The sequence below is a fragment of the Symphalangus syndactylus genome, chromosome 14, assembly GCF_028878055.3.
Source record: "Symphalangus syndactylus isolate Jambi chromosome 14, NHGRI_mSymSyn1-v2.1_pri, whole genome shotgun sequence".
Taxonomy (NCBI): domain Eukaryota; kingdom Metazoa; phylum Chordata; class Mammalia; order Primates; family Hylobatidae; genus Symphalangus; species Symphalangus syndactylus.
In genome coordinates, this window is record NC_072436.2 from 67,117,847 (window position 1) to 67,255,716 (window position 137,870).

At 49.6% G+C, this 137,870-nt stretch overlaps 6 protein-coding genes and 1 non-coding gene across 10 annotated transcripts; 3 read left to right on the forward strand and 4 right to left on the reverse strand.

The window, feature by feature from the left end:
• Positions 1 to 549: 549 nt before the first annotated feature.
• LOC129463296 (U6 spliceosomal RNA) lies at positions 550 to 654 on the reverse strand. Its single transcript, XR_008651093.1, has one exon. It is a non-coding gene; the product is annotated as a U6 spliceosomal RNA (small nuclear RNA).
• Positions 655 to 5,590: 4,936 nt separating this feature from the next.
• On the forward strand, positions 5,591 to 8,383 carry EGR4 (early growth response 4). 2 transcript variants are annotated; one of them, XM_055240393.2, is made up of 2 exons: positions 5,591 to 6,129; positions 6,530 to 8,383. In XM_055240393.2, exons 1-2 carry the CDS (start codon positions 5,994 to 5,996, stop codon positions 7,852 to 7,854), a joined length of 1,461 nt encoding a protein of 486 aa, XP_055096368.1. In that variant the 5' UTR covers positions 5,591 to 5,993; the 3' UTR covers positions 7,855 to 8,383. The 2 variants fall into 2 exon arrangements, with proteins under 2 accessions (XP_055096368.1, XP_055096369.1); XM_055240394.2 differs by having other exon boundaries at positions 6,533 to 8,383.
• Positions 8,384 to 14,464: 6,081 nt separating this feature from the next.
• On the forward strand, positions 14,465 to 44,566 carry FBXO41 (F-box protein 41). Of its 3 annotated transcripts, XM_055240389.2 has the most exons (15): positions 14,465 to 15,114; positions 26,163 to 26,276; positions 26,991 to 27,106; positions 29,524 to 30,566; positions 32,612 to 32,837; positions 33,326 to 33,399; positions 33,652 to 34,010; positions 34,772 to 35,013; positions 35,224 to 35,339; positions 35,455 to 35,607; positions 35,970 to 36,065; positions 38,429 to 38,547; positions 38,739 to 38,897; positions 39,989 to 40,104; positions 40,241 to 44,566. In XM_055240389.2, the coding sequence occupies exons 4-15, from the start codon at positions 29,662 to 29,664 to the stop codon at positions 40,301 to 40,303; spliced, it is 2,628 nt and encodes an 875-aa protein (XP_055096364.1). In that variant the 5' UTR covers positions 14,465 to 15,114; positions 26,163 to 26,276; positions 26,991 to 27,106; positions 29,524 to 29,661; the 3' UTR covers positions 40,304 to 44,566. The 3 variants fall into 3 exon arrangements, with proteins under 3 accessions (XP_055096364.1, XP_055096360.1, XP_063472898.1); XM_055240385.2 differs by lacking the exons at positions 26,163 to 26,276; positions 26,991 to 27,106; XM_063616828.1 differs by lacking the exons at positions 14,465 to 15,114; positions 26,163 to 26,276; positions 26,991 to 27,106 and adding an exon at positions 27,782 to 28,152.
• Positions 44,567 to 46,239: 1,673 nt separating this feature from the next.
• CCT7 (chaperonin containing TCP1 subunit 7) lies at positions 46,240 to 65,593 on the reverse strand. The gene is made up of 12 exons (XM_055240395.2): positions 65,445 to 65,593; positions 60,018 to 60,171; positions 58,981 to 59,087; positions 56,090 to 56,215; positions 55,172 to 55,224; positions 54,501 to 54,672; positions 51,320 to 51,484; positions 50,070 to 50,258; positions 49,327 to 49,424; positions 48,805 to 48,937; positions 47,815 to 48,021; positions 46,240 to 46,607 (listed from the first exon to the last, which is right to left on the reverse strand). The coding sequence occupies exons 1-12, from the start codon at positions 65,448 to 65,450 to the stop codon at positions 46,386 to 46,388; spliced, it is 1,632 nt and encodes a 543-aa protein (XP_055096370.1). The 5' UTR covers positions 65,451 to 65,593; the 3' UTR covers positions 46,240 to 46,385.
• PRADC1 (protease associated domain containing 1) lies at positions 65,578 to 71,500 on the forward strand. Its single transcript, XM_055240399.2, has 5 exons — positions 65,578 to 66,718; positions 69,319 to 69,419; positions 69,960 to 70,069; positions 70,548 to 70,715; positions 70,937 to 71,500. Exons 1-5 carry the CDS (start codon positions 66,652 to 66,654, stop codon positions 71,055 to 71,057), a joined length of 567 nt encoding a protein of 188 aa, XP_055096374.1. The 5' UTR covers positions 65,578 to 66,651; the 3' UTR covers positions 71,058 to 71,500.
• Positions 71,501 to 72,276: 776 nt separating this feature from the next.
• On the reverse strand, positions 72,277 to 85,242 carry SMYD5 (SMYD family member 5). The gene is made up of 13 exons (XM_055240396.2): positions 85,077 to 85,242; positions 80,455 to 80,563; positions 79,234 to 79,373; positions 78,744 to 78,865; positions 78,292 to 78,361; positions 77,595 to 77,699; positions 76,694 to 76,756; positions 76,405 to 76,475; positions 75,976 to 76,082; positions 75,506 to 75,562; positions 74,549 to 74,643; positions 73,819 to 73,889; positions 72,277 to 73,723 (listed from the first exon to the last, which is right to left on the reverse strand). The coding sequence occupies exons 1-13, from the start codon at positions 85,170 to 85,172 to the stop codon at positions 73,570 to 73,572; spliced, it is 1,260 nt and encodes a 419-aa protein (XP_055096371.1). The 5' UTR covers positions 85,173 to 85,242; the 3' UTR covers positions 72,277 to 73,569.
• A 1,697-nt stretch (positions 85,243 to 86,939) lies between these two features.
• Positions 86,940 to 96,706, reverse strand: NOTO (notochord homeobox). The gene is made up of 3 exons (XM_055243604.1): positions 96,232 to 96,706; positions 91,109 to 91,323; positions 86,940 to 88,662 (listed from the first exon to the last, which is right to left on the reverse strand). Exons 1-3 carry the CDS (start codon positions 96,611 to 96,613, stop codon positions 88,504 to 88,506), a joined length of 756 nt encoding a protein of 251 aa, XP_055099579.1. The 5' UTR covers positions 96,614 to 96,706; the 3' UTR covers positions 86,940 to 88,503.
• Positions 96,707 to 137,870: the final 41,164 nt, after the last annotated feature.

Below are 137,870 nucleotides of genomic sequence, written 5' to 3' on the forward strand. Positions count from 1 at the left end.
GTGCCCACTACAGGGATGTGAGGAGCATAAGGAAGGCTTCCACTCAAAAAGTCTTTGGGTGAGGAGGCCAAAGGTGGGTGGATCACTCAGGTCAGGAGTTCAAGACCAGCCTGACCAACATGGAGAAACCCCATCTCTACTAAAAATACAAAATTAGCAGGGCATAATGGTGCATGCCTGTAACCCCAGCTACTAGGGAGGCTGAGGCAGGAGAATCGCTTGAACCCAGGAGGAAGAGATTGCGGTGAGCCAAGATCGCACCATTGCACTCCAGCCTGGGCAACAAAAGTGTAACTGCATTTCAAAAAAAAAAAGTATTTGGGTGAGGTATTAAGCCTCTATATCATGGAAAAGGAAATACTAAGGCTCCGTGAAAAGATTCTCATCCTTACTGATAATTTTTACAATAAAAATTAAAATATCACTGGGATGCCTCTTTCTGCTTACCAGTTGGTCCTCACATACTGCTAGTTGGCCCAGAGATTGGAACAATCTTTTTAGAGAAATATTTAACAATATATATAATTTTAATTGTTTGTACCTTTGTCCTAAAACCAGTTCTATTTGCCCTAAAAAATTTCACTTTTTTTAAGGACCATACTAATCTTCCCTGTATCATTCCAATTTTAGTATATGTGCTGCTGAAGTGAGCATGAAATTTCACTTTTTGTAATCTAGCCTATGGCTATAGTATGAGTTCAGATCCCAGCATCATCACTAACCTGGTAAGCTTGGGCAAATTTCTTAGTGTTCCATGCTCAATTTCTCCATCTGTAAAATAGAGATAATAATAATACTAATCAGGTTGTGGTGAGGATTAAATGATGAGTATAGATAAAGCTCTCACTACCTGTCAGATAGTGCCCATAGGAAATAACATGCAAATGTTAGCTAGAATACTGTAATATTATTACCCGATCAATGAACCACTTATACATAAAAGGCTATATATAGCCAGATTCTTTATAATAGTGAAAGACAGGAAACTGTCAAGTTAAAAAATTATATTCATCTACACAATGAAATACGCTGGTGAAATTGTTACCAACACTATAGATCAACACTATAGATGGGTATCATTATCGAAAAAAATTTAAAAAAACAAGGTACAGTGTTAAGTTAGTTACAAGAGTACATATAGTATGAAAATGATGTAAATAAGAATGATGATGATAATGTGATTGTTGACTAAATGGATGTTGCATGAATATGCATGAAAAAAATCTATAGGAATCAACCTAAAACGTGTTCGTGTGTGTGTGTGTGTGTACAGGATAGTGAAAGGTGTTCTCGTTCTTTGCATTATAATTTTTAACATTTGTTTTTTTCAATAAGCCTGTTACTTTTGTGGGCATTAAAAATAATAGCCATACTCATAATCATAATAATGACCCAAACCACAAACTAATGATGGGCCATGAGCAGGGAAGAGAAAAGAGACAGAGAAGGACCCTGACAGTTGGCCTCTTGCCTCAGGGGCCAATGATCACACTACTTCTGCCCTAGTGGCTGTGGAAGCCCAGGGGCACTGCAGAGGTCTTGGGAGTGGAGCTGGGCACTGCAGATGCTGCAACTGGATGCAGACTTCATCTCTGCTGCGGCTTCACTGGCCATGTTTTTTGTTACTCTGATGGCTGGTCCTGCCTCTGTCCCTGCTTTTAAATAAATCCTTTAGGAAGAAAAAAAAAAGAGGGAGTGGAGGGAGGGGGTAGGAGAGAAGAGAGGAGAGGAAAGGAAGGAGAAGAAAGGAGAAGCAGAGAGGAAAGAGGAGTGAGAGATGCAGTGCCCCTGCATCTCCATGGCCCCAGGAAGTGGGACATGGAAGTGTTCCTCAGCTCTCGCTGTCAGGAGTCGCCATGGAGACAGAGTGCTGGCCTCTTCATGATTAATACTCCCAGGCAGCTGTCTTCTTGGAGTCTTTTAAAATATATACACTATTATTTGAACACACTGATATTTAGAGCAGAAAGATCAAGGTAGGGTGTGGAGGAGGGAGCAGTAGCATAACCAGAACTATGACAGGGGCTGAGCCCTCCCCAGAAGAGAGAGCAGGGAGGCTGCCTCTACCCTCCCTCTGCCCCTCCCCACCTCCTTCCCTGGATTCAAAGCTTCCAGTCTCATGCACTGCAGCATCAGCATCTGAAGGGCCAACCCAGCACCTGACACTGGGCTGTGCTCAATGAATATTTGATGAATGAATTTCTTCATTCATTAATTCATTCAGCAAATGTATGTTCAGTGCTTGTCTAGAAAGTGATTCTCCTTTGCACCTTTTCCCATGGAAATAGAAAATTCGCTCTCACCTTCCCCAAGATCACACACACACACACACCCCAACAACTTACACAACAGCTCCAAAGAACCTTATATGTGCTACTTCTCAGTACTAGTTGTGACCCCCCGTTTTCCTATCCATGGCCATCACTCCAGGGAATTCTTGCAGGGATGGGCACCAGCCAGCTCAAGTTTGCACATTACATCCTATTTGAAAGCTACAGGGAGAGCCTCCATCTAAAGCCATCTAACAGTGAATCCTTTTGTAAAATTAATTATCTTTTCCTAAATTGTCTTATAGAGTAGGCTAGCCTGGACTTGACTCTCCGCCCTACCACTGAATAGAAGTGTGGTGTCGATCAAGTCATTTGACCTTTTTGAATCTGTTTCCTTATCTGTGAAATTGGTCTCTAATTCCTTACTCCATAGAACTTTTGTGGAGATTGAATGATAAAATATTTGTAAAATGCTCAATGTATGTGATTTCCCTTTTTTCGCTTGTGTACATTTGTGTTATATTTGAAGTGTGATTAAAATGGAGCTCATAGATCTAAGCTCCTCTCTCTTCCTTCCCTTCCTAAAGACCTTTATTTTATCTGGGCCCAGAATATCTTTGTAAGCTGTTAAAATGTAGGGAGAAGAAGGGACGAGCTGGGAAGAACTACAAAATGCTCAGCCCGCTTTATATTCCCTCCCAGTCCTCAAAGAGCCAAAGGCAGATGTAAATTGCCCTCCAGAGGTAGCCATCCTCTGTGCCTGTGAGTGTGTGTATGTGTGTCCATTGGAGGTAAGTAGCATAGACATGGGGTGTGAGCCATCCCACACCCAGAGCACAAGCTGTCTCTTCCCTATCTCCTTTCCTAATCACTCCTACCCACCCCCAAGCCCTGCCCCCAGGTCTGGCCTCTAACACAAGAAACTTTGGTGACTTGGACCCTTGTCTTAATACAGACCTAGTCCGACAGCCCTTGGCAGAGAGAAGCAATGGCTTGGCAACTCACCAAGAGAGTAGGGGAATTATCTGTGACTAAAAAGGAGGAGGAATGCTGTGGCAGAGGGAAGAACAGCAGAAGGGATGGGCAACCTGGGGCTGACCAATCTGGCCCGACGGGGCGACCTGGGGAGACCTGGACACCAGCCCAGTCAAACTCCTCCCCTCCTCCTCCCTCTCAGGCAGTAGGATGCCAGAGTGGATTTGAGACATGTGTGCCCTGCGTGTCTGTTGTGGGCTCACCTGGCCTTGGCAATGCATTTGGATTATAATCAAACCCTGGATCTGAAATAGAGTATAAGGAAAATCGTGCTTGGTGTGTCCAATCTTTACAGACATCTGCTGGGTTTCTGCATTTCCTACATGCTCATATATGTGTTACTAACACAGAACCATAGCTATAGCCATTTAGTAAGACACACTGCAAGTTCATGACCCTGTGAGAACCTTTGTATGATTTGTGGACTTGAGGAGAAGATGCATACAAGTGTGTCAGCATATATTTTGCAGGTGATTGTGTGAAGGGACATATTCTGTGAAAACACTTATAAGGTCACTGTGGGATGAGGAGTGGGCACCTAGTGCTGGAGATGGGGCTCAGGATCCCAGCAGACATAAAACCAAAGTCTACCTTCTGGCCTGTAATAGGCACTTAAGAAATGAATACTGAATGAATGAACATTGAGAAACTGAATGAATGGATGTTTGGATAATGGACATAGGGTGAAAGGACTGAGAATGTGGTGGGGTTTGGGCATTCTTGGGCTCTCTCTCTCTCGAAAAGGAGGGTACAGGGGTGGAAGAGAGGCTGGGGGCTATACTGCCCATGATGCTGAGTCCGCCACCCCCAAAGGGCTTTGTTTCTATTTGGAAAAAGGAGAGAAGGAAGGAGGAGCCCTAGACCTGCCCACCTTACCCTCCAGCACACAGGGTCTCAGGAATTGATGCTCTTCATAAAGAAGAACATGCTATTCCATGTATGTATTTAATCCTTCCCCCCATGTATTTATTTAATTTGGTTCCAGAAAGGAGTTAAGTGAGCCATAATACAAAATAAAATAAACATTTTAAAAAGAATGAGAGAATGAGACAGAGGGAAAACCACAGCAGAAGAGAGATGAGACTAGGAGAGTAGGCAAGCTTCTTTGTTGGAGTTGGCTCTGATGTTTCTGCAGCCAAGATTCACAGCCTCCTTAAGGCTAGGATTTTTTTTTTCTCAAAAGAAGCCCAATTATTTCAAGTACTGATTCCAGGGAGATATTTCCCGTGGATTCCCTGTGTGTTTCTGGGAACAACATCCTTAGAGTGAAAGTCATTTGTATGAAGGCAGAAAAAATGTTCTGCAGAAGCATCTCATACCCTGTGGGTGAGGGAGGAGTGAGCAGGAATTGGCCCTACTTTTCTGGAAGACAATTTTCCAGTTGTCTATCAAAATTTTACATATACTTTGGCACATAATTACACTTGTTGGAATTTATCTCACAGACACATTCACATTTATATAGTCAAGGATGTTGACTCCAACAACATTGGTATAAATAAAAAGTTGGAAACTGCCTACATGCTCATGGATAGGGGACAAATCGACAAACTCAAGGTCCTCCCTTACAACGGAGTACTATACAGGCTTGAAAAAGAATGACAAGATCTTTATGTCAGGACATGGCACAATATCTAAGTTATTTCAAATGAAAAAAATAATAATAATATTGCAGAACAATGTGTATGGTTGGATATACATAAAATTCTGAAAGAATACTCAAGAAACTTAAATGTGGCTACCTCAGGAGTTAGGAATGAAGGTAGGTGGAGAAGAGGGACTTTTACTTTTCAATTTAGAATATACCCTGTTGTGCTAGTTGACTTTCCTCCTACTATTAACAAGTATTACAGTCCTTTTTAATTTAAATTATTTTTCCTAGCACAAATTAAAAAAAAAAAACTTAAAATGGAAAAACACACAGGCGTGAGCAAAAGAAATGAATGGCAATAATCTCTATGGTTTACTCAGTGCGCCTGGACGTTTATGTGCTCTCAGTTTCTCTCCATAGGAAATGCACAGGTGAGAAACTGACGTTAAGGGGGATTCAGTGTCAAGCTAAGAAGTGGCAGAGGGCAGATTCAAACCCAACACGGTCCTCCCCTGCTGCCCCTCGGCCTCTGCCTCCAGGTGGGAAGCGCATATACCGGACGGTCGGCCCGGGGAAGCGCAGCGCCCTAGACGAGCGCATCCGCGGTCCCGGCGCACACAGGGCTCTACGCTTTGGGAGCGCGCGCGCACGCAGCGGCGCGAGCCTGGCGGCGGCGGCGACAACAACAACGTCACAGCTCGAGCTTTCCTTTTCGGGAGTCCCCGGCACACATCCTGTGTCCATGTTTGGGCATTTACGTCACGGCAGCAGGGCCGGGGCCTCCCAAAATGGCAGTGGCCCGGGGAGTCGGAAGCCCGGAGCCAGCGCCGCCGCAGCTATATAAGTGGGGGGGCTGTGGGTTGGGGGAGCCCGGCTGCGCTTTGGAGAGGTGAGGAGCCGCCGCCCGAGGTCGGTGCGGGCGAGCGAGGGCACCGCGGCTCCCCGACTCGTTTCCCAGAGGTGAGTGCCCGAAGCCAGGAGCCCGGGCGCCTAGGTTTGCGCGCTGCGGGGAACCCCTACCGCCAGCCTCCCCGCCACCCGCGCGCCCCCAAGCCCAGCGGGCGAGGCCCCGGGCGCCCCACAGCCGGCGCCGCGCCATGCTCCACCTTAGCGAGTTTTCCGAACCCGACGCGCTCCTCGTCAAGTCCACTGAAGGCTGTTGCGCCGAACCCAGCGCTGAATTGCCCCGGCTGCCTGCCAGGGACGTTCCCGCGGCCACCGGCTACCCTGGAGGTAAGGAGGGCGAGCAGGGGTGCTCAGACGACGACGGCGCAGCGCGGGGGCGCACCATACCTGAGAACCAGGAGGGACTGGGACACTGGAGCTATGAGAATAGGGGCGATGGGAAGCTTAGGAGTCCTGGGGTGCGCACCCCCATTCCCACCCACACTGGGCCGCCAGCGCCTCCGCAGGAACCTGTGCGGTTATCGGAGCGCCCTTTTGCCTGTGCACGTGTGTTTTGCGTGTGCATGTTTCTGTGTGCTCCTTGGGACGTATGCGGGCCCCTGCTGAATCAGAATGTGCAAAAGGCACTTTGTGTATATCCGTGGGCACCAAGAGTTTCGTAGGTAGGGGCTGTGGACTCAGGTGCACCCTTTGATGTGCCCAGAGCTGATTCCTGCTCCCTCCTCAGCAGGCGACTTCTTGAGCTGGGCTTTGAACAGCTGCGGCGCAAGTGGGGACTTAGCCGACTCCTGCTTCCTGGAGGGGCCTGCGCCCACACCCCCTCCCGGCCTCAGCTACAGCGGTAGCTTCTTCATTCAGGCAGTGCCCGAACACCCGCACGACCCGGAGGCACTCTTCAACCTCATGTCGGGCATCTTAGGCCTGGCACCCTTCCCCGGTCCAGAGGCAGCAGCGTCCAGATCCCCGCTGGATGCCCCTTTTCCTGCGGGGTCCGATGCCTTGCTGCCGGGTCCGCCGGACCTTTACTCCCCGGATCTGGGCGCTGCCCCTTTCCCAGAGGCGTTCTGGGAGGCCTCGCCTTGTGCGGGTGCCCCCTCGCAGTGCCTGTATGAGCCTCAGCTCTCCCCGCCCGACGTCAAGCCCGGCCTCCGGGCGCCTCCCGCCTCGCCAGCGCTGGACGCTGCCTCTGCCTTCAAGGGTCCCTACGCGCCCTGGGAGCTGCTTTCTGTGGGGGCCCCAGGGAACTGTGGGTCACAGGGAGGCTACCAGGCCGCCCCGGAGGCTCGTTTTCCCGCAATAGGGACCAAGATTGAGGACTTGCTGTCCATCAGCTGCCCTGCGGAACTGCCGGCCGTCCCAGCCAACAGACTGTACCCCAGCGGGGCCTACGACGCTTTCCCGCTGGCCCCGGGTGACTTAGGGGAGGGGGCTGAGGGCCTCCCTGGGCTCCTGACCCCTCCTAGTGGGGAGGGAGGGAGTAGCGGCGACGGCGGAGAGTTTCTGGCCAGTACGCAGCCTCAGCTTTCCCCGCTGGGCCTTCGCAGCGCCGCCGCGGCGGACTTCCCTAAACCTCTGGTGGCGGACATCCCTGGAAGCAGTGGCGTGGCTGCACCACCCGTGCCGCCACCGCCGCCCACCCCTTTCCCCCAGGCCAAGGCGAGACGCAAGGGGCGCCGCGGCGGCAAATGCAGCACGCGCTGCTTCTGCCCGCGGCCGCACGCCAAGGCCTTCGCTTGCCCGGTGGAGAGTTGTGTGCGGAGCTTTGCGCGCTCCGACGAGCTCAATCGCCACCTGCGCATCCACACGGGGCACAAACCCTTTCAGTGCCGCATCTGCCTCCGCAACTTCAGCCGCAGCGACCACCTCACCACGCACGTGCGCACTCACACCGGCGAGAAGCCCTTTGCTTGCGACGTGTGCGGCCGCCGCTTCGCGCGCAGCGATGAGAAGAAACGGCACAGCAAGGTGCACCTCAAGCAGAAGGCGCGCGCCGAGGAGCGGCTCAAGGGCCTCGGCTTTTACTCGCTGGGCCTCTCCTTCGCTTCTCTCTGAGCAAGAGATGGGTTTATGGGTTGGGGCGCCTCCGTTCGGCGCGCACGAGATCCGGGCCGTTCCCCTCCCCGCTCTTCTTCTAACTCCTCCTCGCACGCCCGAGGGCCGGCCTCCGGTCCCGCTTCCAGTTTTCTTGAAGCGCCAGCCTCACACGCCCTATTCAGCACCAGCTCCGCGGACAGTTCCCGCGGTCCAGGCGCTGTCTTCCTTGTCAGCCGCGCTTTGGGGGGAGTCTTCTGAGACCACCCAGTGAATAGGCACTACCCTGGGATTCAAGACAGTCTTTTGTAACTGGCACACGCCCCACGCCTTCCTCTATAACCCCCAGAGACAGGCTGGGGCAGCGCCAAGGCGGTCTCGCGCGGGACTTTGTACAGCAGTGTCTTATCCAGCAGCCATTGGATGTAACGTTTTGCTTTGGGGTTTTTTTTCCTTTTGTTGTTGTTAATTTTTGTAAAGCAGACGCTACTCTCAAGCAGTTGACGAAACTGTTTATTTTTGCAATTAAAATTATTGTGCTAAAAGCTTACTGAATCTGCCATGTAAGCTCCTGACCCTTCCCCTCAGCTTCTCCACCAGGACCATATGTGCCAGAAGATAAAGGAGATCCCCACGCTCATGGGGTACAGGCCCTGAACATATTACACACCCACTGTCAGGCACACCTGCCAGGAACTGCGGCACAGAGTAGGCATTCAATAAATGTGTATTGGATTAATGAACGAATTTAATCACAGCTCATCTAAGGGCTGGAGGTGTTTCTGGAACTTGAAAGTGGTTAAAAGGCGTAGGTGTTCAACATTATGTATATATTATTCTCCTTAATCCTCGCATTCCCAAATAAAGCAGGCATATACCTCATTTCAAAGATGTGGAAGCAATGTAGATAGCTTGCTGGAACAATGTAGTTAGCCCAGGCTAGGAACAGACAGGTCAAACAAATCTGTCCAACTTCAAAGCCAACCCTCATTTTCCAACCCCAGAATGGAGGCACCTAAACTTAATAGCACTGATTGGAAAGGCTTCCTACCAGAAGGCGAGAAACAGGTTTGGCAGCTAGAGGGAGCTCCAGGCAGTAGCGACAGCAGCAAAAGGCTGCAGTATTTTGGTGCTGTTTGTGAAAGCCCGGAGTGTTCAGTGTCACAGAGGCTCCAGACAGTATCTATGCATCTGTTCAAGAGTCACATGATGTCAGGACCCAAAGGGTCTCAGCATTTAGCTAGAGCACACCTGAATATAGGTAGGAGCAGGCACTTGCCAGAGACTCATGGTCACCTTAGTTGCTCTTCCCACAAAAAGGATCTTCTCCAGGTGGCATCAGTCTACTTACCATTCAGCCATGCGCCTGCCACAGCCACTTTTCTCCAGCTGTCCTTCCAAGTGAACTCTTCATGGCTTTGGGATCAGAGAAAGGCTAGGAGGGTGATGAGGAAAGCATGACCTTGTAACGGTGAAGGTGGCCCCTTTTTACTCTTTGAACTCCCCACCCAAAGCTTTTCCACTCTTTCTGGCCAACTTGGGCAGACCTTGGAGCATAAAAAGGCTGCTGTGCTCTTCATCTCTCTGCTCCAATGACCCCTCTCTGATAAGGAAGAAAGAAGGCCTGTGTCTGAGGACTTCATTCTTTTCTCTTCTGAGCTGAGCTGTTCTTGAATTAAGAGAGCTTACAGCCCTATGATGCCAGATCAAACCAGCTTCTGATCCTCTTGCTTGTTTCTTCACCCCTTCACTCTCAGATATGCTCACCCTCCACCCCACAGTCCAGCTGACGAGAGACAAAATGATCAACTCAGAGAATTCCATCCTTTTCTCTCCCCAGGTGTTAAGTGCTTTCATGTGGCCAAGTATCTTGCATCTAAGAAACTAATTTGTGGTAAAGGATTTAATATTACCTCTTCTAGGAGAATTAACATTTTAGAACAGTAGCCTGCAGAGGGCAATGTTTAACCCTATGAAGAGGCTCAAATTGTGGGTTGTCAGGCACTGTGATAAGCGGTAGATTCATAGAGACACAAGATAATGATGACCCTCATTGTCTTACTATTTAAGTCACCACACCTTTCACTTATTAGGCATGGGCCACCTGACTTCACTTTTCATGAAGAGTAGGGCAAGAAAAGCATAATGGCCCATATTTCAAGCAACTGGTCCCAAACCACACAAGCTGAACAAAGGAGGAAATGCAGACAGTGGGTGGCTGGCCTCTGATCACCCCTATCTTGCCCTCTCCAGCAGCATTCCAGCAAGTGCTATCAGCTCTATTATTCTTATCCTCACACCCACCTAGGCCTAACATCACTGATGAGAAAACTGAACCCCAAAGAAGTGACTTAGTAGTAGTCCTGGTACCAGAGGCCAGTCTGGCTTTATAACTCCTAGCTGAGAAGTTCCTGCTATGTCCCAAGGGACACTGCTCCCATTTATTGGAGCTTCCCCTAGGGATTGTGAGGGATGAGAATGTTAGGCTAGAGATGGAAAGAATTAAAACCAAACAATCTGAAAATCAATCCAAACCCAGGACCCAACCAGAATTGGAGACCAAAGAGCTCATTTTCCTTATTTGCTCCTCTTTTTCAACTGGTCCTCAAAACAGTGTTTTCCTGGACCAGTTCTTAGCTCTCTTCTTTCCTATTTCAACACTTTCCTTACAGAGTGCATTCATTGCCAGGCCTTCAGCTATTATTCCTACGTAGATGGCTTCTAAGTCAGACAGCCCCATGGTTCTAATGAATATCCCCATATGGATGTCCCACCACCATTCCAAATACAGTCTTCTAAAATCAAATCACCCTTCCATATTGCTGGTAATAGCAACATTATTTGATTCCCTGGATTCATCTAAGTAACTACAGCTCTGTGGGATTCACTTTTGCTTCTTCCCACCCCACACATCCAGGCTGTCACTTAGACTTGTTGAATCTTATTGTAATTCTTCAGGGTCTTCTCTACTCTCATTCATGGTACATTGTTCCAGGTTACGCATTATAATCTTTAGCTTGTGAGCTCAACTTCAGTGGGGATTTACTTGGGCAGCAATACTCTGTGGCCTTGGGTGATGGTATGTTTCTCCTGAGCAGTTTCCTGTTTGCTTCTACCAGGCACTCCAAGAGTATCACCTGATGGATACCAATCTTTTGTTAATTTCTTGGCTTGAGGTTCTTGTAACATGCAGATGTTTTGAGTTCAAAGTCCAACTCAAGTAGTTATAAATTCTCAGAGACAGTTCCCGCTTCTCTAACCAGGACCCAGGTCGGGACAAACAAGCAATATGCCTCCCCTCCCATACCTTCTGGGGTTAGTCACAGCACATCTCATGCTTATATTTCTTGGTCTCAGTCCCCCTATTTTGGTCCATGTAGATTTTTTTCCCTCTCTTGCAAGCTCAGCTAAGCATTTCAGGAGATGTCTGTTACATTTTATGAAGCAGTCCACATATTTTGTAGCAAGAGAGTCTTTGGGCTATCTAGTCAACAATGTTGTTGAAAACTGAAGCCAGATGATATTAATTCTTCTGTTAAAATATTTCCCACATTCATCCTCTCTGTGCCTATTGCCAGCACCTTAGTCCATGCCACTGCCTCCATATACACACATACCTTGGCTATGTCAATTTCATAGAATCACATAATAGTGTTGCAGTTGGAAGGAGTTTGTAAGAACTTCCTGTCCAGGCCAGGAATGGTGGCTTATGCCTGTAATCCCAGTACTTTGGAAGGCCAAGGCGGGTGGGTGGCTTAAGTCCAGGAGCTCAAGACCAGCCTGGGCAACATGGCAAAACCCTGTCTCTATTTTTTTTAAGTATTTTTTTAAAAAGAACATCCTGTCCAAACCCACACTCTATAGAAGAGAAAACTGAAGCCCAAGATGTTGGGGATTTTCTGAAGAGCACACAGATAATAAGAGAATGAAATGGGCCTTGAACCTGGGCCTTCCAGTTCCAAGACCAGTGCATATCTAAATATCCACTCACTCCACAGATACTGAGTGCTACTACATGCTGGGCCAGTGATTCCCAACTATTTTACTTTCTGGGGCACCTGAGAAATTCGACACACACATCAGTAACAGAGGCTCACTCAAGTCCTGATTCTCACACCGGAAAGGTGGGAAAAAGTAATACAAATCTTGATGAGGTGGGATATGGGGGGGAGTTTGAGAAAGCAACCCAGAATGTTTGCTATTTTCTCCCTCTTCACCCCAACTCCTGTACCCTGTTTAAGACAAGGCTACAGTATGCCAAACTGCTTCCTGTGGTCCCTCTGCCTCCATTATGCCTCTTTCATTCCACATTACCCAGCATTAATGATGAAAATTTCCTAATACACCATTCACAACAAACAAGGGCTTTATCCCAAACTGACCAAGGTTTCCACCCTCCTATAAAAAAAATACCTATTTTTCACCCTTGCTGTCAAAGCCCTCTATATCTGATCCAAATTCACCTTCCAACCTCCTCTGTCATCTCTCCCTTTGGGCTTTGCTCTGCCACCTCCCTTCCCCCACTAGTTATCCAAATGCTCCCACCCTTGAGCACCTTCAAGGGCAGAAACGTCGTTTGATCCACATGTGTGGTCCCCATATCACCAAGTCTAACATGAAAGTGCTTAATTATTGTGTCAATTAGTTGAACAACAACAAAAAAAACCCAAAAGGAGAAGAAGGGAAACAGAAAGGGGAAGGAGGAGGGAAGGAAGGTAGTTGGAGAGCATGAAGCTGGCAAAGAGAGAGGGAGGAGAAAGGATCAGGAGGGAAAGATGGGAAAAAGCAGGACTGAGGACCGAGTCTGCAGCGAGGGGCCCTGATAGGCACCATAGGTCTCATGAGTGGGTCTACACCTCTGGCTAGTCTGGGTCTTTCCAGCTCTTGCTGAGCCCACAATTCTCTGCCTCAGCTCTGGGACCCCAGAGGTGTCTCCGTCACTGAGCTCTCTCTCTCTTTTGGTTTCTCTGGTTCACATGGAGTGGGATTCAGTTTAACATTTTTAGAACTGTGGTTCCCATAACAACCAAGCAGGAACTGTTGTCTGTGAAATGTAGCATGGGCACACATGCGCACAAATACACATGCATACATTCACAGACATGTGCACACATGTGCACACGTGCAAATACACACGCGTGAACTCTTACCCACACACATGCACACATGCATGTGCCCACAGATACACACATGCGCCTATGTACACTTGCATATGCACAAGTGTACACCTGCATACACACACATATCCACACATACTCATGCACACATGTACAAAAGCACACACATACATAGCCATGCATGTCCCAAATTGTTTTGACACATTCACAGGATGCACAGAGTGAGGAGAAACATCACAACAACAAGGGTGAAACCAAGACAATATACGGACATTTTTGGCCATCTGCAAGAGCAGATGGATTTGGGGAATCTGCATTTTGACACGTGAAGGTCCAGTGGACTTTATTATAGCAGAGAAGGCAAGAGGGCATTGTGGTTGAGCATAGACTTTGGAGTTTGATGACCTGAGTTCAAGTCTTGACTATGCCATTTGTTGAGCTCTGAACTTTAGTGTCTTCATCTGCAAAGTGGGGATAATAATAATATTAGGAAGAGTAAATGATATGCATAAAAATTATTAGCATGATGCTTGGTGCCTGGTTAATAGGAGCTGTTATCGTTTGGGTATTAGGAAAAGTGATTTCTCATTTGTCCAATCTCAGAAGACTTCCTCGAGGAGGAAAGAAATTCAGGAGCTACAGAGAGGAAGAGAAGATCGAGAGAGGGGGAATTCGACCTGATTGGCCACTGTGCAGCCTCTGTCCTTATTAAATTTGCCATTCCCCCAAAGCCACTGACAAGTTTACAGATTATCCTTCCTGATACTGAATGTCGCAATGCTTCTGCCTTCACAGGAATGGGATGGGGATCAAAGAGAGTTCCCATGAGCCCCAGAGTTACTAGAATCCTGGGACTAAGTTGGGTTTCTGCCCTCCTGCAACCAGACTGCCCCTCAAGGCACATGTGCACAGCCCTTCCCAAGCACCACCCTCAGGCTGAAATAACACTTCCCCCTTTTCTCATCCAAGCCTCAGCTCTGCTCTGGCCTTGGTAGCCTCCAAACCCTGTGTGGTTTCTCAGCCCCACTGCAGCCCTGTGGACTTCCTCCAAGCGCACGACAGCCAGACTGTTTCTGCCTCACCAGCATGGTAGGCCTTAGGCCAAAGGCGGGGCCCTCTAGGAGCTCCACTCCCAAGAAGCCTGGCTGCTATCTTAGCCAAGTGGTGGGAGTGGATAGGAGGGAACCAGGGACCTGGAGGCCTTTTCCTCCTCCTCTAGGTCCGGGATGGGATTTGTGATGGGTACACGTGTTCTTAGGCGGCTCTTTAAGAGCAGAATTGGGTCGCCAGATGGGGTCCGGCAGCAGCTCCGCCAGTTCCCTAGGAATGCCCAGAGGGGATCATCCCAGGCGGTCTCCCCGGAGACCAAGCGTCTGACCCGAGGTCGCCGAGTGCACGACCCAGGCGCGCTGCCCCTGAGGCCGCTTAGGGACCGTGGCTCATGTCTCAGGAGTAGCGCCTGCACCCGCCCCCTTCCGGATTCACAGAACCGCCCACCCCCGGATTTGCCCCCGCGTGGAAGCAGGCCCAAGCCAGAGTGCTAGGGTTAGGGCGGAGAGGCTCTGATTCAAGGTGGGCAACAGAAGCCACAGCTGGAGGTGCCCAGGGCGGGGAATGCACTGGGCGGTGCCAGGAGCCGGGAAGACTGGGACCCGGGAGGAGCCCGGCGCGAGCCATCCCTGCACCCACAGGGCGGTGCCTAAGACCCCTCCCCCATCGAAACCACCTTGAGCGGAAAACGTGGGGTCCCGGCGCAGCCGCTTCTGGGCGCATCTGCCGCTCCCCAGCTCGCTGGAGAGCCCGCCCCGGAGGAGGGGCCGGCTCCGCCCCACCTCCGTGCTGCCTCCCTCCCCCTTCCCTTGCTTTCCTCGGGCCGCGCGCCCCCTCCTCCCCCTCCTCCCCCTCCTCCTCCTCCTCCTCCTCCTCCTCCATCCTTCCTCCCGCCGGGTTCGTGCGCCCCTCCCGCTGCGACTGGCTGGGAGGCTCGGCCGCCCCCGCCCCGAGAGGGAGGCGGGGGCGCTAGCCGCGGCGGCCACCCGAGGCTGCGGAGGGGAACGAGATCCGAGGCCCCGAGGCGGCCCTGCGTCTGGACCGGGCACGCGGGGGCTCTTCTGCGTCCCCAGCCCTGGGCCGCTGGGCCTGGCCTCGCCGCGGGGTGGAGGAGGTAAGGGCGAGTCGCGGGCACGCTGCGGGACTGCTCCCGGAGAGGGAAGGAGAGAGGACCCCAGCCACTGTCCCTTCTTCCCCTTCCTTCTCCCTCACAGCCCTCCGGAGGCCCGCGAGGCCGCCCAACCGGGAGGGATTCTGGGCAGGCCAGACCAGAGGCAGGGAAGGGGTTAATTTAAGAAATTAAAATCAGAACGTTTCGAGACCAGGCTTCCCCTCCCCCCTCTCGCCTGTCGCTCCCTGAGCCAGGTTTTGGGGCGGGGGCGGGCTCCAGAACCCCACTGGGACTCTGGACCTTGGAGAACAGGGGCCAGGGGGAGGGGGGAGGGGAAGCGCCCTGAAACCCCAACCCTCCCTACCGGCTTCTGAGGGGCTGGGGGAGGGGCCTGGTGTTGAGGCCTGGCTGGGCACCTGTGCGGGTGTCTGTGCGTGCCGGTGTGCACGTGTGATAGTCTGGAGGTGTGCATGTGTGTGCACGCATGTGTCTGTCTCTTCGCATCCAGTGCCTGTACTGGTGACAGTGCTCACAGTGTCTCTGAATGTGTGCGCCCCTCCGCATTGCTTTGCGTGTGTGTGTGTGACACGGGGCCTGTGTGCACTGCCCACAGTCGGCCAGCGAGTACTGTGTGGGCCTGCTCTCTCCTTAGGTCTCTCTGCGGCGAGGGGCCCAGATGGTTTTCTGGGTGTGGGATCCAGGTTCTGGAGCCTGTGTGTGACCTTGGGAGGTGTGTGCCTGTTTGCAGGAGCAGGAGAGTAAGGGAGGGCTCAGAAGAGAAAAAGCAGTGCCAGGGCTGCTAGAAGGCAGAGGACTGGATGCATTGACTGACCCCTGAGGGTCTTCACCAGGCTGGCGTGACTACTCTGGGAGGTATACATGTTGGGGCCACAGCCACAGGTGTGGAGAGCCAGAGCCCCAGCCTTCTTGGGGGATTCAGAGGGATTTATAGAGGCAGTGGACATTCCTTTACTCCCCACCCACAGGGGCCTAATAGGGGTATAATGGGGACAACTCCGGCTGCTTCCCCCATCCTTAGGATACCTCCACCTGCTGGCAGATGCCTCCTAAAAGTACCGAGCTTAGAGCTTCATTTCTTTGGTTTGTAAATCCATCTGTTAACATCCAAACCTTCCTTCCCCATTTCTGTAATTTCCACCTTCTCAGCCCCTTTTCTGCATGTGGATTTTATATGGAAAGAGAGGGAAAGAACTGTTGGGCCCTGAAGGCCAAGTGGGACGAAGAGAGAAGATGCCATGAATGTGATGGGGAGTTGGGGACAAGGAGGCAGGGCCACCAGAAAACAAACTCTATTACCTTCTCAATTTTGCCTGATCTGAATTTAACAGAGAAAGAGACAGACACAGAGAGGGAGTTTGGTGATATCCACACAGTTGTTTCTAGATTTAGGAATGCCTAAATGGCTTCATTTTTGTTTTTGTTTTGGAATATTTGTTTCTTTTAGACAGGCTCTTGCTCTGTTACGAAGGCTGGAGTGCAGTGGAGTGATCATGGCTCACTGCAGCCTTGACCTCCCGGGCCCAAGTGATCCTCCCACCTCAGTCTCCCAAGTAGCTGGGACCACAGGCATATGCCACCACATCTGCCTAATTTTTTTTTCTTTTGGTAGAGACAGGGTCTCCCTATGTTGCCCAGTCTGGTCTCAAACTCCTGGGCTCAAGTCTTCCTGCCTTAGCCTCCTGAAGTGCTGGGATTATATAGCCACTGTGGCCAGCCTTGTTTTGGAATATTTGTAATGGGAAGGGGGTGATGGTTGTTGAAAAGTAATTACCATCCTGCCTTTGAATTCCCTAGATCTCTTTATCTCTCTAGTGGCCTATCACACCCTTTATCCATTCATTTAACAAATATTAGGCCAGGCACGGTGGCTCACACCTGTAATCCCAGCACTTTGGGATGCTGACGAGGATGGATCACCTGAGGTCAGGAGTTCGAGACCAGCCTGACCAACATGGAGAAACCCCATCTCTACTAAAAATACAAAAACTAGCCAGTATGGTGGTGCATGCCTGTAATCCCAGCTACTCAGGAGACTGAGGCAGAATCGCTTGAACTTGGGAGGCAGAGGTTGGGGTGAGCCAAGCTCATGCCACTGCACTCCAGCCTGGAAAACAAGAGCGAAACTACATCTCAAAAAAAAAAAAAAAAATTATTGCATGCTACCATGGGCCACCCAGTGTATATTACAGTGTTAGTATGATGTTCCACTCTCAATCAGAAGGAACACAATGTGGAGACCAAGGGCATGAGCTTCAGTAATCAGGTAGTACTGGGTTCAAATCCTAGTTTATCATGGTTTTAGTTATTCATTAGGTTGTAACAGACCACCCCAGAATTTCTGGATTTAAAACAACAGTGATTTATTATTCCTTCATGGTCTGTGGGTCAGCTGTGACTGTGCCTGTGGCTGTGGGCCCTGCTGGTCTCACGTGGACTCTCGCACAGCTGCATTATGTTGAGAGACTAACAGGAGAGGGACATCAAAATAGCCTCTCATTCTTCAGGGTCTTAATACACATGGCATCTAATCATTTGCTAGTCTAGCCCAAGTTTCTTATGTGGCAGCTGGATCCCAAGAGGGAGTATTCCAAGAGGACAAGTCCTAAGTTACTGCTGATCAAGCCTCTGCCTGCATCAGGCTTGCAAATGTCCAATTGGCCAAAGGAAGTCACGTGGCCAATCCCTGAGTCAGTGTGGGAGGAGAGCACATAAGGACAGGAATACTGGGAGGCATGTCTCATTGGGAACCACCAAAGCAACAGTGCATTACAGGCTTTCCTTGGGCAAGTGATTTGGACACTCTGAGCCTCAGTTTCCTCATCCTAGTATGGAAGCAGTACCACCTACTTGGCAGCATTGTTGTGAGGACCAAGTGAATAGCATGATGTCTGACCAGAATCATTAGTAGATAAGTATTCGCTGTTTTGATTGTTAAACTGCAGGCACCCTAATGGCACAAATCTCATTCATTTATGTGTACCTAGTGCCTAACATGGGCCTTGTGCTGGACATCATTTGCTGGGTGGATAAAATGGAATGAAGCAGACAAGCCCTAAGCGTTAGGGCTCAGCTAGAGCCAAGCTGCAGCATTGAGAAGACACAGCAAGCTCTTACCTCCCAGTAGGTGACCAGCAGAACCAGGAAGCCACCTGTTATTCAAGGTGATTCTTGGATTTACTTAATTGTAACCAGTTCATCCAGTTCCATGACGACAAGTGGTGGAAATTGCTTTGGTTACATGAAATCAATCAATTTCTCCATTATTCAGTATGATTCTTCTAACAACATACTGATATCTACTGTGTGTTAGGATGAATCAGTTGTATTGTCTCTGCTTCCAGTGTATGTGTTAGGAGGTATTTGATGTGCAAACATGTCCATGATTATCAGTATGTGATGCCTGCTACCACATCTTTGAAGAGGTGCAGTAAGGAGTGATTCATGCAGTGATGTGATTTGAGCTGTAGAGGGAGAGGTCAAGGAAGGCTTGGTGGAAAAGGTAGCATTTGAGCTGGGCCTGCAGAATTCAGGCCCAGGAGTCCCAGGAAGAGGGACCAGCATGAGCCTAGACTTGGGGATGCGACAGCACATGGCATTTCCCCATGGAGCAAAATCTTGTAGGGCACCCTAAGAACACACATGGGAGAGAAGCAGAGGCAAAAGCTAGAGCGGGCGGAGCTCAGGGATGGTTAGATTCCAGCCAGTCTTGAGGGTGGGCAAGGCTGGGTGGATGTCACCTCTCAGAAGATGGCCAGCCTTCTGAAATGTTTTTAGAATAAAAGTGACATGACTGGATCAATATATGCAGAAAACTTTGGAAGCTGTGAGAATTCAAAGCTGGGAGATTTATAGACTCCAGTTAGACAATATCAGTGGTCCAGATAGAAGGGAATATAGGTCTGAACTGGGGAAGTGGCTTTAGGAAAAGTAGACAGAATCAAATATTTAGAAGTTAGTGTGGACAAAAATCAGTGATTGATGAGATCTGAGGGGGACTGAGAATTCTGAGATGGCTTGAGTGTGGGGGGGCGGGGGGGGGGAGTTGCTATCCAGGGTGCTGAATAGATAACAAGGGCATTGGTTGAGATGGGAGCCATGAGAAAGAATGTTTGAAGGCAGGTATTTGGGTATTGTGAGTTCAGTATTAGTCACATTAAGCTTTGAGCTGCCAACATTGAAACAGCACCCTTTTCATCCTCTCCCTGTCTACTGGCTCCTTCTAAGAAGCATTTTTTAAAAAAGAATTGCTATACATTTCAGGTCTAAGGCATTGAATTATTCGTGCCTCGGGCCTGCGGAAGTGAAGATATAGAGTAGAATTAGGTTAGCCTTAAGAAGCATTTAAATATGTTCAGGTCACTCCCATCTTAGAAACTACTTCTGGATTCTCCCATGCTGCCTCCTGCTCTTCACAGTTGAGCTTCCTGTATTCACTCACTGTCTCCTCACATCCTTACCTCACTCACTCCTCAGCCCACATCAGCCAGGCCCATCAAAGCAGCAGTCTTGAAAGTCCCCAGTGGGCCCTTCCCTCTTCTGCTCTTACTTGAGTTTTAAACATTATTTCTACTGTTGCTCACTCCTCTCCTGGACATCCTCTCCTCCCTGAGATTCCTTGCCACAACTCCCATTTCTGCTGCTGGTTCTTAGGAACCTCTTGGTTCTTCTGCCTCTCTAAGGGTCCATCTTTTCTCCCAGCTCCCCTCTCTCTGCACCCTCTCCCTTGGACTTGCTCATTGATTAAATACTTTCCTTTTTACCCTTAAGCTGCCAAAACTGTATTTTTGGCTCCGTGTTGCAATCCATGTACTGAATATCTCTACTTCCATGGCCCACTGGAACCTCAAACTCATGGAATCCACAGCCAAAATTATCTCCCTTCAAAACTTGCCTTCCTCCATTTTTCCTCCTTACTGAGTCACATCCTCATCTCCCCAGTTGCTTAAAACCCAAACCCGAGCCTCATCCTTGAGTCCTCCCTTTCTTACCTGCCACAGTCATTCTGTCACCAGGCCTTCTTGACTCTCCTTCCTTAATTGCTCCCATATCCATCCTTCTCCCCATTTGCACTCCTGCTACCTTGGTTAATAGTTTCCACTTCCAGTGTTCCAACAACCTTCTTCCTGACCTTAGCTCTCTGTATTTTGTTCTCTAAACTGTAAATCTGATCAAGCCCTTGCCATTCATTCATTCCACAAACACTACCCCATGAGCACCTGCCCCATGCCAGGCACTGTTAGAAGTGTTGGAGAAATAGCAGTGATTGAGATACACAATGTCTCTATCTTCAAGGAGCTTACATTTTAGTTCCCTGAAGGAGGAATACTCTTTCTCACTTCCTTGCCCTTATACATGCTGTTTCATGTGCTCCGAATGTCTTTCTTCTCCTACCCCAACCTCATAATTGCTCTTCCTCACCTGGCAATTGTATTTTGCTCTTCAAGAGTCAGCTTAGATGCTACCACCTCTGGGGGCTCCCCAGTCCCCCAATTCCTCAAGTTAGGTTAAGTGTAGAATCCCGTGCCTGCCTCTTGCATAACGTTTATTTCATAATTGTATCCTCTAACACCTCAGTCAGCCCTGGGAGACAACAAACTGTTTGCAGGCCAGGACTGGATCTTGTTTGTCTTTGTCCTCAACAAACCTAGCACAGCACCTGGTATAGCTCATGGCACAGGGTAGGTACTCAGTAAATAGACATAGAATAAATTCGTGTTTGAATAGAGCTTAGGAGAGACATCTAGGCTAGAAATGCAGATTTGGGAGACTATTAGTTAGGACACTTGATTGCAAGGGACAGAAATTCAACCTGAACTACTTTAATCAAATTTGCCAATTCATATAACTGGAAAGAAGGGAAATGAATGAGTCTTAGACACCCAGGTCCTCACAGATGTGGTGAGGACTCTATAGCTCTTGGCTCAGCTTTCCTCTGAGTATTGCCACCTTGTTCCCCACCGTTCATGGGCTTTCTCCATGTGATGGGTGGAGGTTGCACAAGGCCATAGACAGCTTCACCATCCTCGCATGGGATCCCAGAGGGACAAGAGGACTACTTTATTGTTCATATAAACTCCCAATAGAGGACTCTGTTGGCTCAGCTTGAGGAATGTGCTCAACCCTGGGTCAATCACTGTGGCCAAGATGATAGAAATACTGTGATTGGCCAGGCCTGGGTCATGTGCCCACCTACTAGGATTGACAACCTGGCCACAACCACATAAAGTACAGAAGGGCAGCTCACTAAAGAAAGGATGAGATGTTGCTATTACCAGAAGGTGAAGAAGACTTGCTGAGCAGATGAAAATCATAATGCCCACTGCAGGGACTATCAGTGACCACATGATGGTGGAAGCCATAGAAATGCAAGATGATCTGTGTTGCTGGCAAAGTCAATGTGTGAGAATGTGACAGGAAACAGGAGCTACAGAAGACACACATCTTAAGATGGTTGGTCTTGTTTGAAGAGACAAGACTCACATGTCTATAAGCCTTAAAAAAAAAAGTACCTCTGATTAGTTCAGCCTGTAGAATCCTTCTATCCAAAGAAAACCTTGATGGGGACTTGAAAGAAAGTAGGCTTGAGATAGGCATTTCAGATACGAGGAGCATCACAGGTCTGGAGGCAGGGCCAGGCCAAAAAAGGAGGCAAGTCTTAGGGCTGCAGAGGTTGCTGATTTGGGAAGACAAGAATGCAAAGGAAAATCTTCAGCTGTTCTGTCATGGTGCTCATAGTACAGACCTGTGATGAAATTTGAACAACACTTCTGTTTTCCTTCTTCCTGCTGTCCTACCTCCCCCTGCCTTTATTGCCCTCTTGCCTGCATTCAAGCAAAGCTTCAGGCTCACGCTTAGGAGATGCATAAATCTAGACAAAAATTTTCCTAAGATTTGTAGTCATTCCTCAGCTCCAGCAGATGGAGGGCAACTGTGAGGAGGGCTGGCCTGGGGTGAAGAGGCACCTGGACCCCAGAAGTCCCTCTCCTCCTCCACCTTACACATCCATCCACAGGCTGATACCCCCAGACTTTCCCCTTCCCCTGCTCTCTGGCAGCCTGGCTAGCAGGATGCTGTGAGGCAAAAAGGGGCACTTCAAAAGTGTATGGTGAGAGAGGGCAGGGTGGGGAGAAAGCTGGCTACTTCTGGGGCCCTGAAAGATGCCCCCCACAGGAAGGACCAGCACTTAGTTAAGATGAACAGATACACACAGATAACCCGACACCAGGCTCACCATACATTATAGAATATCCTTGTTCTTGAATAGTTCCGTATGTGTGTGAACTCTAGAATATCTCTGGTCACTTTGCCATCTTCTTCAGTTTTGTCTGTAGTTATTAGTCTATTCAAGTTTTCTATTCTTGAGTCAATTTTGATAATTTATATTTTCCTAGAAAAGCATTCAGTTCACCCAGATTTTCAAAAATTTGGGCCAAGAGTTGTACCTGGTAGTAATTTAAGAAAATCTCTGTGCCAGCTGTTATCTTTTTTTTCCCCCATGTGTTATATATATAAATGCATTCTCTCTCCCTCCCTCCCTCTCTCCCTCCCTCCCTCCCTCCCTCCCTCTCTCCCTCTCTCTCTCTCTCTCTCTGAATAGATTTGCCAGAGAGCTATTTATTTTGCTGGTCTTTTCAAAGAACCATCTTTTGGATTTACTTCTCAAGGCTACATTTTGGGTTTTAATATACCTAAAGGATGGTGATGTTGAAACAATTACTACACACCATTTTTTTTTTCTTTTTTTGAGACGGAGTTTTGCTCTTGTTGCCCAGGCTGGAGTGCAATGGCGGAATGGCTCATTGCAACCTCCACCTCTTGGGTTTAAGTGATTATGCTGCCTCAGCCTCCTGAGTAGCTGGGATTACAGCCACCTGCCACCATGCCTGTCTAATTTTTGTATTTTTAGTAGAGACGGGGTTTCACCCTGTTGGCCAGGCTGGTCTCAAACTCCTGACCTCAGGTGATCCACCCACCTCAGCCTCCCGAAGGGCTGGGATTACAGACGTGAGCCACCACACCCAGCCTACATATCTTTTTTTTTTTTTTTTAAAAAGTTAAGTCTTGGCCAGGTGTGGTGGCTCACCCCTGTAATCCTAGCACTTTGGGAGGCAGAGGCAAGAGGATCACCTGAGGTCAAGAGTTCAAGACCAGCCTGGCCAACATGGTGAAACCCTCTCTCTACTAAAAATACAAAAATTAGCTGGGCGTGGTGGCACACGCCTGTAATCCCAGCTACTCAGGAGACTGAGGCGGGAGAATCACTTGAACCCAGGGGGTGGAGGTTGCAGTGAGCCAAGATTGGGCCACTTCACTCCAGTCTGAGAGACAGAGCGAAACTCTGTCCAGAAAAAAAAAAGAAAAAAAGTTAAGGCTTGTCTCATATATACTAAGGTATTTATGGATGAAATAATATGATATTTAGGATTTGCTCTAAATTATCCAATAGTGGGCGCAGGGCAAGTGTGAAGCAGGGAAGTAGTGTGCAAATGAAAAATAATTGGCCATGAGCTGAGAATTCTTGAAGCTAGATGATGGGTACCTAGGAGTTCATCATAATACTGTCTCTATTTTTGAACATGTGTGGAAATGTCTATAATGGAAAGTTGGTTTTTAAAAATTCCTATCACACCATGCACACCAAAAATTTCTAGCTGGGTTATAAAATGCAAATGGGCCAGGCGTGGTGGCTCACACTTGTAATCCCAGCACTTTGGCAGGCCAAGGTGGGCAGATCATCTGAGGTCAAGAGTTCAAGACCAGCCTGGCCAACATGGTGAAATGCTGTCTCTACTAAAAATAGAAAAATTAGCCATGTGTGGTGGTGGGTGCTTGTAATCCCAGCTACTTGGGAGGCTGAGGCAGGAGAATCACTTGAACCCAGGACGTGGAGGTTGCAGTGAGCCAACATCGCCACACCACTGTATTCCAACCTAGGCGACAAAGTGAAACTCTGTCTAAAAAAAAAGGGCCGGGCGCGGTGGCTGATGCCTGTAATCCCAGCACTTTGGGAGGCTGAGGCAGGCGGATCACGAGGTCAGGAGATCGAGACCATCCTGGCTAACACGGTGAAACCCCGTCTCTACTAAAAATACAAAAAATTAGCCGGGCGTGGTGGCGGGCGCCTGTAGTCCCAGCTACTCGGGAGGCTGAGGCAGGAGAATGGCGTGAACCCGGGAGGCAGAGGTTGCAGTGATTGCAGTGAGCTGAGATCACGCCATTGCACTCCAGCCTGGGCGACAGAGTGAGACTCCGTCTCCAATAAAAAAAAAAGAAAAGAAAAAAAATCCAAATGTAGGCCAGATGCAGTGGTTCAGGCCTATAATCCCAGCACTTTGGGAGGTTGAGGTGGGTGGATCATTTGAGCCTATCACTTTCTGACGGGCCTGGGCAACATAGTGAGACCCTGTTTCTAAAAAAAAAAAAAAAAAAAAAAAAAAAATCCAAAAGGAAATCATACAGCCTAAAGTATTTATATACTACCAAGTCATTGTCAGTTTATGGTATTATGGCTATTTGTTTAAAGCCCTTAATTCTAAAAAATATTCTGGAATTTTAAAAAAAGGAAATCACAAGTATCGAAAGAAAACATATGTAACTGTTTATAATCTTTGGGTAGGGAGAGATTTCCTAAGCATAATAACAAAATCCGATTTTACTGTGGCATAATTTAAAACTCTAGTATATCAATAAAGACCATAAACAAAAGTAAAAGCCAATCAACACACTTGAGAAAAATATTTGAGGTATATAAATGACACAGGATCAATAATATTAAAAGCTTTTGTAAATCGATAAGAAAATATGAATGTTCAGTATGAAAATGAGCGAAGTAGTGCACAGGCAAGTTACTGAAAAGATAGAAATGGCCAGTGTATGTGTGAAAAACTGTCCAGCTATCACAATCAAGGACATGCAAGTGAAACAGCCAGGCCACTTTCCAGTTTCAAATTGGCAAGAGCACAGGGGCCAGATCGTGAAGCTGAGGAGTTTGGCTGCAGTTGGTAGTGGATGGGGGTGCCCTTGAAGGAGTCTGAGCAGAGGAATCCAATGCCTTTACAGATGGAATAGAGCTGTGGGACTGAAGGCTGGGCCAGCAGTCTAGATGTGATTAGGTTGTGGCCTGGAAGAGTACAAAGCATGAGAAAAGAACAGTTGGGTTGAAAGCACTTGCAAGGAAAAACCAGTAGGTCTTGATGGTTAGCAGAGAGAAAAATCAAGATGGCCAGTGGCGTGGCTGGGAGGACAGTGACACCAAAGGAAACGGGTGCTGGGTAGTAGGTGAGGAGAAGTCTGGGATTTGTTTTTGACACTGTGGGCCATTGTGTTAGTCTGGAGTCTCATTACTAGAGACTGGCAACCGACCCAAATGATAAAAGCTTCAAAAACATTTGCAACCCTTCTCAATGGTCAAGTCCTGGGTTAGAGCTTCAGGCACATCTGGATGTGGATGCTCAAATATCATCAGGGGTCCTTTACTTCTTTTGTCTCAAAGAGAGGACAAAAATGGCCACAAGAGCCTCCAGGCTCACAGCCTACCAACTGAGCACAGCTCCCAAAGTGACTGTATTGGCCCAGATTGAGAAATGAGTCCATTACTGACCTGACCACTGTGATTCTAATGGAACAGACTGAGGTCATGTGTGTTCCCTGGGAGCCAATGGAAGCTGTGAGCCCTACCCAAATCTATTCAAAGCGCAGGCGATGGTTCTCAAAGGGAAAATTGGGGATCAATTCACAATAAAGAGGGACTAGAGCTGGGCAGCAAAAACAATAAAAGTCCACTGTATTTCACTTCTTAGATGTCCAAGATTGACACAGACCCCCTTTACTGTGTAATTTTAAAAAATATTTTCCTGTTTATCGTAATGCAACTATCCCTCACCAAACTTAAAGCACAGTTATCCCACTTTTGGGAGGAGACATTCCAGGTTTTCAGCCAGTTACCACATCTATCCCCAGTTCAACATCTTGGCAATGGCAAGGGGCTGTTTGTTTGGTTAGGTACTAAGCTCATGGTCTTTCCATTTAAGGCCCAACTACAATGATGGAGAGAAAATTGTATAGCTGAAAGAAGAAAAACCCTCCTAGTTGAAGAGGGGGGTGAGGAAAAAACCTGGACCATGGTCCACATGCTTGACTGAATGGTGAGGAAGAGGTTCCCTGGTACACCAGTCTCACTGCTCTGATTTTGCTGTCTCTGTGAGAGGGGCTGAGGGGTGCAGGTTTGGGGAGGTTCAGGGCAACCATAGGGGCTGAGCAATCCTTTGGTTTGTGGGGGCTTTCTGGCAATACAATTCCCTTAATCCCTGGGAGGCTTTTCAGTCCGTTTGCATTTGGTTATCCCTAGAGCTATTAACCAAAGCTAGAGACCTCTATGAAAGTTATGATTCTTGAATGAAGTCCCTGGTGGTGGTGTAGAAGGAGGGGAGGGGTTATCTCTTAGCAACAGGCCCCAATGTTCTGCCCATCCCAGGAGCCCTTGGTTCTGCAGCCTCTAGCTGGGCCTCTGCCACAGGGCAATGCAAACTCCTAGTTTGGGGAGGGAGGCAGAAGGTCATCTGCCCCTTCTCACTGAAGCTGCATCCCAACGGAAGGCTGTTTATGATGGAAGCTTCTGTCCAGCTGGGAGGCCACAGCAGGAAGGGTTCAGCAGGGCCCGAGGAGTTGAGTACCTGTCAGGCCCCAGGCTTATTTCCGTCTTAGTTCCCAGCCTCTTTGTCTTTGCTTGAGGTGACTTTAGCTTGAAGCAAAGAACTGGCTCTTAATTATCTGACTCTCAGCCATATTGAATTACTACTGGCTGCAGGCAGAAAGGGCCTCTCTGGGCAAGCCCAAATTTTCTTCCTCTCTGCTTTCAGATGGGCTCCTTTCAGCCAGAGTGTGTCTCTTGCTTGTTGGACCTTACTGAGGCCATTGGAAAGACACTCCCAACATCCTGACATTTTTCTACAAATCCCCTAATGTTCCAGCCATGGTAGGTACATGGCCTGAGCTCCAGGGATGGTGGGAGACAGTTTAATCATCTGCTTTGCTGCTGCTCTGTTCACCAACCTGTGAGTGGGGAATGGGGGAAGTAGTGCCAGCTTATGCCCCCCTCCTTAGTTCAGCTAATTTCTTTTGTGGGTCTATTAAAAATTTGCATCTCTGATTCTAATTTCTTGGTTAGGATATTTTCTGGGTGCAAGTAACACAGACCCAACTGTAACTAGCTTAAGCAAAAAAGGGAAATAGGGGCTAGGTGCAGTGGCTCATACCTGTAATCCCAACACTTTCGAAGGCCGAGGCAGGTGGTTCACTTGAGGTCAGTAGTTCAAGACTAGCCTGGCCACCATGGTGAAATCCTGTCTCTACTAAAAATACAACAATTAGCTGGGCATGGTGGCACATGCCTGTAGTCCCAGCTACTCGGGAGGCTAAGGCAGGAGAATTGCTTGAACTTTGGAAGGGGAGGTTGTAGTGAGCCGAGACTGCACCACTGCACTCCAGCCCGGGTGAAAGAGTGAGACTCCATCTCAAAAAAAAAAAAGAAGTAGGGGGGTGCAGAATTAATTGGCTTGTGTAACTGAACAGGCCAGGCTCTCAAACAGTGTCTGTGAGGAATGTCTTTCTCCATCTAAGTTTTGCTTCTTTGGGTTGGCTTCATTCCCAGGTGTCTCCTCCCCAAAGGAGAAAGGATGGCACCAGCAGCTCTGGCCTTCTCCATCAGCTTAGAAACCTGATCCCAAAGACAGTGCTTTCCCCAGTCATTCCAGAAGAGTCCTGGGGCTCACTGGCTCAACTTTGGTGCTCTGTGTTTACCCCACGACTGATTTGCCAGGCCTATGTCACATCCCCAAGACCACGTGGACTGAGAAAGTGGGGAAGGATGGTTCGCTATGGTCAAAGCAGGGTGCTATTACCAGGAGGAGGACTGGATGCTGGGCTGGCAAAAGGAACAGACACCCACCCATACATCCTGTGGAAATGCCACAAGGCAACACAACTATGCGGCAGGTCAGGATGGAGAAGTAGAGCTTACAGGTGCGAGTAAACCTGTGTGAGGGAAGCCGACTGCCTTCCTAGGGGGAGGATAGAGATGGAGGGCTCCAGAGGCAGACCTCAGGGAATGAGGACGTTTAGGAAGGCAGCAAGAACAGGAAGTTGCAGAACCCAGGGGAAAATCCAGACAGGAAAGCTCATGGCAGCCTGTGAAGATGGAAGGGTCAACAGTATCAGCCATGGGACCAAGTAGGTGAAGACGCTTGATGACAACTGGCTTGTCTGATCAGCAGGTGGTCTGTGACCTTGATCACAGGGCAGTGGAAGCCCAATTGCAGGCAATTAGGAAGAGGATGGCAGTGAGGAATGGGATGGAGACCCCACAAGGTAGGAGAAGAGTGACAGGAAGCCAGAGATGGAGGGGCAGCAGGAGTTGACGGTGAGCAGGGTTGGGATGCCAGAATTGGTGGGGGGATGGAAGGACCTTGTGCCAAAAGGGGTGTGGGGAGGATGGATAATAAAGCCCTTGGGGTAAAGGCGGGTCAGGGACACTTACTGGAAGCCTTCCTCACCTTTTCTAGGTCTGAGAAAAAGACCTAAGGGCCTGTAGTAGTAGGGATAGGAGGATATGGTGTAGAAGTCGGGACAGAACAAACAGTGACACATGTGATATCATTACGTAGAGTGATGTCTTGGTCACTGCAACATGGTACCAATAGTTCCAGCCTGTGTGGGGGTGCAGTCTGCAAAAAATGAAAATAAGCATACATGTTCTTTCCAAGGATTTTTACACTCATTTTAAGTATACAGCTTGATGATTATTTAAATACGTACACAACTGTATAACCACCACTCAGAGCAGATAGAGAACATTCTCCGCATCACATAAAGCTGCCTCCTGCCCCTTCCCAGTCCATGTAGCCCCCAGCTGGGGACCTCTATGCCGACTTCATCATCAATTGTGTCTGTTCTTGAACTCCATCTCTCTGGAATTCTACAGCATGCACTCTTTGGTCTGGCTTCTTTCATGCAACATAATATTGGATGGACTCATCCATGTCACTGTGTACCAATAGTTTCTTTTCTTATTGCTGGGTAGATTCCATCATGAATATGCTACAGTTTAACCGTTCTACCATTGCTGGGCACTTGGGTCGTTTCCAGGTTGGAACCATTATAAATAAAAGTGATCACGCTCCTGCCCCTTTAAAAACAGATTATCTCATTCTCTCGCTGTCTCTTGCACATATACAGGCCCTCGCACAGGTGCCAGAGCAGGCCAGCCTCCTCTGGGAGGTCTCCCATTGCCCCTCAATGCTGATTTCCTCATGGCTGGGGGATGCGGGCTCCGGGCTGGGAGCCGGGGTGGGAGCAGCGATACCCTCTTCCTAAGACTCATCGCGTCTCTTCCAGCCTCCTCGCCCCAGGCCGCGGGCGCCCTGAGCCTTCCTGACCCCGCAGGGGGCCTCGCCCGCGGTCCCCCATGAGCGCGCCGGGCTGACCGGCGGGGCGGCCGCGGTGGAGCCCGCGTGCCGCGGGGGCGGCGGGGCCATGGCCTCGCTGGACCTGCCGTACCGCTGCCCCCGCTGCGGGGAGCACAAGCGCTTCCGGAGCCTGTCGTCGCTGCGCGCGCACCTGGAGTACAGCCACACCTACGAGACGCTCTACATCCTCTCCAAGACTAACAGCATCTGCGACGGCGCCGCCGCCGCCGCGGCCGCCGCGGCGGCCGCCTCGGGCTTCCCGCTAGCTCCCGAGCCCGCCGCCCTGCTGGCCGTGCCCGGCGCCCGGCGAGAGGTCTTCGAGAGCACGTCCTTCCAAGGCAAGGAGCAGGCGGCCGGGCCGTCGCCCGCGGCGCCGCACCTGCTTCACCACCACCATCACCACGCGCCCCTCGCCCACTTCCCCGGCGACCTGGTGCCCGCTAGCCTGCCTTGTGAGGAGTTGGCCGAGCCGGGCCTCGTGCCCGCCGCCGCAGCGCGCTATGCGCTGCGCGAGATCGAGATCCCGCTGGGGGAGCTGTTCGCCCGCAAGTCCGTGGCGTCCTCGGCGTGCTCGACGCCGCCGCCTGGGCCCGGCCCCGGCCCTTGCCCCGGGCCTGCCTCCGCTTCGCCCGCGTCCCCCTCACCCGCTGATGTGGCCTACGAAGAAGGCCTGGCGCGCCTCAAGATCCGCGCGCTGGAGAAGCTGGAGGTGGACCGGCGGCTGGAGCGGCTGAGCGAGGAGGTGGAGCAGAAGATAGCGGGCCAGGTGGGCCGGCTGCAGGCCGAGCTGGAGCGCAAGGCAGCCGAACTGGAGACTGCGCGGCAGGAGAGTGCGAGGCTCGGGCGCGAGAAGGAGGAACTGGAGGAGCGCGCGTCTGAGCTCTCCCGCCAGGTAGACGTGAGCGTAGAGCTGCTGGCCTCACTCAAGCAGGACCTGGTGCACAAGGAACAGGAGCTGAGCCGGAAGCAGCAGTGAGTAGACCCATGGGGCCCTGTGGGTGGTTGTGCCTGTGCGGGTCACTGTGCCACCACCACCACCACCGTGGGCGTGCCTGAGTGTGTGTGTATGTGGCCATGGCTTTGTAATAGAGGATCTGTGGCCAGAAGCATGCATGCGGGGCCAAGAGTGTCATGATGATGTGTGTTTGGTACTGTGAGGACATGGCACTGTGACCCTGTGCCTCTTTGTGAAGTCTGCCTTTCTCGTTCTCTGTCCTAGACAAGCCAACCCCTGCATTTTGGCACCAGATCCTCTTCTCTTTTGCCTACCCAAAGATACAGCTCAACTCTCCCCTCTCCCTTTTCCATCATCAGATTTTCTGTTTCTGCATATTTCTACAAGCATACAGACATGTCATTTCTCCCATCTGCCATAACCCCCTTCCCCTTAGCTACTGCCCCTTTTCTCTCCTCCTTACAGAAAACTCCTTGTATTTGTTTATACTTCTTGTCTCCAATTTCTTTCCTCACTTTCTTTCTTGAACCCAGGCTGATCGGGTTTTCACCTCTACCAGGGTCCCCACGCCACCAGCGACCTTCCTGTTGCTAAGGCCTAGCCATCGTCTTACTTGGCCCATTGGTGGCATTTGACATAGCTGATCCCTGACATGCCTTCTTCACTTGGCTTCCGGGACACTCTTGGGATTTCCTTCCATCTGTCTCAATCTTCTTCATTTCTGTGGTCTTTAAATGTGGGATTATGAACTACAGATGGCCCCTGACTTACAATGGTTTGACACAATTTTTTGATTTTCCGATGCTACAAAAGCATCACGCAGTCAGTAGAAACTGTACTGTATGAAAATGAAAAACAGTATGTACAACCATACTGTTTTTTTCAGTACGGTATTCAATAAATTACATGAGATCAACACTTTTTTTAATAAAATAGACTTTGTGTTCAGTGACTTTGTCCAACTGTAGGCTAATATAAGTTCTCTGAGCACATTTAAGGCAAGCCAGGCTAAGCACTGATGTTCAGTAGGTTAAGTGCATTAAATGCATTTTTGACTGATGATATTTTCAACTTACAATGGGTTGAGGGGGATGTATCCCCATTGTAAGCCAAGGAGCATTTGTATATAGATGTTATTTATGTGTCCCCATTGTGATATAAGCTCCATAAAGGCAGGAGTTGTTCACTGCTATTTCCCCAATACCTAGAACAGTGCCTGGCACCTAGAAGGTGTTCAATAAATGTTGAATGGATGCACAAACAACCGGGAATGCATTTGGGAGGAAGTACGCACGTGATTCTAAGTGTGCCATGTGTTCACGCAGCTCCTACAAGTTGGTGCAAACTATCAGTATGCTTCCACATTTGAGTGTATTCCTCTGCGGGTTGATGTGACTTAGTGTGTATTTTTGAAGGTTCCTGCAAGTATGTTTGACTGTGTCGGTGGTACTGTGCCTCCATGGTTCTTTGCGTGTCTCACACGTGAGCACATGCCCAAGCTGGAACATGATGTGACTACATGAACATGAATGTGTGGGGCTGTGCCTGGGGCTGTGTAATGGGCTCTGTGTGGGGATATGTGACATGGCTGGTGGCTCTAAGTGTGTGCCTAGGAGTGTTGTGTTGGGATGCTGGGTATTGAAGGACATGCACATGTGACTGAACATGTCTGTGTTTCTGTATGAGAGAGATGTGTCTGGTTATGGCATATGGATGTACATGGGGTACGTGTGTGGGGATGTATGTGTGCCTGGGGTTGTGTGGGACTGAGTATGCCTGATTATTTCTGTGGAGAGCAGGGTGTGTAGTATTTCTGTGGAGAGCAGGGTCTGGGGCCGGGTGGGTGGGGTGTGAGTCTGTGGCTTGGAGTGCATGCATGCATTTCTGTATGTGTCATCGTGCGGGGCCATGTGCTAGGCCTGTTCTGCAGGAACCCATGTGACCATAAGCAGACACCGCAGGCAGCTGTGCCGGTGTCTCCCCGCACTGGCCAGGCTCTCCTCCAGAGGGTGGGTGGGCAGGCAGGCTGAGGCTCTGGGGTAAGAGACTGCTCTGGGCCCAGGGAGGTGGTGCAGATCGACCAGTTCCTGAAGGAGACGGCGGCGCGGGAGGCCAGCGCCAAGCTGCGGCTGCAGCAGTTCATTGAGGAGCTCCTTGAGCGGGCTGACCGTGCCGAACGGCAGCTGCAGGTCATCAGCAGCAGCTGTGGCAGCACGCCCAGCGCCAGCCTGGGCCGTGGAGGTGGGGGCGGTGGTGCTGGCCCCAATGCCCGGGGCCCAGGCAGAATGGTGAGTGCCCACCTGCCTTCCCTCCTCTATCTGCACACCTGGCCCCCAACAACCTCACCTTTCACATGGCTGGACATCTCCCCATGATGCCCCATTTGACCCTTCTTTGGCTTTTCCCCCACGAGCAGATGCCAGAACAGGGGAGCCCCTCTGATTGGGCAGGAGTGCCAGTGCCAGCCCCCGAGGCTGTAGTGAGATATAATTCAGTGGCCCCAGCCCTCAGGGGCTATCTCTGCCCATCCCTGCAAATGAGAGTCCAGGAGCCACAAGCTGGGGTCCAAGGTGTTGGGTGGGTGTGGGGAGGGGCTGGTGAGCCTGCCTCTCTGGGCTGTCTGTCTGTCCATTTGTCCATCTTTCCCAACTATTTTCCTTTCTCTCTCCTCTCCCCCATCTCCTCTCCATCTTTTGCCCTGTTTCCCCTGCTATTCCTGCTCATCCTCTTGCCTCCTCCGCCCCTCTCCTTTACCTCCTGCTCTGGGGGCCCACAGCGAGAACACCACGCGGGCCCGGCCGTGCCTAACACATATGCAGTGTCACGGCATGGCTCCTCTCCCAGCACAGGGTAAGCCTCGGGCCCAGCCCACCCCATGCAGCCCACCCTCACCCTGGAAAGATCCGCTGGCCTGTCTGGGGCTTGTGTCATCCTCCTGCCCCTACCCTCCCTGAGTCACGTGTGTCTGCCTTTCCACACCCAGAGGAGGCTTTTGGAAAGCAGGGCGGGTGGGTTGCCCTCGGCTGATGGTAGGGGCAGGATGGGGAGTTTGGGCAGGCCTGGTGCCTGTCACCCCTTACTGTGTGGTCCACCCTGCCCCAGGGCCTCCAGCCGTGTGCCAGCCGCATCCCAGAGCTCAGGCTGCTATGACAGTGACAGTCTGGAGCTGCCCAGGCCAGAGGAGGGGGCCCCTGAGGACAGTGGCCCTGGGGGCTTGGGCACACGGGCCCAGGCTGCCAACGGGGGCTCAGAGCGGTCCCAGCCCCCTCGCAGCTCAGGCCTGCGGCGCCAGGCCATCCAGAACTGGCAGCGCAGACCCCGCCGACACAGCACTGAGGGGGAAGAGGGTGATGTCTCCGACGTTGGCTCCCGAACCACTGAGTCAGAGGCTGAGGGCCCGTTGGATGCGCCCCGCCCCGGGCCTGCTATGGCTGGGCCACTGAGCAGCTGCCGGCTCTCAGGTGGGTCCCGGAAGGGTGGGCCGGGGTTCACAGGTCTGAGGCAGTGAATCTCCTGGGCTCCTGCACCCCCCTCCCCTTTCCCCAGACTTGCCCACCCCTCCTACATAGCACCCTTCAAGCCTGGGGCAGGAACTCTTGTGACAGGGCAGGGCTGCAGTGGCACAAATATGCTCAGATTGTCTGTTGCACAAGGATGCCACATCTGGGGGGCAGGGGATCCAGTCACATGGTGGGCTTATCAACATTTACAGGAGAGCAGTTGAGTATTGCCTCCAAACTCTGACGCCCCTGGTGCAGTGGGGGAGAGGCCCCCCACCATATTCACAGAAGGCACCGCACATATGTGGGTGGTTTGGGAGGTGAGAGGGCTAGGGTCAGGGGTATAGCCACACCCCATCTTCTGGGCAGCCCCATGCCTGCCTTCTGTTTCCAGAGGCCTGGTTTATACTCCAGCACCACCCACCCCCAACCTCTTTCACTCTCCAAATCTGATGTGTTGCCTCTTGTAGGGGGTGAGTTTGAATGATATATAACCTTAAAAAGGAAGTTTACACAAGGGATGCCTTTTTGTAATTTGCAAAACTGGAGATGGGGTACCGCAAAGGACAGGGATGCAGAGGCCCCTTTTCCTTCTTCCCTAGGCCCTGGTACCACAGCATGCCCATTCCTCTGCAGCTCCTACCCTGCCCCAGCTCCCCACACACATCCCCACACCAGCCTTGACCCTCCACACTCACTTTTGAACCCCTGGTATTCTGCAGCCCGCCCCGAGGGAGGCAGTGGGCGGGGTCGGCGAGCAGAGAGGGGCAGCCCCTCACGCTCCAATGAGGTCATCAGCCCGGAGATCCTGAAGATGCGAGCTGCCCTCTTCTGCATCTTCACCTACCTGGACACGCGCACACTGCTGCATGCTGCCGAGGTCTGCCGGGACTGGCGCTTTGTGGCCCGCCACCCTGCAGTCTGGACGAGGGTGCTGCTTGAGAATGCCCGTGTCTGCTCCAAGGTAACTGCCCCTGCCTGCCTTCTGTGCCCTGCTGTGAACCCACCTTTCCCCCTGGGTAGAATCTGGCCCCTTGAGGTCTGGTCCTTGCAACTCTTACAACACCGTAGCGCCAAGCTGGCTTCCCTGAAATGCTCTCATGGGGCCTTCTCCACCTCCAGCCAACCAAGTTCAGACCGCTTCATCTCCAAATACCCTTCCCCTCCCCCGCAGTTCCTGGCAATGCTGGCTCAGTGGTGCACCCAGGCCCACTCTCTGACGCTACAGAACTTGAAGCCCCGGCAGCGGGGAAAGAAGGAGAGCAAGGAGGAGTACGCCCGGAGCACCCGGTGAGGCCTGCGATGGGTGGGTGGGGGGTGCTGCTGGGCCACAGACCTGGAATTAAGTAAGGTTGTTTCCCAGAGGAGGAGGTGGTCAGCTCTCTGACCTCTTGGTCATCCCCAGGGGCTGCCTGGAAGCTGGGCTGGAGTCCCTGCTGAAGGCAGCTGGGGGGAACCTACTGATCCTGCGCATCTCCCACTGTCCAAACATCCTCACCGACCGCTCGCTCTGGCTGGCCAGCTGCTACTGCCGTGCGCTGCAGGCTGTCACGTACAGGTGGGTCAACCGACTAGAAGCATGGCCTATTCCCTCTAGGCCCAGGGTCCTACGGGATCCCTAGGCGCTGCATAGCCTCCCCCAGGGTTCTCAAGCAAAGGGATCCAAGAGCTCTATGGCTGAAGGGAAGGAAGCCTTGGTAAGAGCAGAGGCCATCAGAGTGGGCAACTCCAGCTTTGTCTTGTATATTTTCTTTCTTTTTTTTTTTTTTTAAATAGAGACAGGGTCTCGCCATATTGCCCAAGCTAGTCTAGAACTCCTGGGCTCAGGCGATCCCCAACCTCGGCTTTGACCTCCTAAAGTGTTGGGATTACCAGTATAAGCCACCCTGCTGCCTGACCAGCAGCTTTGTCTTTTCACAGGAGTGCCACAGACCCTGTGGGCCATGAGGTCATTTGGGCCCTGGGCGCAGGCTGCAGAGAGATCGTCTCCCTCCAAGTGGCGCCACTTCACCCCTGGTGAGCCCTGGCAGGTTTGGGGGATGGGAGGGGGGACATGGTTGGGCCTGGTCTGGGGCTGAGGACTGAGCAGATCTGAGCCCATTCCACAAGCTATTAGGACAGATTCACACACATTAATTAATCTGTCCATTGAGGCATTAGGAGCAGGGCTTTAAAATCAGACCTGGTTGGTCGAGCACGGTGTCTCACACCTGTAATCCCAGTACTTTGAGAGGCTGAGTCGGGCGGATCACCTGAGGTCTGGAGTTCGAGACCAGCCTGACCAACATGGGAGACACCCTGTCTCTACTAAAAATACAAAATTAGCCGAGCGTGGTGGTGCACGCCTGTAATCCCAGCTACTCGGGAGGCTAAGGCAGGAGAATCGCCTGAACCTGGGAGGCAGAGGTTGCGGTGAGCCGAGATCGTGCCATTGCACTCCAGCCTGGGCAACAAGACGGAAACTCCGTCAAATAAATAAATAAATAAATAAATTTTAAAAATCAGACCTGGGGTCATGTCCTGGCTTACTGGCAGTGCCACCTTGGCAATCTCAATCGTGTCTTAGTTTCTCAAACTGCAAAGTAAAGGTGGTATTAGGAACTATGGACCTTATTAGGGCTGTTGCTCGCCCAAATGAGATTAGGTACACAAAGCCTGCAGGGTCCACGGTAATTGTTCCGTAAACACCAGCTAAAAACCACCAGCTTTGTTTGACATATGAAAGGTGGTTCAGGGAGGTCAGTGTATGAAAGAGCTGGTCATTGGAGAATCCAGGTTACAAAATCATTTCTCACTTTGTTTGGAGTTCCTCTAACACACCAGGCTCTTCTGCTCCCTACGTTTTGCCTCTCTTCACGCGACAGCTCCTCCCAGTCATCCAGTGTGCCTTCTGTAACACCCTGGGTAGAGCATGTCACTGCTCCCCTGCCTCAATCCCTACTGCATTTTGCCCTGACCCCTCTGTCATCTACTTTGCAATAATCTCTTTTTTTTTTTTTTCTTTTTTGAGACGGAGTCTTGCTCTGTTGCCCAGGCTGGAGTGCAGTGGTGCAATCTCAGCTTACTGCAACCTCCACCTCCCAGGTTCAGGCGATCCTTCTACCTCAGCCTCACAAGTAGCTGGGACTACACGCATGGGCCACCATGCCCAGCTAATTTTTGTATTTGTAGTAGAGACGGGCTTTCACCATGTTGGCCAGGCTGATCTCGAACTCCTGACCTCAGGTGATCTGCCTGCCTCGGCCTCCCAAAGTGCTGGGATTACAGGCATGAGCCACCGCACCCAGCCCTACTTTGCAATAATTTCTTTATATTTCTATCTCCTCCACTAGATGGGTGGTTTTCAAGGCAGAATCTAGGAATGTCCATTTCTGTATCCCTGGTACCAAATGCATAATAGATGCCAGAGAGATGTTTGTTGCCTGGGCAAATGTTGGGGGATGAAGTGTTTAGGGAAATGGCATTTGGTGTGAATGGAAAGGCAAGCTGGGGCAATCAGGAAGGGCCTTGCTAAGGAATTTAGTTTTTTTGCATTTTATCTAGAAAGTATTGGAAGCTATTTGGTGGGATTTTAGATTTTAAGAAAGGGATTAAGATCAGACTGGTAATATTCTATGCCCCCCACCACTTCTGCCACCAAAGAGACTGTCCACTCTTTGAGGGTAGGGACCATGTCTATGTTGTCACCGCTGCACCCCCAGGGCCTAGCTCAGTTGTTGTTGACTTGATAACCACTTGCTGAATGGTGGAGTGAGTGGATGTAGGAATGAGGGGCTCCCTATCTGCAGTATAGAGGATGAGATGCAGGGAGACTAGTGCTAACCCAGAGAATGCCAATGGTGGTCTGAACTGTGGGTTCAAGAGTACTTAAGGCCGGGCGCAGTGGCTCCCACCTGTGATCCCAGCACTTTGGGAAGCCAAGGCAGCAGATCACTTGAGGCCAGGAGTTTGAGACCAGCCTGGCCAACATGGTGAAACCCTGTCTCTACTAAAAGTACAAAAAAATGAGCCGGGCATGGTAGCACATGCCTGTAGTCCCATCTACTCAGGAGGCTGAGGCAGGAGAATTGCTTGAACCCAGGAGGCAGAGGTTGCAGTGAGCCGAAATTGCACCACTGCACTCCAGCCTGGGTGACAGAGTGAGACCCTGTCTCAAAAAAAAAAAACAAAAAAAAACAGTGCTTGGGAATCAGAATCTGCAGGACTTGGTGGATGAGATGAGGGCAGAGGAGTCAGGGATGATCCTGGTTCTCTGACTTGACCAGCTGGGTTGTTGGAGAAACGCTTGCCTGAATCAGGGAGGAGTCCCACAGGAGGAGCATGCTGGGGTATCAGGCATCCAGAGACTTCCCTGACTGCTCCCCCTTCCCATTCTCCAGCCAGCAGCCCACGCGCTTCAGTAACCGCTGCCTGCAGATGATTGGTCGCTGTTGGCCCCACCTGCGGGCCTTGGGGGTCGGGGGTGCCGGCTGTGGGGTGCAGGGCCTGGCATCACTCGGTGAGTCTTTCCTTGGACTAGGGTGGTGGGTAGTGGAAAGCAGGCATGGGTGCAGTGCTGCCCTGTGAAATCCCACAGGGGCTTGGGGCTGCAGCCTGGGTGGGGGCAGGTGGCAGGGTGGTAGCCAGGGTGCTGGCTGCAGGGGTGACCGAGGAGTGTGTCAGCAGGATCCCTCTTCTTTCTCTTCCTAGCAAGAAACTGCATGCGGCTGCAGGTCCTGGAGCTTGACCATGTGTCAGAGATCACCCAGGAGGTGGCAGCAGAGGTCTGCCGGGAAGGCCTGAAGGGACTGGAGATGCTGGTGCTCACGGCGACTCCTGTCACCCCTAAGGCCCTACTGCACTTCAATAGTGAGCAATGGGGGAATGCGGGGCAGGGTACGACTATCACCTGCCACGGGGCTCTGTCAGCAGGTAGCCTAACTATCACTGGGGCAGATGGATCAGGGTCTCCAGCCAAGGGCAGAGGCAGGGGGACAGGTTAAGAGCACTGGTTCTAGAGCTTGACTGACCTAGGTCCCAGGTCTGGCTCTGCTACTTATTAGCTGAGTGATGTTGGGCAAGTTACTATACCTCTCTGAGTCCTGTATTCCCATCTTCTAAGCTGACTTTCTAGGATGGGTGAGAGGATTAAATGAGATGATATGTGGAAGCCCCCCAAGGACAGTTCTCAGGGTGAAGACTCCTCTCTCCCTGGACTCCAGATCATACCTCCTTGGCTTCCACACCTTTCTCAAACCACCCACTCCACTCTCAGTCACTACTCCACCTGCACTGAGGACCTAGCACCCAGTGTGGGCTGCTCCTGCCCAAGGAGACCACCAGCCAGGACCCTTTGGCTCCTGAGAGGACCCCATGCCAACTGCACCAAGGTGCCTTGACCCTCTTTCCAAGACCTTCTTCCCCCTTCAGCCACATGGGATGCCCTGGACTTTACCACCAGAACTAACTGCTCAGCCTCCAGAATCATGACCTCCAGGCCCTTCTCAGTCACCTGATCTTCCTCTACCTCCCCCGACTTCACGCCATATCCAGTCCCTTAAGCCCTCTGTTCCCAAGTATTTGCCCCACCTCCCCCTCCTTTGTGCTTCAGCCTGGATCCACGAGCCTCACCTCAGCCACTCTGTTCCTTGTCATTCATCCCCAAATGTCCAGACCATGGTATAGCTGCCCCCTGTGTCAGGGAAGTTCCTAGAGGCTTTGGACAGCTGGTGGCTGCCCACTCATCCTCCCAGAAGCCACTGCAGCCTCTCCTGTGCCTCAGCCCCATCTACCTCTCCCCGCATCCGGTCGCCAGCCCCCAGGTGGCATGGATCTGCTCTCCTCTGTCGTGTTCCCGGTAGCTGGCACCTGACTGTCTGATTTCATTAATTAGTGAGAGGAGAGGAGGCAGCTCCACAGCCCAGGCCAAACACGCCCCTACTTTGCTCACCTTTTCTCAGGCATCTGCCGGAACCTCAAGTCCATTGTGGTCCAAATTGGGATTGCGGATTATTTCAAAGAGCCCAGCAGCCCTGAGGCCCAGAAGCTGTTTGAGGACATGGTGACAAAACTCCAGGTGAGGGGTCAGCTCTGAGGCTGTCCAAGACCCCAAGTGGCATCCCTAGACTGGGGCTGGTGACCTGGGTGAGTGTAGCAGGAGGGCCCCACCTGCCTGGCACGGAGGGAGAACTAACCCAGGGTTCGGTCCACAGGCTCTGCGACGGAGGCCCGGCTTCTCTAAGATTCTGCACATCAAGGTGGAAGGCGGCTGCTAACCCGGGTAGGGGGCGGCAGGGCCCCTGCCAGCCCCACACCAGGGCACTCCCTTTGGACCTCAGAGGTACCCTGGTTTGGACTAGTCCTTTGGAGGCCAAATGTTATCCCTGGCTTCCGGAGGGGGACTGACAAGTCTCCTGTCCTCCTCCTGGAGCAGCAGAGCAACAGGCCTGACCCAGGGCACTGCCTCCCCAGTAGAGGGGCTTGGACAGAAGCTACCCTCCGACCCCCACCCTACCCCGGCTGGAGTAGCCTCTGGCACAGCCAGTGAGGAGCTGTCACCACCAGCGCCTGGTGTCATCACCTGGAGGCTCTGCAATAACCACCCAGTGGCTCCTTAGCTGTTGTGGCTGGCCTCTCCTTCCTGAGGAGGAGCATCTGGGGCCCCAGGCCAATGGGGGCTCCACAAGGCAGCTCAGACTTGGCAAGGAGGGCTCTTCTCCCCAACCCTGCTGCAGCCTTCTGGGGGCACCCCTTCAGACAGCCTGCCTAGGCTCTGGATCCACATTTCCTGGGGATACCACAGCCAGACCTAGGGGCCTGGGCATGTGGTCAGCCAAAAGCTGGGGGCAGCAGTACAGTGGGGTAGTGGGGGTGGGTTTGGAAAGGAAACAGTCACCCAGAACTTCTCCCCAGGATGAGACCACCCTTCCAAGGTGGGGGATTGCCAGGGGGAGAAAACTTATTTATTGCTATAAGACAGGACCCCTCCTTCAAACCCCATACCCCACCGCACACCAGAGCTAAATTCAAAGCTGAAAGGTGCACGTTTCTATACCTACATTCATTCCTGAGGAACCCTCCAGAGGGTCAAGGTCCCAGCCCCAGGCAGCCCTGTCACAGTGAGAAGTAGTTCCTGTCCTTAAGGAATTTCCTTCTAATCCAGGTGCTTAGGCAGGAACCCGATGGCCTTCAGGTCACCAAGGCTGTCTGGGAGGGAGGCACGGGGCCGCCCTCTGTGCTGAGGCCGTGGAGGAAGCCAGGAGGAGGGTGGCTTGCTTTGCTTCCTTGTCTAATTAGCTTGCTTGAAGATGTGGCCTTGGCAGGGAGCCAGACCCATGGGGCCAAGGAAGAGGAAGAGCATCCTCAACAGACTCACTCCCCCTTCCTCGGTCTCCATGGGCCCCGTGGGCTGAGGGCTGCACTGGGGTCTTCTGCCTAGGGGAAGTGCTGGACCTGGGCTGGAGCCACTTGGCTTAGAAGCCACAGGATTCGCTTTTCACTGGCCTTTGCAGTCCCCGAAGGATCAGGTCTCAGAACCAAGGCTCCAAAGGCTGAGGTCTCCCCAGTTCCTCCTCTCAGAACTCCCATAGTGGCTCAGAGGCCAGGGGTCCTGCCAACTTTCATTTGGAAACTTCTTTCAAACATCTAAACTAGATCTATCTTAGGGTTTCTTTCTCTCCTAGATAGGATCAGCTCCCAGCCCTAGCCATTAGGCTGCTGGTCCTGGCTGGGGATGGGGTCCCCTCGTTACCCAGTCCTTCCCAGGGACCCAACTTCCTAACACAACCTGGCTTGGACATGAAGACCCAGCCCTAGGTTACCTTGTAAAGAGTCCTCCAGAGCTGGGACCCCACAGGCGCAGCAGCACACCCAGCTCCCATGGCGTCACTCCCTAGCTCTGTCCCAGCTCTTGATATCATTGCTGACTTTTCCTCCTGTGGCTTGTTCTGTCCCTGCCCTTTGAAAGCCTAAAATACCAAGGGTGTCATGCTGGCAACTCCCTGCCCAGTCCTGCACAAAGCCTTGGCTGTGTGTGGCACCCCTTGCCCCTACCCCAGAGCAGCTGGCTCCATTGGCTTCTCCCTGCACCAACCCTGTCCTCAGGGGTCAGGAAAAAGCAGCACAGCTTTCTTTCCTCTCCTCCGGAGGCCTGGAAGGGAGGTAGAGGTCCACTAAGGGCCTGGCTGCCTTGGATTTCTTGGTCCTGCCTTGCCAACTGCACCCTGTAGCTCCTGCTCCCTCTGACCCCAGAACCAGAGGTGCTGCCTTCCCTGTCTCCTGGACAAAGCACAAAGGGATGCCCTGCTTGGCTTGAGCCTGCCCAACTGAGGGATTTTCTCTGCCCCAGGGACCTTCCATCCCTGAATACAAGGCTCTAGGCAACTTCTCTCTGGGTGGTACACACTAGAATGCCTGGCATTAGCCCTAGAAAGGAGGTTGGGGTGTATGGGTAGTGAGCTAGGGTGGGAGAAAGGTGGTGCTGAAAGGACAGATGCTAGTTGTAGTTTGACTCATTCATTCATTAGTGCAACAGTACTGAGCACCACCAGCACTAGAGGCAGAGGGGTGAACAAGATACCCTTCTGCCTGGGGGGACATCCACTTCCCATGGGTTTGGCTATTTCCAGGAAAGCCCCTCAGTCCTCCACCCTGTTCTGGGTGTGTGTGTGAAGGATGTGTGTGAGCAGGCCCAATCCTTTGCAGCAAGAATGAGAGGTGAGAGTATCCCATTGCACACACACCCTGGGGCTGACAGACTTGTGCCCCCTAGCCTTCATGCATGCCCAAGCACTGGCAGCTTTGCAGCCCCTGCCCCACCAGCCCCTTGATACTCTTCTTTTGTTCTCTCCTCGGGGATGAGCCCTGCTGCTGAGTAGAGAGCTTTTGCTTGCTGGGAGGCTCTATGCATTGATTTTTTTGGTGACCATACAGCTAGGGCTGAGGATGGGAACAGGGACAGAGGGCCTGGCTATCCCTAGAAGCACTTCATCCATCTTTACCCACCCAAAGGGGATCCCTCCACATTTCATACCCAGTAAGATGCAAGAAAGGAATATCTGAGAGCAAGCAGCCCTGCTCCAGGGGCCCCAGGTATGTGTAGAGGCCCAGTAGGGGTGGCCACTTGATGTTCCTACCACCCCCTGCCATCCAGTCTGGCCCCAGTGCCTACCTGGGAGGTTGGTGTACTTGGCTTAGGTACTTCATGCTTTATCCAGGCTGCTTCCCCACGGCACCGGCAGGAAATGAAGATGCACTTATGTGCATCTGTGCAGGAATAAAGAGTAGGTGGCCTGCCCAGCACCACAGCCTTTCCCCAGCCAGGAGAGACCACCTAAGGATCAAGGCAGCTCCTGTTTTCTTGGTCCTGTGACAGAGTCTGAGCCAGCCCCTCAGGAATTGCCTCAAAAGGGAAAAACAAAAAAAAAGGCCTCCTTCCCAAGGCCTGCTACTCCAAGGTTTGGCTCCATCCCTTGCCTTTGGGTCCTGCCTATTTCCCTGCTCCCGGTCTCTTATCTTTGGGGCCACAGGTGGGGAGTCACCTGGGCCCCAATCCCTCTAAGGCGCTAGAAGGAGGCCTTCCCAGAGTGACTATTGGTGCCAAAGTCCCAGTTCCTGTTGGACTTGGGGTAAAAACAGGAGATGGTGAGTGGGTGTATGGCCCAAGTGCCCAGAGAAGTTAACTCGAACCCATGGGACCTGTCCCAGCCTGTCCCTGATGAGTGTAACTTCCTTCCCCTGGGGGCCTGGCCCTTCTCTCTACGCCAGTGGCCATGCTTTCTCACCCAGCCTTGTGCCCGGCCTGCATTTCTGTATATATTGCTGTGTATTGTGTGTATGTATGTATTCCTGGACAAATGTGTTCATCTGCAGCCCTTGCCTGAGGATAAGGTTTAGGATTGGGTAAAGATCAGAATACCAGGGCCAGCTAAGGCAACGACTCCCTCCCCAACCCCTTGGGACCTCAGCCAGTCCCAAGGCTGCCCTGACAATCAGGCAGGCTCCCCACCATGAGGCCGAGCCTCCTCTGCCACTGCCAGCATGGCCCAAGGGAGGCTTGGCCTTGGGCTTGCCAGCTTCAGCTCTGCCCTGGCAAGGGTCTTGTATCCAGGGCAGAGGCCTGAGGTGACCCAGCCTTGCTTTGTGGCTGATGCCAGCAGGCTTGGGTCTAGTGGGCACCACTGGTGGGCGACCTCCATAACTGGCCCTTAGGCCCTGCCTTCCTGCACAGCTAGGCTATAATGGGCCTGAGCGTGAGAGGGTAGCTTCCCCAGCCCCAAGCACAGGCAGAAGGGTGGAGAGCAATTTTTGGTTTTATTTTTGTTTCTGAAGTGGTGCCTGTACCTCCAGCCCCCAGGGGGCCTTCCCTGGCCACACTTCTCTGCCCCACCCAGGCATCACCATCCCAGCACTTTGCTCCATGTCACCCGTAAGATGCCCTTTGCTGAATGTACCTGAGTGTATATGTATTTAAAAGGACTCACATGGGCATCAGAGAATTTATGGCTCTGTATCCAATAAAAAAGATGGTGAAACTGGTATATCTGCCCCAGAGAAGTAAATGGTATGTGGCCACACTTGTCATCTGTGTTATGATGGTCTTTCTGCAGCTCAAGTGCACAGAGGCAGGTAACCCAGTGGAATGAAGTATTAGCAAGACTTGCCAGCGGGCACAGTTGCTCACACCTGTAATCCTAGCACTTGCGGGAGAATCGCTTGAGCCCAGGAATTCAAGACTAGTCTGGGCAACACAGTGAAACCCTGTCTCTACAAAAAAAATTGAAAAATTAGCTCGGCATGTGCCTGTATTGCCAGCTCCTTGAGAGGCTGAGGTGGGAGGATATCGAGCCAGGGAAGTGGAGGTTACAGTGAGCTGAGATCACACCACTGCACACTTCAGCTTAGGTAAGCGAGCGAGGCCCTGTCTCAGAAACAACAAAAACTTGCCTAAGGACTGCAGAAAAGCCACCTAGGGTGACTGTCCTGCCACTGCTCAACCCTGCTTTCAGTATGTGTATCCAGAGGAAACGCCTTGAGATACATCATTTCTGACTCTCAGCTAGGAGACACTATCTTCAAGTACAAACCCAGCACCAGTACAATAGGGCAGCAGGCACTGCCCAGCCCCTCCCTGGCTTGGCTGCCTCCTCACGAGGCTCTGGCCAGCCAATCAGGCTTTGACTGCGGGAGACCAGGTTGCCATCATGGTCTGGCCTTGACTTTCTCATTTTACAAAATGTCCTTGTGCCCGACTTGATTCCTAGGGTCCTGAAATATTTAAAATCAGAAAAAAGGAAAAAGTGTTTTAGGCTTAAACTGTGTCTCTAACATAAAGTAAAATAAACACTTAAGTCTCACTACTCTTTGAGCCAGCTACTCTTACCCTGTCATACGGGTAGAATAGCAGAGGCTCAGAAAAATTAGTCTACCTAAAGACCATCAAGTTAGGAGGAATGCCAGACTCCAAAGCCTGGACCTGCCTACCACCCTCTGTGCTTTAGAGTCCATCTAACCAGGAGTGGCTGGGTTCCGAGAATTTTTTTAAAAAATCACTTCCCAGTTTTAGCTAGCAAGTCTCAATGGCTGACAATGACATCATCATTTACCTCCAGCTTTTAACAACGACCAACTACAGCAGGGTCCAGCTATCAGGACCAGTGTAAATCAGGAAGATGTTAGACACTGCTGGATTTCCAGCTCATCTGTGACAGCCATTCCAAACTCCCATTGGTCACAAGAAAGCAGAAGGACCAAGATCACTGGGGGGCTGAACTGGAAAGACTAGGTGGGTGCTTTCAGCCGTCTCCTTAGTAGCCTTCCAAGGGATCACTAGAGTTTAGAGAGCATGAGGCCTCCCTAAAACAACCTCCTCACAGTTTTGAGTAAGAGGGAACAAAAGACTAAACCAAAAGAATATGGAGATAGAAGGGGCAGACAAGGTAATGTAACCCATTTACTCAAACCAGAGAAACCCTGAGAGCAGTGTCTGGCTAGGCCAGGGCTAAACAAGATGATGCCAGAAGAAAGCAACTGTGTGTTGTCCAGCCACTTCTGGAACAAAGAATGCAACCACAGTGAAACTTCCAGACGGGCCACTCTAGTGGAGCTCACCCCAGGATGCTCGTCTCCCTGTTGGACAAGCGCATATAAAGCTAAAATTCTGAGCTACAGCCAGACATTTATGAGTACCATGCCAAATTAATTTACAAAGTTATCCGAAGTCTTACATTTTATTTAAATAGCCTCCAGTAAGAAGAGAGTGGGCCAATTACTACCTCTTCCTTGTAAAATGAAGTAACCAAGCCAAGGAGAGTAAGTGCACCCAGCAGCCAGCCAGCCATGTGATGGGTGGGGTGCCTCTCAGTGGGGGCGGCCACGACCACGGCCCCGGCCTGCTGCTGGGGGAGCATCCACAGTCGAGCGGGGGTTCTTGATGGTTTCATCTACAGACACGATCAGGCACGCAGCCTCAGAGGCTGCTGTCAGCGCATTGATCCGCACCATAGCTGGCTCCCACACGAAGGCTTCAAAGTTGTCAGCAATGTCCTCGTTGTTGATGTCCACTCCATACCACGTACCCCCCTAAAAGAGTAGGAAAAGAAAGGAGGTAATATGGAACTGCTTTCAACTTTCCTCTTGTAAACTGGTACTCCAAAAGACACTGCTAGGAACCCACAGACTCTCTAAACTTGGTGGCATTTCGCTGAAGAATACTGCATCTTCCTATGAGCATGCCAGGAACCTGGAAACACCCCTACTCCCGCCAACTCCTCCCTTTAGCCCTGGACATACCACACAAGACCTCTGGGATCTTCTCCCAGGCAAGCTGTTGTGTTTTGGGGCGGCCCCATCCTCAGGTCACCTGAGGACTATATATATATCAAACAATGAGTTCTCAAGATAAACAGGAATAACAAAAATACTATCCAATCTTTCATCTCATTGCTTCAAATAGCCCAATTTTACAGATGAGGCAAGTAAGACACAGAGGTAAAGTGACTTTAAGCAAAAGTCCTAATACAAGCCAGAAGCAGGGTCATTCACTGGGTGCTGGGCACTTAACAAACCTCTATCTATTTAACAAATGGAGGAATTAAACTCTCAGAGAGATTGAAGTAACTAGCCCAGGGTCACACTTGGAGGGCTCTGGAGAGCTTCACCACCACACCGGCAAGCCCACTACATGTGGTCAGCGTGTGCTTCCAGGAAGGTAGATGCAAGCTTCCTCCTGTGGTACCATGAGGAGCAATCATACTCTTTTTTTTTTTTTTTTTTTTTTTTTGAGACGGAGTCTCGCACTATCACCCAGGCTGGAGTGCAATGGCACAATCTCTGCTCACTGCAACCTCTGCCTCCCGGGTTCAAGGGATTCTCCTGCCTCAGCCTCCCGAGTAGCTGGGATTATAGGTGCCCACCACCACCCCTGGCTAATTTTTTGTATTTTTAGTAGAGACAGGATTTCACTATGTTGGCCAGGCTGGTCTCAAACTCCTGACCTCATGATCAGCCCACCTCGGCTTCCCAAAGTGCTGGGATTACAGGTGTGAGCCACCACGCCCAGCCACAATCATACTCTTGGTAGAAGCAATGAAGAAACCCTGGATCTCCTGTGCTAGCACCTTGGCTTTCCTTCTGCCCTCAGAGGAGGCAGTTGGCCAGGCAGACAGGCTGGGTGGAGTTGCAGCCTATCTCCTGGGCCAAGCGTGCACAGCTTGAGTAAGCACAGCTCACGTTCAGAATCTAGCCCCACCCGCCCAAACCCTGAACCCTGGGGAGAGAAAGGACCCACCTGGGCATGCCGAGCCCGCAGCTTGTTGAGAATGTTTGTGGCATCAAAGCCAGCATTGTCACACAGCTGGCGTGGGATAATCTCCAAGGCCTTGGCATATGCCCCAATCAACAGCTGCTGTTTTCCTGGAATAGTCCTTGAGTAATCCCGCAGGTACTTGGAGAGCTCCATCTCAATGGCCCCGCCACCGGCCACCACTGAATCATTCTGCAGAGATCAGACCACCTCTCAATGTAAGAGGGCCCCTGGTCCAAGCTTCCATGCTGGGCCACTCAGTAGGTCCCTTCAGCCCAGAAAGAGTGGTTCTTCATTCCTTCCTCCATCCCAAGCCCCAAATGCCCAGACATGGCCACTATCTAGAACATTCCAACTTCAACCTGGTGAACCTTATGGTTTCTGACTATTTTCAAGGTCACCTGCAGCTCAAGGACACTGGCACAATTACTGGAATATCTGACATTAGCTCCAGTTTGCTAACAAAACCAAGTCTTTTTCTTCTGTTTGCTCTGTTGCCCAGGCTGGAGTGCAGTGGTGTGATCATAGCTCACTATAGCCTCCAACTCCTGGGCTCAAGGCATCTTTCCACCTCAGCCTCTCAAGTAGCTGGGACTGACTACAGGCACATGCCACCATTCCTGGCTAATTTTTTTATTTTTGTAGAGACAGGGTCTTGCTATGTTGCCCAGGCTGGTGTCAAACTCTTAGTCTTAAGCAACCCTCCACCTCGGCCTTCCAAAGTGCTGGGATTATAGGTGTGAGCTACCACGCCAGGCTAAAAGAACAAGTCTTAGCTTTCAAGGCAGGATGACCTATTTTTGAGAAACTGAGGTTCAGTTTCTCTACCATTTGTGGGGCAAATCAGGGCTCACCACACCACCCAGGAAAGGGCACGTTATATAGAGAAGGAATCACCACACAAATCCAAGGTCTGATCAGCTAGGGAGATAGGAGAGAGTAGGCTGTGCAGGCAGGAGGCCATCAGCCCAGTACCTTAATGGCCCTCCTGACGATCATGATGGCATCATGCAGGGACCGCTCTGTCTCCTCCATAAACTGCTCGGCACCACCACGGAGGATGAAGGTGCATGTCTTAGCCTTGGGGCAGCCAGTAAAAAAATTGTACCTATGCGCAGGATTAAATAGTACACACATGAACTCTTGTCTGCCACCATCCTACTGTATTGTCCTCACTGCCAGCCCCCCCAACACTCAGCAGCTGCTCTTACATTCTTCACTCAGGTTACCCAATCCCAACCTTATAGACATTTTCTTGGAAAGGTCTGCAGCTGTACCACTAGGGCATAAAAGATTGTGGAGTCAAGGCTTTTAGATCTTTCTGTAATGCTGTATATTATCTGAGCTCTTTATGGCTCAAAGGTGAGACTTTGTAAAAGTTGTATACCACTTTGTACACAAAGGTGAGACTTTGTAAAAGCTGTATACCACAGCCAAAAGATGGCAGAAGACCAGACCCAGGCAGGTTTGTGAGCTCGGCCTGGGCCCACGACTCACCTCTCGCCTCCAATCTGGGTCTCTTCAAACACCTGGCATCGACCCAGCACATCTGCTGACAGAGCATTCACACTGGTCTGGATTGAGCCTCCACAGGCCTAGAGTAAGGACGGCAAGATCTAGCAGTGAAGGTTCCCAAGGCCAGGCAGCTTCCTGCCATCTCATCTCAAAGCCAATTCCCATGCATGCCCCCAGAGCCTCTGCATTACCCACCCTTTCCCTTGACTTCCAGGCGACCCTTCCCCCTCTCTGAAAGAGCAAAAAAAAAAAACAAAATAGAACTAAAACACATCAAAGGCAAACAAGAGAAGTTAAAAGGAGATAGGGACCCATTCGATTCAGCTTATACTCCCTCCCCTAAACTAGGGTGGCACTGGGTCCAGCAACTGAACTCAGGAGTACTTTAAACCTAAAAGTATCTTTTGTGGGATGCTCATGAAAGGGAAGAAATCTGGCTGGGAAGAATCAATATTTGAGTTTGTCCAGCTAATCATAGCATTACTGCTAGGTTCTCTCACAAACCAGATTTCTGGACTTGTTTTGGTTAGACTAAAGCAGTTTGTGCTACTGGGCACACACACATGGAAATGGAGTGCTTCCTGGAAAAAAGAGAGTTAAAAAAAAAAAAAAAAACAGGGCTCAATTCACACGCCAACCTGACAGTACACTCTGTTATACCAGGGGTCAGTGAAAACCTTTCCGGGCCACAAAGGCCAAGAAGCAGCCTGTGAAAATCTGGTTACCATCATTGTCCTCTTCAGATCCTCCTCAGGTACTCGGCCAGCACAGAACATGTCCCTGTCAGCAAAGTACTGGGTGGCCACATCCCCAATGGGGAGTTTGGACAAGACAACTTTGGCTCCGGAATGATGGATCTTCTCTAACTTGTCATAGAGAATGTTCCACTCAGCATCAACAATTGCCTGATAATCCTGGAGAGACCCAGAAAAGGATGAGAATGCTTTGGGGTGAAGGTGGACATATACGGTAGGGTAAAATATACCCATCTGACCCCACCAAATAAAACATGCTGATTTATCTGGGAATTAACAGAGATAAACAGAACAGCCACTCCTCGGTCCAAGCAAACAAGGACCCCATGAGATGACTTAGGAATCACCTGAAACTCCCCAACACAAAAGCAGAAAGTAACCCCAAGGCTGAGAACCAGAGCTGGTGCTGTCAAGATGTAAGAAATAGTTTAACCTGGCTGAGGTCTACCCTCTTCTGAGGTGCTGGATTCATGGAGTTCCCAATAAGACCCCTTTGGCCATGCACAGTGGCTCATGCCTGTAATCACAGAACTTTGGGAGGCCAAGGCAGGTGGATCACCTGAGGTCAGGAGTTCAAGACCAGCCTGGCCAACATGGTGAAACCCTGTCTCTACTAAAAACACAAAAAAAGTTAGCTGGGCATGGTGGCACATACCTGTAATCCCAGCTACTCAGAAGGCTGAGGCAGGGGAATCGCTTGAACCCAGGAGGCAGAGGTTACAGTGAGCCAAGATTGCACCACTGCACTCCAGCCTGGGTGACAGAGTGAGACTCCGTCTTAAAGGAAAAAAAAAAAGACCCCTTCCCCAAGAACTGCTCAAAGGTGGGTGACACAGCTACCTCCAGAGGTAGCCTGGGTAACATCAACAATGAGAGCACACCTGTCTCTGCAGCACTAGGTCTAGTCTACAAGTGGAGGAACTCACACCTGCACCAACAAGAGGAACTAAAATACCAGGCAGGCTATGTAGCTACAGAGGCCCTCCCAACCCCTTCCCCAGGACCAGAGCATATTTCAACAGGTCTTCCCTATCCAAATTTCCTCAGGTCAAGGTCACTCAGGGAGAATATAGAGTATGGAAAGAAGGGGACCTAGTACTTAGACATCAATATTCAGGGGGCAGGAAGAGAAAGGGGCCCACAACAGCCATGAAGACCCAGGGCTCTGGCTCAGAAAGCTGCCCATTTCCATGCCCCCAGCAACTGGTGAACCCACCTACCTCAACTGTGTGGACTCTTATCTCAGCATTGTCTTTCTCAGCTTTCAACTCGAGCTCGACATTCAAAAGGGCAATCTTGGGATTGTGGTACTTTTTGGGTTGCATTTCAAACCCAGCGTAAGAGAAAGTTTTCTTGAATGCAACACCAGCTACCAGCTGAGAATCCTGTTTTAAAAAAACAAACACTTTAACGGTTTGGTACTAGCCTGAAACAAAATCAAGCTAGTTGTTTGCTGGCTAGTGCTTATCCATTCCTGTGAACCTGAGCTAATCATGTCTTTATTTCACTGTTGTAACACAGCCTTTCTGTTATCATAAAATCGGAGACAAATCCTTTTTTTTTTTTTTTTTTTAAATAACACAACATATTATTTCGGTTATCCCTTTAGCATAAGGAAAATCATCTAGTTAGCAGAGGCAAAGCATGGTAAAGGCCTACTGGGCTGTCCTCTAAGACTGGCCTCTGCAGCACTGGCCAATGGATAATGCTGTACAAACTTCCATAAAGTATGCCAGAAGAGGAGCCACGTGTTTACAAAGAAGGCAAAAACTGCAATGCTACCCCCTTCTGTGCCCCAACTCCCAAATCTCAAGTCTCCTCCTGTACACCTCCATGTACCCGTAATTTGCACTGCACCCTCCACCCCCACACCCCCAACAGCATGGATACCATAGCCTTGATGCTTCCTCCCTCCAGAAGATGATGCCAAAAGGTCATAAGAATCAGAAATCCCCTGTGTAATTTCTGAGCTATCATTGCAGCTCCTCAGACCTCAATCCCTCAAGGTAGGATCTTCTACCACTTGTTCTACAACAGAGCTTCTCTGTGGGTCGGATTTAACAGCAGGGCATAATAGAAAGCACACTGCACTCAGGGCTGACTCAGCACTACCATGAGGCTTAGGTTCCAATCTCAGATCTTTTCCTTACTAAATGACCGAGTCATTTCCCACACCATGAAAAAGGGTATTCAGTTCAATAACCTTTAGTTTCTCTGCCAGTGCTCATCTACAATTCTCATCTATAATACTGTAACCCATGGGTGAAGAGTATCTGTCCCCAGTTCCTGCATAATTCAAATCCACAGCTTCCTAGAGGGAGTGATGCCTGAGCTGAATGATGGATGAGCAGAAATTAGTCAAAGAGAAAAACGGAAAAAAGGTTCTCCTAAGAGGTGAGAGGCAGTGTTGTGGAATCAGAGAATGAAAAGCCATTTGAAGTTGATAGAATTTAGAGGGTAAGAACCAGCCAGTGAGGAAGAGAGAGGGGAAGCAGGCAGGGATCAGTTTAGAAGGATCTTACAGGCTCTGTTAATGCCTGGCTTCGTATAGGGAATGTAGACGTCAGAAGGCTTTACGCAGAGGAATAAAGTAGGAAACTTCACCCTGCACATAGTAAATAAGTACAATGGATTTAGGGGATCCAAGACTGGAAGAGGGGTGGCAATGCTCCCAGGAAAGAGTAAAAGAGACAGACTCAAGAAATAATTAGGAAATCACGAGGTAAAATGGAACAATGGTAACTGACAGGCTGGAGTCAGAAGGGATTTCCAGGATGATCCCAGATTTCTGGTTTGAGTGATTGAATAAACGGTGGTGATACCAACTATGACCGGAAATACAGAAAATGCTATCACAGGACTGGAGGACAAAATAAAGTGCTTAACAGCAGTTAGACACAAGAGCATGAGGCTCAGAGGAGAGATGAGGACTAAAGATCCATATCTTTATGGATGTGCCCCAGGCACATCAGGAAATTCTGTTAACCCTGGTAACAAGTAAATAATTACTACCACTATTTAATGAATTCTGGGTCAGGTTTGTATGTACTTAACGAATGTAGGACAGTCTGGGAAAAACACAAGTGAGACTTAGAGTCCCTGGCTTTCTTGCCAGGTAAGATTATTAGTCCTGATTTCTAGTTTAGTGGATGCCAATCTAATCTCAAGCATTTATGGAAGTAGGAAGGCCCAAGAGAAGATGAAAAATTGTTACTAAAAAAGTGAGTAAAGACAAAGTCAGCAAGCCATGATGAAGATAGGGAAACGGCTCAGATGACCTCCAGGTTCCTCACAGCTTTATTACATACAGAGAATCTCAGCCCACTGGTCTGACATGTGCCATAATAGGAGGGGAAATGGCAAAGTGGGAATGCAATTTGGGAAGGTAAAATTTAAAGAGAAGGACCAGGCTATCTTTCAAGCTGGTCCTCCTCTATCCAAATTGCTTCAGTTGAGGTCACTGATGAAGAGTAATAAGTACAGCAGGCCATAGACTGAAAAGGCCAAAAGCAGCATGGAGATACCAAGGACGTTTCCAGACAGATACTACTGTGTTAAAAAGAAGGAGTTGCGCTGTCCAAGATAGTAGCCATTAGCTATACGTTGCCATTTAAATGGAAATAAAATTAAGATTCAGTTCCTCAGTTACATTAGTTGCATTTCAGGTGCTCAGTAGCCAAGTGTGGATGGGGCTATCATATTGGACAGTGCAGATATGTAACAGTCCCACCACCCTACAGAAAGCTCTACTGGAGGGTGCTAAGAGCTACACATGCTAATATGGATCAGTTTCTAAAATATGTTGTTAAATGGACAAAAGCAAGCTATAGAACACTATATAAGCAATCTTTTGTCTTTAAAAAACAGTATTTACATACATGCTCATATATGCACAAAGTAATTCTGCAAGGATACACACAAACTAATAGTGGCTGTATATGGGGCAGGGGTAGTGCATGAAACACTTTTAACTTGAGGCCCCTTCACAGTTTGAAATATGTATCATCTATTCAAGATAAATGAAAGAAGGGCGAGCTTAACAGTATCACTTAGGAGTAAGCAGTGAACTGAAAAATCCCTCTCAGATGTATTAATTGGGAGGTCATTGATAATTTGAGCTAGTGCTACTACCCCACCACCACCCACTGACACAGAGAACCTGAGATTCTGAAAATCATCCAGTCCAATTTTCTATTCTGTTGACAAGTAATATCCACAGAGGTTACCAAGTTTATCTAGTCACAGCCTCTAATGGCAGTATGGGAAGTACAATGTAAGTCTGACTTCCTGCCTAACATGCATTCTCTTTACTCCTGTAATGAGTACGCTTCTGCCATATGAAGCTGTCCGAAGGGTCAATATGAAAGCAAGAGCTGTCTAGGAAGGCCACAGCAGGCTTACCTCGAGGGCTCCGCCCTGCACCTTCTTGATTCCAATCATTTTAAGCTGCAGCAAATCATCGAGCATCATCACTGCTTCCACCACCATCTTAGCAAAGAAAGCTTTCTGCTGGGAGATCAGCTTGGAGCTCAGAGCGGTCATGGCACACTTTTCCAGCAGCTTCCTCTGCTCCCTGGGACACAAGGGCAGAATCTGCATCAGGTCCTGAAAACCAAATCCCTCTTATCTGATTCTATTACAATGTGGAGGTAGTTCCCTTCCAGTATCTAAACTCAGCCCTCTTCAACTTCACCTTCTGTATCTTTAGGGCAGATTATCAGTGACAGATGGTGACTGCAGTCAAAGATCTCATATGTGGCAGCTTTTAAACTACAGTCAACAGCTTCTTTTGTGCTCTGTGGGCTAGGACACAGCCAAGGGTCTGGCACGAGCCAAACAGCCCCAGGCACATAGGGGGATTGCGGCATGCTTCTGCATCCAATTTGGCCACAGGAAGTCAGTCAAGGTTCTGACAAAGGCCTGACGCGGTGACTTGCACCTGTAATCCCAGCACTTTAGGAGTCGCAGGTGGGAGATCACTTGAGCCAGTAGTTCAAGACTAGCCTGGGCAATACAGCGAGGCTCTGTCTCTTTAAAAAAAAAAAAAAAAAAAATGCCCACTACAGACTTACACTTTATCTGCCTTCTTCACGGTCACAGCAATCTCTTTGATCTTGTTAACTGCCTGCCAAGAACAGAAGTTGAGTGAGTCTATCATGCTAAAGACAAACTGCTTAAGTGGACCTCAATCTCGCACTAGTCCTGAGTCTGTTTACTCCCAAATCCTAAGCATTTCTACTCTACAGCTGAAACAGCACTTCTAGGTCTTGTAACTGCTCAGAAATATGTAAAACTCTATAGTTCAGAAAATTCCAAAAGTCAGAAATGCAAAGTGGGTATACAGTTCTGAAGAATCAGGGTGCTTCCAAGATTTTGCTCTGGGTCTGCAGGTAACACACTACAATAAATGAGTGGAAACAGCTGTGACATGAGATTAAGCCAAACCTCCTGGTTTACTAAAAACACCTATGACAACTTCTAGCACTTTATATATTAGTTATATATAAAATATGCATACAAATATATAAACTTTTTATCTTTTCCAAAGTACTCCTCATATATTATTTCATTTTAATGTCACCACTCAAATTAGAGATAGCAAAGAAAGTAAGGCCTAGAAAGATTAAATGACTTGCCCCAGATCACAAATGAAGGTTAGAGGGCAAATAATCGCTAGGTCTCAATATACACCATGAGGTACTTGAGTGTAGCATGTAGTAGTAGTGTACCATGATCTCTTAGTCCTTCCTCAGAGACTATGTCTACATCAGAGTCTACCAGGCTGACTAACCTGAGGCTTAAAGAGATTAAGTAATACACCTCATCAAATGGCTACAGAATAGTAGAACTGAGATTACTAGGGAGACGTCAGAAAATGCCCAAAGTACCCTGTTCCCCAGTCCCTCCACACTCCTGAAAAGAAATTCCCCTTCCTAAGAGAAATGTGAACGTGTCCAGGCCCAAGACAAGGTTAATCAGTACTGTCATACCAGCTGGGTGGCTGTGCGGAAAGCTCGAATGATGATCTGGGGGTGTAAACCTTCCTCCACATAGGGTTTCACCTGCTTCAGAAACTCTGCAGCCAGCAAGGTCACTGAGGTGGTGCCATCACCCACCTGGAAGATGATGACAGGAAATACACGTTTTCTGATGTTTGGGGAATAAAGCCCTGAAACTCCATTTTAAGGCACGCTACCCATTTAAACTGAGTATTATTTAAATGGATGTCAAGCTTTTTTCTGGAAGCACAGGTTTTTGCAACAAGTAGAAAGAAGGTAATGGTAGTTACATATCCATCATGTCAAACAGTCCTGGGGGCTACAAAATTAATTCCCCAGACAGCCCCATTCTCTAAAGAGGGCCGATGTGGACAATCAAATGTTCTCAGGGTATAAAATTACACACATGAATTGAGAACTTATGTTACGTACAAGGCATTGTGATGAATAAGACAGTCCTTGTCATGCTTATTATAATACAATACTTACAATAATCATGGTACCAAGAAGCAAGAGACAAACATTGTTTAAGAAGCAAAAGGTGGGCCGGGCGCGGTGGCTCACGCTTGTAATCCCAGCACTTTGGGAGGCCGAGGCGGGCGGATCACGAGGTCAGGAGATCGAGACCACGGTGAAACTCCGTCTCTACTAAAAATACAAAAAATTAGCCGGGCGTGGTGGCGGGCGCCTGTAGTCCCAGCTACTCGGAGAGGCTGAGGCAGGAGAATGGCGTGAACCTGGGAGGCGGAGCTTGCAGTGAGCCGAGATCGCGCCACTGCACTCCAGCCTGGGTGACAGAGCGAGACTCCGTCTCAAAAAAAAAAAAAAAAAAAAAAAAAGCAAAAGGTGGCTGGGCACGGTGGCTCACACCTGTAATCCCAGCACTTTGGGAGGCCGAGGCAGGTGGATCACCTGAGGTCAGGAGTTCAAGACCAGTGTGGACAACATGGTGAAACCCCGTCTCTACTAAATATACAAAGATTAGCTGGGTGTGGTGGCGGGCGCCTATAATCCCAGCTACTTGGGAGGGTGAGGCAGGAGAATTGCTTGAACCTTGGAGGCAGAGGTTGCAGTGAGCCAAGATCGCACCACAGCACTCCAGCCTGGGCGACAGAGTGAGACTCCGTCTCAAGAAGCAAAAGGTACTGTAGGAGTTCCTTTCTTTTTTAATAGAGAAAAGGTCTCACTATGTTGTCTAGACTGGTCTTGAACTCCTGGCCTCAAGCAATCCTCCCACCTTGGCCTCCCAAAGTGCTAGAATTACAGGCATGAGCCACTGCATCTGGCCAGGAGTTAAAAAAAAAAAAAAAGGTAATTTTCAGCCAAATCCCACTAAAACAAATCTCCTAGGACCAGCCAAAGTTCTTTATATTTCAAAAACTATGAGGAGGCCGGGCACGGTGGCTCACGCCTATAATCCCAGCACTTGGGGAGGCTGAGGCGGGTGGATCACCTGAGGTCAGGAGTTCGAGACCAGCCTGGCCAACATGGTGAAACCCTGTCTCTACCAAAAATACAAAAATTACCCGGGCATAGTGACGGGCGCCTGTAATCTCAGCTACTCGGGAGGCTGAGGCAGGAGAATTGCTTGAACCCAGGAGGCGGAGGGTGCAGTGAGCCAAGATCACACCATTGCACTCCAGCCTGGGCAACAAGAATGAAACACCCTCTCAAAAGAAAAATAAAAAACTACTGGGAATAAGCAGATTACTAGTCTGCTAATCTTTTTTAGATGGTGCTCTTCTGTGATGGGATCTAAATCCTATTTAATGAGGGTGAAAAAGAAAAAGAGCTTTCAAGAAAATTGGATAAACTCTAAACTGGAAGAAATTTATTTCGGTAGAGATGGGGTTGTGCTGTATTGCCCAGGCTGATCTCAAACTCCTGGACTGAAGGGATCCTCCCACCTTGGCCTCCTAAAGTAATGAGATACAAGCATGAGCCACCATGCTTAGCCCAGAAATTTATTTTTAACTTCATGTATGTTCACTGTGTAAGGTAAGAAATTCTCAAGGGGCCAAAAAAAAGGGCTACTATAGAGAAGGTTTAAGTGGCCAGATTTCTGGACCAAAAGGCATTATTCCCTCGTTGAAGACAAAAACAAATCAAATCCAGACTCTTCTCTCTTTAATTTTATATATGCTATACCTGTTTTATAGGCTGGTGGCTCCTAATAAACCTTTTAATATAACTTCAGGACATACCTGTAGTATACATATTTTGCAGTACTCTAAAATACAAAACCTATCTGTCAACACGTTTATTAATACTCCAGTGTTAGAATTTATTTTTAAAAGACAGACTGGCTAATGCCATGAATTATACACTTAAAAATGGTTATAAGAATAAATGTTATGTCTATTTCATCATCAGTTTAAAAAAGAAAAAAAGCCTGGTGTAGTGGGGAATGCCAGTAGTTCCAATGACTAAGGAAGCTGAGGTGAGAGGTGGCTTGAGCCCAGGAGTTCAAGGCCAACCTGCCAACCTGGGAAACACAGTAAGAACCTATCTCTTTAAAAAAAAAAAAAAAAAAAAGGCAGATTGGAAGCCTTAGTTTACAGTCCCATTTTATAAGAGATCAGAGGTCAAATTATTTAACCTGGCAACTCACACAAATGACAGCACACAACCTGTTAAGATCTCAGGCAGTAGACTTCTATCTAAAGACTGTTGTCATTCATCAATGTATTAATGGATGTGAAAAGCTACATGTAACGAAATAGTATGAATTTTAAAAGGCTGTTAATTCTAAATACTTTTATAAGCATGTATTACTTGTACAATTATAATTATATAAAATCTTTAAAAAATTTAATAGAGGAGCACTAAGGAGCAAGCAAGCATGTTTCAACCTCCACTTAAACACACAACTATTTTCCTACCTCAGCATCTTGGGATTTGGCAATATCTACCAAAGTCTTTGCTGCAGGATGGACAACATCAAGAAGTTTCAGAATTGTGGCCCCATCATTAGAAATTGTTGCTTTGCCTTAAAAGAAACAAACAAAAATTTAAAGCCCCTTTCTTAAATGCTGTCTTCAAGTTGGACCTAGAGCCCATGTACACTTTACTGGGATGGGGCAGAGCAGATCACGGCAAGGCTGAAGGGAAAGGATACCTATCTGATCTTTCTATACAGAATTACCTCTGTACATAAAGGGTCTAAAATCACAAGCTTTTGAAGACCACAGACTCCCAATTTTCCTTGAAGAACAATTAATACAGGTCAACTGGATACAGAAAGGATTTTTTAAATAAAAGTAGCCACTTAGATATTCTTACCACAGTTGATACCCTCACACATCAATTAATATACCAAGACATAAACAGGAATTTTCTCATCTTGATAACAATGGAAGTGACCACAGGAAACTCCAGATGGTTCTGTTTCATGTTTCTAGGCCACGTCTCCCTATGAGGCAACAGGCTCCTGAGGCTAGGTTCTCTCATATATTCCCACACGGGCTCAGCAGTCAGGACAATATAAGAAGCTTCAGAGTGAGTCATCTTTCAACAATCTTTTTTTTCTTTTTTTTTTGAGACAGAGTCTTGCTCTGTTGCCCAGGCTGGAGTGCAGTGGCGCAATCTCGGCTCACTGCAAGCTCCGCCTCCCGGGTTCACGCCATTCTCCTGCCTCAGCCTCTCCGAGTAGCTGGGACTACAGGCGCCCGCCACCACGCCCGGCTAATTTTTTGTATTTTTAGTAGAGACGGGGTTTCACCGTGGTCTCAATCTCCTGACCTCGTGATCCGCCCGCCTGCCTCCCAAAGTGCTGGGATTACAAGCGTGAGCCACCACACCCGGCCTCAACAATCTTAAAAGCAGTGGGATTTCTGATACCAACCTATGCTAGTCCCAAACACCCCCCCAAGGAGCCTCCTCTCCTGCACACAGGCCTGAGGAACTCTTGTAGACTTACCTCTGCCATCTACAATAAGCTTGTCCATGCCACGGGGACCCAGGGTAGTTCTTACAGCCTCAGCAATCACCTGGCAAGCACTGATGTTACTCACAAGCTGGGGGATGCCTTGGGAGCTATCAGTCCCCTCTTTCAATAGGATAACTGGTGTGGGCTAGAAAAGAAAGAGAAATTAACTGCTTTTAATAATCATCTATTATAATGAGACTGGAGGGGAAAGGGAAGAATGCTCCCATCTCTCCCTTAACAGAATTATCTAGAGGTCTTCTTAAACCACATTCCCCCAACTGTCTACCACATCCATTCCCCAACCAGCCTCTACCTCCAGAGACGCTATCAAATTTAGCCTACCCTGCAGGTATGCTAGACAGGAAAATGGTTTGAGAAGTACTGACCTACTCTAAAAGAAAAAATCATGAGTTCTCCAGTACCCAGCTGAATGACCATTGCCTTTTCAACTTCTGACCTTACTCCCTGTGCTGAGGAATTGGGTCACAACACAGGAGGAAGAGGCAGACCCTGCTAAGTGTTCATCCCGCAGCAAAACATCCACTTGTCTGTGTTACAGCTCAATCTTAGAGAAGCAGATGGGACACTGATGCAAAATGCAAGATGCCAACAGCTTGAGGTGTTGTCCTGGAGATGCCTAGGCAGTCAGCTTTATATAACAGTGATGTTCAGCTGCAGTGTAGGAGAACAGGCAGAGAAACAAATAGCACCTTTGCCCTGTTTTGAAAAATGATGGCAAATCTAATTCATACAGTAATGTTTCCATCTCTCATGCTGGCTCAATAAAGCTTCCGTGTGACTAATTTCCAATCAGATACCCCAAAGAAGTTTTTCTCTTTCTATATTGCATTGGTCTCCAAAACATTCCCTATCCCTGTAAGGGCTTCATTTGCAGACCTGCTTTAGAAACTCTGAGAAACAGGGATACTTGCTTGTTTTAAAGGGCCCGCTCAGATATCTTTGCTCCAGTGACCACCATTATTAGCACAGAGAGTAATTTCTCAGCTTAGCAAACCAGAGTACTTTTTCTCCGCATTCAAATCTGAGCCTTCAGAGATGAGCCCACGAACTAGATCCAGTCTTCTCAAGTGTTTCTGGGTAATTTTGTGTGTGACACAGAATGTAATAAGGATAAATACTATTTCAAAACTTTTATTGTGTTAAATTTGTTACTAGGCTATGATTACAAATGTATTTCTTACTGTGGAATGCAATAAAAAGTTTGAAAGCCATCACCTAGTCCTTAGAGGTACATAGATGTCTGAGCAAGAAAGGCACAGGAAAGCACAGGGCTTTCCCAACCTAACAATGAGGAGTGAGGAATTCCTGCCAAACCCAGAGTCTAGCCACCCATGAGGCTGATTCCTTATTAACTGGTCAATTCCTTAAAAAGCTCAACTCTTTTGGCCAGCGCAGCTGGAGGGTAGTAAGCAAGAGGAAGACTGGAATAAAGCTGAAGAGGCAGGCAGGAACCAGATCACATACACACTTGTGGACACACTATGGTGAGGAGTTCAGATTTCATTCCTAAAAAGGAAAGCCCTGGGAAGCTTTCAGCAGAGGAATGGCATACTGTGATTTACATAAAAAACAAAAACCACTGTAGAAAAAACAGGATCACTTGAGCTCACGGAGTTCAAGACCAGCCTGGGGAACATGGCAAAACCCTGTCTCTACAAAAAGAAAACGAAAGATACCCAATAAACTCTACGGAATAAGAGAGTGGGAGTAATTTAATATATTATTCTTTTTTTTTTTTTTTATATTTCTAAGAGACAGGGTCTTGCTCCACCACCCATGCTGGAGTGCAGTGGTGAGATTATAGCTTACTATAATAAGCTCAGGCCTCCTGAGTAGCTGGGCCTCAAGGCATGTGGTACCACACCTGGCTAATTTTTTAAACTTGTATTTAAAAAATGTTGCCCAGGCTGGTCTCCAACTCCTGGCCTCAAACAATCCTCCTGCATCAGCCTTCTAAAGTGCTAGGATTACAGGCATAAGGCACCATGCCAGGCCCTCATTAAATTTTTTTAAATGCTTGTCAATCATACATTACTCATTTTATTTTTTATTTTAAAAAGAATGCTTGTCATGTAAACCCCTACATTTGGGGTCAGGCATCAACTGAAGGGAAAATTCCTTCCTTTTGCTGGAGTGTCCCAGGTCTGGTGGCAAGAAATGGCTTCTCTATACTCCCAGCATTCTTTCTGGCCCTTCAGCTGGCCCTGTCCCTGGCACCTTCTGCAAGGGAAAGATGTGTGTCCTGAAAGGCCCCACCATCTCCCAGTCTTGCTAAATCATTCCTTATGGCAGCCCCAAGTCTTCTCTGGTCCACCCCTGCCACGGATGGAGTCTTACACTTTAAATCAAAAACTAACATGAGTCTCAATCACTTCCTATCACCTTCGGCAGGTTCTTTCACCTCCTTAACAGGTTAACTTATCCAATGCTTGTGTATACTTTTTCTCACCTCAACCTGCAAAGTGTACCCCCATCTAAAATAGTCACTCTGCCACCTTCTACCAAAACCACTTTCTTACCACCAGGCCACCAATTCCTCAGAGCTCCAATTCTTCCAAGAAGTTTTCTCTACAGTAATAAACAAGGGCATCTGAACAGGGGATCCCATAACTTTCTCTTCACTTGCCCTTGCTCACAACTTTTGTATCACCATCCATCTTAAGTATAAGCTTTCCAAAGACAAGGACCAGAATAACCTTAATTAGAAGAGTGCCAAGATTTGGCCACACATGAAGCAATATTCAGCAGCTTTTGGGGCTGAAAATCCAACTGCTACTTGTAAGTGCTTGACAGCACTGGCTTCTTGACTTTTGGGGAGAAAAGCACTGGCAGTACAGTAACACTAAATTTACTGAGAGTTCTTAAGCACAATGCAGGAAGAGCTTGGAAGCAGCTAACCACAGATTCCCCAGGTTCCCTATGCTTTGTAGGCCCTGAAGAAATGGCAGGCTGGGTAGAGAGCATCTATGGGGTGGAAAAGGTGGCAGAGCTGGACTGAGTCAAGCCAAGCCAAGCAGGATAGGTTCTCTTCTAACAGTTCCTCAGCAGCAGGCACTGTATGGAAAGTCCAGCTTCCGTCCCTTAGTTATTTTCAACCTCGCTCCTTTTTTTTATTCCTCTAATAAATAAGAAACAACGTCGGGTGCGGTGGCTCACGCCTGTAATCCCAGCACTTTGGGAGTCCAAGGTGGGTGAATCACAAGGTCAGGTGTTCCAGACCAGCCTGGTCAACACAGTGAAACCCCGTCTCTACTAAAAATACAAAAATTAGCCAGGCACGGTGGCATACGCCTGTAATCCCAGCTACTTGGGAGGCTGAGGCAGGAGAATTACTTGAACCTGGGAGTGGAGGTTGCAGTGAGCCAAGATCGCACCTCTGCACTCCAGCCTGGGCAACAGAGCAAGACTCCATCTCGGGGAAAAAAAAAAAAAAAAGAAAAAGAAACAAAAGCAGACTCCAGTAATTGGCCACAGGTATCATGGAAGGTTTTGGAATTTCAGCTTACTGATCTTCCTCTTCATCCTACTTTAAAACTTTCACTAAGCATCATTAAGCTTAATGGTTTACAAAACAAGAACAAGTGTGTATATGCCAAGGCACATAGCGCTCAACACCACAAAGGCAAGGACATACATTTTATACAAGCTGTACCAACATCACAGGACTGAGGTTTCAGGGGACCTTTTCACCTCTTTCGATTACAGAAGTATTCTAGAATATCAGGGGCCAATTTGAAGACAGGAAGACTCTTGGAGATAGAAGTTTTACATTCCAAAAATGGGGAGGAGATACCAAGAGCCAATAGAGCAGGGAAACAGTCAATCTGACAGAGGAGGGGTCAGTTCAGGGAAAACACAAGTGTGGTGATCTAGAGCCCACTGGTGAAGTTTTATCACGGCAGAGAATGGCGGTTCTGATCCCCAGCTGTGTGAATGTGAACCAAAGCTCTTATGGAAGCCCTGGCAGCGGGATGGACTGATTCCAGAGATGAAAGGAAGCAAACAACCACCTCGCCAAGTAAGAGCTAACATTGCTGAGTGCTTACTATCTGCTAGGCACACTGACAAACTGAGAACCAGAAATTAAATAACATGCTCAAAGTCACACAGCTAGTAAGTGGCAGAGCTAGGTTACAAACCTAGGCATTCGGTGTAGCTCCAGAAGCCTTACTCTCAGCTACTATACTATGCTGCCTCTGCACAGAAGATGAAAACGACTTCAAGAATGAGCAATGCTAGAGACATAAAGGGGAGAGGAAGCACTGTTAAATGCGAATTTCCTTCTACCTTGGGTACAACCGGGATTCACAGGGCATTTGGTAGAACACCTAAAAGGTGTCTGCCCCCCTAACAGGACAGGGAAAAGCTGCAAGAAGCAGGAAAAGAACAGAAGATTGAGTCGGACAGGCCAAAATGAGTAAGTGAACTGCCAAGTGCACAGAAAGCAGTATCTCAGTCAGGAAACACCACCTCGGAAGCTGGCCCTACTCAATAACAACCCAGGAGATAGCATCGAGGCTTGGGACCCACGGAAAGTATCTGAAGCTCCGAGAGAGAGAGAAAAGAAGTGTGGGGAGTAGGGCTACGAGGAGCACTTTAGGTGGCTCCAGGACTCACAGCAACTCTGTCGCCCCAAATTTTAAGAAAACGAGACCCAGAGTTAGGTAGCCAACTAGAAAAGCCTTTCTTATGTCATCAGAGTCCAAGCCTGGGTCTTCCCACCTCCGATACAGTGTCTCCATCTACCTTTCCCGTTCTCCTGGCTGAGAGGCTGCACCCCCCAGCAACCACCAGGGCCTGGTACATTCAGTAGGCACTAAAAACGCGTTTATTTAATGACTGAGCGAGTAAGTGAATTAATTAAAAGTACTAGGGAAGGCGTCTGCTTCTCTGCACGCTGCGGTGAAGGTCAGCGAGTGACCATAGTGAGTCCCTAGGCGGGCACAATATGAGGTCCCCAACGTGCCTCTGCCGGTTCTAGGAAGCACACGTCTTTACAGTCCGCAAATCTCAGGGCAGCCCCAGCTTCCAAGTCTAGCTGCCGACCGCGTAACCACGGCCGACCTGCACTCGTTTCACGCAAGTCCCGGTCATGCGAGGCTAAAAAAGAGGTCCCGGACGTGGGTTCGCGGGCCCGAAGCACCCTGGGACTTGTAGTCCCCAACCGGCCCGCCCAGAGACTACCCTAAAGCTCCACGCAGCCCTCGCCAACAGCTCCAGCGCCGTGCTCGGGCCGAGCCAGGCCGCGGCTGGCCGGGGTCGCCCCTAAGCTGGGGATCTGGGCGAGGACAGAGGCAGCAAGCAAAAGAGGGTCCTACAGAGCAAGCCCAGGCCGAGCGGCGCCGGCCACCGGCCAGATGGCAGCTGATGGCGACGGATGCGCGAGACGCCACTCACCATCATTTTGGAAGCTTATTCAGCGGCCCGCCACTCTCCCCTCTTCTCCGAGACCGGGCCACCCAGCAACCCACAATGCCTCGCGCAGTAGAAATACCCAGAAGCTTGGGCCGGGAGAGGAAGAGAACGGACCACTTCCGCTACTCTATGGTTCGTTACCACCGACTCGGTGCGGCTAGAAGGACCTGAGGCTGGGCTTCGGGGGCTCTCTAGTGAGGGGCGTTCATTAAAGAGAGGTCGCCGCATTTCGGTCGTGCTTCTTTGAGCACGGAGGGTCTTTGCTCGGCCCGCATCACCTACTAACTTAATTCCACCCTCCTCCATCCCCGGACGCCAGACCAAGGAATCCAATAAAGGCAACAGTGTGGGACGCAAAGTGTGGGATAGGCTGGTGCCAAAGCACTTTACGTGAGCGATCTCATTTAATCTTCACAACCCTATTGCGTTGGTCCTATTATTAAGGCCATTTTACTGATGAGAGAAAGGAGACTGAGAGGTCAAGGTGTCCAGTGTCACAGTTAGTCAGTGTCAACGGGGCGAGCGTGGGAAGCTGGCCCCAATGCCCGTTTTCTGGCTTTGCACTGGCCAGAGGCTCCTCGTGGATGGCGTGCGACAGGCCGCGGCCCCAGCGCCTATCCACGGTAAGCGCGCAAGCGTTGGTGGCACTGGGCAGAGGACCCCCTGGCGCAAGACAAGTGCCTTCCCGTGAAGGCGTGGGGAGGAGGAAAGCGCAGCTGGGAGAAGGCTAATCGTCGTCAAGCGAGGCGGCCTTGGAGTGGACAGGACCGAGACCGCAAGGCCTGACGGCCTCGACTATCGGCAGCTGAAGCAAGTCCGGCTGCAGGTATACCTCCAGTGCTTGTCCTCTCCGGCCTACCCACCGCCAGCGAGGACCGGGAGAGTAGAGTCCAAACTGAGAAATGCTGGGGCGGGGCTGACGCGAGGGCCGGCTGTAGCTGTTAAGAATTTAAGCCAATCAGCCCCCGGCTCCACTTCTCTCGACCAATAGGAAGTAGGCTAAGGCGCAAAGGCGGAAAGTGTGGCTACATGAGCAGGCGTCAGAGCCAATCAGCCGTGAGCCTCGTTCCTGTTGTCCAGCCCGCGGCGAGAGCGGGTATGTGGGCGGGAGGCCGGAGTAGCTGTCAGGCTGAAGTCCGGCGAGCGACGCGCGGCTGGAGGAAACGCGGCGCCGGGCCGGGCCCTGGAGATGGTCCCCGGCGCCGCGGGCTGGTGTTGTCTCGTGCTCTGGCTCCCCGCGTGCGTCGCGGCCCACGGTGAGCGGCAACGGGTGGGACTGCGTTGCAGGGCGGGGCTGGCTGTCCAGCTTGCGCGTCTCGGGTTGGGGGCCAAGGGTCACCTTGGGGACCCTACGAGTTCAGAGCAGGACAGGTCTGGGAGCGGGCGGCCGGAATAAGTGGGTGGTGGTCCAGGGATATAAAGTGGGCGCAGCCTGAGGCTGAAGCTCAGAGTCTTCAGCTTCCCACGACAAAGCAGATCTCCCCACTCGCCCCTCCCCGCCCACTAGCGCCGACCCAGGTGACTTAGGGTGCGACCAGAAGGGACAGCTAAGGAAAGATACTACAGGCTGGAGATATGTATGTGAGCATCCACATGTACAGTAGCACACGTTCCTACACGTGGGCACACACAAACCGTTTACACCTACACAAGCACATAAATGTATACATCTATGCACATAAGTGAGCACATACGTATACCCACAACTTACACAAATAGGCACACCCAAAGGCAAGCAAGGGTTGGGGAGGAGGGAGTGAGTTTGACGCTAGTCCAGGAAGGCTTTCTGGAGGTGTATTTGTATCTGAGTGGGAGTCCCCACTCCCAGAACTGTATAGCCCAGTGCCAAGCCATGGGAGCTCTAACTGATGGCTGCGATTTGGGCAGTAAACAAAGACAGCTAAAGTCTTAATCAATCCCATCCTTGCCCATCCTTGGTACACAGTAGTGACTTGGTAGTTTGTTGATAGACCAATGGACTTGTTGACAGCAGTTTTTTTTTTTCTCTTTTCTTTTTTCTTTCTTTTTTTTTTTTTTTTTTGAGACAGAGTCTTGCTCTGTTGCCCAGGCTGGAGTGCAGCTGCGCGATCTCGGCTCACTGCAAGCTCCACCTCCTGGATTCACGCCATTCTGCCTCAGCCTCCCAAGTAGCTGGGACTACAGGCGCCCACCACCACGCCCAACTACTTTTTTTGTATTTTTAGTAGAGACGGGGGTTTCACTGTGTTAGCCAGGATGGTCTCGATCTCCTGACCTCGTGATCTGCCCGCCTTGACCTCCCAAAGTGCTGGGATTACAGGCGTGAACCACCGCGCCTGCCCATGACAGCAGTTTTCATCCTTCAACATTCCGCAGTCTCTCTGGTTTAAGGAAACCAGAGACTCAAGTCCAGATACAACATTAAACTTATGCTGAGGAGAAGATCCTATGCCCCAGAAAAATCTAGTTGTCTGGAAATTATCTTCCTCGGTGCTATGGAGCTAGATATAGTTGTTCATTCATTCAGGAAAGTTTATAGGGCTATCCCTATATTGTAGCCACTATGCAAGACACTGGGGATTCTTCATTGAATGAAGTTACAAAGTGGAAGAGGCAGATATTTAAAAATTATGAATCCAGGGCAGGTGCGGTAGCTCACGCCTGTAATCCCAGGACTTTGGTAAGCCAAGGTGGGAGGATCACAAGCCCTGGCACCAAGGCGAGACCCCATTCCTATTTAAAAAATGAAAAAAAAATCAGCCTGGGCAACATGGCGAAACCCTGTCTCTACTAAAAAATACAAAAACAATTAGCCAGGCATGGTGGCGCACACCTGTAGTCCCAGCTATTTGGGAGGCTGAGGCATGAGAATCGCTTGAGCCTGGGAGGTGGTGGTTGCTGTGAGGCGAGATCGCGCCACTGCACTCCAGCCTGGGTGATAAAGTGAGACCCTGTCTCAAAAAAAGAAAAAGTTATGAAACCTGTATAATTACAAATTATGTTGAAAGTCCCCATTTATTAAAAAGTACATTTGAATAGGTATGGGAAGGCAATCACGAGGCAGAAACTTTCTCTGAGGAAGTGACATTTAAGGTATGACCTGAAGGATGACTAGGGAAGAGTCAGGTAAAAGGGTGGAAGTAGGGTGGGGTGGGAGTAGGGGGCCTTCCAGGCTCAGGGAACAGCCTGCAGAAAGACCCAGAGAAGTGAAGAAACTGAAAGGCCAGTGTAGCTTGAACACAGGATGGAGGAGATGAGGTTGGAAGAGTGGCCAGGGGCCACAGCAAACAGGGTCTTGTAGGCCACGGTTTAAAAAGAGTTTAAATTTTAAATGCAAAGGGCAATTATTGAAAGGTATTGAAACCCTAGGTATGGTGATGTGCTTGTAATTGCTGTTTTCAATTTCTGGTTGTTGCTTGGGGAGCAAGAATGGAGGCAGGGAGGCCAGGTAAGAAGCTGAGCTGTCAGGACAAGAGATGATAGTGACTGGACTTAAGGGGATGGCAGTGGGACCAGAAAGTCAATTTTTAAATTTTAGTGAGAATTGCTTTGTACGCAGGCCACTACATCTCTACCCTGAAACTCCCAGGTCTTCAGAGCAAAAATACTAACCCTGGAGCTCTCAGTTTTCCTGGCTTACTGTGTAAGCAGCAGCAGCTGATATAAACCTCTGGGGTTACTGACTCTGCATCAACTCTATCCTCCCCAGGACAGAGATCATCTAGCCCCCAACCCCGCCACTAGTGGACCCCGTTGGCTGAAGCCAGGACCCTGAGCCCAGACTATAGCCAGCCCAGCTGAAGACACAGGGTCTGGGATCTGAACCTGAACCAGCTTGTTCCTGGGAGGCTTCTTACCTGTACTCTTTATCCTTCAGGCTTCCGTATCCATGATTATTTGTACTTTCAAGTGCTGAGTCCTGGGGACATTCGATACATCTTCACAGCCACACCTGCCAAGGACTTTGGTGGTATCTTTGTAAGTTAAGGGAGGCCCCTGATCTCTGATCCTCAACCTCCCCCTTCCCCTCACTGAGCTGCAGTGACCCTCTCATCCCACCTGAGTGCTGGGACAGGGAAGCGTGCGGAATCAGCTCTGCCTTCCATGAGCTGCAGCACAGAAAGGAAGCTCTTCCAGCTACTCCCGAGTATAATATAAACCTAGGCACCATGGAGGGACAAGTTGTCTTTTTAGGGGACACGAAGTGAAAAGCCAAGAGCACCAGCTTCCTCTGCCAGCTCTACCTCCGAACTGTGTGACTTAAGGCACGTCATTTCTTCTCTCTGGATCTACAACCAACTCCCCTGCCTATCTCATGGAAGGGTAGGGTGGTGTAGGACAACCAGATAGGCCTTTGCGAGAATTAAGTAAAAATGTTTAAGTGTCTGGCAATACAGAAACCACTCCATGTTTCCTTCACACTTTATAAGGTGCCAATAAGATGGGATTGTCAGCCCAGTCCTAAAGCAGGTGTGTCTCATTACACTCTCACCTGTCCAAATGTTAAATGTTTTTCAGCACACAAGGTATGAGCAGATTCACCTTGTCCCCGCTGAACCTCCAGAGGCCTGCGGGGAACTCAGCAACGGTTTCTTCATCCAGGACCAGATTGCTCTGGTGGAGAGGGGGTAAGGAGTGGGCAGGCATAGGGCAGATTCTGGGATTATTGGTGGTAGTGCTTTGAAAGAGCTGTTTTTGAAAATTTCATCTTTTTAAGGGTCTTTAAGAAATGTCTAGCCTGGGCAACATGGAGAAACCCTGTCTGTACAAAAAATACAAAAATTAGCTGGACACGGTGGTGCACACCTGTGGTCCCAGCTACTCAGGAGGCTGAAGTGAGAGGATTGCTTGACCCCACGTTAAGGCTGCAGTGAGCCGAGATCACATCACTGCATCACTGCACTACAGCCTGGGCAACAGAGCAAAACCCTGTCTCCAAAAAAAAAAAAAAGAAATGTATTTAAATTATCCATGCTTTTAGCTATTTACTTATGAGACTTTATAACAAATTCTTCATAGTCTGCCTTCTATACCCCCAGGGTAATGGTCTGGGGAAGGCGGAGCTAGGACCTGTCTTTCCTTTGGTCTTATCACCACTTCTTCCAGGGGCTGCTCCTTCCTCTCCAAGACTCGGGTGGTCCAGGAGCACGGCGGGCGGGCAGTGATCATCTCTGACAACGCGGTTGACAATGACAGCTTCTACGTGGAGATGATCCAGGACAGTACCCAGCGCACAGCTGACATCCCCGCCCTCTTCCTGCTTGGCCGAGATGGGTGAGGGCTTCTTGCCTCTGGCTTTATCAGCACCAGGCTGGGCGCCATGACTGGGTCAGGGATAATCACCAGTCCCTTCTTGCAGGCCTCAAACTTGGGGTGCTTCAGTTAGAGGGCAAAAAAAGTTCTTGGGCTTTGGAACTCCCAGGTTGATGGGGACAGTGGGGCATGATGGGGTACCAAGAAAGTGACCATCACCACCTCTCTTCATGCCCTCCCAGCTACATGATCCGCCGCTCTCTGGAACAACATGGGCTGCCATGGGCCATCATTTCCATCCCAGTCAATGTCACCAGCATCCCCACCTTTGAGCTGCTGCAACCGCCCTGGACCTTCTGGTAGAAGAGTTTGTCCCACATTCCAGCCATAAGTGACTCTGAGCTGGGAAGGGGAAACCCAGGAATTTTGCTACTTGGAATTTGGGAATAGCATTTGGGGACAAGTGGAGCCAGGTAGAGGAGAAGGGTTTGGGCATTGCTAGGCTGAAAGGGAAGCCACACCACCGGCCTTCCCTTCCCCAGGGCCCCCAAGGGTATCTCATGCTACAAGAAGAGGCAAGAGACAGGCCCCAGGGCTTCTGGCTAGAACCTGAAAGGAGCTGAAGGCAGGTGGCCTGAGAGCCATCTGTGACCTGTCACACTCACCTGGCTCCAGCCTTCCCTACCCAGGGTCTCTGCACAGTGACCTTCACAGCAGTTGTTGGAGTGGTTTAAAGAGCTGGTGTTTGGGGACTCAATAAACCTTCACTGACTTTTTAGCAATAAAGCTTCTCATCAGGGTTGCAACTGTGTCCTAGAATAAGAGCACATGGGTGGGCAGGACCTTCAAACTCACTCATCTTGTCCCATACTGTCGTTCTGAGGAAAGGAAACACCCACAGAGGACAGTGACTGGCCCAGGTTATTTGGGACCAGTGCTCAGACTGCTAGTCTTAGATTCCAGCACAGCTTCCTGCTAGGAGCCAAGGAAGCCCTGGGAAGCCAGAGTTCAGCCCCTCAGAAGACTCATCTTAGAGCCTGGAACTGGGGGTCCAAACTGGACCTCAGGGCTAGGCATGGTGGCCCATGCCTGTAATCCCAGCACTTTGGGAGGCCGAGGTGGGAGGATCACTTGAGGCCAAGAATTCAAGACCAGCCTCGGCAACAACATAGCAAGACCCCATTTCTACAGAAAAATTAAAAATTAGCTGGGTGTGGTGGCGTGAGCCTATAGTCCCAGCTACTCAGGAGGCGGAGGTGGGAGGATCACTTGGGCCCAGGAGTTCAAGGCTGTGGTGAGCTATGATTGCATTGCTGCACGCCAGCCTGGGTGACAAGGTGAGACCCTGTCTCAAAATTTTAAAACCACCCAAACTGGACCTCAGAGGACCCTTGCTCTTGGGCATTAGAACATTTGCATAGCAGAGTGTAAATAAGAGCAGAGGTGAGCCCAAGCTGGTGAGCCTGGAGCTCCCATCTCCTACCATTACCCGGTCTAATCGGTACCCCTTTGCACCCACCTGTGACTGCTGCATGCCTGGGGCAGCCTGCCCAGCCACTTGCCACAAAGCATTCCTGCAGAGGCCTGTCACCACTCACATTTTATTGAGAACAGTGGGCAGGGGGGTTGGGAGAGGAGTGCTGACCGTTGTGAAGGAGTAAGAACCCAATGGGTAAAGGGCCAGACAGGTTCCACGTGGCTCCATGGTCCAGGAAAGGGCCTGTGGGGTGGGCACCTGCCCTCTCTGGGATCCCTCAGCAGAATGCAGCAGGCTCCTCCAGGAAAGGGAGGCAATGGGAGTGATGGGTTGTAATTCCCATAGCATCCAACCCAAGAGTGAGAGGGGTGGTACTAATCTGGGGGTAGGAGGGGACAAGACAGGGCTACTCTCCAAGTATCTAGCCCAGCTCCTCGAGGTTTCTGGAAGACTTCAATGTTCCTCTGTGGAGACCCTAAAGATGGAGATTGAGGCCAGGAGAGCCCCTCACTGACCCATTTTAACTGGCCCCAGGAATACCAGAGCATCCTAATCTAAGGAGCACAGGCCTGTCAAGCCCCAGGTCTCAGCCATGCTGCTGAGTGCTCATTGGGAAGCAGGTGGGAGAAAGGGTGATGACCCCCTACGTGTCCCTCCTGAGGAAGGCAGAGGCCTTTTCCATACTTCATAAGGCCAGCCACTGTGCCAGGTCCTGAGAGGCAAGGCATGAGTTACAAAGATTCTGGAGTCTGGGGGAGGGGTTAATCTCCACTTCCCCAGATGTCCAAATGGGGGTGTGGGTGGGGGGAGTAATCCCCCTGTCCAGCATTCCCAGGAGACAGCCTCAGGGAAGGGGCTCAGGAGGCCCAGATCCTCCTGCTCGCCTCTCCTTGCTGGGCCAGTGGTCAAGCAGTTGCCTTACTAGCCACAGCTGTGGTGCGGGGAGGTGAGGATGCCTCACCACCTCGTGTCTCTGCTTCAATGAACTCGGTCTCAGATTTACCCCTCAAAAGAAATCAACAGCAAGTTGAAAGGGGAGGAGCCTCAGGTGAAGGGGTGAGTATGGGCTGTGGAGCCAAGGGGAAAAAACACTGTTAGGCTCTGGCCCTGATTCCAGCCCCTCAAACCCTAGAGTGGAGGAACCTCAAGGGGAGGCCAGTTGTGAAAGGCTCAGTGCCAGTGCAGAGTCTGAGCCAACTCAGCAGCAGTGTCCAGGGCATGAGGTCTGGTGGGGGTTGGGGCCAGAGATCCAGGCTCTGTGCTACCCTCTAGCAGAGAGGGCTGGAATGGGGAAAGCAGGCAATGGGAGTGGGAAGTTCCCTCCGAGCCACTTCTCTGGGGGAAGAGCCCCCTCTTCTGGCAGGGTCTAGGGCAGGGCCCTTTCTGGGCAGGGCAACATCACACATCAGTCATCTCATCCCCCAGCTCTGCATCTTCTGGCTCTCCTTCCTCCTCCTCCTCCTCTTCTTCCTCTTCCTCTTCTGAGGTCACATTGGGTTCATCAGCCTCTGCCAGGCATTTGGGACAGGAACAGACAAACAAATAGTTCTCCCTGCAGCGGTGGGGGATGGTGAGGGGGAAAAGTCAGGGAGCTATGGGATAGAGGACCCCAGAGCCCAGCTGCACAACCATGTCCCCAGCTGGCACCTGAGGATCTTGTGGCGGCTGTGGCGGCTGCGCTCCCGCTGACAGCAGTCCAAGTAGCTGATACAAATTTCCTGTAGGGCAGAGAAGTGCAGTCTGATGGTCTGTGCTCTTAAACGGCATAAGGGCCTCCCCAACACCTATCCTATCTCCAACCACTGCCCCATCTCTAGGAGCCAGGCTTGCGTTGCCCTTCAGTTAAGGGGCTGGCTGCCCGCATCCAGTTCCCAGTGCCTTCAGTAGGCAGGCCACTAAAAGACTCCAACAGCCTGTGCCTGAGACAGAGGAGACTGTGGTTAGCCTCGGGCCGTGGTGAAAGCCGGTCAATGGCCAAGGTCTGCAGCTGGGATCAGAGGTCTTGGTATGATGCTACTTGCCCTGAAGAAGATTCAACCAGCCACTGTGCCTGCACTAACAGACAAGACCCTAAACCCACAAAGAGCTATCTCCTGCTTTCTTAGAAATTACATATCTGCATTTGACCAAAAGATAGCTGGGGACAAGAATCTGAGCACATAGGTCCTGAGGCTAAACACTGTCCTGAGGCTTTCTGGAGTCATATTTCGAAAAAGTGAGGTAGGGTTAGAACATAACCATGAGCTGAAAGACTCAGACCCTAAGGTATGTGGGGATTCCACCCAACAGCCTGAATTTCAAGGTACTCTAGCCACTGTTGCAGAGAACTTCCAAGGCCCACTGCCCACCCATCCTGACGGTTCCTGGTCCCCCTCACCTCTCCTGGCTTAATATCCTCCAGAGCAGTGACATGCAAAAGGAAGTTGTTTTCTGGAAAGGAGGTCTCTGCATTGGGCACACAACTGTGGTTGCCTGGATCATAAGAGGCAGATAATGAGGATTATTAACTAAAAAAAATAATAGCCTCAATTCTGCAGAGCACTGGGTCCTTTCTTGCTTGTTCATCCCTGCCAAGGCTGAGCACGTTTTAGAACCCAAGTTTCCAGACTCTGCATCCAGTGTTCTTTCCTGAAGACCATATAGCACAGCACAAATGAACTCCACAGCACTCCCACTCCAACCCGCTGTGACTGGCCAACTTCATTCTCAGTCTTGTTCCCACTGTCTCACAAAGGGAGGGACAGGGCTCTGAAGGAATGCCCACCCCAGACCACTTAAGTCAGTTCTGCCTGCTATTGGACATCTAGTAACAGCTGACACAGGCCCTCTGAGAATCCAGTTTGGGAGGGTAGAATGGCCCTGGAGCCTGGGAGGAGGAGTTTGCAGTGAGGAAACCAGGGAGTGGGAAGCTGAGGTCTGGAAAAGGCAGTTGTCTGAGCTGAATCTGCCCCTCCTCATCAGGTGCTGATGAGACTCGCCCTCTAGCCTGGGCTCCCAGTACTCCCAAATCTCACAAGGCAGTAATGGTGCAAAGCCCATGCATCCCTTTGCAAGAATCAGAGCTCTGTGCCTGCCTTAGTACAGGGCCTGGCCTACTGTAAGGTTTTATATATAAGCAGGTATTATAGCACAAACAGTTGGATGAACAAATGAAAAAAATGATAGAACAAAAAGGCCCAGGGGAATTCCTGTGGGAGCTCAGACCTAATGGGGCTCCCAGACTCAACCCTACCAGCCTAGAAACGGCCAACTGAGAAAGATAAACTGTGGCTGCAAGGCCACCTGGCAAAGGCAGAAGCACCTGGGACCATCCCTCCTCAACGCCATGACTCACAGCAGCTCTGAAGCACAAAGAGGCCAGATCCTTCACAGTTAAGAAACTCTCCAGTTGCTGTAAGACAGTAATACACAGACATTATTCTACCCATTTTTAAAGGCAGGAAAAGGAAACGAGGCTTACAAGGACAGGCACCGTCTCCACAGTCCTGCAACCCCACCACACTAAGGCATCAGTCCCTACCATCTTACCTAAACTTGCCTCTCCAAGACAGAAGCCTTGCTTTTCTGTCTACAAGACATCCTATTTATCCAGCACCCCCTCCTCCCAGCATCAAGCCTCTGGATACATCTTGGGGCTGTTTCTCACCTGTGTGCCCTGTGGACAGATCTGAAGCTCCCCACAGGCACAAAGGGATTACCTTCCCCTACCATTAATTCAGAGCACCCTGGGGAAAGACTTTGTGTCCACCATCTGACTGGGGATGTCGCCATGGTTGGATAAGGCCAAGGCCCTATCTCACCAACCTGCCTCGATGTCCTTGTACAGCTGGTCAATGAAGGTGTCAAGCTGCTCACGGTCCTGAGGCTTCAACTCCAGAGCGTCACAGGCATGGACCCACTGGCTTAGGGAGCTGGGAGTCCCAGGCAGCCCATGGTTGGGGAGGCGGAAGCCCAGGTCACAGGGCCCTCCACCTCCAGGCAAGTTAAGCCCAGGAAGAAGGGTCTCCCATCCCCACCCCATTTCATTCTCCAGGTGGGGGCCCATCTTCCCCAACAGAGGCTCCCCAAAACAGATTCCAATGCCTCATTCTGATTCCCACCACTATATCCAGTTCAGTGATCTGTCCAGAGTCCCACCCTACCCCATCCCAGTCTTGAAAGGAACTGTGGCTACCTTCCTCAATCAGTTTCCCACCCCTGAGAGTAACTTCAACAGCTCTGGAACATTCTAACCTGGTCCCGATTCCTTGGCCATTGGTCCCAACAAGGGCAAAGAGAGACCGGAATCCATCTGGAGTGAACCACTGTTGGGGGAAAAAAGAGATGAGCGCTCATTACAGCCACTGGCTTTTCTTCCAATTGGACTCCCTGTTCGGGAAGCCTTCTGTGAGTCAGGCTCGTCCCAACTCCAGAAGACCAAGTTGGCTTTGGCTCAGCTGTCCCTGTAGGAGATGATGACCTGGTTGCTCCTGGAGAGCTGGAGTAACAAGGAGGCCACTGGTCCCACCCTCTCCTCACTCACCTGGCTGACTGCTTCCTCATAGAGGGCCTCTGTGAAGAGTCTCCGCAGAAGTTCCAGTTGGCCCTGGTTTAGGGGAAGCAGGGAGAGACTTGTATCCCTGAGGATTTCCCATTAGCACCCAGGCAGGGCCCAGGCGACTAGGGGAGGGAAGGAAAAAGGGCCAGCTCTGTAGACTGAGCTTTCCGTAGGGGCAAAGGAAGGCCACAGAGTCTACCTCCAAAGAGCTTTGGCAGTCTGCCGGCCTGTTCCAACCCGGGGTGGCAAACCCAATTTCTCTCCATTTTCCAGCACTTGTACCAGCAAGGCTGAGGCAGCCTGAAATGTCTATCCACACCACCACCGTCAAATCTCCCTTGACCTGGCCTCCAGACCAGCTGGGCTGTCCCACTCCCTTCCTATAAGTTCAGTGCAACAGGGCCCACCCCAGATGCAAACCTTGTACACACCTGCCTCCATCCTCAGGCAGCTCCTGCAGGGAAGTCTGCTGTCCTCAGTGAGGACCCATACTCTTTGATTGTGAATGGGCACTCAGGACATGGGCAGTTTCACACTGCTCTCTGATTCTGTGGCCCCACAACCCTCCAGTCTCCATTCTACCTGATTTGCCCACTGCTATCCTATGACGAGTCCTGCCTTCTAACACCAGTTAGGGAGCACTTTCAGGGCAGGGCATCCAACACGCCCTTCCTCTGTTGTCACCCCACTTCCCAACTGTAGGTCCACATGAGGTCATGAAGTAAACAGTGGCAGGAACGTAAGTCCTCTGAATCGATTTCTGGACCCAAGTTCTAACTCCTTCCTGTAGCTCAGAAGTGATCGAATATGGTGCTCCCCACAGATGGCCAGAGACATCCTAGGATATTTGGGGAGGGAAGGAGACAGGCCATGGGAGAATAATAACCTTGAATTTGTCTCCCAGAAGTTTGTGGACAATTTCCTCCTCTTCATTGGCTGTTTTGTTACAGAACTGGGAAAAGAGTCTGATCCAACAGTCCTTGTCCTTCGCCTGCAGTGAACAAACATACTTAAGGGTCACAGACACCCACCTTCTTACTGACACTCCCGCCCACTTGGGAAATACCACCACATAGGAACTTATAGGGGCCCTTCCTCTGCCTGAGGCTTCCTCCCAATGCTGCCCACCCCCAACCATTTCCCCAGTTGGAGCCGAGACAGCCAATTCAACGACATTTGGAAAACAGGAGAAAGAGGCTGAGGAACAATATTAATAGAAGGGCGGTTAGAGTGGCTTCTCTCGCTTTATGTAAGATACAATCCTGAAAAAGTGGTGCTTATAAATCAAATGCATGAATTGCTACTGCACAAGGCATCTTCTATATCAGAAACTACAGGCATACGATCACACTGGTCTTTCAGTTAAAAAAAAAAAAAAGACTACAGGCAAAATGAGCTCTCCACTCCCTATGCCTGATTTATGTTTAGCGCATTCCTAAGGTTTTACATAGCAAGGAACTCTCCTTTGGGAAGGCCAGGAAGAACTCTGCATCCAAGCTAGGGCTTTGAGGTGAGGAAAAGACTGAGACCAAAGGTTGAATGGGGCCACAGTCAGCTTCCCTGAGAGGGTTGGGTGGGCTCACCTGCTTCACTGTGGCCACCATCCTGGCCATCAACATGATGCTTGCAGTCTCAGGTGGGTAGTGAATACTCCTGGGGAAAGAGAAGAAAGATTGGCCTAGAAATTCTCTCCCTAGTAGCTGAGCTCAGAAAAGCCGAGTCTGACTGGTACAGAGAAAACTTCCTACCAATTCCGTCAATTACCAAGAAAGTCATAGACAAGGACTTAGGCAAGACTTTGCATCCCTATTGGCTTAATGGGGCTCTTTCTGGGAGAGTGTTAAATGCTAAGGACAGAAGGACTGACAGCCCAGATTAAAAGCAGGGGATAGGGTTATGTGACTTCTGTTTAACCCTAAGAAAAGAAGAAAAATCCAGGGAATTGTAACTTAAGAAAGACGGCAACACCTGATGAGCCCAGGCAGGCAACCAGGGAGGAAAGGATAAAGCAAAGAAGAGAGGAAAAGAGACCTACCTCCAGGCCTCCTGAAGCTTATTGAGAGGATGCAAGGGGTCATCCTGGGAGGGGCCTGGGCACAGGACCTGGTGGTATTGCTCAGTGGCTGCCAGCCGACATTCTGCACTGCAGTACATCACCTGTTAGGTGGGATAGAGGTCAGTACCCTAGGATCTGGCCCTAGGATCACCTCCTCTAACTGCATTCCTTCCACAAATAGCCCCTGAGCTGTAGCTCAGACGTATTATGAGAAGAGAAAACACAGGGTGCTCTGGGGACATGTGAAAGGCACACCTAGGCTCCCACCAAGCCCATTTTCCAGACAATGTAACTGTGCAAGGGAGGATGAAACTGGAACAATAACCAAGCCTTTTCAACATCTTCTCCTACATTGTAGTTTTCAAGGGCCATGACCAGGTCTGTCGTTGCTCTTGTCTCCCCACTGAGGACTCCAGCTAAGGCCTCCCTCACCCACCCCCTTCCAGGTACACTCCCCAAGAATACTCACTCGGCAATGGGGACAGTTCTGGTGGAGGTCCTTGCGCACAGTGCACAGCTCTGGGTGAGGCAGAACCTGGCCTGGTTTCCCGGTCAGCCTCTGGGCATTCTCTTCTGCCTTCTCCAGTGCCCGAAGGCAGTGGTCACAGGCTGAGGGTGAGAGCCAGACACAACAATGTCTTGAGAGCAGAGGCCACATCTATCCCTTTCACAGCCCTATGGAGCACCTGCTATGTGCCAGGCACCATTCTAGTGTTTCATAAAAGTTTGGGAAGTGAGTAAATGAATAATTACATGCATGCATGAATGAATGAATGAATTTATTTCATGTGCATCCCAAGGTAGATGATCCCTTCCTCCCTCTCAAGGACCTCCTGGCCCTTATTGTCTAACTCTCCCTGCTTCTTAATCAGACTCACTCTGTGGGGCTCCCCTACCATCCCGAAACTGGGCTTTTCCCATACTCTGGGGCCAACTGACCCTCCTTTCATTGTGTGTCTCTAGCTTAAGAAATGTGTGAGTCGGGCACGGTGGCTCATGCCTGTAATCCCAGCACTTTGGGAGGCCAAGGCAAGTGAAGCACCTGAGGTTAGGAGTTCAAAACCAGCCTAGCCAACATGTTGAAACCCCGTTTCTACTAAAAATGCAAAAATTAGCCGGACATGGTTGTGCGTGCCTGTAATCCCAGCTACTCGGGAGGCTGAGGCAGGAGAATTGCTTGAACCTGGGAGGCAGAGGTTGCAGAGAGCCGAGATCACACCACTGCACTTTAGCCTGGGCAACAAGAGCAAAACTCCGTCCCCCTCCCACCGACCCCAAAAAAAGAAAAATGTGAAAAAAGCATGTGGCCAGCAAAGCTAAGGGCATCCTACTTGTGCTCACCCCTAACTCAGCCTTCTTTGAACAAGGGCCATGTAGTCTCCTCTTGGTGGAGGACTCCACTTTGGCACTGGGCCTTCAGCATGACGTCCCTCATACCATGGAATCAAACTCGCCTGAGTCCTGCTGCGCTCCCTCAGGGAGCACATCTGAAGAGCCTCCCACCACAGGAATAAGCCTCAAACACCTGAGACTGGACAGAGGCGTGGTTCTCAGGCACAGTCCTTCAATGGAAGACAGCATTTCCTCCCAACACCCAGAGTTCCAGAGACATTAGCCAGTAGGGATTTTTGCAGCTCACTTCCATGCACAAAGGTGACTGGGCCATGAGGAGTAGGAGAGATGTACTCACCTCGGTAGCGATAAAGTGCATTCCAGAGAAACTGTGCAGCCACCAGGGGCCGTTCTATGAAGATGGTCTCCCCCTTCCGGATCAGCTGGGTGGCAAACAGCCCCTTTCCCTAAGAGGGCAGAGGAATAGGATGGCCGTAAGAAGGAACAGAAGACATAGCTCCAAGAGCTTCCAGGAGGCCGTCCAGCCTCACTCCCACATGCCTCACTCTTAGGAGAGGCCTCTGCCTCTGTGAGTCCATGGAGAGTGGTCAGCACCCTCCATAACTTTCTCCTCTGGAAATACGGCTCTAACTCATTTTCAGTTGCATCCCTTTCAGTCCATTCAGAGCAGAAGGCCTGGAACAGGGAGGAAGCCACCATGGCAGCCATCTCAGATTACTCAGAGAACTTTTCTGAGTATGGCTAGAGCAAGGCCAAGGCTTATAGCAGGCTGGGGCCTCCAGTACCAGGAGCTGGTAAAGGCAGGGCACTCATCTCTGAGTCAGCCACATGCCACTCCAGGATCCTGGCAGTGGTGTTGCTACACAGGGTTGCAGAGAAATCCTACACCATGGGACAGGGAAGCCTTGTTTGGGGGAGAATGTGCCCTCTTCCTTGGTCAGCTGAATACCCACAGCACCTAGCACAGTGCCTGGCATCCAACAAGTCCTTGGGGGTTGCACTGAAAGAAAGGAGCTAATACTAGTACCAGTCATAACATTAACTTGCTGTGAACCTTTGAGCCAACTGCTTCACTTTACATCTGTTTCCCGTTTGAAAAGTGAGCATTATAATAATACCTACAAGGTAGTTTCCAGGGTGTAACGATATAGCACAGATGAATGGACCTGATGAGCTCTAGCTTCTTCCTACTCAATGAGAGGTACAGGGGCTGGCAACATAGGCATCACCTAGGACTCTGTTAGAAATGCAGACTCTTGGGCCCCACCCCAGACCTGCTGAATCAGAATCTGCATCGTAACAAGATGCCCAGGTGATTCATATGCATGTTAGTTTGAGAAGCACTGGTCTGAAACACTACATACATCACGTAAAGGATGAAGGATGAGAAAACAACCTCTGAACTGCCATCTCTCAAATGTGCAAAAGGACTCAGCACATGGCTTCAGAACCCAGGCAGTTACTGGCCTTACTGGGCACATACTCCCACTACTCAAAGAAGACATGTGGAGCCCTGTCAACACTGAGCTGCCACAACAAAAGGAGAGGAAAAAAATGCTTGACACCAAAGCAAAATGACCTGTCAGTGTTGCCTCCCAGGTAGCTCCCTGCCTGCTTAGAAGGCCAGATAGGGTTGCCTCTCAAGCTCAGAGCGAAAAATCTCAACCTTGTGAACAACTCTGGAAGCTCTATCTCACAGTAGAATGGGACAGGTGAAACAAAACCAGGAGGCAAAGCCCTGGGCACACCCTCCTCGCCTGGCTTCCTGGAAGCCCTTCCCCCCATGCCTTGTATCCCCTCCCAATCTAGCAAACTGAAAATTTGGCCTTCCTCTATGGGACAAGACAATATGAACAGGGACTCACATTATTTCTGACAATCTCAAATTTCAATATTGTACAAATATGGATCTCCCTCTTTGTGAAGGTCTAAATGCAGAAAATATTTAGTAATCAAAACAAAGAGAAAAGAATCAGAGTTGTTCCTTTATAAAGTCATTCCCAAAACTGATGAGCATATTTCAAGGAAAACAGAGCTCTAACTCATAATATTAAGGTTGGGCTGGGTGCAGTGGCTTATGCTTGTAATCCTAGCACTTTGGGAGGCTAAGGCAGACGGATCATGAGGTCAAGAGTTCAAGATCAGCCTGACCAATATGGTGAAACCCTGTCTCTACTAAAAATACAAAAATTAGCTGTACATGGTGGTGTTCGCCTGTAGTCCCAGCTACTCGGAAGGCTGAGGCAGGAGAATCACTTGAACCCAGGAGGCAGAGGTTGCAGTGAGCCAAGATTGCACTACTGCACTACAGCCTGGGCGACAGAGTGAGACTCCATCTCAAAAAAAAAGAAGGTTGGAGAGCACTGAACCTGAATGGAAAGGGGACAAACCATACATACTTCCAATTTGAAAAAAAAGTTTTAAGAAAAAATCGTGCAGGCTGGGTATGGTGGCTCACGCCTGTAAATCTAGCACTTTGGGATGCGAGGATGAAGGATCGCTTGAGCCCCGGGGTTCGAGACCAGCCTGGGCAACATAGCAAGACCCCATCTCTATAAAAAAAAAAAAAGGTGCAAAACTCTAAGACTATGTAATAGACTTTTTTTTTTTTTTTTTTTTTGAGACGGAGTCTCTCTCTGTTGCCCAGGCTGGAGTGCAGTAGCACGACCTCAGCTCACTGCAACCTCTGCCTCCCGGGTTCAAGCAATTCTCGTGCCTTGGCCTCAGGTAGCTGGGATTACAGGCGTGCACCACCACGCCCAGCTAATTTTTGTATTTTTAGTAGAGATGGGGTTTCACCATGTTGGTCAGGCTGGTCTCGAACTCCTGACATCAAGTTCAAGTGATCCGCCCGCCTCGGCCTCCCAAAGTGCTGGGATTACAGGCGTGAGCCACCGCGCCCAGCCTAATTTTTGTATTTTTAGTAGAGACAGGGTTTCACCGTGTTGGCCAGACTGGTCTTGAACTCCTGACCTCAAGTGATCAGCCCACCTCGGCCTCCGAAAGCGCTGGAATTACAGGAATGAGCCACCATGCCCGGGCAGACTATGTAGTAGATTTTAAAATCTTGATTAAAATAAGAAAGCCCACAATAAGCCATGCTGCTACCCAGCTAGTGCACCAGTATGGTAATCCAGCTGGCTTCCACTGGACCTGGTGAGGTTTCTGTTCCAATTGGTCATGTCTCTGGTATAAAAGTTGATAAATTTTTGAAAAGTCATTCCTACCCACAGAAGCAATAAAAAGTAGTCAAAAACTACTCCCACTTGAGGCCCCTGGTCTATATAGTTTCATGACCCAATTCTGTCAAACCTTTAAAGAATAAATAATGTTCATGCTATTTAAACAATGTAATGACAGAAAACACAGCAAGCTTTTCTGTTTTACCAAAAAAACCCACGTATAACCCTCATGTGGTAACTTGAGGAAAATAACTTGAGAAAAAAATCGCAAATCAATCTCATTTGAATAGAGAAGCAAAAAGCCCAGGATAATCCATGCTGTTACCAAGTCCAGGCAGGTATGTTATTTTCTCCAGCAGCAGATCAGATGTAGGCAAGGAGAGGGCGATCGGCTGGGGCCTTGATAGAAGCCTGGGACAGGAAAACTGTGCAAGGAGAGTGGCTGAAGTGATGAAGTGAGAGGGAAGAAATGAAGAAAGGAAGGGGTTGAGAGACTGGGGGCTAATTAATAAAAAGGTGAAGAATATCACTGCAAACCAAGAATGATGGAACTGAGACACCTTCAAACTGTGGCCACCCAGGAGCACTAGAGACTACGGAGATGGACATACGAACAGGTAAGGAGACCAAGGATGTGGGGAAGCTGAGTTACCAGGGAATGAGCAGAGTGCTCCAGATACCTCTGGAGCAGAAAGGGGGCAAAGAAGGCTGAGCTGGGAAACTAGATCAATATGATGACGCTGAGAGCAGATGACAGACAACTAGAGGTCTTACATCTTGGGCAAGAACCAACGATACACACAGCCACTACACAGGATAAATTATTCAACCTCACTAGTAACCAAAGAAACGTAAATGAGAACAAATATAATTTTGCACATATCAACAGTCAAAGATAACTAGGAAAAAAACACTGCTGGACAAAACAAAAGGATGTTTGCAGAGAAAATGAGCTCTAAGACTTTTGACTCCGGGGATGAAAAATACCATACAACAATAAAGGGTCCATTAATAACGGGTTGGTTGAGTGAACTGTGGCCCTCTCACGGAAGAAGCTACCACTCAGCTCTTAAAAATTAATATGTAGAAATAGGCTTGATATCGAAAGATTCACTGCTGCATCAAAAAGCAGTTTCTAAAAATGTAATTTTAACGTACACATGTTTGCACAAGTATAGAAGTATGAGTGATTTTCATATTTTCTTTCCTTACATGCATTTTCTATTTTTTCTACAATGAACTTTTGGAACACAATAAAAACGACAAAATCATGTCACCTTCCTGCTAAAAACTCTCCCAATGCCCCCACGGCCTTTGGACTCTGGTCCAAATTCCTCAGCACTCCAAAGACCTTCGTAAAGGGTCTTGGCCTCTCTCCTCATCCCCTCACCCAAATCTCACACATTAAGTTCGCGAGGACCCACTCTTTTATACCTCAGTTCTCTCTGCCCAGCACGTCCCCGCCCACCGTTCCAGGGACCCAGCAGCAAAGCCCCCTAGCCCCGCCCCGAGCAGCCACAGCAGGGCGTCCGGCGGGCTGGCCGGATTCCGCTGGGAGGAAATGCGCACGGAGACTCCGGAGACCCGAGTCTATCGCGTGACCGCGCCACGAGCCTGCGCGCGGGGACAGACTGGGAGCCCCCGGGCCGCGAGCAGGGGCCGGGCCGTAGCGTCCGAGCAGCACAGAACTCTCTGGGCTCCGGGTATGGAGTCCTGCGGGGCTGTCTCCATGGCCGGACTGGGCTGAGGCTCCCGGCAGGACCCGCCCCGACCTCACCTTGGCGCTGCTCACGAAACGGACTTCCACGGAGACCCGGGCGCGGCCCGCCACGCCCACGCAGAAGGAGAACATGTCGCACGTGGAGGCCGCCATCTTGGGCGCGCCTCCGCCTTATGACCCTTAACCCCGCCTCGACCTGAGAGGCCCCACCCCCTTCTGGTCCCGCCCCCGGCGAGAGTGCCCCTGAGGCTGCGAGGTTTTGCGCTCCACCAAGTCTGAATTTAGGTTCCGTGGTTTGTTGACGGGAGTGTAGCTGGGCCTGCCTTTGTGCTTTTACATCGGTACCTTTTTGTGTCTGTACCTCTGTATCAGAGTCTGTGTGCGCGTACATAGTTTTGATGTGTGCATCTTTGAGTCCGTTGCATGTTTTTTTGTTTTTTTGGTTTTTTTTTTTGACAGTCTCACTGTCGCCCAGGCTGGTGTGCAGTGGCGCGATCTCGGCTCACTGCAACCTCTGCCTCCCAGGTTCAAGTGATTGATTCTCCTGCCTCAGCCTCCCGAGTAGCTGAGCGTACAGACGTGCGCCACTAAGCCCAGCTAATTTTTGTATTTCTAGCGGGTTTCACTATGTTGGCCAGGCTGGTCTCGAACTCCTGACCTCAAGTGATCTGCCCGCCTCGATCTCCCAAAGTGTTGGGATTACAGGCGTGAGCCACCTCACCCGGCCTCCGATGCATGTTTCTATGTATGTTGTCTTTATTCACACAGTGGCCTGTCTTCACGGATTTAAAGCGCTCTTTGGACCCAGCCCTAGAGTAGGACAGCAGAAGGCCAACTTACTACTATCCTCTCTAGCTCTCAGCCTGAAGGGAAGGACTAGCTTATATCCCGGAGCTCACTCACCCCACTTGAAGAATCCAGGACAAGATTTCCTTTCTCGGTAATCCCTCTGGCAGCAGGACAGACAGTCCTGCCAAAGGTTAGGGTGGACTTGTGCCTCTCTCAGATTCTTCAATGGCTTAGGGACCTTGCAACCCGGGGGTAGCGGAGGAGTCCATAGTGGACCTCAGGTCTGAGAACCTCTGAAACTGGATACAGAAGTGAGTGTGCGTATGCACACACCGTCGTGAAAAGGGGGAGGGGCCTGTCCTCTCATTCAGGACCCCAAAAAGCTGCAAACCAGACCTATGGCATTTGTCCCCACAACTAGGCCTGACTATCAAGCCTTGTTTTGTTTCCTTGTCCCCTGATTTTGTGTGTTTTGTTTGAGACACAGTCTCGCTTTGTCGCCCATACTGGCATGGGGCGATCTCGGCTCACTGCAGCCTTCAGCTCCCAGGCTCAAGAACAGACTGGGCAACGTAGTGAGACCTTGTCTCTCCAAAAAATAGAAAAATTTGCCGGGCGTGGTGGTGCGTGGGAGGATCACCTGAACCTGGGGAGGTCGAGACTGCAATGAACCGTGATCAAGCCACAATTATCTATCAAATAATTATAGATAGATAGATAGTTGGCAGGGACAGAGAAGGGTTCTTGAAACTGACCCTGCCTCTCCTCAAGCCTGCCACCTGGTGTCAAGGAGCGAATAGTCCACGGACTTGGGGGAGACAGATAGTTGGCAGGGCCAGAGAAAAGGTTATTGAAACCGACCCTGGGTCTCCTCAAGCCTGCAGCCCCGTGTCAGGGAGCGAATAGTCCACGGACTTGGGGGCAAACCTACCCCAAGAGCAGCTGGGGGCCGTGCCCTCACTCACCACCAGGTGGCAGGACAGGCTTCCTTCCACCCCTCAGCTCAGTTCCCCAAGAGCCATTCTAGAACCTGAATGGTCTGTGCTACAGAAATCAGCTCTGAAAATCCTGGCAGCAGGATTCTTTCAGAGAAATCGAGCACATTCTTGAGAAGAAAAAGGAGCCATGAGTCAGAGTCATGAAAGGGGGAAATTATAACTGTCCTGTGAAAACACAGCAGAGTTTATGACAAAATGCCAGCCTTGGCATACACAAATTATTCTATAAAAAGATGGGGCTTTGCGAGGCCAATGCAAGAGAACCACTTGAAGCCTGGAGTTCAAGACCAGCCTGGGCAACAAAGGGACGTTCTCTCTACAAAAAATGTTAAAAATTAGCCAGGCGTAGTGTCACGTGCCTGTAGTCCCAGCTGCTCAGGAGGCTAAGGTGGGAGGATCACTTGAGCCCAGGAGGTTGAGGCTGCCGTTAGCTATGATTGCACCACTGCACTCCAGTCTGGGTGACAGAGCGAGACCTTGTCTTTGCTGCTGGGCCTGAGCTTCTTCTGAGAATGGTAACAGTTCAGACAAAACAAGAAAACGTTGGGAAACTTTGTGAATGGGCTAAAGTCTACCTTCTCTTTGCTCTCAACTCCTTCTGATGGGGAAGAGTCTTCTATGCCCAGATGCTTATTCAAAGAGGTTCCTTCTCCACAGCCAGGCCAGGAAAATATTAATTGCTGGTACAGGTATCACTCCCCCAGGTGAGGGGAGCTGTGATATTATGAAATATATATTTGATCTTCATCTTGATTTCCTGGCATAGAACTCCTAAAATCCCTAGAATCTCTGAAGTGATGTCTTTTCATATGCTAATGAGTTGACTGATGACTGGTAGACCTTAAGACTCCATAAAAAACAAAAAGGGCAGGGTTGGGCCGGGCGGTGGCTCACCCATGTAATCCCAGCACTTTGGGAGGATCACAAGGTCAGCAGTTCAAGACCAGCCTGACCATGTGGTGAAACCCCGTCTCTACTAAAAATATAAAAATTAGCCAGGCATGGTGGCGTGTGCCTATAGTCCCAGCTACTTGGGAGGCTGAGGCAGGAGAATCGCTTGAACCCAGGAGGCGTAAGTTGCGGTGAGCCAAGATTGCGCCACTGCACTCTGTCTCAAAAAAAAAAAAAAGGAAGGGCTGCCATGTGGAATGAGCCCTCAATCTGTGGGGTCAGACACTACCTGCAGGTAGATCATGTCAGAATTTACTGAATTGGAGGTTGGAATGTGGGGTACACCCCTATATGTTTGGTCACAGAAGTGTTCTGTGTTGATTGTTGTGGGGTGACAGCAGATGAAAAAAAGTTTTTTTTTCCAGTTGGTCTTCTCTATTCGGGGGCCTACAAGCCTTAACAGTAACCACACACTTTGCACTGTGCATGGCACATTATTGCTTTACAGACATCTTCTCACGCCTGGGTGATCTGAGTTATGAATGCACCCATTATACAGATAAAGAAAAAAGGCTTGGAAGTTCCATAGGTTGGCCAAGGACATTGCTGAAGGCCAGAGTCTGTGCCTCCAATCATTACATTATTCCAGTTTCCAGGAATCAGTATAGAAAAGGGGGTCCCTGCTTGACAGCTCAGATTCCTCTGGTTGAGGAGGCTTTTCGTTGAGGTGTGAGGCAAGGAGCTCCAGTGGGTACCCCCAGGAAGAACTAGCCCAGGCAGCCTGGCTAGGGGCTCTGTCCCAGTCCTCAGCTGTCCACTCCTGACTCGGCATCATCACTCTGGATACTGGCGTTGGAGCTGCTGGAAGGCTCATCCAGGGAGGCAGCCTCGGCAGATGTAACTGCTGCCCTCAGCTTTTGCTGTTTCTGATACTTGACCCTGCGGTTCTGGAACCAAACTCTCACCTATAATTGGAGACAGTGGGCAGAGATCAGAATGTGACCATCAGGTCCCACTGCTTCCCAATTCCTAGAGTGAACACCCCTCTCTGCCTGGCCAATATTTGCTCTCCCTTCTCAGGGAGGTACCTCCTCCAAAACACCCCTCTCTATAATTCCAGACACCATTCATTCATCCGAGTATTTACTGAGCTTCCAGTATGTGCTAAGCACCATCCTAGGTGATGCTGATACAGTGGTGAGCAACAGAGGCAAGCTGCCTGCCCTCGTGGAGCTCACGAGCTAGTGAAGAAACATTGGCAAGAAACATGTAAAGAAACAAAGAGCTATGTAAACACAAAAGGGGGTACAAACGGGTATGGGTAGAGGAGGCCTCCCTGAGGAACCAGCATTAAAGCTGAGGCTCGGCCGGGCGCGGTGGCTCACGCTTGTAATCCCAGCACTTTGGGAGGCCGAGGCGGGCGGATCACGAGGTCAGGAGATCGAGACCACGGTGAAACCCTGTCTCTACTAAAAAATACAAAAAATTAGCCGGGCGCGGTGGCGGGCGCCTGTAGTCCCAGCTACTCGGAGGCTGAGGCAGGAGAATGGCGTGAACCCGGGAGGCGGAGCTTGCAGTGAGCCGAGATTGCGCCACTGCACTCCAGCCCGGGCGACAGAGCGAGACTCTGTCTCAAAAAAAAAAAAAAAAAAAAAGCTGAGGCTCAAAGAGAGAGAGGCCCACCTGATGGGGACAGAGAAGAGCAGGCCCGCAGGGCAGGGAACAACCTGTAGGAAGGCTCTGAAATGGATCCAAGCTTGGAGTGTTTGAGGACCAGGAAGGAGGAGAGCATGGATGAGAGTGAGAGGAGAAAGTCAAGGGAGGGAAATGGAAGAGGTCAGCGGGTGCCAGATCACCCAGGACCTGGAAGGCCATAGATAAGGAATGTCACCCATGAGGCTTTTATGTGGGCCCACATAATCCTATTTACATCTGAAGTGCATTGTGCACCTGGCTGCTGTGTGAAGCATGGATGGCAGCGGCAGCAGAAGCAGGAAGATAGGAGGGAGGCCACTGCAGCGGCCCCAGGAGATCTGGGGTGTACATTGGGGTGATGGAGAGAAGTGAAGCCACTCCAGCTGTATTTTGGAGGTAGAGATGACAAGGCTCAATGATGTTTGGAAGCAGAGGAGAAGGAGGAACCTAGGATGATTGGGTTTTTGAGTAACCAGGTGGATGGTGGGGTCATGTATGGGAAAGGAACAGATTTGGGCAGGAAACAAGTCAGGAATTGAGGTTTAGACTTGGGTTCTTGGGTTTGAGATACGTGCCCATGAGACATCTAACTGGAATCACCAAGAAGGTAGTTAGAGGTATAAGTCAGACAAGATGGTTGTGCTGAGGATACAAATTTGGGAGTCACTGGCTTATAGATGGTATTTTAAGCCATGGGAATAGATGAGACCAGCTGGGAAGAGATTTCGAGGTCCCCAAGGGAAGAGTAGCCTGCCAAGGAGACAGAGCTAGGAGGAAAACCGGACAGCATGGTGTCTGGAGGCTATGAGGAACATGTTTCAATAAGGGATGGGGTGGCTGACTGTCCAGTACTAAGAGCTGCTGAGTGGTGGACTGAGTTGAAGAAAGGAAAGTGTCATATTGTTGGCTCTGGCAACATGGAGGTTATTAGAGACCCTGCTGAGAAGTTTTGATGGAATGGTAGGGAAAAGTCATGTTGGAATGTGTGAAGCAGTGAGTGGGAGGCGAGGACATGGACAAAGTGAACATGGCAAGTTGTTGAGAAGTTTGCCTGTGAAAGGAGCAGAGAAATGATATAATAGCTGGAGAGGAATATAGGGGTCAAAGAAATATTGATTATATTGACTCTCTTCAATATCTACTTAATTTTTTTTTTTTTGAGATGGAGTCTCGCACTGTTGCCCAGGCTGGAGTGCAGTGGCGTGATCTCTGCTCACTGCAACCTCTGCCTCCCAGGCTCAAGTGATTCTCCTGCCTCAGCCTCCTAAGTAGCTGGGATTATAGCCACCCAGCTGATTTTTTGTATTTTTAGTAGAGACAGGGTTTCACTATGTTGGCTGGGCTGGTCTTGAACTCCTGACCTTGTGATCTGCCCACCTTGGCCTCCCAAAGTTCTGGGATTACAGGCATGAGCCACTGCACCTGGCCACATCTACTTAATTTTACTAGCAGGTCCTTATTTAGCATGGAAATCCTTTATTATCAATTTTTAGACTAATAATCTAAGTTAACATTCCAAGTTGTTCACATAATGTGACTTCAAATGGGACTTTTTTTTCATTACATAGAGCGTGCAAAAAGTCAGGGCCTGTCCCCTCAACAGTGTGGCACAGGGAAGAGGGCCCATGTCTTCCTCCCACCCTCCCTTTAGGGCCTTGCCAAGGTAGTGTTTGTCCCTAGGTGCAGCCCAGGCCCAATAGGAGTCCCTACTCCCACCTGGTTCTCTGTAAGTTTGAGCCGAGCTGCCAGCTGGGCTCTCTTCTTCCCCACCAGATTGTGCTGTTTTGCAAACACTTTCTCCAGCTCTTCCAGCTGCTCCAAGTTAAACATAGTTCGGACTCTCTTTTGCTGTCTCTCAGTGTCCTGTAGGTCCTCCATTGGGGCCCAGTCTGGGAAGGCCCAGAGTCCCCTGCAATGAGCCAGCTCCAACCCTAAAGAGCAACCAGCAGCAGGGGAGGTTATCCAGCAGCAGGAGAGGTTAGCCAGAAGCCGCCCGCACTCCCATCTTGGCAAAATGAGAAGGCACACACAGCTCCGCTACCTTGCCTTCCACTTGGCCAGGTAACAGTGCAAGAAGACAGTGGAAAGAGACTGTGCAGAAATAACAGGAAACAAACAAAAGGGAAAGAAGGGACAATGCAGTGAGACTGTCTGCCACCACTACTCTCTAGTCAAGTGGCTTCACTTCTGGCCCCTAAAAGAAGTTGCCAAACCTCCCCTCTCTTTGCCTTCCTCTCCTTTCCTTGACTGCTTCTGGCAACACCACGGAATGGGCAGCGAAGAGACCCCCAGGGGTTCACCCTTTTAATTCATTGAACAAATATAATACTTTTTGAATGTCTACTGTGTGTCATGCATGGTTTCAGGACAAAACAGAAAATCTCTGTCGTTATGGAGCTTATATCTTAGAAGTGAAGTCAGAAGAATTACAAGTCAGAAGAGAGGGTTGAGCTGAGGATACAAATTTGGGAGTCATCGCTGAGCACGGTGGCTCATGCCTGTAATTCCAGCACTTTGGGAGGCTGAAGGGGGCAGATTGCTTGAGATCAGGAGTTCGAGACCAGCCTGGCCAACATGTTGAAACTCCGTCTCTACTAAAAATACAAAAATTAGCCGGGCATGGTGGCACATGCCTGTAATCCCAGCTACTCAGGAGGCTGAGGCAGGAGAACTGCTTGAGTCCGGGAAGCAGAGGTTGCAGTGAGCCAAGATAGAGCCCACTCCACTCCAGCCTGGGTGACAGTGCAAGACTCTGTCTCAATTAAAAAAAAAATTGGGAGTCATCAGCTTAAATAGATGGTATGTTAAGCCATGGGAATAGATGAGACCAAGCTGTGGGCCAGTGGAGATGCATCAACCAGGAGCAGTTCCTAAGTCAAATCTTGATGGGGATGAGGGAGTGAGCCATTGGGCTCTCTGGGAGTATAGTATTCTAGGCAGAAGAATGGCAAGCGTAATGCTAAGGCCACTCAGCCTCCACTAGCCTTGGGGAGTCCTCAGGGCTGGCAGACAGACTTCCCCAACAAAGGGAGTGAGTCTGGGGCCCCAGCTGCTTAGGACTCCAACCACTGGGCCCACTAGGCTTACTCTGTGCCTGCCAAGGTAGACCAAAAGATCAGGAAAAGCCCATCAGACATACAGCCTGGTGTACCTAGTCAGCCTTGTTTCAGAATCAGAAGTTGACCTTTGGAGAAGAAAGTAGGCTGTATTGTGTGTTCCTTAAGAGCTCTAGTTGAGGCCAGGCATGGTGGCTCATACCTGTAATCCCAGCACTTTGGGAGGCCGAGGCAGGCGGATAGCCTGAGGTCAGGAATTCAAGACCAGCCTGGCCAACTTGGTGAAACCCCGTCTCTACTAAAAATACAAAAATGAGCCAGATGTGGTGGTGGGCACCTGTAATCCCAGCTATTCAGGAGGCTGAGGCAGGAGAATCACTTGAACCTGGAAAGCGGAAGTTGCAGTGAGCCAAGATTGTGCCACTGTACTCCAGCCTGGGCAACAGAGTGAGACTCTGTCTTAAAAAAAAAAAAAAAAAAAAAAAAACCCACAAAAAACAAAGCTCTAGTTGGAATCCTAGCTCTGCCACCAATTACCAGCCAGAGGACCTTGGGAAAGTCAATGTACTTCTGTGAGCCTTGATTTCCTCATATGTAAAATGGTGATAATAATCCCTACTTCCAGAGATGTCAGGATTTTAACATGGTGCTGTCTAGGTGCAATGGCTTATGCCTATAATCCCAGCACTTTGAGAGGCTGAGATGGGCCCATCGCTTGAGCCCAGGAGTTCAAGACCACCCTGGGCAACATGGCAAAACCCTATCTCTACAAAAAAATACAAAAATTAGTCAGGTGTGGTGGTGCACAACTGTAGACCCAGCTGCTTGGGAGGCTGAAGCAGGAGGATCACTTGAGCTCGGGAGGCAGAGGTTGTAGTGAGCCAAGCCGAGATCACTCCTTGCCAATAGAGTAAGACCCTGTCTCAACAACAACAATTACCACAACAACAAAAACAAAAACATATGATGTGCCAGGCGCAGAGCAAGAAGAAAGTCAATGCTTATTATAAAAATTAAAACAGAAGTGATAATCCAATGGGGAAGAGAGGGATTATTTCCAGATCTGGGAAAAATTAAGCTGGATCCATACCTAATACCTTGCACTAAAAAAAATCCAAATGGAGGAAATATTTAAATGTAAAAAGGTAAACCCACAAAAATTTAGAAAAAATGGGGAAGTTATTGTATGACTTCACAGTGAGGAAGTTCTTTCCAAGTATCATATAAGATGTGAGGCCAGGCACAGTGGCTCATGCCTGTAATCCCAGCAGTTTGGGAGGCTGAGGCAGGAGGATCACTTGAGCCCAGGAGTTCAAGATCAGCCTGGGTAACATTGTGAGATTCCATCTCTACAAAATAAATGTTTTAAATTAGTCGAATGTGGTAGCGCATGCCTGTGGTCCCTGCTACTCAGGAAGCTAAGGAGGAGTGCTTAAGCCTGGAAGGTTGAGGCTGCAGTGAGCCATGATCGCACCACTGCACTCCAGCATAAGTGACAGAGAACCTGTCTCAAAAAAGAAAAAAGAAATGATTTGTAAAAACACATCAAACATATAAAAATTAAAATTTTTTCTGTGTAACAAAAGAATACCACCATAATCAAAGTCAAAAGCCAATAAACAGAAAAAAAAATTGTAGTTTATTACAGTTAAAGGGGTAATTTCTTTTTTAATTTTTTGAGACAGTGTCTTGTTCTGTTGCCCAGGCTGGAGTTCAGTGGCTTGACCTCGGCTCACTGCAACCTCTGCCTCCCAGGCACAAGCAGTCCTCCCACTTCAGCCCCCGCCAAGGTGCGCACCACCATGCCCAGCTAGTTTTTGTGTTTTTAATAGAGATGGGGTTTTGCCATGTTGCCCAGGCTGGTCTCAACTCCTGAGCTGAAGTGATTCACCTGCCTTGGCCTCCCAAAGTGCTGGGGTTACAGGGGTGAGCCACTGCACCCGGCCAGGGCTAATTTCCTCAATATTAAAGAGCATCTACAAATAGATTGCTTTAAATAACCAACTATACATATGGGCAAAATGCAAGAACAGTAGTTCACAGAAAAAGAAATACATCATGAGGTCAGGAGATCAAGACCATCCTGGCTAACATGGTGAAACCCTATCTCTACTAAAAATATAAAAAATTAGCCAGGTGTGGTGGCATGTGCCTGTAGTCCCAGCTACTCCGGAGGCTGAGGCAGGAGAATGGCGTGAACCCGGAAGGCGGAGCTTGCAGTGAGCTGAGATTGTGCCATGGCACTCCAGCCTAAGCCACAGAGCGAGACTCTGCCTAAAAAATAAATAAATAAATAAATAAAATAAAATTAGCCGGGCATGGTGCTGGGGCTTGTAATTCCAGCCACCCCAGAGGCTAAGGCAGGAGAATCACTTGAGCCCGGAAGAAGGTTGTAGTGAGCAGAGATAGCACCACTGCACTGCAGCCTGGGAGACAGAGCGAGACTCCATCTCAAAACAAAACAAAACAAAAAAACTAACTTGAAAATGAGACAACTGTAACATGAGGTAGTAAACTGTAATTCAGACCTCAGGTGTGTGAAGAGCTCAGAGAAAGATGGATTGGAGTGATGGGCACAGCTCCCAGATCCAGTGGTATTGAATTTAGATGGGGCTGCGAGTCCAAAGGTGAGGAAATGCAGGATTGGGGTGGGTGCCACGGAGTAGGAACCCGGCAAGATTGTGTTACAACTATCTTTGTATGGGTTGATAAGGCTTGGACTAACTTTGCTCCTGTTTTCTTCGTGGGGACTTGGGGAAGCATGAACCTGGCAACCAAAAATGGCAAAAGCACGTGTAGGTGGATGTTTAATGCTAGAGGACAAAGTTCCCTCTATACTTACTTTTTTTTGTTGGTTTGTTTGTTTGAGACGGAGTCTCACTCTGTTGCCTAGGCTGGAGTGCAGTGGCGCAATCTCGGCTCAATGCAACCTCCACCTCCCGAGTTCAAGTGATTCTCCTGATTTAGCCTCCTGAGTAGCTAGGATTACAAGCGCGCGCCACCAGGCCCTCCTAATTTTTTGTATTTTTAGTAGAGATGGGGTTTCACTATGTTGGCCAGGCTGGTCTTGAACTCCTTACTTCAAGTGATCCACCCGCCTTGGTCTCCCAAAGTGCTGAAATTACAGGCGTGAGCCACCGCGCCCAACCTTACAGTTACTTTCTCATGAGATTTAAGTGCCTGGCCCTTAAGCACTACTTAAGAGCATTGCATGCACGCAGGCTTAGAGCGAAGTGTGGAGCCCAAATTCACAGACGTGAGCAGTGGAGGCGGTAGTGGGGTGTGCGCCTGGACCAGCTCCTAACAGCTCCTCGCTCAACAGCACCTCCCGGAGCGTCCACTTCCCGCCTCTCCCCCCCCCAAAAAAACAGGGCTATCGGTTCGGGTCGAGAGCCGCTTTGGGAAGCGTCTCTGTCACCAAGCGCTACCCCGGGGTGTGCGAGGGAGTCAAGGGACGCGGAGACCGGGAGCAGGGCTGGGTCCCCTTGCGGCCCCAGCGCTGGCCTCCTGCCCATCGCATTCAGGCGCTGCGCCGCCCTCACACCCACCCTCTCCCACCTCAGCAGCGTGCGGGGGAAGCCTCGCGCCGGGGTCTTTTTCAGCAAGACTGTCGCGGTCCTCGGCTTCAACCGCAAGGTAAACGGTGACAGAGCCCCTTCCCACTGCAGCCGTGTGTGATTCTCACACTCAGTGCCCTCTCCTGCACTGAGGCGCCGGCGGTGGCGGCCTAGGCCCTCCAGCCTCCCCCCAGTCCCCCGCATGCGGGCGCCGGGAGCGCAGTACCTGTGACGCCGAAGCCCAGCAGGCCGCAGACGGGAGCCACGCGCGGCCCTGGCACAGGGTAAAGACCCACGCTCAGGTAGGCGGGCAGCCACGATGTCGGGCACGCCCAGGGCAGACCCCCGGTGGCGCACAGGGAAGCAGCGGTCCAGAAGGCCGGGTGGACGCAGGCGGAGCCCGACGGCTGGGAGGCCGCCGGCGCGCAGGGGTCGGTCCTCGCCAGGATGGCCTCGACCGAGAAGGGGGACTCGAAGCGTCCGGGAGCGCGGGGCGTGTTCGGGCCGGTAGGGGACCTGGGCGCCGGAGAGCGGCCAGAGCGCGGAGGCCGGACCCGAGAGCCCGAGGGAGCGGGCGGCGGGCTGCCTCGCGGCCTGGGGCTAGGCATGACGCGGCTGTTGCCCGGACGGACGCAAGGAAGGGAGCTCGGGAGGAGTGAGAAGATTCTGCAAAAGGCAGCGAGTAAGACTAGTTGTCTGGGAACCTCCTGGCGCTCGGCGAAGGCTCTTAAATTTGGCGGGGCGGGGCATGGGGCGGCCTCTCCCCACTGCGGTCCGGGCGGGGCCCCCAAAGCCTGTGAACGCCCGCCCTGGGCGAGGCAAGGTGGGCACAGCAACAAAGAGTGTGTTCCCTCCCTTCCTCCGCTTTTAAAAATGTCCACCCTGGGGCGGTCATGGGGAGGACTCTGAGCTCGCTGGTGATCCTGGGCGAAACACCCAGCCACAGGGCTCCGTCTTTGTCCTTTGGTCACTGGAGAAGGGATGCCCGTTTCTCCGGGGCCCTGCAGAGGCGGAGCTGTGATCTGGAGAGCGGTAGGGCAGTGCCTGCGGTCTTGGCCTCAGCTGACCCGCGTCATCCTCGACGCAGAAGCCTCGGCCAGATTCACCTAGGACCGTGCGGACTTTTTGTTTGTTTGTTTTTAAATGTAAATATTTTATTTATAAGCACAGTGATAAGTAAATTTCCCATCTGGCCTCAGCCCTTTAGTTTCCCTGCCTTGAGATGCCCTGTGATTACCAATTTCGTTCTTTCTTTAATATTTTTTTTGGCCAGGTGCAGTGGCTCATGCCTGGCATCCCAGTACTTGTGTGGGAGGCCAAGGTGGGAGGTCGATTGAGCTCAGGATTTGATTTGATTTGATGTGATTTGATTTAGGGGTAAAAGATATGGCCACTATGTCTCTAACCTTGGCCTTTTAGTATATAATTCTCTGTGTTTCCATACATAATTATCAGTTTCCTGTTGTGTCATTTATTCCTTCTTCAGACTGTAAATTCCTGAGCATAAGCATTAATATCTCCAATTTACATATTAGTAAATACAGCAAGAGAGGTTAACAGAACTGCCTTGTTTCAAATCCCCTAGGTATGTGGTTTTAATTTGTATTTATTTCCCTGAAGACCGTTCATTGTGAGCATCTTTTTACATGCTTATCAGCCACTTGGATATCCTCTTTTGTGTGAAGTGCCTGTTCAACTGGTTTGCTTATTTTTGTATTGGATCACTATCTTTTTCTTATTGTAAGAGTTTTATGTATAGATAATTTTATAGAAGCAGATAACCTCTGTCACTCTGTGGCCTGCCTTTTCATTCTTTTAGTAGTCCTTTTTTTTTTTTTTTTGAGATGGAGTTGCCCAGGTTAGAGTGCAGTGGCACAATCTTGGCTCACTGCAACCTTTGCCTCCCAGGTTCCAGGGATTTTCCTGCCTCAATAGCTGGGATTACAGGCATGCACCACCACGCCCAGCTAATTTTTGTTAAGTATACCAAAAATAAAGCCAAACGAATAACAGACTGTATTTTTATTTATTTATTAATTTATTTAGAGATGGAGTTTCACTCTTGTTGCCCAGGCTGGAGTGCAATGGCACTCGGCTCACTGCAACCTCTGCCTCCTGGGTTCAAGCGATTCTCCTGCCCCAACCTCCTGAGTAGCTGGGATTACAGGCGCCTGCCACCACACCCAGCTAATTTTTTGTATTTTTAGTAGAGATGGGGTTTCATCATGTTGTCCAGGCTGGTTTGAACTCCTGACCTCAGGTGATCCGCCCACCTCCGCCTCCCAAAGTGCTGGGATTACAGGCGTAAGCCACTGCACCCAGCCCTATAACAGACTTTAAAAAGACCACTGAGATGGGTTAGTACCTGAACTAGGCACTTTATAAAAGGAAATATCTGAATAGCTTGAAACCATACGTGGCTGGGCACGGTGGCCCATGCCTGTAATCCCAACACTTTGGGAGGCCGAGGCAGGCAGATCACTTGAGGTCAGGAGTTTGAGACCAGCCTGGCCAACATGGTGAAACCCCATCTCTACTAAAAATACAAAAACTAACTGGGCATTGTGGTGGGTGCCTGTAGTCTCAGCTACTCGGAAGCTGAGGCAGGAGAATTGCTTGAACCTGGGAGGCAGAGGTTGCAGTGAGCCAAGACTGCACCACTGCACTCCAGCCTGGGTGAAAGAGCAAGACTCTGTCTCAAAAAAAAAAAAGTATGAAACATACTGAACTCTATGGGTCATCAGGGAAATGCAAATTCAAATCACATCGTGATCCACTGTACACACACCAGAAGATGGAAAATACCAAGGGTTGGCTGGGCACGGTGGCTCACACCTGTAAATCCCAGCACTTTAGGAGGCCAAGGCAGGTGTGAGGCTGAGGTGGGTGGATCACTTGAGGTCAGGAGTTCGAGACCAGCCTGACCAACATTGTGAAACCCCATCTCTACTAAAAATACAAAATTAGCCAGGTGTGGTGGCACACACCTGTAATCCCAGCTACTTGGGAGGCTGAATCAGGAGAATTGCTTGAACCTGGGAGGCAGAGATTGTAGTGAGCCATTGCACTCCAGCCTGGGCAACAAGAGCAAAACTCTGTCTCAAAAAAAAAAAAAAAAAAGAAAAGAAAAAGAAAATACCAAGGGTTGATGATAATATGAAGCATCTGGAACTCTTATCCACTGAGCGTGGGCATATAAATTGGTACAAACGCTTTCGAAAAATGGATGAGCAGTATTTACTTAAGCTTAACCCTCTGACCCAGCAGTTCCTATCCTAGGTACAGTGTATACCCAACACAAATATGCATATGTGTTTAACAAGAGACATGTTTCAGAATGTTCACAGCAGTATTATTTGCAGTAGCCCCAAATCAGAAACTACTAGAATGTCTACCAACAGTAGAATAAAGTTGCGCCACTGCACTCCAGCATGGGTGACAGAGTGAGACTCTGTCTCAAAAAAATAAAAAAATAAAAATCAAGGCCGGGCGCGGTGGCTCACACTTGTAATCCCAGCATTTTGGGAGGCCGAGGCGGGCGGATCACGAGGTCAGGAGATCGAGACCACGGTGAAACCCCGTCTCTACTAAAAATACAAAAAATTAGCCGGGCGTGGTGGCGGGCGCCTGTAGTCCCAGCTACTCGGAGAGGCTGAGGCAGGAGAATGGCGTGAACCCGGGAGGCGGAGCTTGCAGTGAGCCGAGATTGCGCCACTGCACTCCAGCCTGGGCGACAGAGCGAGACTCCGTCTCAAAAAAAAAAAAAAAAAAAAAAAATCAAGGCAAACTTATCTATGCTGCTAGAAGTCAGGAGAATGGTTGGGGGTGGTTAATGAGCGGCAAAGGGCATGACGGGAACTTCTGGGGTGGTAGCAGTGTTCTATTTATTTTCTTTTTTTTCGAGATAGAATTTCACTGTTGTTGCCCGGACTGGAGTACAGTGGTGTGATCTCGGCTCATTGCAACCTCTGCCTCCCAGGTTCAAATGATTCTCCTGCCTCAGCCTCCCAAGTAGCTGGGATTACAGGCATGTGCCACCATGCCCAGCTAATTTTGTATTTTTAGTAGAGACAGGGTTTCACCATGTTGGTCAGGCTGGCTGGTCTCGAACTCCTGACCTTGGGTGATCCACCTCAGCCTCCCAAAGTGCTGGAATTACAGATGTGAGCCACCGTGCCCGGCCAGTGTTCTATTTCTTAATCTGGAAGCTGGTTACACAGATCTTTATACTTCGTGAAAATTCAGTGACCACTTGTTCCTGGTCTGGACCATTAGCAGTCCTTCCTTTATTTAGTCGTAGTTTTGCTATTGATTTTAATCACAGGATATGGAAATACCATGTTTTTCCCATTATCCCCTTGATAGTCAGGATCAGTCACCCAGGGAGTCTGATAATACTCTTCAGTGCCTATTGATTCACTGGTGAGAGAAGCCCAAGTAGCCAGCGACAGTCTTAACTGCCAGTTCAGTGAAACCACTACTGTGTCTCCTGTGGAAATAGCTCACTCTCGGGAACTCTAGTATCTCTAGATCAGCAGAGCGCAAAGTTACCGAGATAGGAAGCAAAAATTTTGCTAGAGAAACACTATGTGTTATATTGAGGAGATCTGTTCTCATTTCTACCCTCTGACTCACAAATCCTGGTTTGGGATTTCTCCCAGCACCATATGTTGGTTGCCGGTTTAGAGCACATCTTGCATCCGAAGGACATTACCCATGCCCTGCAACATGTTACCATCCAGCTAGTGCCATAATTAAGTCTTCAAAAGGTCATCCTACTGTTCTTTCAAGCCAGCTGCTTCAGGGTAATGGTAAGACCAGTGAATTCCAGGAGCCTGAGCCCATTGCTGTTCTTCACTTGCTGTGAAATAATTCTTTTGTCAGAAGCAATGCTATATGGAATGCCAAAGCATTCTATAAGTTCATAGATGTTGATTTTGGCAGAAGCACTGTGGGCAGAGAAAGCAAATCTATGTCACAGTAAATGGATATTCCAGTAAGAACAAAGTAATGCCCCTATGTGATTACCCTGGCACTAGGTAGCTGGTTGGTTTTCATATTGGGGGCTCAGTGTTGGTCTCTGCTGTTGGCAGGTTGGGCACTCAGCAATGGCTGTAGTCAGATTGGTTTTAGGGAATGGAAATCCATGTTACTAAGCCCCTGTCCAACTCCATCCCTCCTGCCATGTTCACATTTTTCATGAGCCATTATGGTAACCACACCTACTTTGTCACATCATCCCCATTGAATTTTGGGACCCCAGCTCGATAGCATAAGTTCCCTCCGTCATTTCTGGCCTACAGAGAATAGCCACCATAGAGTTCTTCAGGGATATCAGGGCTTTCCTCTTGAATGCATTTCTCATAGGCTTGATGAAGGAAATATCTTCTAGAACTAACCTGGGCACATATTACAGGGGCAGGTAAATAGGTCTTCCATGGCAAGTCTACCCTAGCATTCCAGCCTTCCTTAGCCATTTGATACCTCTTCTACAGTGTGCCAACTTCATCTAGAAGTTGATATCAACCAACTGAACAAACTGTTAGACTCACTCAAGCTAGCACATTGAATCAGGAATCTCTGCTTAGTTGGCCCTTATAAATAGATTCAGCCTAATATGACTTTATATTTCTTCTATCCTCATCTCACATCTTTGGGATCCATGTCCATACATTTCTCCAGGTTTCTGTATATGTAAATTGGCAACATCATGAAATTGTTTTGGTGTGTATCATACCACCGTCTCATGGGAAAGGCTTTGTACTTCATTCTCTGCAGCCTGTTTGAACTTGAGTCTACCAGCAATGAGAGGCAGTGGAGGTAAATCCAGAGGGCCACCACTTCAGGGAAGGCCATTACAAGACCTTCAGGCAAGGGGAGATTCACTTCTTTTTTGTGAGGCAGGGTCTCGCTCTGTCACCCAGGCTGGAGTGAAGTGACATGATCATATCTCATTGTAACCTTGAACGCCTGGGCTAAATGGATCCTCCTGCCTCATGCCCAGCTAATTTTTCTTTTTCTTTCCTTTTTTTTTTTTTTTTTTTGGTTTTGTTATTTTTAGTTCTTTTTGAAACCAAAGAAGCCATCAGCTAATTTTTTAAATTTTTTGTAGAGACAGAGTTGCACAGGCAGGTCTTGAGCTCGTGGGCTTAAGCAATCCTCCTGCCTCAGCCTCCCAAAATACTGGGATTACAGGCATGAGCCACTGTGCCTAGCTGAGATTCACTTCTTCAGATAAGAGTGGAAAGTTACTTCTACTGTGAAAAGAGGTTCAGCAGAATTTAGGGGCTCAGATTTGTTGGAACCTGGCCATATATATCTTCATCACAATTTTCACAGTCTCTCTTCTTCCCAATCAATGACACAATTTTTAGCAGAAGAGACCTGAGAGGTTGGGAACATAATTTACATCATAGGACAGCCACAAAACTTTCAGGTCCTTTCCATGGACCTTGAGATGGGAATTCAAAATCCCGACTCCTCATATTCTTTCCCTAAATTCTTCAGAGCAGTTAGAAACAACTCACCAATGTCATCATAATTGTTATATTCAAGCAAATATTTGGTCAATCAAAGATTTGACTTCTGCCGGGCGCGGTGGCTGACGCCTGTAATCCCAGCAATTTGGGAGGCTGAGGCGGGCGGATCACCAGGTCAGGAGATTGAGACCATCTTGACTAAGACGGTGAAACCTCGTCTCCCTCAAAATACAAAACAAAATTAGCCAGGCATGGTGGCGGGCGCCTGTAGTCCCAGCTACACGGGAGGCTGAGGCAGGAGAATCGCGTGAACCTGGGAGGTGGAGCTTGCAGTGAGCCGAGACCACGCCACTGTACTACAGCCTGGGTGACAGAGCAAGACTCTGTCTCAAAAATAAATAAATAAATAAATAAATAAAAAGATTTGACTTCTATAGACACCTGATTACGGTGTCTGCAAGTGATCATTTAAATAACTTTTTTGGCTGGGTGCAGTGGCTCACACCTGTAAAAATCCCAGCACTTTGGGAGGCCGAGGTGGGCAGATCACCTGAGGTCAGTTCGAGACCAGCCTGGCCAACATGGTGAAACCTCATCTCTACTAAAAATACAAAAATTAGCCAGTCATGGGGCTGGGTGCCAGTATTCTCAGCTACTTGAGAGGCTGAGGGAGGAGAATCGCTTGAACCCAGGAAGCAAAGGTTGCACTGAGCCAAGATCTTGCCATTGCACTACAGCCTAGGCAACAAGAGTGTCAGACTCTGTCTCAAAAATAAATAAATAAAAATTAAAATTAAAAATAAATAAATAACTTTTTTTCCTATGGCATACCACAAAGAACCAGTGATCTCTTTACCCCTGACAACCTCTGGTAAGGGTTATTTATGCCTTTAAATCTATTTAGGTCACAGAATCAATTCTAGATGACCCAGACTGAACCCATCACCCACTAAGGTTCTGTTATTCTTGGAACAATGTCCAGTAGCAGATTCTCTATTAGTCATGATCCAATCAGAGAAGCAAGACCCCTAGGAGTGACAAAGAATAAAGGATTTTTTTTTTTTGAGATGAGGATCTTGCTCTGTTGCCCAGGCACATCTTGAACCCCTGGACTCAATGATTCTCTTGCCTCAGCCTCCTGAGTAGCTGAGATTACAGGTGCACACCACTGTGCCTAACAGAATAAAGGATTTATTTTTATTTTTTTCATCATACTCAACCCCAAAGAATAAAGGATTTTATTTTATTTTATTTTATTTTTTTTTGAGACAGAGTCTCACTCTGTCGCCCAGGCTGGAGTGCAGTGGCGCGATCTCGGCTCACTGCAAGCTCCGCCTCCTGGGTTCACGCCATTCTCCTGCCTCAGCCTCTCCGAGTAGCTGGGACTACAGGCGCCCGCCACCACGCCCGGCTAATTTTTTTTATATTTTTAGTAGAGACGGGGTTTCACCGTGGTCTCGATCTCCTGACCTCGTGATCCGCCCGCCTCGGCCTCCCAAAGTGCTGGGATTACAAGCGTGAGCCACCGCGCCCGGCAGAATAAAGGATTTTATTATGGGAATTTGACCTTACACAACTGTGGGAACTGGTAATAAGTCTTTGTGAGGATGTTACTTCTTTGTCTGGGTCTGGGACTAAAGTTCACAGGCAGACATTGGGGAGGGAAAGATGGATGTGAAGTGGGAAAATTAGGAGAAACTGGAACCCAGGAAGAAGGGCAAAAATGAGCTAAAACCTGCCTCAGTCTCACACCACCTCCAAGCCTCTCATTTTGTTAATGCAGGTGACATGCAAGGAAGTCTGGTGTCCTTCATTCTGAAACTAAGAACATACTTGGCTCAGGAGCTGGGAAAACTGAAGAGGGTCTGGTGGGAGCTGAAGGACCTACACGCCCAGCTGTTGCCTCCATCAGCAAAATGAGCCAGTAGATCTGCCATAATGCGTGTGAGCCGCCATAGCAGCTGCTCTGTACTGCTAAACATGGCTGCTGCTTCACTTCTGTGTCCTAAGCATCATGCCCAAAACCATGCAGGGAAGGAAATTCCGGGAAATGTAGTTCCAGCTTAGCTAAGTTGACACAACAAATTTATAAAAAGGCTTAACCGGCCAGGTGTGGTTATCCCAGCACTTTGGGAGGCCAAGGTGGGCAGATCACGAGGTCAGGAGTTCAAGACCAGTCTGGCCAATATGGTGAAACCTCGTCTCTACTAAAAATACAAAAATTAGCCAGGCATGGTGGTGTGCATCTGTAGTCCTAGCTACTTGGGAGGCTGAGGCAGAAGAATCGCTTGAACCCAGGAGGTGGAGGTTGCAGTGAGCTGAGATTGGGCCACTGCACTCCAGCCTGGGCAACAGAGTGAGACTTTGTCTCAAAAAAAAAAAAAAAAGTTTAACCATGTATAACATAAAACATAAATACCTTGGTAAAAGTCTAAAGGCATTCGTAGGCATGATAAACACGACAATCAAAATAAAGATGAGTTCCGGGGAGGGAGAAGGGAGTAGGATTAGGGAGGGTCACTTGGGCTGTCAACTTTCTGTATTGTTTTATTTCTTAACACAAAACAACCACAGTAAAAATGTTTGATGAAACTGAGTAGTGGTGGGTATGTGGATATTCTTTTTATTATGCTCTATACTTGTCTATAGGCTTGAAATGTTTCATATTTTTTTCCTACCCCTCTGTATTTAAAAAAAATTTTTGGCCAGGCCCAGTGGCTCACGCCTGTAATCCCAGCACTTTGGGAGGCCGAGGTAGGCAGATCACTTGAAGTCAGGAGTTCCAGACTAGCCTGGCCAACATGGTGAAACCCCATCTCTACTAAAAATACAAAAATTAGCTGGGTGTGGTGCTGGGTGCCTAAAATCTCAGCTACTCGGGAGGCTGAGGCAGGAGAATCGCTTGAACCTAGGAGGTGGAGGTTGCAATGAGCTGAGATTACACCACTGCACTCCAGCCTGGGTGATAGAGTAAGACTCCATTTCTAAATAAATAAATAAATATTTTTAAAAAGTTTTTTTTGTAGTGATGGGACATTGCCATGTTGTCCAGGCTGGTCTCAAACTCCTGGCCTCAGGCAATCCTCTTGCCTAAGCCTCAAAGGGCTGGGATTATAGGCTTGAGCCACCTAGCCTGGCTGCCCCCTCCGTCTTGCCCCCTTGCCTCCTTCCCGCTGTGTTTTTTTTTTTTTTTTGAGACGGAGTCTCGCTCTGTCGCCCAGGCTGGAGTGCAGTGGCGCAATCTCGGCTCACTGCAAGCTCCGCCTCCCGGGTTCACGCCATTCTCCTGCCTCAGCCTCTCCGAGTAGCTGGGACTACAGGCGCCCGCCACCATGCCGGCTAATTTTTTGTATTTTTAGTAGAGACGGAGTTTCACCGTGGTCTCGATTTCCTGACCTCGTGATCTGCCCGCCTCGGCCTCCCAAAGTGCTGAGATTACAAGCATGAGCCACCGCGCCCGGCCCCCGCTGTGTTTTTTAAAAGACAAAATACAACTTGAGAAAATGTCACAAAAGAAGAGCCGGTTGATAGACAAATTTCCCTAACATAAAAAAATTCTTAACAGCTGGGCACAGTGGCTCATGCCTGTAGTACCAGCACTTTGGGAGGCTGAGGTGGGCAGATCACCTGAGGTCAGGAGTTCAAGACCAGCCAGACCAACATGGCGAAACCCCATCTCTACTAAAAATATAAAAATTAGGCAGGCATTGTGGTGGGCGCCTGTAATCCCAGTTACTTGGGAGGCTGGTACAGGAGAATTGCTTGAACCCAGGAGGCGGAGGTTGCAGTGAGCCGCGATTGCGCCACTGCACTCCAGCCTGGGGAACAAGAGTGAGACTGTATCTCAAAAAAAGAAGTTCTTACAAATCAATAAGGAAAAGGCAGATAGCCCCAAAGAAAAATGAGCAACATAAGTCACAGAAGACATACAAATAGATTATAAGCACATTAAAAGGTGCTCAAAGTGTTTAAAAGATTATAAGCACATTAAGATGCTTAAATTTATATAAATATAATAAATGATATTTTTGACTATTTGAGTCCCAAGATTAAAAAGATTAACAATATCCAGTGTTGGTGAAAATGCAGGGAAATAGGCCCTCTCATGTATTATAGGCAAGCATGTAAATTAGTTCAATTTTTTTGGAGAATTTTTTAAAATTTAAAATCTTTTTCTTTTCTATTCTTTCTTTTTTTTTTTTTTTTTTGTTGGAGACAGGGTCTTGCCCTGACACCCAGGCTGGAGTGCAGTGGGGTGATCTCAGCTCACTGCAACCTCCAGCCCCCGGGCTCAAGCCATCCTCCTACCTCTGCCTCCTGAGAGCTGGGACCACAGGCACATGCCACCGTGCCCAGTTATTTTTTTGTAGTTTTGATAGAGATGGGGTCTTGCCATGTTGCCCAGGCTGTTCTCAAACTCCTGAGCTCAAGTGATTCACCTGCCTTGGCCTCCCAAAGTGCTGGGATTTTTTTGTTGTTTGTTTTTTAAATAGAGATGGGGCCTCACTATGTTACCCAGGGTAGTCTTGAACTCCTGGGCTCAAGCGATTCGCCTGCCTCAGCCTCCCAAAGTGCTGGGATCACAGGAGTGAGCCACTGAGCTCAGCCTGGAGAATAATTTGCAATAGCTACTAAAATGTCAAAAGATTCCTTTTCAAAGATCCCTGTATAAGGATGTGCATTGTAGCATCTCTTATAGTAGCAAAAGCCTGGAGGCAACTTAAGCATTCCCTAGATTTCCAGTGCCTAGAAGCAATCCAGGATTTTCTGATGAAATTAATTTTGGCGCTCAACCTTGAACAATCAGTTTTCTTTTTCTCACTTAATTGTGGAAATTCCTCCAAGCTACCCAGTTTAGACCTAACTCATTCTTTTTAGTGTCTGCATAATGTTCCACAGTATGGGTGTGCCACAATTTATTCAACCTTTCTTCTGTTGAAAGGCATTCAGGTTGTTTTCCACTTCTGCCCTACAAACAGAACTGGTAAGAAACATTATTTTAAATATATATTGTGTACTGGCTCTTTTATTTCTATACAAAAAGATCCCTGAATAGTATTAATGGACAGAAACCTGTAAGAGTTTATATTTTTAAATTGTAATTGATATTACCATATTGATTTCTAAGACACTGTAAAAACTCACATGGCCCTTGTGACCTGCTGTATCCTCAGGGCCTAGTCCATGCCAGGGACTCAGTTGGCCAAACTAAAATAAAAATATTTAAAAAGAACAAATAAATTTGTCCAGGAGCTCTCGAGCTGTCCTCCAACCAAATTCCTCCCCACTTCCCAACCCTCTTTCCCCACTAAAGGATTCTCCTTCCTTTTTTTGTCTAAACCCATTAATATGCAAGTGAGCTGGGTAGCAAGGAGGAGAAGGAGGGAAAAATGGTAATAATAATAATGGGTAATATTTACAGATCACTTAAGCTTTGCACTTGGGTTATCTCACTTAAGTAGAGAATGAGTTTCCTTCTCTGGATTGAGGGAAGAAGAACGTTTTGAGCGCTGGTTGAGATCTCAGAGCCACTGGGGAAGATGTGTTAGGAAGCCCCTTTGCTGCCCTTTCCCAACACCCTGTGAATCCTTGTCCCTTTTCTCCTTTTTCACTCTCCTTTTGCAGGGTCTTTCTTCATCTCTCTTTCTTTCTCTCTCTTTTCCCTCCCCTCTCTTTGTCCCTCCCTCTATCCCTTCCTTTCTCTTTCTCTCTCTTTTCTTCTTTCTTGTCTTTCCAAAGGGAAGCTTTTTCATGCAGAAGAAAGGTGCTAAATGGTGATGATGCAGTTTGTTGGACCTGGATGGAGGGCTGCCATGCAACGTGCCCTAAGTCAAGCCCAGCCTGCAGGGTCAGAGGACCCCAGAGCTGCCTTGCGGAAGCCCCATACCACCTCCCCCTACCCCCTGCCTGGGCTGTCTCAGCTCCAGCCCACACCTGCTCTCCCCTCCCCTGCCCCTCCTGCTTCCCCTGCACCTGACAGGCCAAGAGCAAACAAGGTTGGTTGTTTGTTCCTCCCTTCCCGGAATGCACAGCTAACACATTGCACTTTGCAGTTACCTAGGGTTTCCTAACTTTTTCTTATGTATGCTGCTTTTAAGACTTTCTCTGAAATCCTATGCCCTTCAATTAGACTGAAGTCAACAAACATTTACTGGTTTGAGGCCTATTCCGTGTTGGGTTTTATGAGGGGTACAAAGTACAATGAAATATACAATTCCTGCCCAATGGGAGCTCAGAGTCTTATGGTGAGGGTGGAGGGAGGGGACAGAGAGACTCATCCACGACTAGCTAATGCAACTGCCAAAGCAAAGGGATGGATTCTATGGGAGTACAAAGGATGGAGAGATTAGTAATAACTTCATAGGCCAGGTGCAGTGATTTATGCCTGTAATCCCCGCACTTTGGGAGGCCGAGGTAGGCAGATCACCTGAGGTCTGGAGTTCAAGACCAGCCTGGCCAACATAGTGAAACCCTGTCTCTACTAAAAATACAAAATTAGCCAGGCATGGTGGTGCATGCCTGTAACTCCAGCTACTTCGGAGGCTGAGGCAGGAGAATTGCTTGAACCCAGGAGGCGGAGTTTGCAGTGAGCCGAGATCGTGCCATTGCACTCCAGCCTAGGCGACAGGTGAGATTCTGTCTCAAAAATAAATAAATAAATAAATAAATAGATCAAGTAATAACTTCATAGGTCCAGGAGGGCTCTGTGGAGGACACTTTCCTCTGCAGAGGCATCTGAAGAGAGGGAGGCCTATCAAGGGATGAGAGTGGGTGAGATCACACCAAGAGAAAATGCTGTAGTAAAAGAGAAAGGGGCTTGTATGGATCCCTTGGGGACTGCTATGTTTAGGGACATCAAGGACAGAGGAAGAAGGATTAGTCAGAGAGGAAGGTTGACAGCCAGGGCAAATAACCCTTGTGCAGTGAGATGAGTATGTTTTCTATTCACTTGGAGCACTTTATATAGCTGGTTGGGACCTTAGCAGCAAACTAGTCAAAGCCTTTTCTTTCTTTCTTTCCTTCCTTCCTTCCTTGCTTCTTTCCTTTTTTCCTTCCTTCCTTCCTTCCTTCTCTCTTGCTCTCCTTCTCTCTTTCTCTCTCAGTCTCTCTCTGTTGCCAGGCTGGAGTGTAGTGGTGCAATCTGGGCTCACTGCAACCTCTGCCTCCCAGGTTCAAGCGATACTCCTGCCTCAGCCTCCTGAGTAGCCGGGACTACAGGTGCGTGCCACCACACCTGGCTCTTTTTTTGTATTTTTAGTAGAGATGGGGTTTCACCATGTTGGCCAGGATGGTCTTGAACTCCAGACCTCATGATCCGCCCACCTGGGCCTCCCAAAGTGCTGGCATTACAGGCGTGAGCCACCGTGCCCGGCCATTTTTTTTTTTTTTTTTTTTTTTGAGATGGAGTCTCACTCCATCACCCAGGCTGAAGTGCAGTGGTGCGATCTTGGCTCACTGCAACCTCTGCCTCCCAGGTTCAAACAACTCTCCTGCCTTGGCCTCCCAAGTAGCTGGGACTACAGGCACCAGCCACCAGGCCTGGCTAATTTTTGCATTTTTAGTAGAGACGGGATTTCACCATGTTGGCCAAGCTGGCCTCGAACTACTGACCTCAGGTAATCCGCTCACCTCAGCCTCCCAAAGTGCTGAGATTACAGGTGTGAGCAACCGCGCCTAGCCCTGGCTCATTTTTTATGTTTTTTGGTTTTTTGCAGAGATGGGCTTTTGCTATGTTGCTCAGGCTGGTCACGAATTCCTGGCCTCAAGCAATCTTCTTACCTAGCCTCCCAAAGTATTGGGATTTTTGGTATGAGCCACTGTGTGACTGCCCTGACAGCTCTTTCTTGTACTGAAAAGTGAAGACATTGAAGACCCACTAAGTGTGGAGTGATTTGCCCAAGAGAAAACTCAGTTTAGGACTGTGAACTTCCAGCTCACTCTGCACACCCCTGTGATAACCCAAGACCCACTTCAGTGCCTTATTCATCTTTTTATCCGCTAGTCATACCTTCCATGGTGCTTAGCACATATTGGTTGAGTTGAATTCTCTCTCTCCCCTATCATTCTAGTTTCTGAAAAAAGGGACAAGAAAGAGGGATGGTCCTCCAGTGAACCCTTATTATACCACAAGCACATTGCAAGGGGCACACCTGTGCATTCTTTCTGATCCCCACAATCATACTGTTATCCCCATTTTACAGATGAGGAAACTGGATCTTGGACAATAATGTGATTTGTTTTACAACTAGTGACCTGCCAGAATTCAGACCCATTAGGTTTGTGCAAAAGTAATTGCAGTTTTTGCTATTGAAACTAATGGTAAAAACCACAATTACTTTTGTTTTTTGAGACCGAGTCTCTCTCTGTCACTCAGGCTTGAGTGCAGTGGCCCAGTCTCAGCTCACTGCAACCTCCGCCTCTTGAACGCAAGCAATTTTCCTGCCTCAGCCTCCTGAGTAGCTGGGATTACAGACGCCTGCCACCACATCTGGCTTTTTTGTATTTTTAGTAGAGACAGGGTTTCACCATGTTTGCCAGACTGGTCTCCAACTCCTGACCTCAGGTGATCTGCCTACTTTGGCCTCCCAAAGTCCTGGGATTACGGACATGAGCCACCACGTCCGGTCTATCCACAGTTACTTTTGCACCAACCTAATAGTTCTGTTGACTCAAATCCTACTATGAGAGTGTTTATTTAATGGTTGAAATGGAATTGAATTGATTTTTCTTCTGTGCTCATAGCCCTTAGAGAGGAGGGAGGATTTTTTTTCTTTTGTGGGTAAGCAGGAGATGGAGTTATAGAAGGAGAGTGAGTGAGTGAGAGAGACAGAATCCTTTTAAGGGTGCTTTTTTTTTCTTTTTTTTTTCTTTTTTTTTTTTTTTTTGTTTTTTTGAAACAGAGTCTTGCTTTGTCACCCAGGCTGGAGTGCAATGGTGCCATCCTGGCTCGCTGTAACCTCCACCTCCCAGGTTCAAGCGATTCTCCTGCCTCAGCCTCCTGAGTAGCTGGGATTACAGGTGCCTGCCACCAAGTCCAGCTAATTTTTGTATTTTTAGTAGAGATGGAGTTTCGCCATGTTGGCCAGGCTGGTCTTGAACCCGGGACCTCAAATGATCTGCTCTCCTCAGCCTCCCAAAGTGCTGGGATTATAGGCATAAGCCACTGCACCCAGTGGGGGCCAATTAGTTTTAACTACTCATAACTGACCGAACTTCCAATACCCGTAGGAGAGGCAAACAAAGGTATGAGTTCTTCTTTAAAAATCACCACCTATCTTGGACCTTAGCTCCTTTTTCAGCATTTTCACCATTTGAACCTGATCTGAGGGGCGTTGTTGAAATGGACAGATATAAAGAGAGTTGGATTGTGTTATGTGTGTGACCTCTCCAAGTGCCATAAATAGATGGAGTCAGAGAGGGGAGAGGATGCAAGAACCACCTAGAAATAAGTTCTGTGCTCAGGAAAAACAGGCAGTGGTGGTCGTGGTGGTGGTGGTGGTGGTGATGGGTGTGTGTGTGTGTGTGTGTGTGTGTGTCTTGCAGGTAGATAGTGTTGCCCAACAGGGGAAGAGGACAATCTTGCTATAAGCTCAGCTCAGACCTTCCCTCCTCCCCTGGTGAGCTTTTTAGAGCTCCTCCACAAGTGGGTTTCTAGAGTTGTCACTGAGCCTTTGCCACTCACTACTAAGGCTAGAGAGGTTGAGTCCACGAGGAGGGCAGGTTGGGAGAAATAGGTGGGGGAGGGCACTGGAAGTCCTGGGAAACCTGATTATTCCAGCCAAGAACAGAGGCTGGACCTTGCCACCACTGGGGGTCTAAGAGTGGGACAGGGGCTCTGGCTGGCTGTTTGTTCAGCACCAAACTGAGGTTCCTGTTAGGAAGTTTGTGTCCAGATGGATTTGTTTGCTGTTCACACTTGCAGGGAGAGCTGCCCCTTGGAGTCCTGGCTTCAAACATAGGCATTAGTGTGGGAAGGGGGATTATGGGCTGAACTCAGAGTCCCCATAATCCAGGGAAAGTCAACATCTATAAGCTCCTTTTTTTCCTCTACACCCCATTTTCAGAACCTGTGAATACAAGCTCCTGAAGAGGAGAGTAAAGGGTTGGACCCCACTGGAAGCTGCATAAGATGGCAAGGGGCTCAGACCTGACTTCCTCTTTTCTGGAGAGGAACCACGTAGGGGCTAGTCCCATGAGGAGTCCTGAGTCAGGAAGGGTTTGAGTTTGGCTTCCCCACTCACCAAGGGAACTCCTTAGTGAGGAACAAATTATCCTAATGCTGGTGTCCACCTCTGAGATTCTGACTTGTTGGTCTGGGGTGTGGCTGGGTGTTGGGAGCTGGAAAAGCTTCCTAGGTAATTCCACTGTGCAGCCAAGGCTGAGAACCACTGCTCTAGAGGCTGCCAGCTCCTCAAACCTTAATGTGAGCACAGATCCCCAGAGGGTCTAGTTCAGTTGTAGCTGCTGACCCGGGAGGTCTGTGGTAGGGCTTTAGGTTCTGGATTCTAACACTCTCAGGGGATGCTTGTGCTCCTGGTCCAGGGACCACTTGTCAGGTAGCAAGACTCTGTCCTGCTTTGGACTCCTCATTCCATTTGTCCTCACTGCACAGAGGGAAAGGGACAGAGCCATCTCTCCAAGTTTCCTGTACCTGTTCACCTAGCCCACCCTTTCCCTCTACCCTATTTGATAAAGTGATCAACAGACCTCATAGCCTCTTGGGCCAAGGCTGGTCTTATAGGCCTACTTCAGGTCTAAGTGGACAAAACAGATCCCTGACCCTGCCTTGAAACAAACCAATTCAACTAACTCCAGCTGGGGAGTGTGGCAGAATGGGGCAAAGCGGGGGGCGGAGCAAAATTAGTAGGCGCTTGGCAGGGCATGGTGGCACCTGTCTATAGTCCCAGCTACTTGAGAGGCTGAGCTGGGAAGATCTCTTGAGCCCAGGAGTTCGAGGCCACAGTATGCTATAATCGTACTGTGAATAGCAACTGCACTCTAGCCGGGCAACATAACGAGAGCCTGACTCTAAAAAATAAAATAATAATAATAAAAAGTAGCAGGCACCTCTTTCCCTAGTCCTTTTGGGAACTTAGGCCTGCAGGGCAGGTAGGACATAAACATGGTGTGGTAGGGTGTGTTTCCAAAGATGGCTGCAATAAAATCGTCCTTTCCACATGCTCTGTTACAAAATGACCTTGCCATTTCCCCAACCCCTTTTCTTGAATCTGGGACAGCCCTGTGGCTTGTTTTGGTTAATAGAATGTGGAGAGAGGGATGCAGTGTAACTTCTGAGGCTGGCCCTTATGACCTGAAGCTTTCCTTCACTGCTTGGGATTTCCACTCTTGAGATCCAGCTGCCATGTGAAAAAACCTAAGCTAGTCATGCAGAGAGAGACAGAGAGGTCCCAGCCTCCCACCCAACTCTACTAAGACCCTAGATTAGTGAATGAAGCTATCCTGGATATTCCAGCCCCAGCCACCATCTGATTCTAACCAATACCAGCTACATAATTTGCAGAGCCCAATGCACAATGGAAATGCAAGATCCATTGTTCAAAAATTATTTAGAAATTTAAGATGGCAACAGCAGAGCATTAAACTAACTTCAGGATCCCTCTGAGTGTGGGGCCCTCTACAACTACACAGGTTGCTTGCCTGTGAAGCTGGCCCTGACTGCAGCCTTATAAGATATCCCAGCTGATACCACATGAAGCAGAAGAACATCCCAGCTGAGCCCCGCCCAAATTCCTGACCCCCAGAATTGTGAATAAAATAGTTGTTTTCAACCACAAAGCTTTGGAGTGGTTTTTACAAAACAGTAGATAACCAAAACAAATTGCATGGTATGACTTTTATAGAATGGGAGAACGCTGAGAAGAGGCCCTGGCAGGTCAATGGCTTGGGAATCTCAAACTATAGGCCAAATTCCAGTCTCTTAGTAAACGATAATACTTGTTCACTAAGTCTCCAGATCTGTGAAGACGAAGACAGTCCACAAAGTGCAATAGAGTCAAGAACTAACTATAATTTGGCTGGGCGCAGTGGCTCACACCTATAATCCCAGCATTTTGGGAGGCCAAGGTGGGCAGCTCACCTGAGGTCAGGAGTTCGAGACCAGCCTGGCCAACATGGTGAAACCCCATCTCTACTAAAAATGCAAAAATTAGCCAGGTGTGGTGGCATATGCCTGTAATCCCAGCTACTTGGGAAGCTGAGGCAGGAGAATCAATTGAACCTGGGAGGCAGAGGCTGCAGTGAGCAGAGATTGCGCCCCTGCATTCCAGCCTGGGCAACAGAGCAAAACTCTGTCTCTGTCTCAAAAAAAATAAATAAATAAAATAAGTAAAGAACTAACTATAATTCAGTGTTTGAATGTGTAAATTTCCCAAAATATGCTGACCTCATTGAAGACAGAGAAATGCAGGAATAGGACTACCACTCTTGCTCTGCCTTTTCCTCGGAGCAGGCAACTTGAAGAAGCCAAGGAAGGAAGGTCTTGAATCAGGCAGACATAGGATTACATCAGGCTTGTGTGCATTCACCCTGTGAGAGTGACATCCTCCTCATCTGTCCCCATCCTGCTCCTCTGGCAACCTTTCCCACCCCAGAAAATGGCAACTTCATCCTGCCAGCTGCTCAGGGCAGAAAACTCAGAATCATCCATGGATGTACTCTTGCTCTCATTCTCACAACCCGTTCAGCAGCACCATCCTCTTGGCCCTACCTTCAAAATACATTCAGAAGGTGGGCACAGTGACTCACACCTGTAATTCCAACGCTTTGAGAGGTCAAGGCAGGCAGACTGCTTGGGCCCAGGAGTTTGAGACCAGCCTGGGCAACATGGCGAAAACCCCATCTCTACAAAAAATACAAAAATTAGCTTAAGCCTTGGCCGGGCGCGGTGGCTCACGCCTGTAATCCCAGCACTTTGGGAGGCCAAGGCGGGCGGATCACGAGGTCAGGAGATGGAGACCATCCTGGCTAACACGGTGAAACCCTGTCTCTACTAAAAATACAAAAAAATTAGCCGGGCGAGGTGGCGGGCGCCTATAGTCCCAGCTGCTCAGGAGGCTGAGGCAGGAGAATGGCGTGAACCCCGGGGGGCGGAGCCTGCATTGAGCCGAGATCGCGCCACTGCACTCCAGCCTGGGTGACAGCAAGACTCCGTCTCAAAAAAAAAAAAAAACAAAAAAAATTAGCTTAAGCCGAAGAGGCAGAGGTTGCAGTGAGCCAAGATCACACCACTTCACTTCAGCCTGGGTAACAGAGCAAGACTTTGTCTCAAAAGAAACAAAAACAAAAACAAAATACATTGAGAATCTGACTTCCTCCATCGCCTTCCACTGACACTTCTGTGGCCCAAGCCTCCTGTCTCTAGCTGGGATCAGTGCAGTAGCTATCTGCTCCCTTGTCTTCCCCTTCTCTCTCAGCAGCCTTCAGCGCAGCAGCAGCCAGAGTGGCTCTGGTAAAGAGAGTCAGATCATGTCACTCTGAGCAGAGGCTTAAGACCCTCCAGTGACTCCCCAAGTCAGCCCACATGAGAGCTGACAAGGTCCTACCCTCTTTCTCTCTAACCTCACCCACTGTGATCCCATTCTCTTGCTATGCTCCTCCGACAATGGCTCTCTAGCTTTCCCCTGACCGTGCATGCTCCTGCCTCAGGACCCTTGCATTTGCTGCCCCTGATGCCTGGAGTGTTTGTCCTCCAGATGTCTGCTCGGCTCATTCCCTTACGTTCTTTGAGTCTTTGATGAAATGTCACCTTTTAAATGAGGTCTGGCTGGGTGCAGTGGCTCACGCCTGTAATCTCAGCACTTGAGAGGCTGAGGTGGCTGAATCACCTGAGGTCAGGAGTTCGAGACCAGCCTGGCCAACCTGGTGAAACCCTGTCTCTATGCCGCACCCCCCCGGCCCCGCCCCGCGCCGTCTGTACTAAAAATACAAAAAATTAGCCGGGTTTAGTGGCACCTGCCTGTAATCCCAGCTATTCGGGAGAATTGCTTGAACCCAGGAGGCAGAGGTTGCAGTGAGCTGAGATCGCTCCATTGCACTCCAGCCTGGGCAACAAGAGCAATATTCCGTCTCAAAATTAAAAAATAATAAATAAATAAATAAATGAGGTCTCTCTTGACCTGAGCAAAATGGAGATTTTGGCCTACATTCCTTATTTCCCTCTATTATTTAATTTTTCTCCATATCACCATCCAACAAACAGATATCTTATTTATTTTTATTACCTTTTTTCAACAAGAATGTGTGCTGCTTAAGGGCAGAATTTGTTTTGTTTTGTTTTGTTTTGTTTCTAATAGACAGGGTATCCATGTTGTCCAGGCTATACTTGAACTCCTGGGCTCAGGGGATCCTCCTGCCTCAGCCTCCAGAGAAGCTGGAACTACAGGTATGCACCATCATGCTTGCCCAGGATAGAGAATTTGCTCTGCTTTCTTTACTGCTTTTTTCCCTTGGTGCCTAGAACTGAGCCTAGGAACCCCACAGATATTTGTTAAATGAATAACCAATGAATGAACCTAGCTGATATTAGCTTCACCTGATACAGCCCACTTCATTGGATTGAATGGAGTCTAAAGGAGGTAATAAAGACACAGCTGTGGAGAAAGGGCTCATGTACACATACGTGTGGGAATCAGGGAGGGGACGTGAGCTGGGCCCAAGCAGCTTATCAGTTTAGTATCTGCATCTTTGGCCAGATGTTCCTTTCAAGGAGCCAGGTTAGCCATCACCAGCCTGGGATTCTGGTCTAGGATTAACAGGGCTTCAGCCTTCATCTAGGGAATTCTGGGTGGGGATTGATTTGCCCCAAATATACTGTCATATCACTTGAAACTTGTAGCCTTCCTTTTTCTTTTCTTTTTCTTTCCTTCCTTCTTTCCTTTCCTTTCCTTTTCCTTCCTTCCTTTCCTTTCCCTCCCTCCCTCCCTCCCTCCCTTCCTTCCTTCCTTCCTTTCTTTTTCTTTGTTTTGTTTTTTTTTCGAGACAGACTTTCGCTCTTGCTGCCCGGGCTGGAGTGCAATGGCATGATTTTGGCTCACTGCAACCTCTGCCTCCTGGGTTCAAGCGATTCTCCTGCCTCAGCCTCCCAAGTAGTTGGGATTACAGGCATACACCACCACGCCCGGCTAATTTTTGTATTTTTATTAGAGACGGGGTTTCGCCATGTTGGCCAGGCTGTCTCAAACTCCTGACCTCAGGTGATCCACCCACCTCGGCCTTCCAAAGTGCTGTGATTACAGTCGTGAGCCACCACTCCCAGCCAAATATATTTGTTTTCCTTTCTTTCTTTTTCTTCCTTCCTTCCTTTCTTTCTCTTTCTTTCTTTCTTTCTTCCTTTCTTTCTCTTTCTTTCTCTCTTTCCTTTCTTTCTTTCTTCCTTCCTTTCTTTTTTTTTTTGGATGGAGTCTCACTCTGCACTCTGTCACCCAGGCTGGAGCGCAGCAGCACAGTCTCAGCTCACTGCATCCTCTGCCTCCCAGGTTCAAGTGATTCTCCTGCCTTAGCCTCTCGAGTAGCTGGGACTACAGGTGCGTTCCACTATGCCCAGCTAATTTTTGGTTTTTGTTTGTTTGTTTCTGAGATAGCGTCTCACTTTGTCATCCAGGCTGGAGTGCAGTGTTTTGATCTCTGCTCACTGCAACTTCCACCTCCCAGGTTCAATCAATTCTCCTGCCTCAGCCTCGCAAGTAGTCGGGATTACAGGCAGGTGCCGCCCACTTGGCTAATTCTTGTATTTTTAGTAGAGACGGGGTTTTGCCATGTTGCCCAGGCTGGTCTCAAACTCTTGGGCTTAAGTGATCTGCCCATCTTAGCCTCCCAAAATTCTGAGGCTACAGGCATGAACTTGAGCCACCGCAACCAGCCAAAACTTGTAGCTTTTTTTTTTTTTTAATAATTGTATGTGCTAGACTTTTTTTTTATATATACTTTAAGTTCTAGGGTACATGTGCACAATGTGCAGGTTTGTTACATATGTATACATGTGCCATGTTGGTGTGCTGCACCCATTAACTCATCATTTACATTAGGTATATCTCCTAATGCTATCCCTCCCCCCTCCTCCCACCCCACGACAGGCCCCAGTGTGTAATGTTCCCTTTCCTGTGTCCAAGTGTTCTCATTGTTCAATTCCCACCTATGAGTGAGAACATGCGGTGTTTGGTTTTCTGTCCTTGTGACAGTTTGCTGAGAATGATGGTTTCCAGCTTCATCCATGTCCCTACAAAGGACATGAACTCATCCTTTTTTATGGCTGCATAGTATTCCATGGTGTATATGTGCCACATTTTCTTAATCCAGTCTATCACTGATGGGCATTTGGGTTGGTTCCAAGTCTTTGCTATTGTGAATAGTGCAGCAATAAACATACGTGTGCATGAATCTTTATAGCAGCATGATTTATAATCCTTTGGGTATATACTCAGTAATGGGATGGCTGGGTCAAATGGTATTTCTAGTTCTAGATCCTTGAGGAATCACCACACTGTCTTCCACAATGGTTGAACTAGTTTACAGTCCTACCAACAGTGCAAAAGTGTTCCTATTTCTCCACATCCTCTCCGGCACCTGTTGTTTCCTGACTTTTTAATGATTGCCATTCTAACTGGTGTGAGATGGTATCTCATTGTGGTTTTGATTTGCATTTCTCTGATGGCCAGTGATGATGAGCATTTTTTCATGTCTGTTCGCTGCATAAATGTCTTCTTTTGAGAAATGTCTGTTCATATCCTTCACCCACTTTTTGATGGAGTTGTTTGATTTTTTCTTGTAAATTTGTTTAAGTTCTTTGTAGATTCTGGATATTAGCCCTTTGTCAGATGGGTAGATTGCAAAAATTTTCTCCCATTCTGTAGGTTGCCTGTTCACTCTGATGGTAGTTTCTTTTGCTGTGCAGAAGCTCTTTAGTTTAATTAGATCCCATTTGTCAATTTTGGCTTTTGTTGCCATTGCTTTTGGTGTTTTAGACATGAAGTCCTTGCCCACGCCTATGTCCTGAATGGTATTGCCTAGGTTTTCTTCTAGGGTTTTTATGGTTTTAGGTCTAACATTTAAGTCTTTAATCCATCTTGAATTAATTTTTGTATAAGGTGTAAGGAAGGGATCCAGTTTCAGCTTTCTACATATGGCTAGCCAGTTTTCCCAGCATCATTTATTAAATAGGGAATCCTTTCCCCATTTCTTGTTTTTGTCAGGTTTGTCAAAGATCAGATGGTTATAGATGTGTGGTATTATTTCTGAGGGCTCTGTTCTGTTCCATTGGTCTATATCTCTGTTTTGGTACCAGTACCATGCTGTTTTGGTTACTGCAGCCTCATAGTATAGTTTGAAGTCAGGTAGCGTGGTGCCTCCAGCTTTGTTCTTTTGGCTTAGGATTATCTTGGCAATGCAGGCTCTTTTGGTTCCATATGAACTGTGAAGTGCAAAACTTGTAGCTTTTCTAAGCAAACATAAATACCTGAACTCTGGCAAGCTCCTCTACCTACCTGCCTACCTCCAAATCTTATATTTAGTTCATCATTTACCTCAGTGATGCTCAATCTTTTTCTGCATTTGGGAACACTTTTTTTTTTTTTTTTTTGAGACGGATTCTCGCTCTGTCGCCAAGGCTGGAATGCAGTGGCACAATCTTGGCTCACTGCAACTTCTGCCTCCCAGGTTCAAGCAATTCTCCTGCCTCAGCCTCCCCAGTAGCTGGGATTACAACCACCACACCCAGCTAATTTTTGTATTTTTATTAGAAACAGAGTTTCACCATGTTGGCTAGGTTGGTCTCAAGTGATCCGCCCACCTCGGCCTCCCAAAGTGCTGGGATTGCAGGCATGAACCACCGTGCCCATCCCCTATTTTTAAATGATTTTTTTAAATTTTGGATCTCAGAAGCAGAGCGCTGAAATATTCTCTCCTGCTCTTTTGTAGGCATTGCCATCAGAGGTCCACACCAGACCCCACTCTTCATTCTGGCTTTTTCTCTTTCCCCCCATTTCCTCCTCCTCTCCTAGTAAGCCCTTCTCTTGTGTATTTGCTATTATTTATGGATCCATGTAAAATGTGCATGGCTGTTCTGTATTTTTTTTTAATTTACATAAATGGTATTGTGTATAAATCTCTTCTTTTCTTTTTTAAAACTATTTTTAAAGTCTCTCTTTGGTGCTGTATGCATGGAAGTTTCATTGCTTCTAATAGCTGTTTTCTAGTATTTCATGTTGCAGATGAAAAGTCGGCTGTCAGGTTGACTATTTGCAGAAAATCTTTCTGTTGTTAAAAAGCTTGGAAGGTTTTTTTCTTTATCATCAGTATTCAAAAGTTTCAGGAAGATGATTGGGTGTGTATCTTCTCTCTACATGCCTTTCCAGCAGCAGGCAACAGGCAGTTGGAGGGGGTAGTTATCAATCGAGTTTTGCTTGTGTTGAGTCTGAGGTGTCTGAGAAACATCCTAGTGGAGATACCTAACCAGAAGTTAGATAACAGAAGTTGTCTGGACTGGATATAGATTTGGGAGTCATCTGCATGCGGGTTCTAGTTTGAACAGAAAAAATGGATGAGCTCAGAGATGGAGGAGAATTGGTCAAGCAGGGAGATGAGTGGGCTAGGTTGCCGAAAGCAGACGATCTATTACTATCAGTGACCAATGGTTTTCCTCCCCTTTCTTCTTTTTTTAAAACCATAATAAAATATTTCAAACACCAAGAAAGTTATAGATAAAAATATAAGTACTCAAGAACTCACCATTCATCTTTCTCTACTGTAGGTTTTGCCATTTTTACATGAGTTTTTTTTTTTTTTTTTTTTTTTTTTTTAAGTAAAAGCACATTGCAGACACATATGGGGCCTTTTGTATCCCTCTCCAGTCCTATTTGCTGGAGTCACCTCCAAATCTAATTTGGTATTATTTACATTCATGGACTTATACAATTCCTCCATATTTATTGACCCATAAGTGGCTTATAGAAGTGTTTTGTATGCTTTTAAACTTCAAATATGGGGCCAGGCACGGTGGCTTATGCCTGTAATGCCAGCACTTTGGGAGGCCAAAGCAGGAGGATTGCTTGAGCCCAGGAGTTTGAGACCAGCCTGGAGAACATAGTGAGACCCTGTCTCCAAAAATGTTTTTATTAAAATTAAAAACATAAATTTAAAAAAGAACAAAACTTCATATATGTAGTATCATACTGTACTAATGCTTCAGCTTGCCTCTTTCACTCAGACTGTTTGCAAGTTTTATGTATATAACCCTAGTTTATTAATTTTCATTGCTATAGAGTATTCCAAAGATGAATATATTACACTTTGTTTATCCAGTTATACTGTTAGTGGATACTTGGTTGTGTCCAGTTTTTGGTTAACAGTGCTATGAAGGGATAGCACCTGCTGCTCTGGGCTGACCGCCACACTCAGGCAGTTCTGGGTGTTGATTGGAGATCCCTGAAGGAGCTAAGGGCTGCTTCAGAGACCGCTTGTGGAGCATCTGCTATATGCTAGATATTGCAAAATTGTAGCCCTTTATCCTCACCACAACCTATGAAAATGCTCCCCCCCCCCCTTTTTTTGAGACAGAGTCTCACTGTCAACCCAGGCTGGAGTGCAGTGGTGTGATCACGTGGCTCACTGCAGCTTTGACCTCCTAGTCAAGCCATACTCCCTCAGCCTCCCAAGCGATTCTCCCACCTCGGCCTCCCAAGTACCTGGGACTACAAGACGCATCACCATGCCGGGCTAATTGTATTCTTTTGGAGAGACAGGGTTTCACCATGTTGCTCAGGCTGTTCTCAAACTCCTGGGCTCAAGCAGTCAGTCCTCCTTGGCCTTCCAACGTGCTACGATTACGGGCAGGAGCCACCGACCCTGCCGAAAAATCACCAATCTTTATAAGGAACATAAGGCTCAGAAAGAGGGGTAACACAACTAGTCCAAGTCACGCAGCTAGTAAGTGGCAGAAGGGGGGCACCCTCCCATCCCTCCAGGCTCTTCTGGCCCTGACCTTGCATTGTCCCTCCTTCCCCAGCGAACGCACTGCCTCAGCTCCCCTCTTACAGCTGCAGCCCTGGAGGAAGGGATGCTTCTGGAACTTCTGGGGTTGGTGCTCCGCAGTTGACCGGGACATTCCTGGGTTTGGTGCTGGGATGGAACCTGTCAGTGCCTACTGCCTAGGTATACTCCACCCAGGGGCAGAACAGGTGACTCACAGCACTGCCCAGCACAGAGCTAGGCCTGTGCCTGTTTTGGGGGTCCAGGTTCCTGGGTGCCAGAACCCCATTTTCTCAGTCTCCACAGAGCTGTACGAGGGGTACAGTGCCCTGGAGAATTTAAGCCCTTCATTAATGTTGTAAAAGTCTGGACTTGCTTTCGGGAAACCTGGGCTCCAGTCCTGCTGCTTGATGCAGGAACGTCACTGAGGTCCCCTGAAAAGTGGGGTGATAGTGTCAGGTGGTACTGAGCCCACTGATGGAGGCAGCAATTTGTTTTCTAAGTGCCTGCGCCTACTGGGCGCAGTCCCAGCGAGAACGCGAGAACGCGTGGGGATGTGAACGGTGGGGGGCGCCCGGAACCGAGGAGCTGAAAGGCCTGGCCGACCTAGGCCGTCATTTCTCGCGGCGAGCAGCAGGGGGCGCGCGCAGACTGTACTATGCTGGCGCCCCACTTCCCGGCAGCGGGTAGAGCGGCAGATCGCGCGGGAAAGGGCTGTGCCGGGAAGGAGCGGAGGGATCTGTGCTTCGAAGGGATCTGTACGCCAAGATGATCCTAACTCTTTAGGAGCTTCGAAGCTACGGGAAGTGAAGCTGGAGCGGCGGAGAAGGGGAAAGGCGCTGTGCCCCGGGGGCGATAAAGGATGGGTGGGGGGCGGGGAACGGGGACACTGTGTCGAGCGCTGACTACCGCTGCGCTCGGGCTGGTGGAGTCACTGCCTCCTAACTGTAGGGAAGAAACAAACATTCCCCGCCCCTGCTCCCAAGAGGAAGAGCCGGTCACTTCTGGAAGTCCCAGCAGCTCACTACGGAACTTAGGGAAGGGTGAAGTAGAGAAGGCGTAGAGCGGGGAAGTGGCTTGGTCAGTTCAGAAGCACCAATAGCATAGGACTTCATAACCTTCCAAGAAGAGGGCTGGTTACAAAGCGTCTTCGCCTCCCAGGGGCTGGGTTGGGGGTGTCCCAGGAGCCAGAGTGAGGCATGAGTGGGGAGTCCCTGCGTCACTCCAGAGAGAAGGAGGCCCGCTTGGGCACAGGTGCCCCAGGGACCAGCCTACTGGCTTTCAAGCCCCTACGTCTTTCTAAGGGATGAGGAATCCTATCCTATACCAAACCTGCCAGCCCAAACTGAACATACCGCCTTTCTTTGAAAGAAAAGGCGGGGGAGGCTAAAGACCTTCGCAGAGGGACCCTGAGATGGAATCAGATGCTAAATTTGCTCACAGCCCTCTGAGCTGGAGAACTGGAGAACTTCTTGGAGAAAGAGGCTGGTAGCTAGCTGTGCCTTGATAGGTGGGCAGAATTTGGAGAAGCCAGGGCAAAGTCTTGTTTGTAGGAATGAGCAGTCTGCCTGGGAAACGGGAAGGAGTTGGGATTTGGGGGGCGGGAGGGTAGGGGCAAGGCCAGAGGAACTCTACCTGGGGGTGCGGCCCCCAGGAGAGGAGCTGGTTCTGGAGTTCTAGGCTGTCCTTCCGACCTCTGGGGGCCCTGAGATCTGGTTTAAGAGTCGGACTTGTACCCTGGGGCTGCTGGACCCCTGCCGAAGGCTCGCTTCCCGGAGCAGCTGAGGACTCAGCCCTGCGGCTGAGGTCCGCGAGTTCCCTGGACATCACCGGGTGTCGTGCCCGCCGCCCCGCCCTGCGGTCGCAGGCACTGACACCCAAGTGCGCACCGGGCGGGGCCCCGCCACTCTCCAGTCTTCACACCTCCGCCTTTGGGTCTTTTTCCTTCCCTTCCCCAACCAGTTCCCCTTTCCCCTCGACCCACTAGGCAGACGGGGAACTAGGGGTGCGGGAGACGGGAGGGTGAGAACCAGGCCTAACGACGGCGCGGCGAGGTGTGCCTGAGGACGGGGCGAAAGGAGACTGTGCCCGGGTGGCCTCTCCCGAAGGAAAAACCTGTCGCTCCCCATCCGGTGTCTGCCTCCCCGAGTCTACCCCGGGGTGGGCGCCGAGGGCACCGGGGCGCTGGGGGCCGGGGCCGCCCCCTTCCTCCACTACCGAGTCACGGCCGGGCAGGCGCCGCCGCGGGCGGAATCGAGCACTGGGGATTGAGGCGGCCGCCGCGTGTTTGCCCAGCGCCCGCCCCCGCCGCCGCGGGCCCTAATCTCCGATACACTTGCGAGTTGGCTTCCTGCCCCGGGGCCCTGGCTCTGCAAGCAAACAGGCCGAGCGCGGCGCTGCATCCGAAATGCGGCATTTGAGCGGCGCGGCGAAGGCGAGCGGGGGCGCGGCCCACCCAAGTAATTGCCCTTCTCGGCTCCTAATCCCCCCGCCGGGCCCCTCCCGCCGGCTGCGGCCCATTGATTAGCGCGGGAGCCGCTGGCCCAACCCAGCTCCCAAGGGGCCGTCACAATCCCCACCCTGGGCCCGGGAGGCTGTCAGCACCCCCGCGGGGTCCTTCCGGACTCAGAGCGGGAGCGTGCTCCTGGAAAGGGCAGCGAGATCGCCAGGGAAAAGATGGGGTGGGGAGAAAGGGGACGTCCAAAAACTTGCAATGGAGCCCAGGCCATGCACGCCCCGCGGGACCCCAGACCCTGCTGTCCCGGTGAAGGAGACAGGGCAGAGGGCCCGTGAGCGCGACTGGGCTTGACACCCCTGAGAGCTCACTGTGGAGCCCGGGTTAGGAGATCCCCAACCACCCAAACCCAAATCACCCTCAAGACCCCGTACTTATGCGGTGGCCTGAGCCTGCTTCCTGTGGTCTGCCCAGAGGAACCTGGGCCGCACAGGAGTGGAATGCCAAGTGCTTCAAGCTGGGAAATAGACATGGTCCATTATACAAAATAGAGGTCAGTGCAGATGAGGAGAGAAATAAGGTTCTATGGAGCCTTTCGGGGCAAACCCACTGATGACTGGGTGATAGCTTCACAGGGACAAGACCCAGTTGCCATCTGGGGTGAGTTTTATTTCTTCCCTCCCACCTTTAAGCTTCCTATCTGAGCCTGAACTTACACCCCTTCCCCCTCCCAGAATAGCCACCCCAGGCCAGGAAAACTGAGCATTTGCCTAATGAGTCGACCTCCCTGAGTCTAGGCCCACAGTTCAAAGCCTGACTTCTCTGTGCAGGGGCAAGGCTTGCTGCTGTGGCCCTCTGGGGTGCGGCGAGCAGGGGCCTCCTCTGACACCCTGAGACCTGGGAACAAACACTGGGGTTGGGGGCAGAGGCTGGGCCAACGTAGAACACAACAGCAGAGACACAGGAGAGAAATCAGGCTTCTGGCCAAGAGGAAACCATAGCAAACTAGACCCTCATGCCTCAGTGACCCCCCCGTTGTATACCCTTGAACAGGGCTGGACTAGGGTGAGGCAAGTGATGTTCCACTGAGGCACATGTCTTAAGGAGGCACTCCCTCTCAAGGCCCTGTAAATGCAGGGCTAGCACCTGAGGGAGTGTGTCCTCCCCTCACTCTCATCCTTGGCCTGCCCTCATCTTGCCTAAGAGAGCTGTCCCCTGGCCTCAGATAGCTCCAGTCACTCCCATAACCTGTTGATTTGCCTCAGAGCCCCCCCATCACCTCGCCGTCATCCTCACTACTCACTCGGTTGGTACTGACTATATCTTAGGTGGAACAGTGCGAGGTGGGGACCTCATGCCTTGCAGTCACTGCCAAGAGCAGTACCTGTGTTATTCAGACACAAAGCTAGGTTCTATTCAGACATGGAGTGCTGAATAATACCTGATGAGTGAGTAAATACCTTTTGTCTGCCACCCTCTTCTCCCTGAGGCCTGCCTGAATTCTTTCCCCTAGACACGGCTGGCTGCAGTGGGCACTTCTAGGTTGCTTGCTTTACCTCAAGCCCCTTTTAATACTCAGGCCCCGCCGCCTGAGCGTGAGTTTGCACAATTGGTGCATGCTTGCTCTCACATCTTCTAGTTCTAAGTCCTGTTTCTCTTTCTAGCCAAATGCTGAGCTCCCTGAGGGCAGGGACCAAGCCTGTCCTGGAACTCCTTATCTGCCCTGTATGATGAACCCCAAGGCCCTCTCACCCACCTCTGAAGACTGGTCAGACAAGTCCTCCTAATGCCTATTTCTGGTTGAGGAGAGGGTGATCCAGGTCATGTGTTTCTACATTGACAGAGCTGGGTGGAAGCCAAGGTTCTGGGTCCTAGAAGCCTTTCTTTGTGCATGGACTATGAGATCTCCTCATACTCAGTAATTGCATCAGGCAAATTATGAAGATTCGGCCGAGTGCGGTAGCTCACACCTGTAATCCCAGCACTTTGGGAGGCTGAGGCGGGCAGATCACTTGAGGTCAGGAGTTCGTGACCATCTCCACCAAAAATACAAGAATTGGGCCAGGTGTGGTGGCTCATGCTTGTAATCTCAGCACTTTGAGAGGCCGAGGCTGGCGGATCACCTGAGGTCAGGCGTTTGAGACCAGCCTGGACAACATGGCGAAACCCCATCTCTACTAAAAATACAAAAATTGGCTGGTTGTGGTGGCGGGCGCCTGTAATCCCAGCTACTCTGGAGGCTGAGGCAGGAGAATCACTTGAACCCAGGAAGCAGAGGTTGCAGTGAGCCAAGATCGTACCACTGTGCTCCAGCCTGGGAGACAGAGCAAGAGTCTGTAAAAAAAAAAAAAATTATGAAGACGCAATACTCTCTGACTCACTATTATGTAGGTATGGGCTGGCGGAGGTTTCTCAGCCCTTCTTATGGCCCCAACTCTAATGAATGTGACAGTGCACATGTGAGTGGGTGGGAGTGTGCATATCTGTTGGGGTGTGTGTGTGTGTGTGGTGTCTGCTATATTCGAATATGTGTGTGCCTGGGGAGTTGTGTGCGTGTGAGTGGTGTGTGTGGATGCTGTTGGATATGAGTGTAGGTTTGTGGAGGTGTTGGTGGGTGTGTGTGTCTGCTGAGTGTGGGTGTGTATGTATTTTCTCTGGGGCTGTGTCTGTGTTTTTGTAGTGTTTGCTAAGGGTGAGGGTAAGTGGTATCTGTGGGGCGTGTCTGCAGAATGTGTGTGGTGCTGGCTGCGATGTATGCATGCAACGTCTGCTCTGTGTGCATGTATGGGGCTGGGGTGCCTGCAGGCTGCATCATAGTGCCATAAAATGCCTGGTGAAATCCCCCTACCAGTGACTCTGTGCTGGCCAGAGGCTGCCCCTTAGAGGCAAGCAGGGAAGGTCTGGGAAGTCCCCTGTCTCAGGAAGCTGAGGGACCACAGTAATTGCTGTGTCCAGGGGCATGGAAACCCAGGCAGGGACAGGTGTTGGCTACAATAGATAGACAAAGGCCAGTGCCTGGAATCCTCGAATCCTACTGAATGCAGATGGCAAGGCTGCATGCACAACACAGACCCCAGGCAGGGGATAAGGATGGACATGTCAAGTCTGGGTCTCAATCCAGACAACATATTCAGGCTCAGGACAGTTCGGAAGGAGAGGAGCCCTGGGAGAAGGCTGAGCTCAGATGGTTGGGGCAGTTGGGGGAAAGAAGTGAGCTGGCTCTGGAGGGCCAGGCTGCTGCATATGGCACCCTGCTGGGCAGAGGCAGCTCCATGCCAGGGCACAGGACTTGGTGAGGGGAACAGGAGCTGGACCTCAGTCCCATTGCCCCCCTGGCTGGGTGCCCTCTTACAGGGGCCCAACTGTACATGGTGACCCTGGATGTTGGCCTGGGAACCTGTGATCTTCTACTACATCTGGGGCTGGCAGAGGACTCGGGGGCTGAGAAGGAGACATGATCCCACGATTTGGAGGAGAGAGAAGGCTTGACCAGAAGGTACTGGCTGTGCAGCAGGATAGCTGGAGGCCTGTTGGCTGGGCATCCTGTCTCCTGGGTCCTGGGCTGGTCTTGACAGCAAAGTCAGGGCAGATAGCACCAGCAAGCCACAACCTTCCTGCTCCACAGAGCACTAGAACGGCCACTCATCAGTTACAGCAGGACTATAACGATGACCAAGAAGAGAAGAAAAAACAGAAGAGGGTGGGTAGACCAGAAAGAGTGTTCAGAAAGAAGCTTGAAAGAGGAGGGGAGAGACACTCCCAAGTAGTAGCAGCAACCTACCAGCTAGATTTGTAACCTCCAACTACTACTTTCTGGCCTCAGTTTTGTCACCTGACTAAGAGGGTTGGAATAAAACAAATTTAAGTCTCTTTTACCTTTGACTAGGACTGACCCAGGCTGGCCTTTCACCAGCTCCTGTCCCCATTTCCAAGGGAAGCTGGGTGGTGGGTAGAGGGTATGGACGACTCAGTGTGGTCCATCTTCAGACCAAAAACCCAGCTAGGGGCCCACACATTACTGTCTGAAACACCATGCTCAGGTGTGAACAAAGTTGTTTGGTTACTGTGGACTTTTAGCTCCAAGGAGGGCTGTGTCTTTCTTAACTCAATGGAAGAATCAAATTAGGAGCCTGGCTGGGCATGGTGACTCACACCTGTAATCCCAGCACTTTGGGAGGCTGAGACAAGAGGATCACTTGAAATCAGGAGTTCAAGACCAGCCTGGGCAACATAGCGAGACCTCATCTCAAAAAAAAAAAAAAAAAAAAAAATAGGAGCCCACTTCTTTAGATTCCCAGGGCTGAGATTCCAGGAAACTCAGCCAAACTCCAGAGCTGATGCAAGTAGCAAAGAACCTTTTTTTTGGTCACTGGGGCCTGGAGGACAGACAAGGGCAAGAGGCAGAGAATTCCAGCCTTTACAGGTCACAGAGAAAGTGGAGGAGGAGGAGGTAGCTGATGCCTCCACACCCAGGAGGGAGGGGGAAGTGATGAGCAAGATTTTTCACCCTTTCAGTAAAACAAAAAAAATTATTTCTCCTATTTCCTTCTCTGAGATTAATGATAAACTGTCTATCCCCTAAAAGAAAATGATAAAGGCTCTAATTTTACTTGGAGGCTTAGAAATGCCATTTCTACGCAAAATAGGGAGCCCATAATCAGACTTGAGCAGGGCAGAGCTTTGATAGAAAATGTTTTCCTCTCTCCCTCTATTTCTTCCCCTCCTTCCCCTCGCAAACCAAGATGCCCGACAGCTAAGAACAATGCTCAATAAAATGAAATAATATTTTAGTCAAAATAGGCCGAGACTGCTCCCAGCCAACTGTAAATTAGCATTTTGAGGGCAAATATGCAGACAATTTGAGATAATGAAGCCTGATTATTCAATCCAATGAATGTTAACTAGGGAGCAGAGGCTCCACTGTCTTATCTCACTCCCTTCGATTTATTTTTTTAATCGTTTCACATTTGAACTCTTTATTTGTTTCTGTTTTATGCGCCCCCTCCCTTCCTCTGTCACACACACACACACACACACGCACACACGCACAGTCTCCCTCCCTTCTCTCCTCCATTCCTGCCCAGGCTGCAGAAGGGGACCGTTGTGGGGGCCATCAGTCTTTCCACCCAGCCTGGCCTTCGGGTTGGGGTCAGCACGCCCCATGGAGCCCCTATGTGTGCTCCATGTTGCAGGGGTTTGGGGGTCAACGTGCACTAAACAGATGACACACACCCTGCTTCTCAGGACTTAGAACAGGCCTGGGTGCAGGAGCTGGAGAATGGCAGGTTTATAAAGGAACATGCCAGGTGTATGTGGGGCTCAGGGAAACAGGGGTGGAAGGACATTGCCTTTCATGTCCTTCAATCCACCCTCCATGAAAGGTCCATGTGGAGCACCCCCTATCCCCAGCCAGGAGTCATGGAAAACGTTCTTAAATTATCCTTTGTCCCAGGCAGGACTCACTGCATTATTTGCAGGACCCAGTGCAAAATGAAATGCAGGGGAACTTGCCCAAAAATCATTGAGAATTTCAAGATAGTCATGGCAGAACATTATGACACCAAGCAGGGGACCTTCTGAGCTTGGGGCCCAGGCAACTGCACAGGCCACACACCCATGCAGCTGGCCTGCCTCCAGCAGCTAAGGGGCAGCCTCAAGCCAGTTGGAGGTAACATAATGAGGCCTTCTGAAGGAGGGTTGAAGCCCTTCTCAAGTGAAGACAGAGGTTTCTGAGATGCTAGGGAGGGTCCCAGCTGACTGAGGCTAGCCCCTGGGGTTGTGGGTGCCATAGGCAGGAGCCCCAGTGCCTGAACAGCTGTCAGCATGGTGGTTTCCCCTTGGAGGTACCCATCCTTCAGCCTAGAGATGATGTTTAATTGGTGGTAGAAAGAACAGCTCCCACTTGGGCGTGGCTCCCCGCTGTTACAGTGCTCACCTGGCCTCAACCTCCTCCTTGGGTCCTGGCCCTGCTTTTTCCTTCACCAGTGTGGCCTCCCAGTCCCTGCCCTGTCCCCATGAGCTCCTGCCTGGGTCCAGCCCCTGCAGCTGCCCTTCCCTCGGGGCCCCCTTAGCACCCCTTACAGTGTGTGCAGCAGGAAGTCCCCGCCTGAGCATGGTCTCCCACCTTGTCTGCTCTGCTCCTCAGCTTGCCCTCTCCCCACCAGACCTCCTGCTTTTCGAGTGCCCAGTGCAGCACTCTCATCCTCCTGCTGCCTCTGCTCATGCTGGGCCCTCACCTGGGAGGTCTTCAGCCCCCTCCCACCTCCTGTCTCCTCTCTTTCTACCCATGTCTTCACACCCAGCCAAAGAACGCAGCTCTGCCTTTTATCGGATGTGCTCTTGGGTGGGTGATTTCACCTCCTTGAGCTTTAGTTTCCCTGTGGGTAAACGGGATTGTAGTGGGACCTGTCTTGTGAGGTGAGTGAGAAGAACAACCAAGCTGGTGCAAGTAAAGCCCCAACCCCGGGCTGGCCTGCCTGAATGTGCATACCTGTTAGCTTGCACTCTAGGAAGCCTCTGGGAAGCTTCAGAATGCCACAGCCAGTTGGAACAGCTGCCCTCCTAGAACTTGCCATAGCCTTTGGAGTCCTGGTCACACAGCGTAGCCTGCATTCTTACACTGTTTCCTCCACACCTGATAGGAGTTTCCCAAGAGTGGTGTGGTGAGCACTTAGGATATGCTCCCTCAGCCTCCCATGCCATCCTCCTTTTGTCTGGAGAGGCTGGAAAATTAAGAGCTGCATCTCCCAGATTCCCTTGCAGCTAGGCTTCTGGAAGTGAATTGAGTGATAGTGATCAGTTAGACTCCTGAAACTCAGAAGGTGGACATGAGACTCTTTCCTGCCCTGGGTTTCTAATGGCTATCAAGATAGTAGAAACACGATTACCTTTTTCTGCATCAGATTCCCATTGTCCGTCCTCTAGCTTCTGGGTGTCAAGAGTCAAAAGCTGTTGTTTCGGTTTCAGTAATGGCTTGATTCTGGTCCTTCCTTCCCTACCTCCCTCCCTCCCTCCCTCCCTCCCTCCCTCCCTTCCTTCCTTCCTTCCTTCCTTCCTTCTTTCCTCCCTCCCTCTTTCTTTCTCTTTTTCTCTTTCTTTCTTTTTCTTTCTCTCTCTCTTTCTTTCTTTCCCTTTCCTTCCTTCTTTCCTTCCTGTCCCTTCCTTCCCTTCCTTCCCTTTTCTTCCCTCCCCTCCCTTCCCCTTCCTTCCTTCCTGCCTCCCTTCCTTCTTTCCTTCCTTCCTTCCTTTTCCTTTTCCTTTCTTCTTTTCTTTTCTTTTTTCTTTCAAGATAGAGTCTCACTCTGTCACCCAGGCTGGAGTGCAGTGGTGCAATCATGACTCACTGCAGCCTCAACCTCCTGGGTTCAAGCGATCCTCCCACCTCAGCTTCCCAAGTAGCTGGGACTATAGGTGCCACCACGCCCAGCTAATTTTTACATTTTTTGTAGAGACGGGGTCTCAGCCTCCCACTTCAGATTACAGGTATAAGCCACTGTGTCCAGCTGATTCTGGGTTTCTTGATCTCTGTATTGCAGCTACAGTGGTTTCCAATTCAATTCAAGGGGTGGTCTCAGAGGTTGTAGTGCCACTGGGAGTTAGTTCAGAATTCTGGAATTCCTTCCTGGATGTTCAGGTTAGAACTTACCGTTCTGGCTTTTCCAAAAATTTCAAAAGTATCTAATTCTCTATTAAGTCTCTCTTTGGTGGGTCAGTGCGGTGGATCATGCCTGGAATCCCAGCATTTTGGGAGGCTGAGGTAGGAGGATCACTTGAGCCCAGAAGTTTGAGACCAGCCTGGGCAATATAGCAAGACCCATCTCTACAAAAAATAAGTTTAAAAAATTAGCTGGGGCCAGGCATGGTGGCTCATGCCTGTAATCCCAGCACTTTGGGAGGCCGAGGTGGGCAGATTGTGAGGGCAAGAGATTGAGACCATCCTGGCCAACATGGTGAAACCCCGTCTCTACTAAAAATACAAAAATTAGCTGGGTGTGGTGGCATGTGCCTGTAGTCCCAGCTACTCGGGAGACCGAGGCAGGAGAATAACTTGAAACCTGGAGGCGGAGGTTGCAGTGAGCCAAGATCACGTGATTGTACTCCAGCCTGGTGACAGAGCGAGACTCTGTCTCAAAAAAAAAAAAAAAAAATTAGCTGGGTGTGGTGGTATGTGCCTATAGTCTCAGCTTCTTCGGAGGCTGAGGTGGGAGGATGGCTTGAGCCCAGGAGATTGAGGCTGCAGTGAGCTATGATTGTGCCACTGCACACTAGCCTGTCTCAAAAAAAAAAAAAAAATTAGTTGGGTATGGTGGTGTGTGCCTGTAGTCCCAGCTTCTTAGGAGGCTGAGGTGGGAGGATGGCTTGAGCCCAGGAGATTGAGGCTGCAGTGAGCTATGATCATGCCACTGCACTCTAGCCTGTCTCAAAAAAAAAAAAAAAAAAAAAAAAATCTCTCTTTGGTTAAAAATGCCCAGAGGGGCTTTCTACATTTAATCCTGACAGGCACAGGAATAAACTAAGCCATCTCTTTCTCCTGTACCCCCACAGCACAGCACCTAGCGTAGGTCTCCCTCTTCCTAAGAAAGCCTCATGCCCCATACCAGCTGACCCGGCACCATGGCTGGCCTCTGAGCTGCCTGAGCACATGCTGGACATTTGCCTCTTTGTGCATCGATCATTTCCTGCCCTTGCCCTGCTCTGTCCTCTTCGCAGGAAGCTGACTCCTGCAAATTACATTTCCCTTGTCCACATGCACAGTGCCTTGTCCACTGGTTTCTTGTTGGGTTCAGCCAATGCAAGGCACTGGTGAGAAACCGGAAGGTGAGAGACGGGGAAGGCCAGAGTATTTCCTGTCCTCTCTCTGCCTCCAGTGGCATCTATTTTGTGGAGCCAGCTTCTGCCAGGCAACACCCACACCATGGCCTCCCAGCTCCCAGCCATTGGCTCCTCCACAGTTAAAGCTCTGCCCTGGCACCCCAGCTCCTGGAGTCATGTAAATACTATCTCCCTGCTCTGACTGTCTAGATCTGTGGGTAGTAGCAGCTTCCTGAAATTGCTAATCTTCGAGTTGCCTCACCCTCCCCTGTTTTCGGCTTTTCCAACACTGTCATAACTGGGTTCTCAAATGAAATCACCTCTCTAGTGAGCTACCTGGTGAGCTGGGTTTTCCTGACAGTGTGGTTCCTCCTATCTGCTACAAATGGGGCTCGGGGCCTTGAGCCACGTCTTCCCTCCTTGTGGACACAGTCTGTCTCCCCTGCAGCCTCCCTGGCCATTTTGTTCCAGCCCAGCCTGAAGAAACATCTGGGCAAAATCCTTCGGGGTCCCTTTCCCCAGCTGAGGAGTTGTGGGGGGGCAGGGGAGGAGCCAGGGTGAATGGCAGCTTTCGCCAACACCTCACTCTTCTCTTCTCGACATGTTTACTCACAGGCTGTCTGGGAAGTGAGAATCCTCCCTAATGGATGTTTCACCCAATTAAATAATTAACTCCAAGTGTTGCTAAGCATCCTCGCCTCTCGCCTTCCAGTCCTGGAGGCGTCCCCATGCCAGGCCGCGGCTGCTGCTGAGACAAGGAGCCTAGTGGGAGGAGCCAGGAGTGGGGGACAGTGCCCCTGATGCTTCTGTACAGGATGAGGGAGATAAATGCACCTGAGAGGGAAGGTAAGGAGGGGTGTTCAGACAGGAGGCTGAGGGGAGGCTGAGATTCACAGGAAGTGGCATTAGAACCTTCAGGAGCCTTTCTATTGAATATTTAGTCCTTCAAGGTTTCCCTCTCCCCTGATTCTTCCCATACCCCACAGCAGGGTCCTTGTACCTTCAAAGAAGGGGAAAGGAAGGGACACAGGCTTCTTCCTAATGGGTGGTCTTGAGTTATGAGGACTTACAGAGCTGAGCTGCTCTACTAACCAGTCAGTCACATAAGGAACCCCGAGGGGAGAGGCTAAATACACTCATACTGTGGAATATCACTCAGCCCTTAAAAAGAACAAGATACATTTTCCTGTATAGATAGGAAAAAATCTGTAAGATACTATAAAGTGAAAAAATGCAGATACCAATACATGCAGTTTAATTTAAGTAAAAATAATATGCACATGAATGCATATACTTGTCTACCTGTGGAAGGAGGACTGGAACTAGGGACACCAAACTATTCCAAGGGGTGACCTCTGTGCCTTAAAATGGAGTGGGGAGAAAGCTAGTGCTCTCATTTTATTCTCTGCACCCCTGAAATGCCTGATTCTTATAAGAATGTGTTATTATATCACTGCTACAATTAAAACAGCAGTAGAGGCCGGGCGTGGTGGCTCATGCTTGTAATCCCAGCACTTTGGGAGGCCGAGGCAGGCGGATCACCTGAGGTCAGGAGTTCAAGACCAGTCTAGCCAACATGGTGAAACCCTGTCCCTACAAAAATTCAAAAATTAGCCCGGCATGATGGCAGGTGCCTGTAATCCCAGCTACTTGGGAGGCTGAGGCAGAAGAATCACTTGAACCTGGGAGGTGGAGGCAGAAGAATCACTTGAACCTGGGAGGCGGAGGTTGCAGTGAGCCGAGATCGTGCCATTGCACTCCAGCCTGGATGAAAGAGTGAGACGCCGTCTCAAAAACAAAAACAAACCAATACCATGAGGAATATGAAAGGAAAAAAAGAAACAACTATGCTCTTAAAAAATGGCACAGGGAAGCCTGTGCGAGTTATAGGACAAAGTGAAGAAAATAGATTCTTAACCCTAGGGATTTTAGATTCTTGAATCAATATTTTTCTATCATTTTGGCCTCAAATCACAGTAAGAAATAGATTTTCATCAGATCCCAGTATACATATGTATACTTGTATTTATGTATTTGAAACAGACTTTCCAGTAAATAATGCTTGCATTTAGTATATATCATGCACCCTGGTATTTTCTATTCTTTTCTAATTTTCCCTTTAAAAATACTGGTTGTGGCCAGGTGTGGTGGCTCATGCCTGTAATCCCAGCACTTTGGGAGGCAGAAGTGGGCAGATCACCTGAGGGCAGGAGTTTGAGACCAGCCTGGCCAACATGGTGAAACCACGTCTGTACTAAAAATACAAAACAAAATTAGCCAGGTGTGGTGGCAGATGCCCATAATCCCAGCTCATCAGGAGGCTGAGGCAGGAGAATCATGTGAACTCAGGATACAGAGGTTGCAGTGAGCCGAGACCATGCCACCATTGCACTCCAGCCTGGGCCACAAGAGCAAGACTCCAACTCAAAATAAATAAATAAATAAATAAATAAATACTGGTTGTGACTTTATTTTATTTCGTTTTATTTTTTGAGGCAGGATCTCACTCTGCCACCCAGGCTAGAGTGCAGTGGTGCAATCTCAGCTCACTGCAACCTCCGCTTCCCAGGTTCAAGCGATTCTCCCACCTCAGCCTCCCAAGTAGCTGGGATTACAGGCATGTGCCACCATGCCCAACTAATTTTTGTATTTTTAGTAGAGATGGGGTTTCACCATGCTGGCCAGGCTGATCTCGAACTCCTGGCCTCAAGTGATCCGCCCACCTCGGGCTCCCAAAGTGCTGGGATTACAGGTTTGAGCCACCGCGCCCGGCCTAAAAATATTGGATTGTCACCTTCTAAATAGATTTCATGAGCATTAATGGGTTCCAGACAGCAGTTTCGAGAAACTGCCTCAACTGATGGGGCTCTGGGACTGCTTGGGAAAGGTTTGACCATCAAGCTCTCAGGGACCCAATGGGTCAGGAGGGGATCCCTCAAGTCTTTTCAGCAAGTCCCTGAAGGAATGGGGAGAGTGGTCCTTCAGGACATGACCACTGGGTGGCAGTGCTGGCTGCATTTCCCACCAATCCAGGCGCTAGCCCAGAGGCTTTTCTTTTAAACCACTTAGAAACCAGAATCGAACAATTGCCTACCTCCCACACCCACCTCCACGGCGCTCCTGAACTGGAAAGCATTACAGATGGCTCCCAAATAGGAAAAAAAAAACCCAAAGAACTTTGGATAAGAGGCCCAGACTTCCTTCTCCACTAGTGTAGCCCAGTCAAGAATGGAAGCTAATCTCACCCAGGTCCAAAACCCAAGTCCTCACTACTAGCTGTGTGGCCTTGGGCAAGTTCCTTAACCTCTCTGTGTCTGTTTCCTCATCTGTAAAATGGACATAAATAATAATACCTCCTTCCCTCAAGGAGTTGTAAAGGCAAAGTGAGCCAGTACATGCAGAGCCCCACACTCAGAGCCTCAGAGCCAGCAGTAAGTAATAACAAACTGTCACTAGACTTCTTTCCCTTCTGATTCCACCCTCTGTGGAGGTGGCATGGCATTGGGAAGTGCGTTAGGGGTCAATTAACTGCAGAAATGAATGAAACTCTGGAGAGCACATTTCTACCCCCTCCCCTAGGCAAGCAGTAGGCTGGAGCCGATGGGGTGAGGGGTGGTGGGGGTGAGGGGAGGTGGGGTGTGGCGGGCTCTGATGGAGCTGATAAGCCACGACTCCCAACTCCCACTCCCTGGTGACCGAGCCCTGAGCCCTGGGGCCTGTGGCCTGGCTGCTGCCCCCTGACTTATCCTCTCCACCCCACCCGCTATACCCCCCACACCCCCCACCCCTTAGGAGCCAGGCCTACCTCTGCCATCACTGGCCTGTAAGCCAGGCCTACCCTTCCGCTGACCCCGTGGGGCGGAGCAGGAGACAAACTGAGCCCTGTAGACCCAGGGATGGCTCATTCCACCCTCTCTGTGTCACCCTAACTTCCCCTTCCTTCCCTCCACACCTCCTCCAGGTGAATGGCTCCTGCCCATGGCCAAAGATGCCTCCTCCGCAGGGCTCTGGATCCCCAGGTCAGCCTCCTCTCCCCAGCAGCCTCCCATTTCCCTTCTTCCCTCTCTGGCCCCACTGAAAAGCATCCTTAACGCACCCCTTCCCAAAAGCCTTCCCCTAACTCGGGTCCCTTCATGCACA

Bases quoted from the DNA above. Each gene is read 5' to 3' on its own strand.
- EGR4 (XM_055240393.2), top strand. From the start codon at position 5,994: ATGCTCCACCTTAGCGAGTTTTCCGAACCCGACGCGCTCCTCGTCAAG. The intron at 6,130-6,529 runs GTAAGGAGGGCG...CTCCCTCCTCAG, and splicing joins GGCCACCGGCTACCCTGGAG to CAGGCGACTTCTTGAGCTGG.
- FBXO41 (XM_055240389.2), top strand. From the start codon at position 29,662: ATGGCCTCGCTGGACCTGCCGTACCGCTGCCCCCGCTGCGGGGAGCAC. The intron at 34,011-34,771 runs GTGGGTCCCGGA...GGTATTCTGCAG, and splicing joins GAGCAGCTGCCGGCTCTCAG to CCCGCCCCGAGGGAGGCAGT. The intron at 38,548-38,738 runs GTGAGTCTTTCC...TTCTCTTCCTAG, and splicing joins GCAGGGCCTGGCATCACTCG to CAAGAAACTGCATGCGGCTG.
- CCT7 (XM_055240395.2), bottom strand. The intron at 48,938-49,326 runs GTGAGTCGTGGG...TCCTGCGCATAG, and splicing joins ACCCAGATTGGAGGCGAGAG to GTACAATTTTTTTACTGGCT. The intron at 46,608-47,814 runs GTGGGTCCTTTC...CTACTCTTTTAG, and splicing joins TGCGGGCTCGGCATGCCCAG to GGGGGTACGTGGTATGGAGT.
- PRADC1 (XM_055240399.2), top strand. From the start codon at position 66,652: ATGGTCCCCGGCGCCGCGGGCTGGTGTTGTCTCGTGCTCTGGCTCCCC. The intron at 66,719-69,318 runs GTGAGCGGCAAC...TTTATCCTTCAG, and splicing joins CGCGTGCGTCGCGGCCCACG to GCTTCCGTATCCATGATTAT. The intron at 69,420-69,959 runs GTAAGTTAAGGG...AATGTTTTTCAG, and splicing joins AGGACTTTGGTGGTATCTTT to CACACAAGGTATGAGCAGAT.
- SMYD5 (XM_055240396.2), bottom strand. From the start codon at position 85,172: ATGGCGGCCTCCACGTGCGACATGTTCTCCTTCTGCGTGGGCGTGGCG. The intron at 73,890-74,548 runs GTGAGGGGGACC...TCTGCCCTACAG, and splicing joins AGGATATTAAGCCAGGAGAG to GAAATTTGTATCAGCTACTT. The intron at 73,724-73,818 runs GTGCCAGCTGGG...CCACCGCTGCAG, and splicing joins AGCCGCCACAAGATCCTCAG to GGAGAACTATTTGTTTGTCT.
- NOTO (XM_055243604.1), bottom strand. From the start codon at position 96,613: ATGCCTAGCCCCAGGCCGCGAGGCAGCCCGCCGCCCGCTCCCTCGGGC. The intron at 91,324-96,231 runs GTACTGCGCTCC...GTTGCTCTTTAG, and splicing joins GCTGGGCTTCGGCGTCACAG to GGTTGGAGCTGGCTCATTGC. The intron at 88,663-91,108 runs GTGGGAGTAGGG...CTCCAATTATAG, and splicing joins TCAAACTTACAGAGAACCAG to GTGAGAGTTTGGTTCCAGAA.